The sequence below is a fragment of the Ursus maritimus genome, unplaced genomic scaffold, assembly GCF_017311325.1.
Source record: "Ursus maritimus isolate PB19 unplaced genomic scaffold, ASM1731132v1 scaffold_7, whole genome shotgun sequence".
In the NCBI taxonomy this organism is placed as follows: Eukaryota; Metazoa; Chordata; class Mammalia; order Carnivora; family Ursidae; genus Ursus; species Ursus maritimus.
Genome location: NW_024426885.1, coordinates 16,529,426 through 16,673,604, shown reverse-complemented (window position 1 = coordinate 16,673,604; position 144,179 = coordinate 16,529,426). Strand labels below are relative to the sequence as shown.

General features: G+C 40.1%; 2 protein-coding genes and 1 long non-coding RNA gene across 3 annotated transcripts; 1 reads left to right on the top strand and 2 right to left on the bottom strand.

Moving 5' to 3' along the window:
* Positions 1 to 23,438: 23,438 nt before the first annotated feature.
* DCLRE1A (DNA cross-link repair 1A) lies at positions 23,439 to 44,181 on the bottom strand. Its single transcript, XM_008684793.2, is given in 11 exon segments — positions 23,439 to 24,029; positions 25,032 to 25,173; positions 29,837 to 29,991; positions 30,784 to 30,929; positions 32,461 to 32,601; positions 35,636 to 35,754; positions 36,858 to 36,991; positions 38,631 to 38,755; positions 38,757 to 40,305; positions 42,504 to 43,636; positions 43,990 to 44,181. Coding segments are annotated over 10 exon segments (3,138 nt in total). The 5' UTR covers positions 42,970 to 43,636; positions 43,990 to 44,181; the 3' UTR covers positions 23,439 to 23,868.
* A 100-nt stretch (positions 44,182 to 44,281) lies between these two features.
* Positions 44,282 to 98,549, top strand: NHLRC2 (NHL repeat containing 2). The gene is made up of 11 exons (XM_008684814.2): positions 44,282 to 44,912; positions 47,763 to 47,915; positions 66,034 to 66,489; positions 68,433 to 68,554; positions 76,247 to 76,376; positions 88,146 to 88,245; positions 90,783 to 91,014; positions 91,567 to 91,689; positions 92,828 to 93,037; positions 93,993 to 94,212; positions 97,442 to 98,549. The coding sequence occupies exons 1-11, from the start codon at positions 44,735 to 44,737 to the stop codon at positions 97,696 to 97,698; spliced, it is 2,181 nt and encodes a 726-aa protein (XP_008683036.1). The 5' UTR covers positions 44,282 to 44,734; the 3' UTR covers positions 97,699 to 98,549.
* LOC121101200 lies at positions 96,146 to 97,509 on the bottom strand. Its single transcript, XR_005833128.1, has 2 exons — positions 97,427 to 97,509; positions 96,146 to 96,748 (listed from the first exon to the last, which is right to left on the bottom strand). It is a non-coding gene; the product is annotated as an uncharacterized LOC121101200 (long non-coding RNA).
* Positions 98,550 to 144,179: the final 45,630 nt, after the last annotated feature.

The window sequence follows — 144,179 nt, the reverse complement described above, 5'->3', positions numbered from 1 at the left end:
TTTTAAGCAAAGAAGCGGCCTAGAGGCTGAAAGATACTGGGTGGGATTTTTGGTTTTTGGTTCAATTTTAGGTTTTGCTTTTTTTTTTTTTTTTTTCTAGAAAGTTCTCATGGTGAAGGAGAAAACGCCCCAGCTGCAGTTTCCCGGATACATGGGAGTCCGGCAAGTCAAAGGGTCAAGGCCTTGCAGGTACAGGTGCCGATTAAAGATTCTGACATTCATAGAATAAGTACGCCATGTTTTCCTTTGGGTTTGGGCTTCGGGTTGGCAATGGTGTGGAGACACTTGGTAACCTGCAGACCTACGGAACATCTCCTGGGAACACAGAGGAAATATTTACTTATTCTAACATATGTTCTGTGAATCATTTGTTAAATTCACTTCCAAGAAGATCAAACCCTTATTCCCACTCATTTGCAATTTGTGAAAATACGTAAGATCTATACACGATGTGTGTATGGTGTGTGTGTGTTTAAATCATATATTATTTTCTCCTTCTACAGATCTCGGTTTTCTTCATGACTGAAGAGAAATTCAATCTCAGATAAACTGCCTTTTTAATCTGCCTGCATAAAATAGAAGAAAGCCTCTTATTTCTTAGTCTAACATGGACTCACGTGGTAAAGGAATGCTAACTTTACAGGAACGTGAATTTGAAATGCAAGCCTACCTCTCTGAATCATACGTTTTTCATAATTCATTTTATTTTTAGCATTTGTTTATATCATAGGTTATAAATATGAAATGTGAGAAATAATAACGCTGACTCATTTTAGGCTGGACTCCTGTTTAGTCGTGAGCAAAGTCTTAAAAGTTAGCAGAGAAAATAATTGATTTCAATCTTTCTTAATTCATTAAAGTCACATAGAGTTGAAACGAACTGTATTAAGGGTACGAAATAAATCAGAAAACTGGTCTAGATATGACAAAATCAAATGCATATTTTTATGGTTACATTAACCTTCCTAATTATCTCTGTACTAGTGACATTTGATAGATATGGTCTGTGGTTCTCAATCCTGGCAACATATTAGAATTCTCTGGTGAGCTTTTCAAAAAATACCAATGCATGAGCCCCCTCCCAGACCAAATTGAATCAGAATCCCTGGGCGGGGGGTGGGGGGTGGGTGGAGGCTTGGGCATCAGCATTTTTGGAAACATTGCATATGATTCTAATATGCAACCAGAGTTGAGAAGCACTGATTTAGGTCTTAACGGAGACTCTGACCCTAGAACCATGAATGATCACGTGGTTTGTGTTCTGGACGATGCCATTGCAGACCTATCACCAGCAGGTAGCAGTAGAGGGAAATAAAAAAAACCAGGCCAGATGCCAGCCCTGGTTAAGAAGCTTGACCGATGCACATTGGGCACCAAAAGGAAATTTTAAAGACTGAAGGACTTCTTAAAAATTATTCTCTCCTGGGTGGCTCCCCAGGCTGGTTAAGTGTTGGACTCTTGATTTCGGCTCAGGCGGTGATCTCAGGGTCCTGGTGGAGCTCCAGGTCCAACTCCCCGCTCAGTGGGGAGTCTGTTTGAGGATTCATTCCCTCTCCCTCTGCCCTCCCCCCTCCCCACTCATTCTCTCTCTCTCTCTCTCTCAAATAAATAAATACATCTTTAAAAAAATTATTCTCAAGGTTGTGTTTTTTGGCTTTTTCTGAAACTTATACCTGGGTACGATATTTCAAAAATTCAACATATGCAACCAAGGCAAGTTGTATGTAAAAGCCTGAAAGATGGGGGAGGGCATGCGAAGGGGAAAAAAAATCACAGAACGAAAACTGTTCTTTCTCAAGGACTTCCTTTCCTCCAACACATGCAAAGTTATTGGGAGAAATATCTCCATCCATATTTATGTCTGTACTTATGTATGGTTTAAACCATCAGGACTTTGGAAAGAACGATGGAATTTAAAATTAAAGATGGAGGAATCTTGGTGCCCTGACGATGTGATCTTGGGCAAGTTAATCTCCGCGAGCCTGTTTCTTTATTTGTAAAATGAGGTTTAGGTAGAAAAATAAGGGAAATCCAAACCATTTATACAATTTTCAAGTGTACAAGTGTTAATTATTTTCTTTAATCAAAATTGGCTTTCGGGTATATTGGAATTTCAGGGTCATTCGGTCAGTAATCATTTTTCGAGAGCCTCCCATGTGTACAACTTCATCCTTAAGGGCTGTGGTCCAATGAAGACCCTGACTCATTGTCAAGTATGACTGAGAATACACACCCCAAAATGTAGCCATTTTTCTAAATACCTGTACATGCCTTGACTTTTTCTCGGCATCTCAAGAACTAGCTAATAAGGAGTTAATGTTCAATTAAAGTTACTTAAATGTGACTAAAATAGGACATTCTCTTCTCAGCAACTGGAAAGAACATTGCTGCATTTGAGACTGCAGGCTTCTGGAGAGCAGCCGAGTTTTAAAATGTTTATATCCCCATGTCCTCCTGCCCCAAAAGGCTTAATAAAGATTCTGGTTGGAATTAAATTTATAATATGGTGACTGGACATTTCATTTTTACTGAAATGTAGTCTAATCCCCTTAGAGTATTGTATTTCATCTATGTAAATATCTACAATTTGCAGATGTCTATCCCTATGCCAACAAATTGCAAAAGACTGTTGATGATATTTGGCCTCCCCAGAGCTCACAGATTTGTTTACAAACTATAATCAGTATTATTTTCAAGCTTTGCAATCAAAATCGTGAGCCTCAGAAGTCAGCTGCTCGGGCATTTCATAACACATCGCCCGAGACTGATAAAGTGGACTCCTGTTTGTACGCCTGTGCGCCCCAACCGCACCATAGCTACTGACCGGCAGGCTCCAGGACTTCCGTTACATGTCTCATTCAGAGCAGACACTCAACAATTCTTCCTCTATGGAGTCCCAGAGCTAAAGGGAGTGTGGGATGCCATCAAATCTAACATTCTCATCTCCAGACTGAGGCTGAAAGATGGGGGAGGGGAAAGTCAAATGACTTGCCCAAGGTAACTCGGTAGCAAAATGAGAACTTGAAGCTAGGACTCCTAACTCCCAGATTCGTTGGATGAATTAACAAGAAGCACTGAAAAGCTCATAGAAGACTCAATGGTTTGAAAGGCTGACAATGAGAAGGAGTGAGAGGTGTGGAGTCCCTCTATTCCCCCAGCACCCTGCTGGTTCCCTATGATGGAAGGACAGACACTAGGTTACAAGTCTGAGTAGGACACACGAAGGCAGAATTGGTGGCATTCAGGGGGATATAAAGATACAGAAATAAAGTAGGTGGGTTCTTTGACCCCAGCCTGCCTCCAGGAACTTTCCCAGCTGGTCCGGACCTGGTTCTTAAAAGAGAACAAACTGATTTACCAAAGCTCTGAGTCAAGGCTCTCAGGATATCTGCTCGTATTGGTCTGGATTTGGGAAGCAGAGGGAGTGGGACAGGGATTTGTAAATAACAGCGCGCCAGACAAGCAAGAGGGAGATTGCTGTCCATCCATGCATTTTAATGCAGAAGAGGCTTGGTTTTTATGTATATTGTTGGAATTTGGAGTCAGAACAAAAAAGTATCAAGGATGCAGGATTCACTCTTGGCTTTTAAAATGAAGAGTGGCAGGGTGCCTGGGTGGCTTAGTGGGTTAAGCGTCTGACTCTTAATTTCAGCTGAGGTCATGATCTCATGATCTCAGGGTAGTGAGATTGAGCCCCATGTCGAGTTTCTCTCCTTCACCTTCTGCCACCCCCCCTTATGCTCTCGCTCTCTCTCTCTCAAATAAATAAGTAAATAAAATCTTTAAAATGCAGAGTGGCCACATTTGTTCCCATCATCAGGGGAAAGGCCCAAATGCTAGCAGGGAGGGTCCCTCACCATTTCCTCACTCTAATGTATGTAGGAAGCACATACCCACACACCGCGGATTGAAATCCACACCTGGATAATATGTCAAGCCTGACAGAAGGAAGGCCGACAAGAACAGAAGGATAGCTTTGCGAATGATTCCAGTGTAATTTGGTGATTTCAGGCGTTCCAGCACTTGAAGTTTATGAAGTTAAATATCAATTTCAGCTATGTTACTTAATTCATGACAAGAAATCTCTGGGGTATAAAGACATTAAGACAATTAGAATTGCAATTTGTGTCCCCTAGTGAAGACCGAGCACGCACGTTGGCACAATGCCCACCAGAGGAGAGTTACCAGAATAGTTAATATGGCTGTGTACTTGGGGGGCAGAGAAAACTTGGTGTCTCCAATCTGAGGTCTGCACTTTTTCTCAAGAATCATTCTTAGGAGCTAAAAGCTAATTGTGCAAAAAGTCAAATCTCAGATACAGACGGAATAGCCATCTAAAGCTAACATGCAAATTCGCTTGGGCCCATGGCTTTAGTTCTAAAATAAAATAAATCCAGACCAGAAGAACTGGGAACTCAATCAAAGATTAGGGATAGATGGATGATTCTTCTCTAAATAGAACTGCCAATATTAGTGACTTCTTAGGAATGTGTGCTAGAACTAGCCCTAAATTTTTACAAATGACCCAGAATTGGAATCTCGGAGTTCGTACATCATGCTAAGTTTTTCCAGAAGCTGAATGCCAAGCTAATAAGGATAAATGGTAGCAGGGCTTGCTGAGTTCTGAGAGTGGCCAGAATGGAAATAGAAAGTTTCAGTGTAAGCAACTGTGCTTCGATGATCATGGGATCCAGCTATCCCTTTGATTCCTGCAGAGCCGTAATGGAGTTTTCTAAAAGCGTGGGCTCAAAGTACTGCAGCTGAAATCAAATGCCAACAAAACATCATGTCCTCGGGAAGGGGTGTGCCAACGAAACTGTACAAACCGTAGCGTACTCAGACACCGTCAGGCGATTTCAATGCCACGTTCCAAGCCACGCTGGACAGGGAGGGGTCAGAGCTGCATGGGAAGGGCCTGGGGGGCTGCCGTGTCTGGAGTCCTGGAGATGAAACTTGCTGTGATGATGACCCTCTGTAAAGTCAGAACCAGCCGGAGCCGATCAGGACGAACGTTCTAGACCATTGATGTGCCAGCTCTGCTGAGCGCCTAGCACGCACTATCTTCTCATTTGTTATACACAGGCACCCATGAAGCGAGGACTAATTGTTAGCCTACTTTGCAAAAGAAGGGATGAGGCTTAGAGACATTAAACAACATGCTGGTAAGCGGCAAGTGTTGCACCCCACGCTGCCTGACTCCCCAGCCTGATGACCATGGGAACCTCTGGTCCTTAGGCTTTCCGTGAAGTTTTAATTTCCTTTCTCCTAAGGAAGCCTCTTCTGGGAGCACAGAGGAGTGTTGTTGTCCCTCTCCTTGCAGTGTCACCCCAGAAGGAGGGGGACACCAAGCTCGGGTAGAGGCTGAGCATAGAGCCCTAGGGACATTTTCAAAGTCTACTTTAAGGAAGTGAATGTAAGATAAAGACATTACCAAACACCTATAAAATCAAGGAATTCCTCACCCCATTAAGAGGTACAGGTTGAAAGCATAGATGAGCTTAACAAAGGTTTAAGTAAGTTCCTGAATGATATACCCAATGGATTATTAAAGGACACTGGGAATGTCTGAGTGACATATCTATTCCTTTGGAAATGGTACAGCATTGAAATCACATCCCCTCTCAAAGGTGATTTTTCCTCTCATTTTTACTCTCAAAGGTCATTTTTTACACTGGATGCATTAGGGTCACATCCACCTGGAAAATTTTTACCTAAGCTCTTTAAGTTTCTAAGTGTCAACAATTTTATTTGGGAGAGCATGGGGGGGGGGGATTTTGAAGCTGGGCTTCTGAAAAATTGATGAATGGACTGATTACCAAAGCAACGACAAATACAGAAATGGCAAGAAGTGGTGGGGGGGGGCGTGATGATATTTGGAAATACAATGGATTTTTCTTTCAAAATACATAAGTGATGAATGATCGGTACTCTTTTTAATTTTTTTTAAAGATTTTATTTATTTGAGATAGATCGAGAGAGAAAACACAAGCTGGGGGTGGCAGTGGTGGAGGGAAAGGGAGAAGCAGGCTCTCCACTGAGCAGGAAGCCTGATGTGGGGCTCGAGATCATGACCTGAGCTGAAGGCAGACGCTTAAATGACTGAGCCACCAGGCGCCCCTATCAGTAATCTTAAGAGAGCCTCATAACATAGGAAAACTTAAAAAGTAAATGGATGAAAAGCTTATGTAGTGAGAAATATTACAAATCATAAGCAGTGACTTCATGTATGTAGTTAGTGACGTGAAGTTCAACACCTATTTCGTGACAAAGTTTTCTGTTGTTTCTATTCATTGCGTTCATAGCCTCCTTTTGTATCCCTTTTGATAACGTTTTACAGACATCATTGATTTATATCCCTTATCTGTGTCCTTCCCAGACAGAAGTAGAGAGAGCAGCATTAGCAAGAAGAAGTCATCGAGAATCTATCATGACTTGGGGTCCTGTGCTGGTTGCTGGCTATGGATGTTAATTATCCCCAAAGCGCGGTCATTGTTTTAAGTACAGGTGGCCCCCACTATCCAAAAATAGAATGCTCCTATGAAACCCTTCATAAACCAATGTTGTAAAGTGAGGCGCTAATTACCATTCATTTACATGGAAAATTTTTGAGCGTTTCCAGACTCAAAAGATAACCTCTTTTAGGCTTTTCTTTTTCTTTTTCATTTTTTTTTTTTTAAGAGAGGGAGCATGGAGGAGGGGCTGAGGGGGAGGGAGAGAGCGAATCTTAAGCAGCCTCCATACCCAGCGTGGAGCCTGATGCGGGGCTTGATCTCACGACCCTCAGATCATGACCTGAGCCAAAATCAAGAGACGGACGCTTAACTGACTGAGCCACCCAGGTGCCCCTTAGGCTTTTCTGATACCTTAGGACAGACGCATCTTGCTAATGGAGTGCAAAATAAATGGAGATAAAGCACAGGTGCTCACAGACGCAGTTCAGAGCTCTGGAGGTTTCGTGCTGAGATGCTGAGAGCTGTTCCCAGGGAAGGTAGCTGGCCGTGCCATCCTCACTGCTCGGGTGTGCTGCCTCTGTAAGGGCTTGCCACCAAACAAACGCTGACTGCTATTTTCTCTTTTCATCTTTTTTTTCCCCAAAAGGAAAAATCTTCTCTGGATTTCTTATGGTTCGTGAAAGCAGGTATTCATGTAGGTCCTTTGGAAAAGAAAAATGGTGGAATGTGAATTTTTGAAAAGTGGGGGATACCTGTATTTATTGCTTTTAAAATAATACAACGTCTAATCAATTAATTGTCAGTAACACGTAGTTAACCAGCCAAAAAAAAATCAGGATAACAATAAAATATGGACTATCATAGCTCCCTCTTATTCTGCCTTTAGTTATTGCAAATTTTGAGAAACAAATTCACATCTTTGAACATGTGGATCAGGTCACTCCCAGTGCCCTCGCACAGCATTCCATCGCCAACATGGAATCCAGTTTCCTTGTCACCATCACTCAGGCCCAGTGTGATGGCTCTCCCACCATCATGGTCACTTGTCCCTGAGCTTCCCACACTCCAACCACTGGTTTCCATTTAGCACCTGAAGGCTCTAAGTTCTTCCCAGCCGCAAGATGTTTGCACATGCTGTTCCCTCTTCCTAACCAGCTTTTTCTTCCTCTGCCCTTGCTGGCTGCATCTTTCTAGCCACTTATCTCTTTAGAAAAACCAAAAAAAGAAAAAAGGATGTAGGGTCAGTAGGTAGGCACTATTTATCAAAACCTATTAGGATTAAGTAAAACCAGAGAACTAATTTTTCAGCATAAACCTTTATAAATAAAAACCAGAATTGTTTTCATTCTTTTTTTTAAATATTTTATTTTTATGTAATAACCACCCCCAGTGTGGGGCTGGAACTCACAACCCCAAGATCAAGCGTTTCACACTCCACCGACTGAGGCAGCCAGCCGCCCCCAGAATTGTTTTCTATTCAATTCATCACTTCACAGAATGTTCAATTAATCCACTCAAAGTGAATTATTGACTGACAAAAACCTTTAATTCTAGAGACCAAAAGTAAACTACCATTGACTGTTTTCCTCTCAGAATGTTTGATTCTTTAATCTCATTGTTTATTTAATGATCCTATTTTTGATGGATTTACTTTGGTTTAAGTTTACGTGCATACAGGAATTTCTTCATTCAACTCCTACCCATGAAAAATGAAGTTTAGCAGATGGGTCACTATAGGACACAAACTGGAAAACATAGGGGCTTCTATGCTGTTGTTTTGTTTGTTTCCTTGAGTATTCTAAGAACCAGGCTTTCAGATGCACTCGATGTTTTTTATTTCCAGCACGCCATTGGCAATCTGGGCCCCTCTTCAAGATCCTTACTTCCCTCTGCTTTGTGGGTCGTTCACGAGTATCTTCCAGAAGCTCGTACGCATCGAGCCCACCAGAGAAAACATGGCAGCATGGCTTTGTAGGATGGGGGTAAGCCAGCCAACGGGCGAGGCACGAGATCCTGATGTGTTTCTGCCTTAGATTACAGTAGCCGGCCCTACAGCCCACAGACTGTGGGTACTGAGCCTTGTGCCCTCCAAGAGGCGGTGACAAGTGCTTCCGTGTGCTAGAATTCACTGCAGTGCAGCCCGTGAAGGGATCCCTAGCAAAGCCACTTCCTTGTTTTCAGGCGCATCATCTTTCTCCGGATACGGACTTACTTACATGCTTAAGGTATCAGCCCATGTGGTTCCTAGTTCGCACTGTTTTAAGTGACCCATCACGCCAGTATCTCTTACACTCTCTGACTCTGTGTCATAGCGATGCAACCACTGTTTGCCCTTTCAATATTTGTACACACATATTTCTTCAATGCTTCAGGATGCTTGGAGCTAAGCAACACCCACACGTCTTGGCTGATGATTCAAATGCTAAAAAACCGTTAAATGCTATCTTTTACAGAGAGAAAAACAGAGCTCTGAGTCCTATGGATTAAAGCAGTGGTTCACGAATTTTTATCTGCATTAAGAAGCACCTGGGGCCCTTCCTCCTTAAATACAAAAGCAAAAATGCCTGAAGACTGCAAATTCCCAGAATCCACCCCTAAATATATGATTTAGGTCCAAGAATGTGTCTTTTTTTTTTTTTGTAAACTAGAGCCCTAGGTGACTGTGAGAAAGGCCCACAGACCATGCTCTGAGAAAGCCTAGAATGGGGGAGAACTGGTTTAGCTCTTCCCACTCACTTACTAAGCTGCCATCTGGAGTAATTTCTGTCTAAGCTCAGAAAGAAACCCTTGAGGAGTTAAAAAACCCTTTTGTGAGTGAACTAAGCATTACACAGTGGAAAGTTTCTGAAAGCCTTGGGAAGAGATAATGGCAAATGCTTTGTTTCAAAAATTGGCCTCATTTCATCATCTGGTTACTTTCCCCTTCTCCCTCTCCTTCTTCCCCTTCCTGTTCTCCCCACTCCCTTCCCCTCCTCCCTTCTTTTTTTCCTCCTCCTCTTCTTCCTTTTCCTCTTCTCTTCCCCTCCTCCTCTTACTCCTCCTTTTTTGGTTCATTTAGGCACTATATTCTTTTCTCCTTTCACCCAAACTCTTTTCCCAGAAACTGTTGCAATCTCCGTCAGGTGACCATTTTTAGAAGACGTAGTAGGTCAGTATCAACTCCTAGCAGAACTTGGAGGAGAGATTCAGAACTCCCAAAAAGCCAAGAGGCCACCCTCTCCAACAGCTTGGCATTGGCTGGGAATAAATCCCCTTTCTCACGTTTAAGATAGCCGTGATACATGGGATGCGAAGTGGCAGAGGAATTCAGTAGCACACCGTTGCTCAGATCCTAGCGAGGGAATCTCCCCGTCAAGTCCACTCAAATACAACACCCCCCCACCACCCCCCCACCACCATTACCAGGCACACCTGCCACAGTCCACAGTCACCTGTCCCATCGCAGTCAAAGCCATCACACACAGGTGCTAAGACACTGCCTCCATGGAAACCTCCAAGAGCTGATCATCGAGATTAGTCACCAGGGTAACAGAGCCTAGGAATGGAGCAGAGCTTTTGAAGTAGCAGTTGGGGAATGTGAGGGTAGCAAGACGATTTAAGAGGTTGCTAACACAGACAAAGCTATTTACAAGCAAGGGCTTTCATTCTTTTATCGGTGAAGCAAACCAGCTGCCCTTAGTCTTGACACTGTAATCTCACCAGTAAAATGGCAGCCGGTTAACAACATCCTCTCTCACCAAGCCAGGAAATGATGAAAAAAATGTCTCCATGGACCCCTTTAGGGATAAACAGAGGGAAATGCTTATTATCTCTTGAACATTTAGCTGTGTGGTTGGGAAGAAAGGAGTTGCAAGAATCGGCAAACATTAACAGTGGGGTTTGAACCCTGGCAGTGTTTGTAGCCATGCTTTTTGTGGTTAGAACTGTCTCCAGAGAATAACTGGGAGAGGGAAAGGAAAGAGAGAGGGAGACAGAGAGAGAGAAATGGAACTTTTAAAAGCTACTATTTTTTTCAAAAGCAGAATAGCTCTGTCTCCTTGTGACACCACAAGGGGCCATTGCCTGGTCTTGCCTTTCCTGATTGGGAATAGACCCATTTTCCCTCTGGAAACGTGGCTATCTTAAGCCTATAGAGGGAATCCTGGATGCATGGAAGGGAATGGGATGTAAAAGTTCTCTCCTATGAGTAGAAATGAGCAGTTCTTACTCAGGGCCATTCAACTTCTGTATGTTTCAATTTCCAATTCTCCCCATAGACACCTCAAACCTTTAAATACATGCTTTTCTTTGATGCCTCTGGAACCATCACTTTAGTCTATGTAGGGGAGGAGCAGATACTGCAGTGTATTATCCATCCATGGCATCACCAAAGAGGTTCCATAGTTCTGCCAAAGCCTGTTAATGCCATGCATCATGAAGTTGAATCTGGAAATTGCATTTCTGAACCATAAGTCATCACTTGGCGATTGATATAACACCTAAGTCTTACCAATTACCTGTACCAACATCTGGTTTATCAAAATGAATAATCTGCATCTGTGGGATTGTTCCGTTCCTGTGTGTTCACTATACCCTGCAAATACTGAAGAATGAATGTGCTTTGCTCTCTCTTTCCCCCACTTATTGACAGCTGTTCTGTTGCTGTGGGCACCTGGCCCTATTTTAGAGTTAATACAACCATATTACAGTTAATACCATTATAAGGGACTGATTTCCCATTGCTCCACCTCCATGGTCCCATATCTAAGCTGGTGAAGTTCTGCTGTTTATATACAAGAAAGGTGAACATTAAGTGAGAAATACACAAAACATTTTCTCATCTGACAATTTAATATTGTAGAACAGATTCGTTGTAATAATTAGCTTGATAAATACCATTATATCTAAGCCCTGGGAAAGCATGAAGCATTCTGGAAAAAAAAAAAAAGAAACTGAGCTGAAAGACTCACAGAATTGTAGAGGCATGATCTAGAGAGCAATCAGCTCTCTCCACTGTAGTGGAAGAAACTGAGAAATGAGACCAGGTTTCATTAATTCAGAGAAGTGAATTACTTTGCTAAAGGCACAGAATTAGTGGCAGAATCAGGCCTAAATGATAGTCTCTGGACACTAAGCTAAAAGTTTTCGTTACTACATCCGATGCATGAGCAATATTTCTTCTCAAAGAGTCCTCCATTAATTACAGGTTGTATGATGATGATTTTTGCAGAGCTAACCCCTGGCCCCTCAGATCAACAAGAAGTGGTATTAGTCTTCCCAGCTCATCTGGCTAATTTCACCAGGCTTAATTGGAACTGGAAAAATCCCCCTCTTCCTTTGGTTGGTGGCCATTCCAATCGAAAGGTTTTCATCATCAGAGAGCCATGGTGGAGTGTGGGGTGCTTCATCCACTCGTGTTCATCACTAAAAGGTACTCAAGACTTGCCATTTGTCACTTCAGCTGCTCTTGTCTGGGCTGCTGTAACAGAGACCACCACTCCCCCTGTGGAATGCTGCCGTGGCTTTATCTCCTGGATTTTCCAAGTGTGAAGACTAATCTCATATCATCCTGTCCCCCAAACCTCCGGTCAGTGGCTGCTTGAGGTTTCTCATTCATGCACGGATCTGTTGCATAGTTGCTGGGGCTTGTATTTGCTAGTGGTATCTACAGCACATATGTGGTACCCACCACCCAGAAGGTGCTCAGTAAAGTGTTTTCTGAATGAATATTTTGATGATAAAACAAGTAGTATATAATTAGAAGCATTTTGTTTGAACACAGTGCACTCCACCACAAAACCATCACGCCCTTAATATTCCTGTGTAATTTTCCAAATCACTTATTGCTTCCAAGAGTTTTTACAAAGAGAAAATCATGAAAGGCAAGATGGGAAAGATGACAGAGATTTCATGCTGTCCAAGGAGAAGCAAGACACAGGACCGGTGGATTATAAAGGAAAAGTAATAATATTATGGAGCTAAGATACAAGGAGAAATAACGGCTTGAGGGATGATAGAAAAAGGGAAAAAGGCTAGACTCAGAAAATAGCCATGGGCTGAGAATGTCTTTGGCTGAGAAAATTGGGAAAATACACAATGCAAAAGTCCATCAATAACCTAGAATATGGTGGCAGTGTAATTTTTAATGTCGCAAAGTTGATTATCCTTCTCTGGATTTGTGTATGTGTGTGTGTGTCTTTATTCCAGGAGAGATGGGAAGGGCACACAGGACCTATGGTGCAATCATGCAGTGGGGAGAGGTTTTGTGGCAGCCACATTCGGAACCATCACAAGCAAGTCCCTGCCAGCCTCCTGATGGTGCAGATTACCAGTGTGACCAACTGGAAAAACCTCCCTGCTGCCAAACTTGGCATTGGAAGGTTGATAAGATGGTGACAGTGCAGTCAGTGGTGGGTCCAAGTTCAGAGACACATTCAAAATAAAGGGGGAAAAACTAAAAAGGAGGAAAGGTGGTAGGTCATTCTATCAGTCTCCTTAACACAGTAAAACGGTTCCCAATCTTCAATTGCCCTGTGCATCCTAAAACCCCTCCTTGATGTCACCGATGTCACCAACAATGCCTTTGTTCTAAACACAGCAGGTGTTTTTCAAGACCCATCTTGATGCTCTGTTGACAACATTCCTCACTGCTGACTCTCCCTTCTTTTGTGATGCCGGATTTTCTCCCTCTGCCTCTCAGGTCGCTCCTTTTGAGTCTCCTCCTTGGCCAGCTGTCCTATAATTTGGGAGCAGCTCAGAGGGTCTCTTCTATCTTCTCCTCTTACTTGATCTACTCTTCTAATGAATTATTATTCCCTTCTCTGCCTCAAGGTACCATTTTTACGCTGGAGACTCTCAAACCTATCTCGAGCCAAGATCTTACAGCCCTGGAAACGCATCCACTGGCTGCCTTCCTGTGAGAGAGCACCGGGGACGATAGTGCTGCAAGCCCAAGCTCCTCCCTGGTCTCCTTCTACCCACACTGGCCTTCGTGCTACTGCTCAGCGAACACCCCTTCCCTCAGCCCAGGTCACCTCGTCAGGCTTCTGAGCCTCATCTTTGATTCTTTCCTCTTCCTTGGATCACAAATATTTACTGATGTCAGTATGTACGAGAGACTGTGCTAGGCGGCCGGGGATGGAGCCGTATATGAGTCAGAATGGTCCTTGCTCTCGGGGAGATTACAGCCTCGGGCACTTCTCACTCTCACCACCCACCCTGCGAACACCGTGCTATTGTTCTTGAGACAGCCCCCTTCTCTCTACCAGACGGCTACTCTCCTCTGAAAGGGTTGCATATCCCTCATTTCTTGCCTTGATTGCCTCAACTGTTTCTTAACTCATTTCTGTGAGTCAAGGCTTGCCTTTCCAAATCATTTCCACAATACAGGGGAGAGAAATCTGCCTAAAACCAATTTTTTCACACTATCTCTGCTTAGCATACTTCAGTGGCTCCTCCCCGCTCTTAGAATAAAGGTTAAACTCGTTAGATGGCTAAACGCAAGGGCTTGGCCAAGGTCTGTGGAAACACAATATCCCCTGAAGTCTTTAAATATTCATTCAACATTGTTAATCAGAAAAAAAATGATTCTATTAATAAAAAATTGAATATCCACTTCCATCTGAAGTTAGGAATTTGCCATATGCATTGACTATGACATGGTATTTTTTATGCATACGTGTTTTTCATACGTATAGAAAACTGGATCGTGCACTATATACTGATAGGTTATGTAACCCAGTCTTCTTATTTTCATGTCGTGGATGTCTTTCCGTGTCATTAAACATTCTTCTGCCACATCAGTTGATGACTCCACAGTGTTTTATTGGTCTATCTATTTTTAAATTTGATCTTTTCCAAACTGATATATGCACAGTTTAAAAAATTCAAATAGTATTAAAGCGTTTATAATAAAAAACAACAGCACCCTATGCCACCTGTCCCCATTTCAGCCCCCATTTCTAGAAGCAGCCATTGAAGAATATTTTAGCTGCTGCTTTTCTAAATTTACCTCTATATTTCCAAATAATATGGGCATGACACTTTAAAAAAAAAGATTTATTTATTTATTTTAGAGACAGAGAGAGCACGAGTAGGGGACAGGCAGAGGGCGAGGGAGACAGAAAATCTGGAGCAGATTCTGTGCTGAGCCTGGAACCCGACGCAGGGCTCAATCTCATGACCTCAAGATCACAACCTGAGCCAAAACCAAGAGTCAGAACCTTAACCGGCTCTGCCACCCCAGGTGCCCTGACGCTTTTTTTTTTTTAATTGATCCATCTATTTCACCTATCAACTTACAGGGTGATGTAGTCAATCATTCAACAAATATATATTATTCACAGTGCCGGGCACTGTTCCAGGCAATGAGCAAAAGTGACAAGATCATTGCATTCATGAAACTTATGTTCTAGAAGAAAAGCAATTATAAAGCAAATAACTAAATAAAACAATTTAATAAACTGTTATGTATTACAAAAAAATAAAACATGGTAGTAGAGATTAAAAAGACTGACTTCAGGTAGGGTCAGGAAACATTCTGAGATGGCATCTGAGTTGAGTTGTATGGTGACGATCTATGGCAAGAGCTGTATTCATTAGGATATGGGTTGGGTGCATGTGACAGACCCTGCGATGGCTTAAGGACGTGGAGTCTATTTTTTGCCTTATATAAGAGCCCGAGGGTAGGCCTTCAAGGAGCCCAGCCTCCTTCTAGTTTCTTGCTCCCCATCTCTATGGTCCGAGATCGCTGCACCACAGGTATGTTTCAAACAGCAAGATGGGGGGAGGAGAAGGGCGCATCCCCTTTCTATAAGAGCACAATTCAGAAACTTCCCATCTCTTCTGCCTACATACTTTTGGCAAGAATGTAGTCACAAGGACATACCTAGCTCCAAGAGAAACTTGAAATGTGGTTTCTCTTCTGGGCAGTCGTGAGCTGAGCTTAAGTTCTATTCCTGTGGAAGAAGAGGAGAACGGGCGTCGGGGACTGACTTATTCTCTGCCAAAAGAACACGTCACACAGAGAAAAGATCAGAGGCAAAGGCCTTGAGGAGAGAAAGGCCGTGACTTGTTTAAAGAGGAGAAAGCAGCCAGTGCCAAGCCACGGTGGCTGCAAGTGGGAGAGCTGGAGGATATGAGATCAGGGAGGCAGACAGGGACCGGGTGACGCGGGGATTGCAAAACCACAGCAAGGAATTTTGCTTTTATTCTATTGGAAGCGATGGGAGAGCTTTCAGCGGGGAACTGACGTAGCCATTCTCTCGCGCACTGTCCCCTTCCCCTGTTCCTTCCTGGCACCCTGTCATTGATTTCGATGGAATCATTCATCACTATACACGTTACCACGAATATGCAAATGTCGTTCGTGGCAGAACCACACAGTCTACTAAGGGCCCATTTCCTTTCTTGGACAGCTTTCAGTTTGCCTCAAGTGAACGATACCACTAGTGTTTTGCTCACGTCATTATACACACACCATGCACACAGATCCGTGGCTTCAATTCCCTCAGATCCTCTCAGACGATCCATCGTCTGTTCTGCCCAGTGTACTTTTCTCTGTCTTCCAGACATTTCTTGCCGCAATCTCTCATCCACCCAGGAGATTATCCTTGTGAGTTGGTTCCTTTTTAATATCTTTACTATCCTGTGAAGGAAGCTTGGGATAGAGAGAAGAAAAAAGTAAGCATGCTCCGGCCACCAATTCAATCGAAATTTCATTAACGTTTTAGCTTAAGAACTCTCTCCTTCGCGATAGCTTTTAACTTGGTAAAATACATTGAAAATGAGACTCCCCTTCAGACGTTTTTGTGAGACCGCAGAAAAGATTCAAAGCTTTGTCAGGTTGTTCCTTTGAATGGGACTGAGTGCCAGGAGGGGACGATGAGCTGCCTGGGCTTTCATCCGGCTCCGCTCCTCTGTCCTTGGGCCCCCAGCCTGGACACCGTCCCTGCCCACGCCGTCCCATTCCCACTATAATGTATTATCATGTCTCGTTTGCCCCGTGTATTCCTCTCACCCTGGAAAGGCAGGCGTCTCTGTCCTGTTGGTGTTTTTGAACCACTCGGCTTATGGCCTCAACGACTTTGGTGGACACTTACCTACTTCTTGGATGTCTGGATGCGATATACCCACCTCTTCCTCGAGAGGAAGCTTTTACTCATAACTACGTGTGATTTTTTTTTTTTTTGAGATGTCAATGCCGCTCTTAGCTTTATCTTCCCTCTGAGAATCCCAATTTTCCTCATGTGTAAAAGCCCACCTCGAATGCTACCTGGCCCCTGAGGACTTCCCTAAGGAATCCAACCCCCTTCCTCTACTCAGCGTGGTCAGCGTCTCACCCTTAATTAGCACCCAGTAAGTGTTTCCTGAATAAATAAATAAAGTCATCCAATGAGGATTCAAATACATTTTTGAATATTGTGTATTTTTAAAATTTCCAGCTTCTATCGTTTCATGTTTAGCAGCTGACGAGCTAGCATGGGTAACATCAAGCTCCATTCCCAGCCTAGATGCAGACACGCAGCAAGAGGATAGTTAACGTTTTCTTCGACTGTTTATTTGGCACAGCAAGGATAGTGTAACCAAACCCATCTGTTCCCTCTTGCCCGGGGATTTCGAATGGTGACACAAAGAACTTTATGCTGAACTTCTAATGACTCCCAACTTATGTCACCTGTTCTTTGTCAGAAACTTGTTAAAATTTTTAACACAGATAAATAAATTACGAGAGCACAACCTGGAAGAAGTATAGAGTTCTTACATAAAAGTCAACAGCTCTGAAACAAGAAGATAAGTTTCTTGGCTGATTATTCTCATGACATATGAATAGCTGAGTTGTTTAAAACAGTATGCTTTTATTATGGACTTAAAGGAAAACTTGATGTTAGCCAGGAATTATATAATTATAGGATTCAGGGCTAAACGGGACCCAGATAAGTTATTTATTTCGTTATCTAGCTTTCAGAGAAGATCTTAAATAGCATGCTGCAATTTTAAAATATAAAATCTGGGTAAAGGTTTACGGTTATATATCACGTCAACATTGTGGGCCATTTTTATAAACGGCTGTGCTTATTCAAGGTCAGCTGGTGCTATCCACCCTGATACTTAAAACCCTCCTATCTTAAATCCTCCTTTCTAACTTATAATTAGGATCATTTTGCTTCCTTTCCATAAGCTAAGGCAGTAAGTCTGTCTTACCCGCACTGCATATAACCACTCCACGATACCTGAAATGCTGCTACGCCTTTTAAATTTGCCCTGTCACTAATTCAAAAAATTCTTATTGGACCAAAATTATAGGCATATAATCATTAAACACCATCATTTTCTAGCAAATCAAAGTCAAAGTCTATAAAACTGGCTATTTTGCTTAGGCTTAATAACACATTTAGAACTTCCATGGCACTGAGCTTTCTGGGCGGTATCTTCTTTCAAATTAGCGAAAAGATGCTCAATATAAGTCGTCATTAGGGAAATGCAAATAAAAACCACAATGAGATACCACATCGCACTCACCAAAATGGCTATAATCAAAAAGACAGACAATACCAAGTGTCGGAGAGGATGTGGAGAGGCTGAAGCCCTCCTGCGTTGCTGATGGGAATGTAAAGTGATGCGGTACTCTGGAAAACAATTTGGCAGTTCCTCAAGAAGTTGAAACACAGGGACCGTGCGACCCAGCGATTCCACCTCTAGGTAAATGCCCAAGAGAAATGGACACAAACCTGTACAACATGTTAAGAGCAGCATTATTCATAATAGCCGAAAAGTGGGAACAACTCACACGTCCAACAGATGAATGGATGACCAAAATGTGGTCTTTTCTAACAGTGGACTATTTTTAGCCACAAAAAGGAATAAAGTATTGATACATGCTACAACGTGGATGAAACTTGAAAACATTATGTTAAGTCAAAAAACCCAATCACAAAAGAACACACACCCCATTCCTTTTATATGAAATGCCCAGAAGAGGTAAACCTATTATAGAGCCAAAAATATTAGTTGCTGCCTAGGATGGGAGTGGGGGGTGGGGTTATGGGGGAGAGGGAGGGGAGGACTGGGGAGTGACCGCTCACGGATATGGGATTTCTTTTTTGGGTGATAAAAATAATCTAAAATTGGTTGTGATGATGGCTGCACAACTCTGTAAATATACTAAAAACCATTGAATTGCACACTTTAAATGAGTGGATTATTTGGTATGTGACTATATCTCAATAAACCTATTTTAAAAAACCCAAAACATACCAGAGTTGAGCACTCTTTCCATGCATAAAAGACACTCATAAAAAGAAATTGGCTGATGTAGCAAAACCGGGGTATTTGGCTTTTATTCCCCTTCCAGACAAGGTTGCTGTTAGTTCATTTACAATTTTATCTACTTATCCTGTGCGATATGTAATCAGAGCTCGGAGCCTCCACAGGAAGTCTGTAACTGTTCTTTCAAGCAAACTTAAAAAAACAGTGTAATCACATTATCTAATCCTGCACTAAAGCACTGCTTTGATGCCATTTTACCATCTTAAGCTCTGGCTTTCCATTTTGAAATACCAGAGGGGCTTATACAGCTCATGTAATTCGACTTCACGAAACTTTTTCTCATTGAAGAAAACGTCTATCATATTTAGGATGAACCGGGGTTCTTAGGTGTTTTTAAGTCTGTAGGCTATCTACAACACTCTATGGGGAGCTACGCCATAGAATGCAGTCCCAAACGGACAGCAGCTCTTCTATAACCAGGTTTCATTTAAATTAAATGAGCTTCTTAAAGAGAAGTTCAACTGATCACTCATGAATTATTTACATGCTGTTTCGTGTTGCTAAATTAGTTTCTCGTGTATCCTTTCACCAAGTAGCTCATACATCTCCAACCTACCCCAACCTCTCCTTTCTTAAGATACAAAACCGCACAAATCTGACCTCTGAAGTATTTTACATATATGAGCTTTTACTCTGCCCCCTAAGGAAATTCTAAGCTTCTCCAAGGCCAGGACCTTGTTTTAAACATCAACACCTTACAGAGACCCCATAATTACAATGTGTTTGTCAAGGTTCAAGGCTTGGCCTCCTTCTCCTGTTACGCTCTAATTCATAGGCTGACATACTATTCAATGCATGGTGTGTGTATGGATATCTAACTCACTTTTTCTTCATTTCCAACACATAAATTTGTGTCGACTGCCCCGAAATCTTCAAAAACTCTTGATTTTCTTCAGGATAGCCTCCAAACAACATAGTATGGCTCTCAAAGGTCTTTGCCATCTTCCCCCACCTACACTTCCTAGACTGAGCTTCACACACCACCACCACCACAGCAGTGCTCAACCCAGGACTGTGACCTGAGCCGAAGGCAGACGCTTAACTGACTGAGCCACCTGGGTGCCCCTAGATTGAATAGCTCTTATCTTAATTTCCATATAACACCAAGAATAGTGTGGAGCATATAGCAGTTAATCAACAAATTATATTGATTGATAAAAGTTCTTGGAGGATTTAAATGCTCAATGACTGATTTTAGTGACAAACTAAAGTGATACATCTTGACAAAGAAAAGCTGCTTCTCTGAATTGTTCCCGCGCCGAATCAGACCTAAGTAACAGATAAGTTTTAATGTACCGAAAACAGTCAACTGAGTAGTTTCAGTATTTTTTTTTATCTTCAGTGGTTCTTCTGGAGTGAAACTATTTTCACCTGAGGAAAGCACGTGTAAGAATTTTGGACGTCAAATTCTTGGAATGTGGATGGATTTTTCACTGTCTATTCAAGATTCATCCAAGCACTTACATTTATTAGAAATGTCTCTGGACCCGACACTGAAAAAGGTAGATCATAAAATGAATATGAAAAGCCCTGCCCTGAAGGTGTTTACATATCCTGGGGGACAAGTCTCACAGGAATCTGGGTTTTGGTGCCTTAGTAAAACAGGGACTAATTAGCTCTATGCTGACGAATCTGCAAGTTCTTTAACATGTACACTCTTCAATTCAGATTATAATACTTAGGTTTCAATGTATATTAAAAACAAAGCTATAACAGTATTTTATTTAGAAAACCACTTTGGATTCACCAGAACAGCAAAACACATAATTAGATGCTGTGAAGCAGGGCCCGGGAATAGGGTAAGGCAAGAGAGTTTCCTAGTGTAAAATGTAGGGAGGCTTGGGGCGCCTGGGTGGCACAGCGGTTGAGTCTGCCTTCGGCTCAGGGCATGATCCCGGCGTTATGGGATCGAGCCCCACATCAGGCTCCTCTGCTAGGAACCTGCTTCTTCCTCTCCCACTCCCGCTGCTTGTGTTCCCTCTCTCGCTGGCTGTCTCTCTCTCTGTCAAATAAATAAATAAAATCTTAAAAAAAAAAATTAAAAAAAAAAAAAAAAGTAGGGAGGCTCTCCCTCCCCAGGCCACGCAAATGCAGGGTCAGCCTTGAGAACCAGTGCCCTTGTTTAAAGCACGCACCCTAACCTCTCCTGCTTCATCCTAGTTCTGGACCAGCTATGAATATTTAAGAAAATAATCATTTTGTGTTATACTCAGTTTTGTAGACTTGGTACACTCTATAACAAAAGTTTTACAAATTATTTCTGGCTCACCAAAAATGGAACTGTGAAATCATGGGAATGAGACCTATGAAAAGAGCAGGTCTACTTTTTGGAGGAAGGGGTAGATATTAAGGGAAAGAGGCAACATATTTAGCATATTAAAATGACTGCCAAGTTAAAAGCTTCCAACTATTCGGATTAGAACTAATTCTTATACCTAAACTGTTCTACTATTATCTATAACCAGTAACTTACAGTTTTGCTGGCTTCAAACAACTTTTTTTTTTTTTTTAAGATTTACCCATTTATTTGAGAGAACGAAAGCGTGGGGGGAGGGGGGTGGGGACAGAGGGAGAGGGAGAGAACATCTCAAGCAGACTCTCCACCCAGTCTGCAGCCTGACATCGGGCTGCATCTCAGGACCCTGAGATCACGACCTGAGTGGAAACCATGAGCCAGAGGCTCGACCAACTGCACCACCGAGGTGCCCCTCAAATAACTTTTTTATTGGAATTTTTCTAAGATCAATATCAAATGAACTGAATGAACAGTAATAAAACCACCAGGAAGGTTACAAGCCAACAGTAATATTCCTTCAAGACCGATTATTTCGAGGATTAGTACTCGAAGATGATTCCCTTCTTAGTTCCTTAGTCTATTTATTGATGGTTATTTAGGACCACATAAGGAAATTCTGGATGCATTTGGTTTGTAGGACTATAACTCAGTAACTGAACACACCGTGAACTTAAATTTGTTGTTCTAAAAACCCGCTTCGTATTTAGGTACATTAATAAACACAGAATCAGGGATAAGTGATTTAGGTTTCAAAGGGCATTGACATCAAGTAGAAAAGATTTTTCTGTGACACTGAAGTCATGACAACCTGGAATCAGTCTGTCCAGTGTCACTGCCTCTGGGAATTCAATGCTCAGTGTCAGGTAAGGTGCTGAAGCAGAAGGTTCTGAAAAGTTCCAAGTACAGATATAGTCAAACGTTTTCCTCTGGGCTGGCTTAATTCTATTTCTTCCCTACACGNGTTTAGGATGTTCAAGAGCTGTCATCCATTTATTTTGGGTTGGTGGTAGGTTTCTTCTTCTCTCGTTTCACTTTAAAATTGAAATTTTTTATCTACCAAAGTGTGAGGTGTTGGAACGAAGAATTTCAGATATAGCTCTCGACGGAGCCTCGGGAGGTTTGGCTGTGATTGTGACTTATATTTAAAACTCTCTGGGGTGGTCCCTAAATGAGGTTCTGCGTGTTCTGCGGCAATGGCAGCAAACGCAATCACTCCGAGCTGCTGTAAATAGTGCTGTTTGTGTAGAAAGAGGTTTTTTGCATTGGATGAGAAAAAGGCTGAGGCTGCCCTTAAGTAACACACTTGGATTTCAATGTCAAATCTCCAAAATCATGAAAAATCTTTTTATCGATGAAAAAGGACAATTCCAAGAAAAAACTATTACTCAAATAATAAACTAAAATGAACATAAATGACTTGACCATCTCCCCAAAATGCCTGTTTTTGTGGACTGCACAGTGTTCTAACTGTAACTTGTAACAACTTACGAAAAGTTTAAAACATCGAAAGCCTGAACAAGTTAAAATATTCTAAATGTGTAACTGAAGTCAACTGAGAGCACAGTTAAACTGGATTTATTACCGCTGTGCCCCTCAAAGCTGTTCCTCCCTTAAATGTGATCCCGATAGCCTTTACCTCCACAGCAAAGTAAAATCCAAGCTTGTGAAAATAAAGTTCATGGAGATTACTATCCTTACTGAAATCATTACTGGAAATAATTTTCCATGAAAACATTAATTAAGAAATTCCCCAAATAATTTCATTGCTAGAGGTAATGCAAGGACATGCATATACACACATGCATACGTGCATTATACTTGTTTTCTTATCTAAATCCCATAAAAACATTTTTTTTAAAGATTTTATTTATTTATTTGACAGAGACAGAGACAGCCAGCGAGAGAGGGAACACAGGCAGGGGGAGTGGGAGAGGAAGAAGCAGGCTCCCAGCGGAGGAGCCTGATGTGGGGCTCGATCCCAGAACGCCAGGATCATGCCCTGAGCCGAAGGCAGACGCTTAACCGCTGTGCCACCCAGGCGCCCCCCATAAAAACATTTTTAATATGCATTGGCCTGTCCCAAATTTTCATTTTGGATCAGCTACTCTGTCTGTGTTGGAGACATCAAGATTCATAAATAAATTATATAAGCTCACTTAAAAAAACAAAATGTGGCAATCTGAATTTCTAGTTATCTGATGTCTTGAGTAAACAGTTCAGATAAACATCTTTTCATGCAAACTTTTTGCCGTCCTTTAATGGGGGACTACCTAGGCTCTTTGAATCCTCTTCCTTAGCATCAAATGTTGAATTATTTTCATTGAAATTTTTTAAAATTGCATGAACACCACAGTTATAAATCCTAAAAAACAAAAGACACTATGGCAAATTAAAGGTCTTTTATTTAAGTATCATATAAAAGTTATTTCATAAAAATATGCTCCATATTAAATAATTTTAAAGATACATAATTACTAATATATAATGCTTTCAATGTCATTTATCTATTATCATGACTCCTTTGGTCCCTAAGGCTGCCTTGGCTGCCCCTCCTGAGGCTAGATGCAGAGAATAACTGCTCCCGAGGGAGGAGCAAGAATCAGGGGTCCTGGGGAGCCAGTCTGCATCATTACTGATGATGCTGAGAGATACCTGGCACCATGAACATGGATTCAAACATAAATAAGAAAACAAGCTATCTGAGCAGCCTTCACAAGGTTTTCCACATACAGCATACTTCATATCACTAAAGATTTAACTAGTAACGAGCTATACCTAAGTTACTTAACTAGTTCTGAGTCCTTTCGGATAACATCAATATCCAGCTTCCAATTTCCACTCTTTAAAATATTTCTCCATTGTCCTCCTAGATTTCAAGGTGCCAACATTCACAGTAGGTATGATTTTCTGGGGCTTCAGCCACTGAACAAAACGTTTCATTTCTAGGTAGCTGCTGTGTTCACTATAAGGGATTCCTGCAACACAAAAGAGAAGGTACTGCAGACGAAAAATCAAATTATTTAAAAAATATATATACAAGCCCAAAATAAAATAAAAAAGGAAAGCAATCCAGAGTATTGCTGTCAAAAACTCCTCAGTACTTTATTTCTGATAAAAAGATTTGTTAATAACTTTTATGGAGAATAAGGATTAAAACATTAAAATGATACAGAAACCTTGGACATTAAATAATTCTACTGTTTTTCTATGTAGACATTTCATATGTATTTCTATAGATTCTTATTTTTAATTAGGCTTTCTTTTTAAATTAGGCTTCTCTCTTTAAGTGCTTCACTCAGGAAAATCCTGGAAAAAATGAGTAAAATGTGAAGAGTGACTAGCAAGAGACTCTTGGTTTCCAGCGCAAAGAAGCAGAGTCTAGCCCCTGAGCTTTGCACACATAAGAAATAAGCAAAATAATTAATAATAATAATAATAATATCTTAAAAGTCCCTTTATCTTTCCTGAAGATCACGTGCCACAGAGAAAGGGAGAAGGGGTCCTGTTTTAAATGGGATCTCCAGGGGCTGAAATTAAGTCACTAGTCTAGGGACATTATCAAAAACGTTTCCATCAGCCACGATTACAATAAGCAATTTCTGAGGACAAAGGTAAACCTCCTGGGTCCCTCCTGTCGTCATGGCATCTAATCCAGTCTTCCTGCTGACCGTCTGACAGCGGCACCTGAGCTCCCAGACCCAACAGCACTGCCCGCCCCTCCTCTACAGTTCCTCCGCAAAGCACCAAGCACGCAAACGAAACCGTCTGTATTAGCCAATGTCTTCTTCCTCCTGCCATGTTCCTTTCCATCAGTTTCTGAGGCACTGAAGACACAGCTTTACAGTACGGAGAGCCATTAGACACTCGATTTTTAAAGATTCTTTGGTGTCTGTTTTTCTTGGATCTTATTTTTACAGCTCTTTTTAAAAAACGTCGTAACAAACATTAAAAATGAAAAAAAAAATTCATAATTATACCATATATTGAAATGTTTCCTTTGGTCTGGGGAATAATGTCTGCGATACTCGTTAACTTGTTAGAATGCGTCCATCCCGTAGGTCGAAAAGCCAAAATCTGATCATATTTTCCACCACACTTCTTCAAATGACTCTGTAAAGCCTGTTAAATAAAAATAGGATATTTATGTAACCGTCAGTGAAGGTGGGTTATGTGGAATAAAAGAGAGTGATCACGTTGGTATAGTCTCAGGGAATATGCACTTGGCAAATATTAATTTGCAATAACCTGGAGCCATACTTCCAGAAAGAATACAATCACTGACAAAAAATTTTTCCCCTTATCTTAAACAAGCTAAAGCGCAGTCTGAAAAAAAGTAAGGGTAGAGGCAACTTTAAACACAAGAATTATGAATTGAAAGATTACAATTTAGATAGCTATCAAAAAAGGAAATGGAGAAAGAGAGAGAGAGAGAGAGAGAGAGAGAGAGAAAGAGAAAGAAAGAAAGAAAGAAAGAAAGAAAGAAACTCTCCAAATCCTACTATTAGGATATTGAATATATTGTTAGGAGTTAGATACCAATATTAACACTGGTAAACAGCAGCCCAAACATGCCCACATGCATGTGTACAACGGAGGACTGACAGGTGGATAGAAAGATGGGCCTAAGTCTATGAACGGCACTATACTCAACATGCACGTGTATTTCAAAGATGCACACTAGCACTGTTCTCAGGCTCTTACTCCTTTTCACTCTTTAATCATGAACTAGAATACTTGCAAAACTTTTCATGCTGCTACAATTGGGAGTACTATGTTCCCTAATAAATCTTGAGTAGAACTTTCCAAACTAAAGTCATCAAAAGTGATGACATTTGATGAAATCTGAAAATCAACAACCAAAGTTCAATCTTGGGAAGATAAAAATCCAAATAAAGACAGTAATGGTGCAAGAGATACTGAAAGTCTAATACTTTTGGACTTCAGGCAAAACCCACAGTGTCAAGGGCTCAGTGTAAATTTATAATAAAATTCTAGTTTTATTTAAAATAATAAAAAAATCTAAACTGTACATGATATCATCTTGGATTTCCAAAGGTCTCCTTTTTCTTCCTTCATCATCCATACTCCGAACTATTAAAGTGCTGTCGAAGATGCTGGTAGAAAGTTCTGAAGTAAGCAAAGACAAATCCATGCATCCGTCTACTTGGTCCTCATCTAATACATGACGGTTCCAGGATTAGGCCATGTTGTGCTGTCAGAGTGGTGGATACGAGACACAGCCTTTCAACCTTCTGGAAGCTTAGAGCCTAGCAGGGAGATGGTCAATAAAACCCACTTTCTGGGTCTTTTTTTTTTTTTTTTTTATGAAATGATATGCCCTTTCTTAACTTCTTCTAATTCTCATCTTCTATTATACCATCAGCAACTAGAAGCCTTGCAGATTGACCTTTCCACAAAGGACTCATTCTCAGTAGAAATTCCTAGAAATGGGGTTGTTGCGTTAAAGGATTTACCCTTAATTTCTACTTCTATCCAAGTGGGTGAGAGTGCTAATTTCTCTAATCACAGCATAGGAATACTACCTTTTAAAAAAGTATGCTAATTTAGTAGGAGACAAACACATTCTTGTTTTATTTTTATGTTTGATTACTAGTTAGAGGCTAAACATGTGATTGTGTTTATCAGATATTTATATTCCACTGGTGAATTAATAACAATCTTCTGATCTCTCCTTTGTATCAAACAATGATCTCTTATTAACTTAAATGCTTACCATTTATTTATTTCTAAGGATTTTATTTATTTATTTGAGGGAGAGAGAGAGCGACAGAGAGAGGGAGCACAAGCAGGGGGAGCAGCAGGCAGAGGGAGAAGGAGAAGCAGGCTCCCCACTGAGCAGGGATCCAGTGTGGGGCGTGATCCCAGGACCCTGAGATCATGAACTGAGCCAAAGGCAGACACTTAACTGACTGAGCCACCCAAGAGCCCCAATACCTACCATTTAAAAAGTAGTATTTCTTACTAACTACTGCCTCCCCACAAAAAAGTTTAAGTTATGGATAGATAGCTAAGTTTTCATTATAATCCCCAGCTCTGCAAATTTTCAGGTTTTGGCTTGTTTAGTCTAGGATCTAGGTCATGTGATACTATGTGCTTAACTACTAGCCCTCTTCCCCTTGTCTTCACAAAGGAAAGGAAATAATATAAAACTGAGGTTTAAAGCAATTACACGTTTAATATCATAAAGTGAGAATCCAATTTTCAATACAGGTCATGAAACACATCCATTCCCATTTGCTCCACAAAATCCACAAGTAGAATTAGTGAGAATTTATGCTTTTCATAAAACAAATTAGAGTTACCACAAAAACATCATTAACCTATGCCATAAACAAAAATAGATATTATCATCCAAGCCAAACATACAGAAAACATTGCCAGCAGCCACTAGTCGTTCATAAACCACAATCTGGGAACTACTGCCATTTTATTAATTTTACTAAGAATGATCTAGCCAAGGGGCGCCTGGGTGGCTCAGGCAGTTGAGTGTCTGCCTTTGGCTCGGGTCATGATCCCAGGGTCCTGGGATCGAACCCCTAAGCATCAGGCACCCCGCTCAGCAAGGGAGTCTTCTTCTCCCTCTCCCTCTGCCCCCCACCTCCGCCATGCTCTCTCTCAAATAAATAAAATCTTAAAAAAAAACAACAAAGAAAGAATGATTTAGTCAACATAAAGTCTCTGATCCATGACTTGTCTGTTTATTGGTAACCTGTTTGTGATAAAACTGATCATGCCACGAGAACTGTTTTTCAGCAGGCAAATAATCATCTATCACGTTACTGTTTATTACTGTAATGTTGTACCACCTTCAGTCCACTGGGTTTAAATCAGAGGCGGCAGTCAATCCATATCACATAAATGAACTCGGGATGTCGAACTAGATAGCATGAACGGATTTACAGGGCTTCTAGGGCTTTCAAGCCTGCCTTACAAACCGTGAAAATCGCACTCGTTAACATTTTCACAAAATGTCATTAGGTCTCATGCAACAAAACTATTTTTGGTGGCAAAATATTGGCTTTAAGTACTAACTAAAATATAGCTTCTTGGTGACCATCAGCTTGCTTGCTTTCTTGCTTGCTTTTTTTTTTTTTTTTTTTTTTTTTAAGATTTTATGTATTTATTTGAGAGAGAGCACAAGTGGAGAGGAAGAGCAGAGGGGGAAGGTGAGTCCCCGCCGAGGAGGGAGCCAGATGCGGACTCTATCCCAGGACCCTGGGATCATGACCTGAGCCCAAGGCAGATGCTTAACCGACTGAGCTAGCCAGGTGCCCCAACAGTGTTGATTCTCTTTTTTCATGTTTTTAGGACATTTATACTTTCTCATTCACTCCTTAGGCTTCTGCCATTTGGCTCCTTTCAATATCACTTCCCTGAAACATTTCTTGTGCGGGTCCCTGAAGATGTTCTAATTGCCAAATTGCCATTCTTTCCTTCTATGGCCTCCCTGCAGCATTGGGCACCTTTAAAAACTCTCATGAAAAGTTCTTGTCCCTTCATTGCCAAAAAACTCTCACTCTGCCATCCCTATTATCCTCCTAAATGGATCATTTGTTCAAATGGGACAAACTAAGTTAGTAGGAAATAAAAGTGTAAGATAAAAATCATAAAAAAATACGCTATACCCTGAAGATACCAATGTTCATTTTATGATTAACATCTGATTAACTTCCACACAAATTAGATGCCTCCCAAATTTAAAATACGTTTCCAAAGATGGCTTTAAAGGGACAAAATTCTGCCTTGATTATCCCTGAAATTTTTATGAAGTGTATACTCAGGAAACTAGGCCATAAAAATTTCACCTTAATCTTATGAAGAAAGGAGTTCTCCCAGTTAACGATTCCCTTGTAAGTCCAGGGATAAAATACTCATTTTATTAATACAGTTTAAGTGTTCTTATTTATAAGACAGATATAATAATCGACATCCTAAGCTATTTCAAAAAGTTCCATAAAAGTTAGTTCATGAAATTATAGCAGAAGTGAAAGTACATTCTTTGGTGTACCTTATGTTCTGATCTGTTTTTAATAAGCAGGTCTGATGTAGTCCATTGCTAGGCATCAAAATGTTAGTAAATGGAATGAATCTTAGTAGATGAATAAATCTGAGAAGTCTCCCAAATCACAGTGAGATCCTAACATCTATCTTTTTCTTGTTTATTTGTTTTTAAGTAAGCTCGGTGCCCACTGTGGGGCTTGAACTCATGACCCCGAGATCAAGAGTTGCATGCTCTACTGACTGAGCCAGGAAGGTACATATCTCTGTATCTTAATCTATACCTCGGAAGTGATACTACAACTTGCTCTTAGGATACACTTCCACTATTTCACTTAATCCTCACAAGTAAGCTTCCAACATATATCAATGTTATTAGGGATTAATATTAATACAGAAAAGACCGAAGAAAAGTAGGAATTCCTTAGAGTTCTCTGCTCATTTCCCCACTCAGTGGAAAGAAATGGAAGACAATCTTAGACACAGAAGATCTGAATGACCAGATAGCTGCACACTTTTCTATTTTTGTTTCTTTTATGACAATTCTCCTCCGGGCCTATGAATTAGTTTACACAGGCGCACACACACAACAAATAAAAACATTTTAAATTCCACTTAAAAGATCTTCTAGGGCAAGGTTTACTATGACTCCACTGTCACTGAATTCCTCTGTGTTAAATGCAGGTAAAAGCGGATTCCAGTTTATAATCGCTGTATTACCTTTTCTAGTCCACCCTAGAAATACATCTCTCTGAAGGCTTACCTTAAAGTTAATTTGCATCATTGGGAGAAGGTGAACCAGTGAACTGCACATGTCTGTAGTGATGAAGGAATTAAGTTCTGGTATGTTGAGGCACTGTAAGGTTTTATATTTTTCTTGGGACATGCCCACTTTTGAACCTAAAACATCAGCAATGGCTACAGGCAAAGGAAAAGGTTAAAAATAGTAAAACTGCAGCTTATGAAAAAAATAAAGTTACAACTTCATCAAAATTTAAAATAAGAATTTACCAACAACAACAAAAGGAATTCCAAACATTCACACTGTCGCTATACTTCAAAAAGGCTGAACACTTTTGTTGGTTAACTGTATGAAATAAATTATGAGAAATTCAAAGAATTTCTTTTTAAAGACCTTTGTATTTAAAAACTGCAAAAGATATATAGAAAGGGGTAGAGGAGAAGAAGGAACCAAATCTGGAGGACCGAAAACCTTGGCGTTATCACTTCATAGCTTAATGTTGGACATGATGTGACCATAATTAGGAAGAAATGGAACAGTATTTTGTGAAACAGAATAACGCCATCTAGACAAACTACAATTACATATCCCAAATCGTTTAGGTACAAGAATCAAAACTGTTCTCTAAAATAATTACTTGATGGTCACCCTCAAAGATGGCGGCAGTCCAACGATGCATTAGTCATTTTTCCAAGTTCACCGAAATACTAGTGTAGCACGGACGTTTGCCCTGGAAACGTTCTGCAGGTGTAAAGTCTACCATAAACACCCTTCTCCAGTGTTTCCACTAAGTTAAGCCTTTCCAAGTTTAAATGAATCCAGCTCTATCAAATTTTTCTTTGAAGGTAATATTGCACCATTGCAGGAAATAAGTATCAAGTGCAGCATCCAGACGGAAAAGGCTTTATGCAAAAGAGAATCTGATCTTTATAATATATTAATGTAAATTAGATACAGCTACCACCCACCTAGGAAGACTTTCTCTTTTCCAATAGAATAAGTGCCACAGACAACGAGAACACGTGGGTTTAGAGTTACTGCCTCAAAGGCAGTGTTGATGGCAAACTGGATAACCTCTTGCTGAGACGGAAAGGAGTATTCTGGGCTGCAATATCTGTAATAGGGAAGTATGGTGCTTATTAAATGAGCAATAAGAAAGCCACAGCATTAAGGGAGGTGCCGTTTTAGAAACCAAGCTTCAGCAAACTTACAGACAGAGGTAGTGTAATAGATTAACCCCACTGCGGTTATCCCACTGCCTCTGGTTAAAATGTTTGTTACAAGCTATGGATAATTTATGACGGAATTCTACAATTCCAGTATGTCTTTTACAGTGTATTTCCTTTATTGCCCTCACATAAAGAAATTGGCTCTTTTTCTTCCAGAACAGTTCTAGTTGGCTATTTTAGCTGTGAATTGTATACCGTGGCATCTTTCTGTTTTAACTCCAATCACTATCAAAGAAAATACTGGTGGTAGGGATTATCTCTGAACTAAAGAATTCTGATTCGGTTTAAAAAATTCTTAAAATAATGAAACCAAACACGAATTTAATGAAGCAGTTTTAAATCAGTTAGTATTCACATGGTTATCTGCTCTTCTGAAGTGATACAGAAATATATATAGTATTACAACAATACAACAGATCCAGTTGGGTCTACCTCAATACAATTACACCCAATGAAAAAGCAACCCTAAGACTACTAGCTAGCTAGCTCTATTCGGGATGAAAATAAAGCATTTTTTTTCCCACTAAAAAGAAAGTCATAAAGTACAAACATCAAAGAAACATATTTTCCCCCATTTTCAAAATTGTTTTTGCTGGTCAGGCATAAGAATAGAGAAAACACTTGTCTTTTTTCTGATGAAAAACCCACAAAGAAATTCAGAATTCTATGCAGAGAAAAACTAAGGAAAAAAAGGGGAGGGAGGGTTTACTTATTATTTTCCGAACTTATTTAGTGTTTAAAGTACATATAAAAGAATGGAAAAATTAGCTATAGCGTTAGAAAACTGGAAGTGGAAAGACCACCTTTTACTAAAATATGACATCTAAACTCCTTAAAACAGGTTGAAATAGTTGACATAATTCATTTCTAACAAATTGATGAGGTATTTTAATATATAATAAAAAATGGTTGGTACCATGATGTTTATAACATTTAGGGATTCAAAGTTGTCACTTACAAATTACCTTTTGGAGAAAGGAACAAAGTCATTTTGAATATTCAGAAACAATCACATTTTGGCCTCTGTTTCTTCTTCACAATTATACTTAAGAGTTACACAGGTACTTTGCAAAGATAAAAGGGTGTTCTAAAGTTTGCCCCCCAATTTTTCTTCCTTGTTTCAGTAACAGGATTCTCACATAAACCAAAGGAAATCACAAAAAAGCACAAACTGAGTTGTAGTTAGTTAAGACACAGCATCCCAAATTTGTTCTTAAGCAAGTGTGTATGTTTTCAAATAGCAGTTCACTGATAAATGATCTTAAAATGGAAATTGACAATAAGCTATCTTTTTTTTTTTTTTTTTTACAATAAGCCATCGTTTTGATTACCTAAGCAACTGGCCAAATTGTTCATAGTAAGCAGGACAAATACTGTCAGTGGGAAAAGGAAGCATACAAACAAAGCCTCTCTTACGTTGTATCTAAATAAAGCGTGTGGACTCTCTGTCCTGCAAGACGAGAACGTTCCATGGTGGGATCTGCTCGGAAGTCACCCGTGTGTAATAGGACGTTACCGTTAGGAAGATAAAACAGGATCATGACAGCACCTGGACAACTGAACACAAACATTTCAGAGGAATAGTCTCAACACGCTCGCGGCAGCCGAAGGAAGAGGACTTCTTCACTATCGGCAAGGTAATACACTCAGGAGTGACCGCCTGATACAGCATTGTACTACAAAGGAAATGCAGCATTTTAGGAAGTTTACATCGTAATTAAAAAAAAAAAAAAGTGGTGTGCAGGAAAGGATTAATTCAGCAGGCCGGGTTTGTTGGAACTCCACACTTCCCACCTAAGACATGTCTTCAGGAATAGTCCTTGGCTGGCCCTGGAGAGAGGAGTTGAACTCCTGGAATGCTCTGCTCAGTGAGAGTGCTTGTAGGCCTGACGCATGGGCCGTGTGAGACCAGACAGTTAACGCTAAGGATGTTATCTACGGTGACTATCTGTTTTGCCGAGTCTGAGGAGCTGAGGCAAGTCATGTGGCTGTTGCATTGCGTGCAGGACTGACCCTCAGTAAAAGCTCCGGCTGAACTCCAGGCTCAGATGAGCTTCCCTGCTTGGCCACGCGTGGCATGTGCGGTGAACACCGCTGCTGGGAGAACCAGTGCGTCTGTGCTACTCAGTAGAACAGGATCCCTGGAAACTTGGGCCTGCTTTCTCCTGCACTTTGCCCCCATTTGCCTTTTCCCTTTCCTGACTTTATCTGTATCCTGTCACTGTAACCATGAGTACAACAGCCCTTCTGAGTCCCGTGGGTCCTTCTAGTAAACCACTGAGCCTCAAAGTGGTCTTGGGGACCCCTGACATACTGGGGCTTGGAAATTACTGCCAAAACACACGGAACTTTCGTTTTGAATTCTGGGAAAGCACAGGAAATAATTACTTTTGTAATTAAAAACTTCCCTTTACCTCCCCACCCCAAAACTTCAGACCGTAATGACTTCACTGGGCAATTCTATGAAACACCTAGGGAAGAAACAGTCCCAATACTATACATCTTTCAGAACAGAGTAGGAGGGAATAGTTTGTGAGGCCAGTATTACCCTAATATCAAAACCAGACGAAAGCATTATAAAAAAAACTACAGACCAATATCCATTACGAAAACAGACAAAGAAGTCCTTAACAAAGTATTTAGCATATCACATCCAGCAATATATATATATATATATATATATATATTTAAAGGATAATCCGTGAAGGCTAAGTGGAGTTTATCCCAGCAATGCAAGGCTGGTTTAACATTCAAAAAGTCCATCATCATTCACCCTGCTAACATTATAGAGGAGAAAAATTGTTCGATCACCTCAGAAGATGCTGAGGAAGCATTTCACAAAAGTCAACACCCATTCGTGATCACACACTCTCAGCAGACTAGGAATGGCGGGGATTTTCCTCAACCCGATGGAAGGCAGCTATGAAAAACCTATTGCTAACATCAAGCTAAATGGAGAAACACTGAACGCTTTCCTCTTAAGGTCAGGAACAAGGCAGTATCGGCTCTCACTATTCCCATTCGACACTGTTCTGGAGGTCTGACCCAGGACCATAAACAAGAGGGGGAAAAAAGCACTCCGAATGGAAAGTACAAAGTAAAAGAACACTGTCTGTATGTGCAGATGACAGGACAGTACATGCAGAACATTTTCAGGAATCTGTAAAAAACCGACTACAACTAATGTTCAAGTTCAGCGAGGTCTCGGGATACAAGGTCAATAAACGAAAATCAGCTGTCCATCGAGAGGTGAAGGGATAGACTTTGTAGTGTGCCCATACAACAGATACCACTCAGCAATAAAAAGAAACAAACCATTGATACACACATCTGCAGGGATGAATCTCAAAAACAAGAGGAGGGACAGAAGCCGGCCGCAAAAGAGTAGATACCATGGGATTTCATTTCACTGAACCCCTAGGAAAGACAAATCGAATCCATGGTGATAAGATACAGATCAATGGTCCCCTGGGCTAGAGTTGGGCTTGGGAATTGACTGGGAATGGAGCGCAAGGAAACCTTTTGGGGTGGGGAAAATTTCCTCTATTTTTCTGTAGTGGATATTACATGGGTGTGTATTTTTGTCAAAATTCAGCAAACACTTAAAATAGGTCTATTTTATTTATGTAAATTGCACCTAAGAAAGTTGACTAAAAAAATCAGAACTTGAGCTGTTATAATCATTGATTTAAAAAAGCAGCAGCAGCAGGGCACCTGGGTGGCCCAGTTGGTTGAGCATGACTCTTGGTTTAGGCTCAGGTCATGATCTCCAGGTGGTGAGATCGAGGCCTGGCAAGCCCTGCATCAGGCTCTGCACTCAGTGGGGAGTCTGCTTGGGATTCTCTCTCCCTCTCCCTCTGCCCCCGACCCCTCTCTAAAACAAAAGGAAAAAAGAAAAAAAAGAAACAGCAACAAAGTTAGCATACAAAACGTTAAAAGCAACCTGAACACAGAGCATGGGTATGGATTTTGGGAGACCTTGTCTTAATTTTAATTCTCTAAGCGTCTGTGATGGCTAAAATCCTATGAAAAGTAAAAAGCACAGTTGACAGTTGCATTTTGGTAACAGGATACTGACAGTGCTTTACATTAAAAGAAAAAATGAAGGAAAAAGGGAAACCACTTCCAAGAAAAAAATCTTCCAAGTGTTTAGTATCAAATGCCTGAAGGATTTCTTAAAAGGGGGGAAAAATCCTCTGGTATCTGAATGGAGTGTAAGCTATTAACCTATATAAGTGATATTAAAGAAAATGGCAAAAAAAAAAAAAAAAGGCAAAAGTTAGCTCTTCAAAACAGCAGCAACAGGTTCAAATATTTTTTTAAAAAATAAGATGGAGTCTCATGTCAAGCATAGTAATTTAAACTGCATTAAAAATGAATTAGATAACATTCAAAGGCTCTCTCAGTACATTTAATCTCTGATTCTGTAATTGGGTATATTATTTTTTTTCAAAAGGAGAAACACGTTTTACTCAAAGTTTTAAAAATATCAACCATATTAGTTCCAACACAAGAAGTTCTTAAATAGCCACACTAATATGGTTTTATTTTAAATCAATGAGGCTAGTCTGAAGGTAACTTTAATACTTACTGATTGGCATCAAGCAAAACAACTTTTACACCATTTACTATACATTCCGTGTCCATCGGCAATGGATGGACATATTGTTTTTGCACGTGCAGTTTGCTCCTCAACAAATTGCCAGTTATCTGCAAAACAGAATGTGCTTATTGCTGATACAGTAAAACACTACATAAGTCTCTTATTCCAGATCTACTTTAGAACTGAGTATCTTAGTCTCTGTTCTCCCACTTACTTATATCCATGGAAACCCTCCAGAATGCCCGCAAGAACTTCCTACCATGAGTATGTCCCAGCTCTGCTTAAACATGGTTCACTGGCTCTCCCTCACCTGTGAAAAGTCCCTCGTCCCCAGATGACATACAAAACCCTTCGTGATCCGGCCGCTGCTCATTTCTGCGGGTTTATCTTTTGTTATTCCCTAACTCACGGTTAGCCTTTAGGAATTATCTGAAGTGCCTGCAATGGGGAGATTTCTCAGGTGTCTATGCCTGAATGCAAACTCTGCTCTCTACCTGGGATGTTCTCTCCTCCTTCCGCCACCTGGTTCTGGAATCGGGCATAACTGCGTTTGAATTCTGACTCTGCCATTACTGGCTCTGTGACTTAGGGCACATCAATTAATCTCTCCCAGCCTTGGCTGCTTCATTAATAAAAAGAGATTCATTTTACTTCAATAAAAATAATTCAAGAATGCTTAATGATTAAATTGAATTCTAGCCAAAGCCCTTAGTAGTAGCCATTAGAAGAGTCACCATTTAATAATTAATTCAAGGTATCTCTTCCACCATGAAACTTTTTCTAACCTTGGCCTGGGCCAGAATAAAGCACTTTTTTCTCCTATTTGCTGGTGGTCTGTTTAGTTTTTGGTCACAATTTCAATTCCTTCGCACTGTTATTTGTGAATGTGTCCCCTGAAGGCTGTGAGCTCCTTGAAGTTAGGTATTTCGCCTTGAATGTCCTTTGGGGCATCAATAAATGTTTACTGAATGGAACGTAGGTGTTTTAGTTACACCGTGAGGTAGTTTACTGTTTCCATATACTAAAGCATTAAAAAAAAACGATTGTGACTACTGACAGTAGCTCATTTTAGACTCTTCAAGTGGAATTTGTTTTCGCTCACATCTTTTCTAGTAGAGTGATAGACCTTACAATGTTATTCTTTTTTAACCAAATTGCTTAGAAATTCACTGCATTCTATAAATTAAGAATTTAGAAAGCTAAAACTTACCTCACTACAATAAATTGGAAATGTGAAGTTTTTAGACAATCCAGCATAATGATCAGAATGAAAATGTGTGAGAAAATAGGCTGTGCACCCTTCAACCAATCCGTACTGGAAGGCATCAACTGTAAAGCCAGTCCCTGCAATGAGAAGAGCACAGGGCTGCTTGAGCAAGAGAAACAGAGCGAAAGAGTGAAAGATGTCCAATTCGAATGTAAATAGTGAACCCCCTAATGTCTTTACATCTCAAATCCAACTAAGCTCCATAATTTAAAAATTTATGCCACATAAATTCAGCAAAAGGGGATACTAGAGATGAAAATGAGTCTTGTAAGTTTCTATTAAACATTCCAGTATTGGCTTTTAAATATATTTTTTTAAATTTCTTTTTTTTTTTTTTTTAAGTAGGCTCCATGCCCAGTGTGTAGCCCAGTGCAGGGCTTGAACTCATGATCCTGAGATTAAGACCTGAGCTGAGACCAAGAGTCTGATGTTTAACCAACAGAGAGACACAGGTACCCACTGGCTTTTTTAAAAAAATGAATAACTGTACCCAAAAAATTAAAATACTAAGCTACAAACCATTTTTGCTTGTTTTACTGACTTAAAATTCTTTACTTCTGTGAAACAGCAGAAGGAAAATGTTCACTTTCTTCTTATTTTACTCTACTTTGGCAATTGCTACTGGGGGCACAAATGGTCCAAGGCCCAACGGATCATACGTATTACAGTGGCTGTGGCCCTCCACCGGGTCACAGCGCAGTAACAGAGGGACAGCGTCTCTGTAGCATTTGAATTTCATCGTGGGGGATGGGAGGTGGGGGGGGGGAAGAAGGGAAACAAGAACATAAGTGCCAAAAAAAGGCTATCTAGAGGAGCAGTAAAGAGAAAAAATGGCTGAGCTGTTCGGAAAACTGTTCCTGAAGGAAATAACCAAGTGCGTGAACTGTGATTTGCAAGTCAACAGGCACGCCTTCACAGTCTCACTGAGGCTTATCCCCACACACGGCACACTAGTCTCGGGCTCATTTAAAAGATAGGACATACATCACCATAAGTATTAAAGACAAAACTGGCGTTATGATGTACATAAATGATATTTCCTACATAAACGTTTTGAGCAAATTACAGACTGCGACTACCAAAGCATTTTAAACAATCTTTCTGGAACCAGGTATATTTTGGCAGATTTTATATCCTTTTCAGAAGAAGAATTATTGGTTTCTTCAATAATAAAATTCATTTTACAACACATTTTTCTAACTCATTTATGAAGGCGTGAGAAATTACAAAATGTAAAAAAGGACAAGAAACTAAGTTATGATAGGGGTTAAAAATGTTTGGCATTTATTAGGACCTATACGATCTGTTACTTTTCCTTCTTTGAAGCTATTTAGCACTTTGTCTTTCTCCTAAGGGCTTAGAGACTATTATTTTAATTAAATTTTATAATTTATATGTTTTTATTATAATTACTTACAGAGAGCTTCTCCTCCTTCCGTATTAAGCTGACCTTTACTCATCTGTGTCAAGTCTGTAAAATCTTACTAATATAGTATCTTGTACACAAAATTTACTTAATAAAAGTCTGCTGAATTGAATGGGGCAAAAACATTTAAATAGGCAAAAAAAATCTATGTTACATGCCAACAAAGTATAAAAAACAAAGGAAATACATACAAACAAATTGTTCTATACAAACACACACAACATGGGCAATAAACATGAAATTTTTAAAAGTCAATTCTTTGTAGATTAAGCGTTGGTATTTCAACTTACCAGGTATTTTCTTATAGAATGGACATGTCCTTGTTCTTAATTGTCCTGCACTAGGTGACTCTGGGATTTTCGTGTTCCCTCTCTGCAGCCTCCCACAAGGTGATTTCATGAAGACTTTGTCTTCCAGATTCTGTCCTCTTAAGGTGATGTGACCTCTTCTGATGTGCTCCTTCCTGTAGTGAATCTGACTTTCTAAGTCTCCTTCTCTGATGCTGTGACCTCTTACTAGAAAGTTCCACAGGGGGCTGACTCTCCCTTAAATTCTTTTCATCAAGTTCTAAATCACTTAAAGATTTTTCGGCTTTCCTCTTGCGCTGCCGGGACCTCTTTTCATTAGGACTCACAGCTGGATTTAAATTCATCCCTTCTGCACTTCCCTCGAGCAATTTCTCTTCTTTTCTTTTGGGTGGTAGTCCAAAATAAACACCTATATCCATTTGTTTCATTACTTTGGAAGAAGGCTGTGTTGCAGGACACTTGGGACCAGAAGGCGACATTTTCAGAGACTCGGCAGCATTAAGCGCACCGGAAGAATTCTGCGTATTGGGAACTGTAACTTTACTGCCTAGTCGACCACCTAATGCCTTTCTGCAGACACATGCTGAATTAGCATTGCTCTTTGCATTGAAGTTCTTACTTGATTTTCTAGTTTTACTTTGGGTTGGACGAAAAGAAAGATCCCCTTCTCCCTGCCTTTCGAAAGCTTCTGGCATCTCACTATGAAGTGACGGCAGAGAAATCTGATTGCGAACAGCTGATTCTTGAACTACCTGCTTCTGTTGATTTGATTGAGATGGGTCACATTCTGGCTTACTAGGTTTTGCTCTCGTGGCCTGATAACTAGAAGCAAGCCCTCGTGTTAACGCAGACGGAAACAGTGCAAAATCATTACCGGTACGTGCTGGATCATCACAAGGAATAACACCCTTATTTTGGAAAAAAAGTGGAGATGAACCAGTTAGAGTGTTGTATTTATACAGTACTTCATGGCATTTATCCTGAGTTAAGCCGTCCACGTGGGGGCCGCTCTCCTGTTGCTCCTTCAGGAAGGAACCATGGAGTTTTTGAAACCCAGTGGAGTTGCTGTCATCTTCTCCCAGGCTGCCATCTTTACAGCTCTCTGTAAAGAATAGCTCCTGCTGCAAGTCACCCAGCTTGTCTTCCAGACTGTAAGTTTCCTCATCACTTTGAAGTGGAGAATAAGAGATTTCACAGCTACTAAAGTCGTTTTCTGGCAATGGGATGTGTTCTGAGTTGCACTGGCTGTCTAATTCTTCAGCAAGAGGCAAACCAACTCCTACCAGTTTGTCATTATTAACACATTCTGGAAATTGTGGGGTTTGTTGGGACGTTTGGATATTTGTCGAAGAAGAAGAAGAAGAAGAAATCTTTTTATTGGCTTCAGTTGGAGACTGAGATTTCCTTAGACACGGTGCCACTAACGAGGGGTGAGTTGAAACACTTCTTAAGTTTTCCATTGGCTTCTGATGCAGAGACCATCTTTCCTCAAGGCCCCAGAGAACGCCTGAATTAGTCTCACTGAAGCCATCCCCTGACCCATGCAGTGGGCTGCTGAAAGGACTGTGGCTCGCCCTGCTCCGAGCCAGCAGGAGGTGAGTGTATCTCTTGAAATGAGAAGGAATCGTTGAGGTGCACAGAAGACCATCAGGACACTCTGAAAATTTTTAAAAAGTAATGCAGGATCACTGGGTGTTATACGGAACTAACGAATCATCGAACTTTACATCGGAAACCGGGGATGTACTGTATGGTGACTAACATAATATAACAAAAAAAATCATTAAAAAAAAAAAAGTAATGCAGGATCAAAGCAGAGACAGCTTTAAAACCTAAGTGGAAAGTCATCAGTCCTACCTTGAGTCCTTATGACCATGGCTATCTTTATACAGTCAAAAGATCCAGCATAAAATAATAAGTACCCAGTATGGTTTTGCTACATGCTAGTTATTATTTTTAAATCATACATGGATTTGAAATATATGGCTAAATTATTTTTAAATACTTGTAAAATTATTTTTAAATTATATTTAAATCAAATACTTCTTCAAATTTCTTTTCAGATCTTTTTTTTCAAAAAAATTTTGTAAGACTAACACCTTTCCCCCCTAAGTAACTCTCACAAATAGGAGCCCCTTCAAACTACAGTCCATGTCTACACAAGGTATTTACAGGTGCTCCCTAGTTCGCTACTGTTTTGGCAATAGTGAAAAAGACTAGTGTGCCTCTGAGGGAACTAAAGTTCAACCCCAATTTTTATCTGATCAAGTAATACGGATTTGTGACAATTAAAGTACCCAATGAGGGTCCGTTATTTAATATTTACACTGCATACAATAAGAGTAATAACAATCTTAATTAGCTATAGCTGTTCATACACTGAATAGTTTGGATTCTAAGATTTGAAATTCAATTTGATGAACTGGTTAATAATGCTTTAATAATAATCTGGAAACTAATCCCCGTCATACCATTATAATAGAGAAACAGTCCGTGAACCATCTTGGCATATCCCCCTGTGTGTTAATTTCCAGCTTTTTTTTTTTTTCTTAAAGTTTTATTTATTTAAGCAATCTCTACACCCAGTGTGGGGCTTGAACTCATGACCTCTAGATCAAGAGTCACATGCTCTTCGGACTGAGCCAGCTAGGTGTCCCAATTTCCAGGTTTATCAAAAAATGACCCACTCTCCCTCCTAAAAAAGACGTTACATTAAATTAGAAGACCTCGTTGCTTAACTTAAAACCACCTCATACAAATATCTGTTGTGGCACAGAACTCAATTCAAGAAGAGTCCATCTGAGATTCTATTCAAAGGGGTTTAGTCAGTGAAAAACCAAAAGAAAAATCTCTGAGGTGCCTTCATCATAGACATTTCACCCTGAGCTGCTCACCACGAGACTCCAACTTCCATTTCTGATTTTCAAGCCACTTAAAAGCAAATTAGTAGCATTTGATGAGACTTTCACTTTATAAAAAAAAGCTGATGCCAAAATGTTTTTAAAGTTCTTTTGCGTCTTTATGCAGTACTTTAAAATAACAGAGGTTAATAATAAAATGTCTTCTGAATCATACATAACATGAAAGCCATACTGAGTAGTATTTTTATTTTGATGAATTTTCATTCTTTGAGATTTAAAAATCCATATATGGTATATATAACTTTGATATATACAAATCATCATAACAACCCATTCTTCACATACGCCAAGTAGGACTACCTACATGTTAAATATGACATTATATATTTTAAAATATAATAAAAGCATAACATTACTTCCGTTATCATTTGGCACATTTTTAATTCGAATCTTAAAAATCTAAGACTCCTTCCCAGATCTTCTTCCTGTATCATCGCATGATAAATTCAACATTTAGAAGACTCCACTATATGCATAATCCTCTACATTTCTGTTTCACAAAAGATAACAAATGGGCAGTTTAACTTTTAAAAATGCTCATCTGTAAAACGTCAATACCACTTACCTTTTGCAGTCATGGTGAGAGTCAAGTTAACAGAATGAAAGTATCTAGCATAGTATGTGCTCAATTAACATTTATGAAAAACCACTGAGATATTTAGGAACTTCGATGAAGTAATAAAATGCATTTCAACTGTTTTCAAGTTTGCAACATTCTTTACAATTACACCATTCACTATGATCTCTTTACCCTTCTCAAGAAGGGTTTCCTTGTTTCCTTCTACGGTAAATCATTTATACTTTAGTATAAAGTATATAAAGTATCTCCCTTTCACTTTACTGCTTGCCTTGCTTGTTCCATCTGGCTAATTCATCTGGCCTAATGCAGGTTTTTTACACTATTTAAAGACTACTCCCTTTTTTGCCGTCTTACCTGTTTCAGAGACTGGCGGAGAATCCAAACACTCAAAAACATGCCATCGAGGTGTTTGACCTAGCAATGAGGAAAAAGGCATCTGGCAGTTTGGGCAGTATCCATCATAAACTGGACGTATCTTTGGAGATACTTGTTTGTTTTTGCGAGTCCGACAATGCTTTCCTGGAGTTGTCTCCTTGTCTTGGGACTGGTGAATACCATCTCCACAACTAGAATTCTGACTAGAAGCTATGGAAGTCTGATTATCTGTTTCTTCAAAGCACATTTCAGGGTCCTTTGTCTTCTCTTTAGCTTCTGCAGTTCTTTTTTTATTTCTGTTTCGTTTTGACTGGTATTTTCCATCTGTTGCTTTTTCAACAGATTTTGGAATATTCTCAGAGCAATTATTTGTATGTACTGGTTTTGGTTTTCTTTTAGATTTGTATTCCCAGATGTCTTCTTCCAAAAAAGCATCTTCTAACATGGCAAAATGATGTTTAAGTAAATGGAGAATCTATTTCTTGTTACAAAAATTTTAAATGGAATTATTTTGCTGAGAAAGAAAAAAAAGTAACAAGACCCCCACTAACTTGATGGGGGGAATCTAAAGCTTTGGTAATGAATATATTAGCAAACTACAAACCTTGTACCTGAGAACACCTGCTATTCCATTTATACCACAATAAAATTAAGAGAACCTACCACAGGGGTAGCATCTGAGAATTTTCGCATTTTGACCACTATTTCATTCAAGTGTGTCAGCCTTTCCAAGGACTTGATTCATAGAACTAAGAATCAGTAATGCTTTGAAAATTAAGCACTAATAGGAAGTATAGGTTCAACAGCTTAATCTTAGAATGAGCTTTGTAAAATTGTTATAAAGCTCCCATCAGTTCCCTTTCAACTGGACAATTGTCCAAATACTTCACAAATAAAACCACAGTCCCTGGCCAATTGGCTTAGCAGGGTTTCCAAACATTAAATGGCTCTCTCAGCTTGCTAGTATCACCATAACCACACCATAATCAAAGAGGTGTGTGATTCGGGGTAGGGGGGAGTAGTAATTGCCCTTATCCTTGACTCTTGGATAGTCAACCACTTCAGTTTCCTGGGTCAGTCCAGTATCTTCTTCCAGCAGCAACGAACAAACACTGCACAATGAACAAACAAAATCCAAATATGTGAAGTTGTGACTGCACAGAGGCCACCCACAGTCCTAACTCCAGACTGCAGAAGTGGTCTGCCCTAGAGCTGGCCAGCCCCCTCTCCACCAGCCTCAAAACCAAGGTTCACCTGCCTTATGCCTTCCCACCTGCTCTGCCTTCTCTTTGAACTCAGGAGGCTGCAAGGCCAGTGAGGAGGGCCTTACCCTTTCCAGGGCAGGGAGAGAGTGAGTTGTTAGCACAGGCGGTTCCATAAAAGCTATCAGAGCCCTCTGCTTCTGAAGTCGGAGGCCCAGCCCACCCGGATCCTCGCCGCAGCCCACCTGCCACCCGCAGCCCACCTGCCACCCGCACACCCTCGGGAGTAGCTCCAGCTGCGTCCGCTCCCCTCGGCGCCCCCCCTCCCCCTGCTCCGGTGACAATCTGTCCGCGCTCGCACTTTCAGCACTGCGGGGAGACAAAATGCTGTATTTGTGTATAAGCCAAAGTCATTGCCAGTTACTCCCAACTTAAAAAAAAAAAAAAAAAAAAAAAAAAAAAACCCTATCCCATGAGGCTATCTCTACCCGCTTTACCTCCGGTGTCTTGGCGGGAACAGCTTCCCCTCGCCCGTGCTGTGTCGAATCGGCTGATCCTGGTCTAAGGGCGGGACTTTGAAAAAGTTTGTGTCCTTTGACGTTCTACTGATTTATTTTATCTTATTTTTGTTCTAAAACCCGCTAATTTCCAAAGTGAAGTGGAGGGGGAACGGTGCTCAGAGCTTCCGGAACGCGGACCCAGAGGCTTTCTCCATGCAGAATCTGGCGCTCTGAATGTCCAGGCTCAGTTTTGCCGGGACGCTCTGGAAGGGGCGGGGTGGTTTGGGCCCGTAGCTAAATTACGGGCCCGGGAATTCCAGCAGTTTTGCACCTTAGCATTGGAATGCATGATTACAAAAGGGAAAGGTGTCGTTTATGTGGAGTTGGGCTAGTGGAGAGTGAGGTGAATGTGCCGTTTTGAAACCAAAGGACAGTAAGCGCTTCCTCTCTCCCCACTCGAGACCCTCCCGCGGGCCCGGCGGCCGCCTCTGGACTGTCCGGAGAGAACATGGCGGTCCCCGGAGCCCGGGGCTGTAGCCTCGCGGGCCTGCTCCCGGCGCAGACTTCGCTGGAGTACGCCCTGCTCGACGCCGTCACCCAGGAGGAGAAGGACAGCCTGGTCTACCAGTATCTGCAGAAGGTGGACGGCTGGGAGCAGGACTTGTCAGTGCCCGAGTTTCCGGAAGGTGAGGGGCAGGCTTCGGGGTGGGGACCCCTCCCGGAACCTCCCCTTCCTCGGGGACGGCGCCCTCCCCTGAAGCGGGGGGCGAGGCGGGGTTGCGCGACCGCTCCCGGGCGGTTCGCCAGCTCTGCGGCTTCCCCGGGTCCCCAAGCGGCGGAAAAAGGTGGTTTTCTGGAGAGCGCGGGGACGTGCACTTCCGCCTCTGTATCCCGAGTCCCTGCCGGGGTCTTGTGTAAAACTAAGTAGACATTCCATGAATGTTTAGTGGCCCCGGTTGGCAAGGATTGAAATGTCCATGCCACCCTGGCCTTTCAGTCTGGTTGCCCAGCATCGTCATTGTCATCCCCTGCACATCAAGCTAACATTTATTGCTCACTTACGTGCCACACACAACTGTAAACACGTCAGGGGACTATTTTATTTAATCCTCTCTACAACTCGTTGAGGCCTCTTAAAGAGCTATTTAAAGTTGAGGAAACTGAGGCACAAGAAGGCTAAGTAATTTCCTCAAGGCTTCACAACTAATAACTGCCACAGCCGGATTATGCAGACCCCGGACTGGCAAGTATCTTAGCTGTGCGACACTTCTTTGTTAAAAGTCTTGAAATTTGTAGTTTTTAAAATCTGAATCAATTACGGTCTGTTTCTAGGGTTTGAATCCCAGCTCTGAGTGTTTGGAGCACCAGGGAACGGATATTCCCAGTAGTGCTATTTGGGAAGCACCTCTTGCTATGATAAATGAAACCATACTTTCCCTTCTTTGGTTGGGACTGGCATTGTTTTGTTGGTGTTGGCATGTCTCCTGGTGTGACACTGAAACCACATGTATAGTTAATTGTTTGGATATGGCAAAGTTCAGTGTCTCATGGGAGATACAGCAGAACCTTGCCTTTGACAAGAGTCTATGTCTTTCCAAGCCTTTTGCGCCCACCTTCAAAAATGCTTATTTTTTCCGTTACTAATCCTATAATGAATTTGAAATATTGTGGAGTTATTAGGAAAGAATTGGGTGCATGACTGCTTCTCCCATCAAAAGAACTTTGAGAGATTATATACGTATGTGCATATTTTTTTAAAAGTTTGCTAAGAAGTTAGTTACATGGTATAGTGTTATAAGCAAGCAGGCCACCAGCTAGGTTTTGGGCCAGTGTTTTTATTTTCTGGTCGTGTTTATATTTATAGTGGGTGTATTTTATTACCATGAGATTTGACCTTAGTGACTCATAAATAATATAACAAAATATTCAAGCTTCGTATTTGAGATAGTGAAATTTTCTGCTGGATCTGATTATTGAGTTCAGAATACTAGATAACAGTTTTTCTTGGTTTCTTTATCAGTAAGCTATAATCAAGAAGTCATAAACATAACTATCTCAGAAACAATATGCTTTGTTCATTTCTTCAAAGAGATGTGTTTATGGGAAACTGTGGTGTAACAGATGGATTCAGACAGATTTGGGATTAAATCCTAGTTATTTCATTTGTTAGTTGCATGATTTTGAGCAAGTTACTTGATTTCTCCAAGCCTTACTTTACTCCCTCATAAAGTAGAACCAGTATTTAGCATTCAGGTTAATTATGTGGATTAGAGGTGATACATCTGAAGTTCTAAGTTTGTAGGATAGCTCAATAAATGTTGACAGTTTTTTAAAATTATATTCATTGTAATTATTGTTATTGTAAAATTTATTATTAAGCCTGGTAAGCGCAATAACTGACATGTAATAATAATACTTTATTTACCCTCTAATCTAAGTCACTCTTGACTATTTACAAAAAATAAATTTAAAAGACCGATTCATAAATATTTTGCAATTAAGATGTGAAACATACATAAGTTAGAAATTTTATATGATTACTTGACCTGGTGTACCATTAACGCTTTATTAAAATGCATAATTAAGAGCTTACTCTACCCTAAAACCTCACTAGGTTGGACTACTTAAGGCGGAAAGTCTAGTTTGATTGGCAGATTATTCATTTATTTACTTATTTATTTATTAGAATTTTGTTTTAATTGAGTAACTCCAGTTACTATGACTAGTCATTAGTTGTTATTATTCACTTCCACCCAACTTTGACTTTCAGTTTCTATAAAATATTTCTGAATATCTGCTTCGAGATGTAATTAATAATGTTAGTGGCTGCATTTACTTATAAACAATAAGCTCATTTTCTTTGTTTTTCTAAGTTGGTTAAGTAGAGATGCTGTACTTTTAATATTTAATAAAATCTTCTTTATAGTGCATAGTTAAAAGTATAAGTCATGCTCAAGTGATTATAAATTCTGATTTATAAAAGTACAGATTAATGAGATTCCATTTTTCTTTGGAGGGAAGGGAACACATTCTTCATCAATATTAATGTTGCTTCCATGAAATCTATAATAGTATATTTTGCTTAACTTTGCATTTAAAATATTTTGTATTTAAGGTCTCATTCAAATCCAGAGCACTTTAGTTCTTATGAAATTGGCTTAGGCATTTTGTATGTTTATATTTTAACACTTTGCTCCTTTTAGAATTTAGTCCTGTCTCGCTATTCTTAAGATTACTTCATTCTCAAAAGTTCATTTGAACCTGATTGTGTACTTAAGTCCTCTTAATATTTGATATTTACTCTCATTCTTGCCTAAATGTGTGGATCTTGCTTTCTTTCACACACAGACTATTCTATTTCTGAAAGAATTTAGTAGCTCTTTCTTACTATCTTTGCATACTGCCCCATAATAGCATCTTTCCCATCTCACCCCACCCCGCATCCCTTCCTTAGAAATAATAATGGTTTACGTTTTAATGGGAAGTTTTAGATAACCCTTTTCCTTTAATCATAATCTATTTTGTGTAAATTTCAGGATTAGAATGGCTGAACACAGAAGAGCCTATTTCTCTCTACAAGGATCTGTGTGGAAAAGTAGTCATCCTCGATTTCTTCACCTACTGCTGCATAAACTGTATTCACCTATTGCCTGATCTTCATGCGTTAGAACACACATACTCTGCTAAAGGTATCTGCCCTTTAACTGGTTTCTAACAGACTGTCCTGGCATAGGCACTGGAGGAGTAGCTGACTCATTTGCTCATAGGAAAATGAACATTTGGCAAGACTTCAGTGATTCTAAAAGTAATTTCTAATCTATGATTTAAGGACTCTCTGTACCCTCTCATGAAGAGTTAAGCTTAGTGATAATGGTTTGCCTTCCTAAAGAACCAGCATTTAGTATATTTTTTTCCTCTGAGGCTGAGGACATGATTTACTTTTTTATGATCAAGTATTTTTAAAAGTTCATTTTGTATATTTAGACTTACCTAAATTTGTCCTATGAGAAAATGAAACTTGTGACTCAAATCTTACACTCTTCTCACTAAGATATAAAGGTTTAAAGTTCTTATTAGGAAATGTGATTGGACTTCCTTTAATTTCAGATGACATGAACTACAGTGGAATGCCAGGTATTATAGCAGATACTTTTTCTTTGACCCTGCTTTATTAAAAAATGATTTATAAAGGTTAATGTTTTCCAAAGCACACTAGGAAATCCTCTTTTATGGTATTACAAATTCTGAAGATGTAAGAGATTATACTTAGTATTTGTTTTAGAACTTTGAAATTTTTTTTCAGATTTTTCTCGCTTCTTTCTAAAAAAAAAGAGAGCATATGGGGTGAATGCAACTAATTAAAGGTTCCATTTAATTAGGTTTAAATTACAGTTGGAGTGATAAAAAGGAGAGAGGGTCACTGATCTTCGAGTAAAAATGAAAACAGAGTATACTACAGATTGAAAGATAACATAGTTTTTAAAAAGGAGTAATTTTAAAAAAGGAGTGATTAGATTAAAATCTTCAGTGCAGGTGAAACCTCGGATGCTTATAAATTGTAATACATTGTGTCTTGAAATTGCCAGTCCTTGAGATTTATGAAGAACTCTAGTATTCCTGGTAGCTAAATCATGTTTTCAAAACTTTATCTCTATTGATTTAAGAAATAAGAGTATCTCATTATCTGCTAGTTTTGGATGCCTGTGTGTCTTGGTCAAGCGCATGTGTAAGTGTATTTATTGAACATGTAGTATATGCAGGGTACTCTGCTAGCTGCTGAGGAAATAATGTAACAGTTTCAACAGAACAAAAAGCATCATGGTACCTGAGGAAAGGAGTAATTCACTTTGTCTAGAAGCATTGGAAAAGATTTCTCAGAGGGGGAGGCAGTTAAGCTGGAACTTGACAAATAAGCAGGAGTACAGCTGAAAATGAAAAGGGAGCAGGAGAAAGCTGGCTGAGGAAGTGACGGGTAAATAAGCAAGGAAGAGTAGACTTCTTGGGGAGAGGTCAGTAGTTCAATGTGGCAGGATTGTAGGGACTTCTAGGAAAGATGAAAGGAGAGGAAGGTGGGTTAGGTTCAGATCAGTTGTGAAAAGTTTTGTTATTAAGAATTAACATTCATAATAGCTTAGCCTTTGTCTTCCACTGAAGATACAGAGATGTTTGAGGTTGTTTTGATTTGCTTATTTTTCAAAAGATTTTATTTATTTATTTGCCAGAGAGAGAGAGCACAAGTAGGGGGAGCAGCAGGCTCCCCGCTGAGCAAGGAGCCTGATGCAGGACTCAATCCCAGGACCCTGGGATCATGACCTGAGCCCAAGGCAGACATAACCAACTGAGCCGCAGGTGTCCCTGTTTGTTTGTTTAAGAGGAGGATGAAAGACTGGGTTAAGAATTCCAGACTTAACTGTTTCCATACTTAAGATGATCCCTAAAAGACTGTATTTGGTTAACTTAATTGGTTACCCCACACCTGAAGCAAATTCAAGAACTTCTTGGAATGGGTCCTTGTAACCTCTTTATTGGTTTACTGGAAGCATCAATTTTGTAGCACATTGTGACACAAAATAAAAACTATTTTTATATACAATACACTTCTGAGAAGTCAGATACTTGAAGTGATCCCAACACTGTAATTTCAAAGAAACATTACTTCAATAATATGCTACTTTATGAAAATGCTGGTAACTTCAAAATATTTTTATATTGCTCAAAATAATACATTTAATTCATAGTCACAAAAGCAGATGTACCCAGAGATTATCACATGAAAGCTCAGTAAGCTGTCACTAAATTAATTTGCTTTCTTACAGCGATGTGTCTTGTCTCATTACTATCTGTTTCTGAACATATTTGCAGCAATGATAATAGTTCTTGAAGTGACATTCAGCAGCCTATTTTAAATTCCATGGAATATTCAGTTCATTTCATCAGTAAGCCAAAAATGCTCAGCTAAGTGAGGAAGTGCTTATTAATTCAAAAACAGCCTGGAAAGGGTCCAAATTAATACCCAGTCTCCTTCCTCTGTAAAACAGCTTTTAAAATCAAGTTTGTAACAGTGACCAGTATTTTTATAATAGCATGAGATATTATAAATGCCAGAGTCTAAAGTAAAAAGATATTTAATAGTAATGAATGGTTCTGATCTTCAGACATTTAAGAATGTAGCTGTGCCCTAAGCTTATTATTAATTCATAATGATTTAGCACATGTTTACATTAAACTGATCGGTATCTCACATTTTGGGTTGTTTTTTTTTTCTGTTTCTACTTGAGAGTTTATAAATTGTTTTGCCTTTTTATGCTGGATACATTAATGGTATGTTATTATATAATACCCAAATTTAGCACAATGGCTATTAAGGAAAAGTACTCTTGTTTTATTTAAAAAACATGTATTAGGAACACTTGACATTTTAAAATGTGACTGCTAGGTATGTGTTAATGCATAATTAAGTCAGACTTAACAACCTAAATGCCAGGGTACTATTGGGTAAATGCTGGTATTCTCACTGTGTAGTAGACGCTATTTTTCTGTTTTATAGTTTATTAAAAATTAGAAGAATGGAGTTCTAATTTTATAATGAAATTAAACCTTTCATATATAATTTGATGGTGTGTCAGGATTCCCCATACCATCCCCAGGTTCCATAATTCTTTTGGAGGACTCACAGCTGTAATTTGTTTCAGCTAAAGGATCCAAAGTGAAAGCAGCAAAGGGAAAAGGTGCTCAGGTGAGGCTAAGTCCAGAGGAGACAAAACACAGGCTTCTTCCTCTCTTACTGGAATCATACAAGACAACTTAATTCCCCAGCAAGGAGTTGTTACAGCACATTTGAGATGTTACCCGGGACTCTCATTAGAGACTCAGCAACCAAGGTTTTTACTGGGGGCTGTCCAAATAGGCAGCTTCTGCCTGGCAGCAAGTAGGAAAATTCTAAAGCCCCAGAAAGAAGGCAAGTGTTCAGCATAAACCATATTATTTGTACGACCAGTTTAGGCATGGCGAGCCACTCTTACCCGTTCTGGGAATGGCGGGAACCCTCCTGAAATCCAGGCAAGGGCCTTATAAGCAGGTCTTCAAAAGAATACCAGTCCGGCATGCTATGTTAACTTTTCTTTTTTTTTTAGTGTTCCATGATTCGTTGTTTGCATATAACACCCAGTGCTCCATGTAATTCATGCCCTCCTTAATACCCTTCACTGGGCTAGCCCATCCCTTCACCCCCACCCCCTCTAAAACCCTCAGTTTGTTTCCCGGAGTCCATAGTCTCTCATGGTTTGTCTTCCCCACTGTTATCCGCACCCCCTTCATTTTTACCTTCCTTCTCCTAATGACCTCCCTGCTATTCCTTATGTTCCGCAAATAACTGAAACCATGTAATTGTCTTTCTCTGCTTGACTTACTTCACTTAGCATAGTCTCCTCCAGTTCCATCCATGTTGATGCAAATGTTGTGTAATCATCCTTTCTGATGGCTGAGTAATATTCCATTGTATATATGAATCACATCTTCTTTATCCATTCATCTGTTGAAGGGCATCTGGCTCCTTCCACAGTTTGGCTATTGTGGACATCGCTGCTATGAACATTGGGGTGCATGTGGCCCTTTTTTTCACTACCTCTGTGTTTTGGGGGTAAATACCCAGTAGTGCAATTGCTGGGTCTTAGAGTAGCTCTATTTTTAACTTTTTGAGGAACCTCCACACTGTTTTCCAAAGTGGCTGTACCAACTTGCATTCCTGCAAATAGTATAAAAGGATTCCCCTTTCTCCACATCCTGGCCAACATCTGTTGTTACTTGCCTTGTCAATTTTTGCCATTCTAACTGGTGTAAGGTGGTATCTCAGTGTGGTTTTGATTTGAATTTCCCTGATGGCTAATGATGTTGAACATTTTTTCATGTGTCTGTTAGCCATTCTTTTTGTAGCGGTCCATATATTATTCTGTTTTTAAATAGATAAAGTATGATGGAAATATTGGTCAGTTTATGGCAAACTTCTGGGATATTTCAGGAGAGACCTAGGGCAATGTCAGTTTTTGAAATTCTAAAAAAAAATTTTCAAATTTGTTTCGGCTCTGTGTTTTAGTGTTCAGTGATTTTTGATCATTTCATGTTTCCATTGCTTTTAGTATGAAACCTAAAATCCTACCTGTCCATGCCCTACTCCTCTTCCCTCAGGGTGTTCTAGCCTCCCTGGCCTTCCTTTAGTTCCCCAGTGTCATGGTTCTTCTAGCTTTAAGTCCCTGACATAGTGTGCACTCTGCTTGGAATACCCTTACCCTTTCTGGCCTCGTAAAGTATCAGCCTTGTCGTTTAGATCTCAGAATGTGTCGGTTTACGATTTTGTAACATGTAAAACTCGTCAACTGTTTTCAGTCCTTGCATTTAACTAGGTTATTACAGTGTCTGTGATTAAACTGTGCTTTCTACTGTATATTATATAAATATAAAGTTATATATATTGCTATATATAATTATAATCTAGTACAATTCTATATATCTATCTCTCTGAAAACTAAGATCTTTGAAGCTTTTAAAATGATTTTTGAAGTTATTATTTTATTACTAATATTTTTAGAAGCAGTTATTCTTTTATGGCTTCTCCTTCCCACTCATCCCTCTCCCGCCTTCATCTCCCTCTCCCTTCCTTTCCTTCCATATTTTATTTTTTTTCCCATATTTTATTTTAATGGAGTAGTTTTGATCCCTGTGCTGGCAAAAGATTCAAAAAGTGAGAATCTTTTACATTCTATTTTTTATTGTGTATGATTGACAGAAAAAGCAAAATAATTTTTAAAAAATCTCTATACTTTAAGATTATTGACACTGAGGGGCGCCTGGGTGGCTCAGTCGTTAAGCGTCTGCCTTCGACTCAGGGTGTGATCCCTGCGTGCTGGGATCGAGCCCCACATCAGGCTCCTCCACTAGGAGCCTGCTTCTTCCTCTCCCACTTCCCCTGCTTGTGTTCCCTCCCTCACAGGCTGTCTCTCTCTCCGTCAAATAAGTAAGTAAAATCTTAAAAAAAAAAAAAAAAAAGATTATTGACACTGAAAAAATGTGAGTCATCACTACTTAGCAGTTGTCTTTGTAGATTAATATAGATATTCTATTTAGACAATATGATATGGTTTATATATTGTATAAACATATAAATTTCTTCAGTGTTCATGTCCCATCTATTCATTTTATTTCCTACTAAACACTGTGCTAGTGAATAATAAAACATGCATGATCCCTAAATAATTAATAGGAATTATAGTCTTGTTAACAGGGGCAAGACTTATAATCAAATACTCACAAATAGTTTTATAATTTCTGATTAGTGCTAAGAAGGAAAGTTATAGGGTGCTATGAAAACAAATAATGGAGTTTAATCTGGAGGAATTTAAGGCTTTCTTAAGAGCAAAAATTAAGCTTGAGATCTAGAAGAAAAGTGTGGCTTTCCTAGGTGAGAAAGGGTGAAGAACATTCCAGGCCGAAGGAGCATTGTGTGTTAAGGGATCAAAGCAAGGGGAATAATGATATTCCGGAGGAACTGAAGGAAGGCCAGGTTGCTATCACACCCTGAGGGGAGGAGAAGAAGGAGTGGAAAACATGCTGGGGAGATGAGATTTGGGTTTTATACAAAGGACAATGAAAGATTTTCTGGAAGAGGGTGACATGATGAGATTTGTGTTTGTTTAAAGATTAGTCCCACTCCTGGGTGGGTAACTAATTAGTGTTCAAGAAGGGATGTGAGAGACCTGTGAGAAGGCTATTATGCTCCCTATGGGACATGGTAATAGCTTGAAACTAGTTATAGAGGGATAACATTAATAGGATTTGGTCACGAATTAAATATGGATGATGAGAGAGAGCCCTTTGGTTATTACAGAGATATCCTAGGTAGGTTTTTGGCTTATATAATTGGACAGATGCTGGTACCATTCAGTGAAAGGACACACTGTAGAAAGAAGAGCTTTGGAGCGGAAGGTCATGAGTTTAGTTTAAATTATCTTTGAGACTTGCACTTCATTCTCCATGTGACTTCCATTGCTCCTAAGAATAACAATCTAAAACATCCTTAAAATGACTTACAAGGTCAATCCTATCTATAGGTTTATTTTCATTTTGTCCCACGCTCTCCTTCGTTCTCTGTGCTTCGTCACTTACCTTCTTCAGTCTCTTCTATCTTTCATGTACTCTCTTGTAGTGTGTTGTTTTCTCTCCATGAATCTCCTTCCTTATGCTCTTCACCTAGTTAACACCTTCTCAGGGTTCCCATCTCCCCCTAATTTTCACTTCTTCGAAGAAGTGCTGGATATATTTATCAGAAGGAATATATGTATGTATATTTTGACGTAATGTATGTTATGCTCTCTCTATATATATTGTGTGTATGTATATTACACGTGAAATATATAAAGATTTGACTCATGGAATCTTATTTAATTCGTTTGGTTATAATCATCACCACCATTATTTAGATATTCATATTGACCCTCTTTGACAAATGGAATCCTCTTCAGGCTATCACCTGTGTCCTTTTGATATGTCCTTATCATTCTTTGAGCACTTTCTTACTTGTCACAACAAAATATTTAAAGGTTCCTCTTGTACTTTCCCAGCCCCTTCCCTGAATCAACCATTTCTCTAGGGAGCTCTGATACCTTTTAGTATTGAATATTGGGAATGGTTTTGAGAAGCCAAGATGTGGGCACTACCCGTGTTCATTGCTACTGGGTTGTCTTTGCTTCTAGTCCCTCTCAACTAATTCAAAATTTACTTAGAATGGTCCTCCCCACTCCCCATGAGGTTATGTTATTCATTTTAAGTACAGTTAGATTCATCTGTTTGTTTGTATTTTTAGTTGATTTTATTTGTTTTTGAGGATGTAAAATTTAAACATGGCCCTGAAAGTCAGAACTATACAGAAAGTATAGTTCCATTTAGCCATCTCTTCTAGCTGTTTCTGTCTTCCCATTCTTTCCACCCCATTCTTCCATTCTTTCTATTTTCTCTTTTAAAAAAAAAAATACTAACAGTGACCTACTCTAGATGTTTTTGTGCATTTTGTGTTTTTAATGTGGCAGTGTATTCTGGTAGCCACTCTATATAGAGAACTTCCTGATTATTTTTAATAGTACGTAGCACCCCATTGTGTGTAAGTGTGTGTGTTGTAATTTATAATAATAAATAGTTCAGTTACTGTCCTATCCCATGCATCAGCCTTTAGGTTGTTTTCAGTATTTAGCAGTTACGAACAGTGAATAACTTTACGAATATGTTTTTATATTGCTGGTGGCATATCTTAAGGGTGAGTTCCTAGAAGGGGGATTGCTGGGTCAAAGCTAAATACATATAGTATAGTTTCGTTGGGTATTGCCATATTCTGCTCCAGGAGGGTTGTACTAGTTGCGTTTCTGCTGAGAGAGTGTGAAGGTGCTTCTTACCCCGCTGCTGCTCCAGTAAAATGTGTTGACATGCTTTTTAATTTGTTCTGATTTAATATGTGAGAAATGGTATCTTGATGTAGTTTTATTTATTTTTTAAGTAAGTGCTACACCCGAACTCAAACTTATGGTCCTGAGATCAAGAGTTGCATGCTCTTCTGACTGAGCCAGCCAGGTGCCCCTTGATGTAGTTTTAAATTGCATTTTAGAATGTGGTCGAAAATCTTTTCATTTATTTGTGGGTATTTATTGTAAGTGGGGTTTTGTCTACCATTATATACTCTAACTGGTTATTGTATAGGTATATAAAAGCTATTGATTTTTATCTGTTAATTTTATATTCTGCTTCCTGAATTTTTTACTTGGTTTGCTTTTATAATTGTTTCTCTGTGGTTTCCTAACATGCCGTATTATCTGCAAAGAAATTTTTCAAATCTTTTTTCTATAATTGATTTCTCTTGTCTAATTTTGTTGGTTAAAAACCCCCTCCCAATTCATTATTCGGTAGTAGTAGAGACAGTGGGCACCTTTCCCTTGTTTTTATCTTATTGGAAATACTTCTCATTTTTCTCTGTTAAGTAAGAGGCTGGCTTTAGGATTTAGCTATATTTATTTAATCAGTTAACAAAGTATCGAGGGACAAAATTAAGTAAATTATATCTCAATATAACTGATGTTAAAAACAGGAATCTCTTTCTCCTGTCTCTGGTTTTGGAGGAGAATGAGGGCCACCTGATTTTGAGTCTCCTCATTTATCTTTTCCTCTTCCTCAAACATAAAAACAAAAAGGAGAGTAACTAAAACCACACTTGATCATTCATTCAGCAATATTAGGAGACAGAGAATATCATGGCCTTCAAATTACCTGTAAGTTGAGAAATAAACTGAATTCCATTAAAGGTCCTTCTCCTGCAAGCCTGCAGGTGCTGGAACAGGAATGGGAGAGGCTTAAAAGTCTCCATGAAAAAAAGGAGAGTGGTTCACAGATCTTGGGAGAGGCACAGAGTGACTCCCTTAGCAGCAGAAAGAGAAACTCCAGCACTAAGTGCAAAATACTGAACACCAGTTTGGATCATAGCACCAGCTCTTGGAAGAGTGTGGGACTAAGAACAGAAGCCTGAGAGAAACATTGCTTCTTGGAGGGAATTAGATACAGAGTTCTAGTTTCCTTGAAGATAGTCTACTTAAAAAAAATAAGAGGGAAAAATTAAGGATCTTGTAGGAAAAAAAAAAAAAAGACAAAATACACATCAATCCCTCCTTCCAAAAATAGCTATCCAAAAATGAAACTGCACAGAAAAAGGGAACTATTGGAAAAGCACACTCTTAACCTAGGAACCCTGTCCACAAAATGGATGGGACTATTAAAAAGCAGATCACATCCATATAAAACTGTAAAAAGCTGAAAATGTGATTCAGAGTTGAAATGCTGATGAACATCCTTTCTTAAAAATGATCACAAAATTGACAAAAACTGTAACACAATCCATATTGAATTAGAGATAGATCCTCAAACAGCATTTAGGAATAATGAAAAAGGATCTTGAATCAGAAATTCAAAAACTAAGAATGGAAATGCCCCCTCCCCCGCCCAAAGTTGTAAGAAATGAGTGGTGATTGAACTCAGAAAAGGAATAAGAAAAAGATCAGAATTATGTTAGAAGTAAAGACTAAATTATAAGGTGCCTAAGGGGCAATAAAGTCATATAAAAATGTAATAAGGGGCATTAAAGTAAAGCGGGGGGTAGACAAACTTAGAGAATGAAAATAAGCTAAAAAGAAATAAAAACAGAGGAAAGGATTGAATAGAAAGACAGGCAGAAGAGGTCTGCTTGGAGACCGAAGACAAAACAAAACTGACAAAAACCAATATGTAAAATTAGAATCCAAAAAATGCTCTGAAAATAGAAGAAACCTTGAATCTACATGTTGAAGGGTACTACCAGATACCAGGGAAAATTAACATAGAACAACAGCCCAAGAAGTATCCTATTTTAAACTATTACACGTTAAAGATGTTTAAAAAAATATCTTTAGGACCTCCAGGAAAAATGACTTTCAGAAGCATGTAGGTTAGACAGGACAGACTACACAAATAACATACAAAGCAAAGCAACAGCACATTTTTAAGAAGCTTTACAGAGAAACTACAAACCAAGGATATTATAGCTAACCAGCTATCTTTCAGGAGTCAATCAGGGTTATAGAACACTAGTTTTGAATGTCCAAGAACTCAGAATCACCTGTGAATAGATGTACCTCTCAATCTACTTGCTGGTGAATCTATTTGAGGGATAGATGGCTTCTTCTAACCAGGGTGACTAATGAAACTGCCAGATGGATGGGTGGCTGAAGATTTCATATGTGTATTCATGATGAGAAATAATAAAGGATTTCTTACAGGCGCTTGACCTTATATAGTTGCGGGAGCTGCTCATCTAGTCTGCATATGACTGTTACTTGTGTGTCTGGTGCCTCCACTTGACGTCAGCAGGTGAGGCAGTTGAAAAGGAAAGATGGAAATGAAATAAGGGAGAGCAAAAGCAAGCTGCCGCCTGCAAGCATGAACTGGAACGCATGCAGGCTTCCAACCTAAATAGTGAGGGGACCAACAGGGTAAGGTGGTGTCCTTTGTTGTGGAGCTATGCACTCATCTGACCCAGGAGTTGGAGAAGCTGAGGGAGGAGATTCGGCAAGAGCTCTGGTACAGCTATGGGGCTTAGCTGCTGTCCCCCAGCCAGCCAGCCACCAAGGTGAGACAGCAGATAAGCTACAGAGTGTGTGCAATGCAGTAGCACGTGGTGCCTGCACAGTGTTCCAAGCAGAAGAGAATATGGCTGCTGCTGCCTTTGCACCTTCCAGTCCATGCACAAGATATCTTTTACGGTAGAGGATAAGAACTAGGCAGGGAGTAGAATACTGGAAAACAGTTCCACTTTAGCTAAATTGATAAAATATAACTGTCACCTATGGGTAGAAGAATAACGTAAAATCATATAGAGGTAGAAAGAATACAACCAAAGAAAGGGAAAAAAGAGGGAGCGAATGAAAACTATTGATTATTGTATAGGTAATAGGTGGGAATTAAAGGATGCCATTTAAAAATGATTGATCAGGGGCTCTTGGACGTTTCAGTCGGTTGAGTGTCTGACTCTTGGTTTCTGCTCAGGTCAGGATCTCAGGGTCGTGGGATCAAGCCTGGCGTCAGGCCCCACAGTCAACACAGAGTCAGCTTGAGATTCTCTCTTTCTCTCTCTCTCTCTCCTGTTCCTTCTCCTGCATGCCCGCTTCCTCTTTTTCAAATCAATCAATGTAAAAAAAATGATTGACCAGATAGTAAAAGATTATGAAAAATGGGGATTAATATTTTTGTAAAATGATAAAAAATATTATTACAAAGGTAACCACTGGAAGAAAAATACAAACTCTCCTAAAATGCAAAGAAAATTTTTTATTTTTTTATTTTAATTACAGTATAGTTAAGATACAGTGTTACGTTTTAGTTGCACTTATACAATATAGTGTTTCAACAATTCTATACATAGTGCTTATCATGACAAGTGTACTCTTAATCCCCTTCACCTATTTTCATCCATCCCCCCACTCTCCTTCCCTCTGGTAACCTCAGTTCTCTATAGTTAAGAGTCTGTTTCTTGGTTTGTTTGTTTCTTGATTTGTCTCTTTCTCTTTTCCTTTGCTCATTTGTTTCTTAAATTCCACATATGAATGAGATCATATGGTATTTGTCTTTAACTTATTTCACTTAGCATTATACTCTCTAGCTCCATCCATGTTGTTGCAAATGGCAAGATTTCATTCATTTTTATGAGTGGATAATATTATATGTACTATTATATATACTATTATATACATATACACACATATATGTATACATATACATACGCATCTTCTTTATACCCAATTTTTTTTTTTACAAGAAAGGACACAGCATATAGAGAAACACAAATATAATATATACAGAAATTACAGTAGAGGAAAATATGAAAGAATTTAGATCAGACATACCAGTTGTAATAATAAATGTGAATAAGTGTACCCTCTCCTCTGGAAAGAAAATATCCATCAATTTCTATTTATTTTCTATTTCTCTTTATTTCTTTATTATTCTTAATCAGGAATAGATGTTGGATTTTGTTTTGCACCTCATTAATTCCTGGTTTTATTTTCATTTCTTTCCCTGTGCTTGCTTTTGATTTATTTTGTTGTTGTTTTCCTAGATTTTTTTTTTTCATTTTCATCATAAGTGTACTCTTTAATCCCCGTCACCTATTTCACACATCTTCCAACCCACCTCCCCTCTGATAACCATCTGTTCTCTATGGTTTAGAATGTGTTTCTTGGTTTGTTTCTCTCTCTTTTTTTCCCCCTTTGCTCATTTGTCTCTTAAATTCCAATGTGAGTGAGATTATATGGTATTTGTCTTTCTCTGACTTACTTTGCTTAGCATTATAGTCTAACTATACATGTTGTTGCAAATGTTAAGACTTTATTCTTTTTTATGGCTGAATAATATTCCATCATATATATATACACACACCCCACATGTTTATCTGTTCATTTATGGATGGACACTTGGGCTGCTTCCATAGTTTCGCGATTGTAAATAATGCTGCAATAAATAAAGGAGTGCATGTATCCCTTTGAGTTAGTGTTTTTGTATTTTTGGGGTAAATACCCGGTAGTGTGATTACTGGATTGTAGGGTAGTTCTATTTTTAATTTTTTGAGGAATGTCCATACTGTTTTCCACAGTGGCTGCACTAGTTTGCGTTCCTACCAACAGTGCAAGAGAGTTCCTTTTTCTCCACATCCTCACCAACATTTGTTGTTTCTTGTGTTTTCAATTTTGGTTATTCTGGCAGGTGTGAGGTGATGCCTCATTGTGGTTTTGATTTGCATTTCACTGATGATGAGTGGTGTTGAACATCTTTTCATGTGTCTATTAGCCAACTGGATGTCTTCTTTGAAAAAATTTCAGTTCGTGTCTTCCACCCATTTTTAAATTGGGTTATTTGTTTTTTGGGTGTTGAGTTATATCTGTTCTTTATATATTTTGGATACTAACCCTTCATTGGATGTGTCATTTGCAAATACCCTCTCCCATTCAGTAGGTTGCCTCTTAGTTTTGTTGATTGTTTCCTTTGCTGTGCAGAAGCTTTTTATTTTGATGTCGACCCAATAGTTTATCTTTGCATTTATTTCTCTCATCTCAAGAAACATATCTAGAAAAACAGTGCTATGGCTGATGTTAGAGAAATTACTGCCTATGTTCTCATCAAGGATTTTTATGGTTTCAGGTCTCACATTTAGGTCTTTAATCCATTTTGAGTTAATTTTTGTGTATGGTGAAAGAAATTGATCCTCTTCCTTTTGCATAGCTATCCAGTTTTCCCAACACCATTTGTTGAAGACACTGTCTTATTTTCATTGTGTATTCATTCCTCCTTTGTCGAAGATTAATTGACCATATAATTATGGTTTTATTTCTGGCTTTTCTATTCCACTGATCTTTGTGTCTATTTTTATGGCAGTACCATACTGTTTTAATTGCTGCCACTTTGTACTATAACTTGAAGTCTGGAACTGTGATACTTCCAGTTTTGGTTTTGATTTTTTTTTTTAAGATTTTATTTATTTATTTGACAGAGAGAGAGAGTGCACAAGTAGTAGGCAGAGCAGCTGGCGGAGGGAGATGGAGAAGCAGGCTTCCCGCTGAGCAGAGAGCCCGATGTGGGACTCGATCCCAGGACTCCGGGATCATAACCTGAGCTGAAGGCAGGTGCTTAACTGACTGAGCCACCCAGGCACCCCTGTTTTTCTTTTTCAAGATTGCTATGGCTATTCGAGGTCTTTTGTGTATTTTCCTAGGTTTTTATAACAGGGTAATTAATTATCTATTTTAGTTTTTGATATAAATGTTTAAGGCTCTGAATTGATGACTATGAATTTTCTTCTGTCAGTACATTAAGTATATCCCCATAAATTATAGATAGTATTTTCATTATTTTTTTAGAAATTCCGTAATTTTGACTTCTGTTTCACCTTTCTGTCAAGTTGATAGTTTTTAAATTTCTAAGTGGAAAAGTGTGAGATAATTGAAGATATATATATTGGTCTCTGCCCTGGGTTCCTGGCACAGAGGTCCTGAAACTCTTGTGACTTCCTAAGTGATAAGAGCACTAGGGCATCTTTTGTTTTAATATTTGGTTTTTGACCCCAATTCTTAACAGAGTTCCTGAATCCCTTGGAGTTTCTTGGGAGATTAACAGTGTGTTTTATTCTGAGGTGACCTTTGGTGGGCTTCTAGGTGGGAGCTGGTCACCAGAAGGAAAGAATAAGCCATGATTAGAAGCGTGCGATTTTCAGCCCCACACCCCATTTTCCAGAGAGGGGGAAGAGGCTGGAAACGGAGTTAATGATCTGTAATGCTTATGTGATGAAGCCTCCATAAAAATTCCAAAGGTACAGAGTTCAGAGCGTCCAAGTTGGTAAACACGTGAAGGCGCTGGGGGAGTGGAGGCCTTGGTGAGAGCGTGGAAGCCCCGCCCCCTCTCCCAGAGCTTGTCCTGTGTATCTGTCATTTGGATGTTCATCTGTATCCTGTGTCATATCTTTTTTTTTTTTTAAGATTTTATTTATTTATTTATTCAACAGAGAGAGAGAGACAGCCAGCGAGAGAGGGAACACAAGCAGGGGGAGTGGGAGAGGAAGAAGCAGGCTCCCAGCAAGGAGCCTGATGCTGGGCTCGATCCCAGAATGCTAGGATCACGCCCCGAGCCGAAGGCAGACGCTTAACGACTGAGCCACCCAGGCGCCCCTGTCATATCTTTTTATAATAAACTGATAAACATAACTGTTGCCTTGAGTTTTGTGGCTGTTCTAGCAAATAACTGAATCCAAGGGAAGAGTCAAAGGAATCTCATTTGTAGACCGCTCCAACGGAAGTTGAGAATAACCTGGGGACCTGTTACTTGTGATTGGCATCTAAACTGGCAGGGCCCCATCTTGTGGGATTGAGCCCTCAACCTATGTCATCTACGCTAATTCTGGTTCGTAGGACGCCCACTCACTCAGTGTCACAGACAATTGCCTAATGTGGGGGGAAAAAACCCCACATTTCTGGTGTCAAGAGTGTTTTGAGTGTGGTCATATTGTGAGAGGAAAGGAGAAACACAGAAATAGTGTGTTTTTCCTGAACAAAAGGCCTTTTGGGGTACCTGTGTGACTCAGATGAGTATCTGACTCTTGATTTCAGCTCCGGTCTTGATCTCAAGGGTTGGTCATTAGTTCAAGCCCCTCGTTGGGCTCTACATTGGGCATGGAGGCTACTTTAAAAAAAGGGCCTTTGTTTCATTATTAATATCCAGTTTTATTGTATTGTGGTTAGAGTGTATTCTTTAGAATGCTTTCTTGGTGTGATCAGTATTTATAAATACTCTGTATACTTCAGAGGAAAGTGTATTATCACAGTACAGTTTGATATGTATCAGTAAGATCTACCTCACTGATTATGTGAATTAGGCTTTCTGTATCTTGTGTCTGCTTGATCTGGTTCACACTGAAAGTGGTGTGCTTCTGCTTTATTAAGTTGCTTCTTTTATTACTTGGTACATGGATATTCATTACTATTTTATCCTATTATTATTTTATCCTTATCATGAATACTTTTTGCATTAAAATGTTTGTCATGTTTAATGCTTTGGGGCGTGAAATCTACCTTGTCTAATATTAGGATCATGACCTTGTATTGCTTTCGTTTGCCTGGTGCACATTTGCCTACCCCTTTATTTTTAGCTTTTCTGGTTAACTTGTTTTAGTTGTATTTCTCATACACAGAATGTATCCAAATTTTTTTCTTTCAATAGATGAGTTAAGCCCATTCATATTTACTTATGATTATTATGCATAATCATTATATGTATTAGCTTTTGTTCATTGTGTTTCTTCATGTGATGTATTTTCTTTGCTATTTTATTTTACTAATTGCTTTAGTTAGAAAAGTTGTATTTTTCTTTTATTGGTTATCTTTGTACTTACAACTTTAAAAAATGATAGTAAATATTCATTGAGCTTTTACAGTATAGTAGGTACTATGCTAAATGCCTTATACAGATCATCTCTTTTAATCCTCAAAACTGACCTTTGAGGCAGTTACTGGTATTTTCCCAGTTTTACAAATAAGAAAACTGATGCCCAGAGAGGTTAAGTAACATGCCCAAAGTAACTCAGCAAGTGGTAAAGCCAGAATTTGATTACAGGTTGTATGACTCCAGAGCTAATGATTTTTTTTTTTTTGGAAAAATTTTATTGTTGCATAACTGACATCCAGTAAACTGCACATATTTTAAGCGTATAATCCTTCCCACTCCTCCCCACCACCCTTCTTCCCAGTGCCTAAGCAACCACTGATCACTGTGTCATTTTTCTGTGTGTCTTCTTTCAAAATGCTTATGGGGTTTGGTTTTTAATCTTTGGTTTTCAGTTTATAATAAGTCTTAACATGATTTTCTTTTAATTTATCCTATTTGGAATGAATTTCTTGAATTCTGGAATTTCTTGAATTCTGTAAATTTCTATCTTTAGTCGAATTTTGGATGTTTTTGTATTCAGATACTTTTTCTGCCCAATCTTTTCGTCCTCTTCTTCTGTGATTCCAAATCTATATGCGAATATTAGATCATTTAAACTGTTCCACAGGTCCCTGAGGTTCTGTTCATTTTTTTTTCCAGCCTTCTTTCTTTGTGTTTCTTATATTGGATAATTTCAGTTGAGCTATTTTTAGGTTATTGACTCTTTTTTCTGTCATCTCTTTTTTACCATTGAGCTCATCCAGTGAATTTATTTTAAATATAGTATTTTTGAGTTCTAAAATTTTCATTTAGTTCTTTTTTATAGTTTCTATTGCTGTTTGTATTTCCTGTCTTTTCATTCATTTCAAGCATGTTTTTCTTTACCTCATGGAGCATAGATATAGTTCCTTTGAAGTCTTTGTCTAATTCATACTGTTGCTTTATTTTGGTACTGATATCTGTCATTTGTTTTCATAGGCATTCAGCTTTGTTGGTTTGGAGTCTAAGTTCTGGCTCATCTTCTCTCAGCTCTGCTCTCCTTTCATCAGCTCAGCAATTCAGTTCTCGGTTCTTTAAGCCTTGGCTGTACTTTTGTAGGCCTGCCTCACACATGTATAGTTTAGGAGTTAAGCCAAGACTTGCGAGTGTTCATACTCAGAAATGGGGAGTCTCCTTCTCCAGCTCTCTTCCCCTTGGGGTTTCCCCCACACCCTCCAGTCTCCCTGGCTCCTTGGGTCAGGAAGGGGTTTCCATTGTTTTCACCACCTGCATTGCTTCCAGACTGGTGCCCACCCTCAGTGCAAAGCCATGAAGAAGAAAAGAACTGAAAACTCCCCTTCAGGGTTGGCTTCTCCAAGTTTTGACCCCTTCTAACTATGTACCTGCTTTTGTATACTTTTCTGGGTCCTTAGGCAGGGGGGCTGTATGTGTATGTGTGTGATGTATGTGTTTTGTTGGGAGTTAATAGTTGCAAATGGAAGGATGGGCTATGAGGAAATTATACCCCCTAATTTGTGTGGGTTTTTTATTTCTTCATGCTGATGTGCATAGTTTTTGATGAGTGTGTTGGGAAATTGTAATTTACATAGCCCTTATTACCTCTCTTACCTTGGTAGTCATTATTGAGTTCTTTCTCTGAATCTAGCCAAACACTTTTTACTTTTTTTTCCTATATCACTTTTAGACATACTATGTTGATTAGGTAAAAGAAATATGTTGTTCTTAGTTTTTAGCAGTTCTGCTATCTACAATTAAGGCTTGTTTTAAGAACCATATAATACAAATTTTAAATAAATCAAAAACCTTATATTACAGAAACATCTTGCTTATATTTGTTCTGTTAATCTATAATGTAGGTAGGCCAGAAAAATTCTAAGAGGATAATATGACAATATTAGCAAAAAGCAGTCATAATCACTATGAATTTCAAAGGGGCTTATAATTGGTGGGGGGAAAACAGTATTTCAATATCTTTGTAAGAAATTAATGTGTTTTTTAAAAATTTGTCTAGATAAAGGACACAAAGAGGTTCAGTCCTGAAATAGCCACATGATTTTGATCATATGTATTTTTATGTGGTTATCAAGATTGTCATTAGATTTAAATGTTCATTTTTTATACATGTGTTTAAATGTGGTTGAAAACACTATTTTAGTTCTGTCTTTAAAAAAAACCCCAAAAACTTGAACTGTTTATTAATGACCCATAACCTAATGTGTGGATGGTGACATTCAAACTTTAATACTTCCTAATGTTTAACTTATAATTTTTCCCATTTAGATGGTCTTCTGATTGTTGGTGTTCACTCGGCTAAGTTTCCAAATGAAAAAGTCCTGGATAACATTAAGAGCGCTGTTCTTCGATACAACATCACCCACCCTGTTGTTAATGATGCAGATGCCAGTCTTTGGCAAGAACTAGAAGTTTCCTGCTGGCCAACTCTGGTCATACTTGGACCCCGTGGAAATATGTTATTTTCTTTGATTGGAGAGGGACACAAAGATAAATTATTTTTATATACTTCCATAGCTTTAAAGTATTATAAAGACAGGGGACAGATCCGAGATAATAAAATTGAAGTAAAACTCTATAAAGATTCTTTGCCACTTTCACCATTGCTGTTTCCTGGCAAAGTAACAGTAGACCATGTTTCTAATAGATTGGTAATAGCAGACACTGGACATCATAGAATTTTGGTCATCTGGAAGAATGGACAACTTCAGTACAGCATTGGAGGTAAAGTTTGCTTCTAATTATGATACGTAATATAGTTTACAGTAAAAATTGAAATTTATCACCTTGGTTTTAGATCTTAAAACAGGCTCTTATTGACATCTACATAGTTAATAAAATCTGTTAAGTACATTCGTATTAATCCTGCTTACTCAGGCTGAATTGACATCTAGTAACGTAATAGTCAAAGTCACATCTCTTCTCAATCCTGCTTTAGTAACATACGCAGCATTAGTACATAAGTAGGGGCAGCTGCATTCCTAATGCAAATAAACGAGTCTTATTCTTAAGTCCTGGTGCTATTCTTAGGATGCCTAGATATTGTTCCCCTAGCCCTTGAATTTTTCACATTTCTTCTTTTTTGTTTTTGTTAGAGTATGTTTTATGTTTCTTTTGTTTCAGCAGCTTGATGTTTGGGTTGATGACAGGCAGTTATGAGAATTGTTGCTTAAAAATTATCTGTTGTAGTAGGTTGATTTAAATGGTAAGAGGTTTTTAATTGTATAATTTTCAAAATAGTGTAAATGCATATTTTCCTTTGTTAAACAGAAAAACCAGCAGCAAGCTACCTTCCCCTAACGTGTTTTTAGGAATAATGTTATCTCGTGATAAATTAAAAGTTAATCTACAATAATTTTTAAAAAGAATTCTATGATGAGATACAATTAGGAAATACTGGTTAGATGTATTAAAGAGACATTTGTTGGTAGTGGTGTCACTGTACTCCTCCTATTTTACTCTGTTTATGTACCTCATGAATATTCAAGAGAGGTTGTACTATACAATGTTTTCCAGTCAAAAGGGACCATGTTACTCTCCCTTTTTTCCCACAGGGAATGCCCATTAACAACAATAATAGTATTATTAATAATAGTAATAATAGCAAACATATATATGCCTGGCATTATTCTAAGCACTTTACTTGTATTAATTTAGTCCTCACAGTGCTGTGAGTTAGGTATATTACTAGTTCCATTTTACAGAAGAGAAACTGAGCTATAAAGAACTTGTTTAGATCATCAGCTAGGAAGAGGTAGAGCTTAAACTAAGTCACTTGGATTCTTGAGTTCATGTTCCTAGCACCATGTTATACTACTTCTCTTACTAACATCTAAGACAGCAGAGTTCTGCAAAGCATAGTTTGGGGTGCTTAGAGGCTTTGAATGATTTGTTGTCTGGTCACAGAAATAACAGTTACGTGTTTTTATGTTGTGTACTCTCCACCCTTGAAACTCTTCATGTATTAGAGAAGCTGAGAAGTAGACCATCAGACCAGAATCACTCTTTGTCTCTCCAAGTGTTTATAGGATATTATAGAACTTTGTGGCAAAGTGAAATAGTAAATATGAAGGTTTCTTAACCTGGGGTACGTAGACTATTAAGACATGCTTGAATGGTCCTCAGGATCTAGGAACCCCTTGAAATTGTTTGTGACATCTTAGGGGCATATATATTTTTCTAAGGAAAGAGTTCATAATTTTCAATGTATTATCAAAGGAGTATATCTTCCAAAATTTTTAAAAATCATTCATCTAGATGTGAAAAGATTAAAATTATTTTTAATTCTTTCTAGTCTAAGTAATAGATAATTAAAATAATTCTTAAAATATATTCTCTTCTGATACATGCTACTAAAGTAACCATTATCCAGTAAGCTTTGTCATTAGTAAAACTTACTCTTGAGAAAAACGTATCTTGGGAAATAGTTTTTAGGTGAAAGTATCATGCTATTTATATTAAAATCCCAGCTTTAAATACAAATTTTATTTATTTATTTTGGTTTGATTTACATGTTGTAAAATGATTACCACAGCAAGTTCAGCTAATATCCATTTTCCCTATAGTTACAATAAAAGAAAATAAAGGAAAAATATTTTGGGGGGGTTTTACTTTGAGATAACTTTTTAAGTGGAAAAAAATTGTTTTGTGGTGCTCTTGTCTTTTAGGACCCAACCCTGGAAGAAAAGATGGAATATTTTCAGAGTCAACTTTCAATTCACCACAGGGTGTAGCCATGAGGAATAATATCATATACGTGGCAGATACTGAAAACCACCTTGTGAGAAAGGTAATTTTCAATTTTAAGTAAAGTTTTAATACTTTTAATCAGAAAAAAATGGTATTTACTTGCTACATTAAATTTTGGAATGAGAGGGTGATACTTGAAACACTTCAAATCCTCCTTATTCAGCTTTTTTCAGAGGTAACTGCTTTAGTTTTATTCTTAGGTATCTTGTTTTTCTGTGTGTCAGCCTGTAGTTGTTCCAGAAGACAAACCTATCAATCTTTTTTTTACCCTTTGTTTCAAAGTGCCTAATCACCCCTAAAGCTCCTCATTTTGTGGTATTTTCCTAACCACTGTTTACAGAGTGATGCTTTGTTCTTTTCTCAGTTAAATTTTCTCAAACCTAGGGGAAAAAAAAAAAAAATCATACCACTCCCACCTCCCTTCAGCTCAAATGCTTTGCCTGGAAATACTTACCAGTCAATCTTAAAATTTGTTTTACCTCATTTTTTAAAACTATTTTTTAAAGATTTTATTTATTTGAGAGAGAGAGACACAGAGCATGAGCAGGGAGGAGGAAGCAGAGGGAAAGGGACAAGCAGACTCCCCGCTGAGCAGGGAGCCCATGTAGGACTCCATCCCTGACCCTGAGATCAGGACCTGAGCCAAAGGCAGACACTTAACCAACTGAGCCACCCAGACGCCCCTTGTTTTACCTCATTATAAAAGTTATATATGATCTTATTTATTAAACATGAGTTAATACATCAAGGTAAAAAAGGCTCGTACCATCTATTCTAGCTCCCCAGAGGTAACCAACCATTGTTAAAATTTTTGTCTTTTCAGTAATTTTCTACTCCTATACAAATAAGTTTATATTTAAAAGACTGTCTCTGGAGAATCCTTTTTTAAACAAATGAAATCATATTGTACATACATAATCTTCTGCAGTTCTTTTAAATTTGTTTTCCATATTAGTCACATGAATGATATGACTGCATAGTATCCCATTGTAGGAGTACTTAGTTATTTTAAACATTTCATATTAATGAATATTTTGGCTATAGTCCGTTGGCCTTTAAGTTGCTGTCTATTTAGAAAATAATTAAGTTCATCTAACCCATCCTCCCAAAACACATTGTTTCAGATACTTCCTTGTTTTTCTCACTTTTTCTCTGTATTGATATTTGTGCCCATTTGGCAATATTATCATGTAATATAATAGAAAAAAAAAAACGTGTATAGAACTTGTAATACCACTGTAAAGTAAATTTCCATGAGGTCACGAAATTTGTTTTTACTGCTGAAATCTTAAGCACCTAGAACAGGGGCTGGCCCATAATAGGTGTTCAGTAGATACTTGTTGAATGAGTTTTTGAACAAATAACCTATGTAGTGAAATATTTTCTAAAGTGTGTATTCCTCTTACTATGAAAACGTGTTATATGAGGCAAGGATTTTGTGGATTTATTAATTAAAGCAGATTTATTCTTTAAAAGTCTTGGAGACTGTGTTTTTAGATACTTTAATATGTTAATATGTTGTGAATACATTAGTGGGGGGATATGTGTGCAGTATTTCTAAATTTATTTGATGAAAAAGCTTTTTTTAGGGAGAACTTTTTGTAGGACTAATGATTTTATGGTATGTCATGATTTCCCACTTTGGGAAAAAAATGCCTTTCTGTTGTTACCAAGTCCTTAAAGGTCAGTGTTTCTTTATCACTGTCTTTTCAGGGTTGTGTGCTTCTATAATTCATCATAGTGTCATGGATATTTAACAAGGTCTTGAAGTAGTAAGATATTTAGCCCACAACATTCAGGGGTATATTTGTCTTTATTTTTATGTTTTTCTCTTGCTTTAGAACTTAATGGGTTTTAGAGTATTCACTGCATTTCAAATACTTTTTAAGTAGCATAATCATAAAAATTTAGGTTACATGAACTTATTTTTAAATTATATGACTTAGTTTAGTGTCTACAAAAAAAAGAAGTAAGATGGAATTATTATTTCTTCTTCTCTTTAAATATATAAAAATATTTATTGTAGTTTACTTTTAAGACCTCATTTGCAGAGGATTGATCATATGTTCATATTTCACAAATATCATTGTTTCGTGCAGACCTGCCTGTTGTTTAGAATAATTTCTTTAGTAATTTATAAATTCCTTTTAGCCCTACTTTCATTCCCTCTGCTGTTCTCCTATGTAAACACTACTGGAGGCAGCCATTCTGGCACGTTTAATGCCAATCTTTCTATTTGTATGTGACCTTGTAAAATGTAATGTTTGTGTTTGTTTTTCTAACAACTTTACTGTAATATATTTTACATAGCACTCATTTCAAGTATATAATTCAAGAATTTTTACGAAATTTAACAAGTTGTACAACCATAACCATAAATTGTTTATGGGACATTTTTAGTCCCCTGTAAGAACCCTCATGCCCAATTATAATTAATCCCTATTTTCAGGCCCTAGTCAACTTTTTGTCTATAAATTTGCCTTTTTTGAACATTTCATAGAAATAGAATCATACAATATATGGCCATTTGTGTCTTTTATTCTGAGCAATGTTTTTGAAGTTTGTCTATGATGTGGCATATCAGTAGTTTATTCTTTTGTATTGCTGAATAGCATTCCATTGTATAGATATACCACATTTTTTCTACCAATTGATAGACATTTAGTATGTTTCCAATTTTTGGTTGTTACGAATGCATGTAAAAATTTTGTGTAAACATATGTTTTCACTTCTCTTGGGTAGATACCTAAGTTATATGTTTTATATTTTATGTTTAACTTCTTAAGAAACTGCTAAACTTTTTCACCGTGGTGGTACCATTTTACATTTCACCTGCAATATTTGTGGGTTCCATTTTCTCCATATCTTTACCATTATTTGTTATTTTCCATTTTTCAAGTTCTAGCCCTCCTACTAGGTGTGACTTGGCCTCTCACTGTGGTTTTGATAATAATTTCCCTAATGAGTAAAGATGTCAAGCATCTGTTCCCATCCTTATGGACCGCTTGTATATCTTCCTTTGAGAAGTGTCTGTTCAGATTCCTTTGAGAAGTGTCTGCAACTTGGTTGCATTTCTTATTATTGAGTTATAAGATTTCTTTATATATTCTAGATAAAAATCCCTTATTTGTATATGTCATTTTTCAAATACTTTCTCACATTCTGTGGGTTGTCTTTTTCACTTTCTTAATCCTATCTTTTGATGTACAGAGTTTTAAATTTTGATGATTTCCAATTTTTTTTTCATTGCTTATGCTTTTCGTGTCATATGTAAGATTACATTGCCAAATGAAAGATCATGAAGATTTACTCCTGTGTTTTCTTCTGAGAGTTTGATAGTTATGGCTCTTACAGTTCAGTCTTTGCTCCATTTTGAATTTATTTTTTTATATGATGTGAAGTAAGGATCCAACTTCATTCCTTTGAATGTGGTTATCCGGTTATCCCAGAATTGTGTATTGAAGAGACTGTTTTTTCTCCGTTGAGTAGTCTTGGCAACCTTGTAGAAAATAGTTATTCATACATGCATGGGTTTATTTCTGAGCTTTCAGGTCTATTCCATTGACTTTCAAGTCTTTCATCCAGTTCTTATGCCTATACCACACTGTTTTGATAGCTGTAACTTTTAATAAATTTTGAAATCAGGAAATAGGAGTTCTCTCACTTTCTTCTTTATCAACATTGTTGTGACTGTTCTTAGTCCCTTGCAATTCCATATGAATTTTAGGATTAGCCCATCCATTCCTGTAAAATCCTGTTTGTTTCTCATATAAATAATTTTATTGTCTGCAAAAACAAATGGGAGTTTTATCTTTTCCCTTCTTATTTTTACACATCTTGTTTTCTTTTATTACATTGTTGGCAAGAACTTCAAATGCCTTTAAACATTAGCAATAATAGTGGATATCTTGTCATGCTTATAATCTTAAAGGGAGTAAATTTTCTCCAGAAGTTTAATATTTTTCATAACTTTGGGAAATAAAATTATTCATGAGGTTAAACTTTCTATTCCTGGTTACTAAGAATTATTTCATTATATAATTTTATTAAATGCATTTTCTACATTTATTGAAATAATTATATAGTTTTTTGCCCTTCGTGCCTTGATGTAATGAATTAATAGATTTTTGATGTTCAGTCATTTTTTATTCCTGGGATAAATCTTACCTAATCATGAATTTTTTTTTAAAAGTCAAGTTGGATTTGATTATCCCAAATTAAATATTTTAAAATTCATGTTCATAAATTAAATGGCTCTTTGTTTTCTTATACTGTTCTCACCTGATTTTGGAATCAAGGTCACACCAACTTCATCAAATGAGCTAATTAGTTTTTCACTCTTTTTCCATTTTTTGGAATAATTTGTCTAACATAGGAATTAATGATTTTTGAATATTATTTAAAACTCCCCTGTAACATCACCTGGACCTGTGGCTTTTTGCAAGAGGAATTATCATAACAAGTCTTTGATACATTTCTTAAATCAAGATGTATTTCAAGGGCCCATCCCAACTGCCTATTGCATTTTTGCAGATTGGGTTCAGGAAAAATACAAATAAGGTTACATTGATAAATATTCTTTACAATTTCAGGATATTATAGAACAGCCACTAAAAATAATGCAAGAGGATATTGCTGAATTAAATCAATGTAATTCACCATAGTAACAATAAAAGATAATAACCATATGATTGCTTTGCTAGATTAGGTATTAAATGTTTTTAAATGTTTTCCTAGTTATGATAAAATTAGTAAACTTGAAATGGAAATGAACATCCTCAATATAAAGGGCATCTACAAGAAGCTTATAGCTATGCTTAATGCAAAATATTGAATACTTTTCCTCCAAGATTGGGAACAAGGCAAGGATCCCCACTTTCACCACACCTGTTAAAGATTATACTGGAAGTACTAGCCATTGTAATAAGGTAAGAAAGAGAAAAGGCATACAGGCTGAAAAAGAAGAACTATCTTTTTTTGCCAATTGCATGTCATGAACATAGAAAATTCTAAGAAATCTTTGAGAAAAACTACTTGAAAAAGTGAATTTAGGAAGGTTGCAGAATACAGTGTCAGTATAAAAAGAGCAGCAGCATTTTTATATACTAGTAATAGTCAAGTAGGTTAGAATTTTTTAAAATTTTATTTGCAGTAATAAAAAATACAGAGAATAAATATAACATTGTTGAGAACAATTAATCCAGTAATTGAATTGGAAGGCTCAATATTAAGATATCCAGTCTCTCCAAATTGATCTGTCTATTCAGTGCAATCTCAATCAAAATTCTATCTGGCTTTTTTGTTTTGTTTTGTTTTAAAGATATTGACAAGCAGATTCCAATATTTTTACATGGCGGTTGCAAAACAAAGGATTTATTATATCTAAAACAGTCTTGAAAAAACAACATTAAAAGACACACTGTGTGATTTAAAGCCTTAACTATAATGCTACACTAGTCAAAACAGTGTGATACTTTTATAAGGATAGATGTGTACTTCAATAAAAAAGAATGGAATGTCTAGGAATGACCTCATATCTACACATTTATTTGATTTTTCAGAAAGCATCAAAGTAATCAAGGGAGAAAGGAAAGTCATTTCTGCATATCATGCTTGAACAACTAGATACTCATATGGGGAAAAAAAAAGAAACGTGACCCCTACCTCACACATCATATTAAAAACATCAATTCAATATGCATCACAGACCTAAATGTAGTGTTAAAACCATAAAGTTTTTAGAAGAAAACATGAGAATCTTTGTGACTTGCAGGTAGGCAAAGGTTTCTCAAAGACAGGACACAGAAACAATCATAAAAGAAAAAAATGATAAATTTGAATTTATCATAATTTAAAACTTATTAAATTTACTGTTAAGAAAATGAAGACAAGCTACAGCCTGTCAGAAATTAGTCACAAAAATTTACAAAACATATCTGAAGGGACTAAGATCCATGAAATATTAAGTCTCCTACAAATAAAAAATGGGCAAAGATTGGAACAGACCTTTTTCAAAAGATGTAAGAATGACCACAAACCCATAAGGTAATCAACATCACAGGTCAAAAAGGAAATGCAAAGTGAAACCATAATGAAATACATCCACTATAATGGTTAAAATTAAAAAGACTGACAAAAAAAAATGAAGGAATAAATGAATGACAACACCATAGGTTGGCAAGGCAAGGACGTGGAGCAATTGGAACTTGCATACATTATTGGAGGGTGTACAGAACTGATAGACCACTGGGGGAAAAAACTGGCAGTTTTTTTTTTTTAATCAAACTAATCCAACAGCTGCCCTTTAACAGGGCAGTTGTATCCCGGGTGTGTACACAGAGAAGTAAAAGGTACCTTCACCAAAAGACTTATACAAGAATATTGAGAGCAACTCTATATGAAGGCCCCAAACTGGAAGTAGTCCGGGTATCCATCTGTAGGAAAATAAGTAAATAAACCGTGGTATATTCCTATCATGGAATACTGCTCAGCAGTAAAAGGAACAAACTTAACTTATATATGAATCAATCTCAGAAACCTGTTAAGTGAAAGAAGCCTCACACACACAAGTCCATACTGTTTGATTCAGTTCATCTGAAATCCTGGAAGAGATATACAATTGATCTATAATGGAAAAACAATACTGTTTGCCTCTGGGGGTAGGAGTGATTGGAAGGAGGCTTACAGGGACTTACTTAGAGTGAAGATAACATTGATATCTTTATGTAAGTTGAGGCTACACAGATTAATGCATTTATGGGAATTCATTGAATGGTACACTTAAGGTATGTGCATTTCATTGTAAGTTTTGGCTCCAAAAAAGAAAAGGGAACTGAAATAATATGGAACTCTTGTTAATTATAAACATGCTGAGGTATTTAGGGTCAGTGTACTGATGTTTACAGTTTATTTTGAAATGCATCCAAAAGTGCAAATGGATTGAGGGGTTGATAGCTCAGTAAGATATGTGATAAAGCAAGTTAAGTGAAAGGTTGATACGAGGTAATAGGTGTATGGATGTTTGCTGCAAAATTCTTTCGACTTTTATGTTTGTTTGATAATTTTCATGCTAAAATATTGGGGGAAGGATCTCAGGAGATGAAACCAAAGCATCTTTTTTCAGTAGACTTCATTAGTTCAGTTTATAAGGTGGAGGCAGTATAATGTAGTAGAGCTACAACTGCTTGGGTTTAAATCCCAGATCTTTTGACTTACTAGCTGTGGGATCTTGGGAAAGCTGCTTTATGATCTGTGCCTCAGTTTCCTCAGTATAAATCAGAATCACAATCCTAGGTGATTACAAGGATGGATGGATGGATGGATGGATGATTCTTGGATCAGTGCCTAGCACATATTAAGCTCTATATTTGTCAATTACTAGTCAAGCATAATTGAAATACATACATTTAATTGTAAGAAACATGCATCTTTCTAGATTTTGCTTTGAAATTTCAAATTTCACTTTCTTTTAACATATTTTATAGTTAAGATGACATTAACACCAATCCTGGTAGAGGCCAGTGATAAAGGGGGGAATGGATGGGTGGGGAAATGAAAAGGAGTGAGTTTTGTGCATTTGAATAACAAGCTCACCCTATACTTGATTAGCCTTTTTTTTAAGAGTATTTGTTTTGCAAAAATTTTCTATATGTTCTGTTGGAAATCTTCACATGCCAAAAGGAAAAAAAAACAAAAGTAACATGCATTGCATAAAACGTGTTAATTTCTGTAGATTGATCTAGAAGCTGAGATGGTGAGCACTGTAGCTGGCATTGGAATTCAAGGTACAGATAAAGAAGGTGGAGCTCAAGGAGAAGAACAACCCATTAGTTCCCCTTGGGATGTAGCTTTTGGAACGTCAGGTATGTAAACTTTTAATACTAAATATAAGTAAACTTTGCTTAACAAATGTAAGATTTTTAAAATATTCTGGGGACATTCACTTGGATTAATTCTAACTGCTAGTTATTTTATACTTTTATTACCTATGGTGGGATTTATTGTGTAAAAATAAAGCCAACAGTAATATATATAACTTACAGTATGTATTGTTATATATAACATTATATATTATATTTTATATACAAGATAGACTATATATTACTCTAATGTTAAAGAATTTTGTCTTAGCTGCAGTTTCCAATTAATATAGTTCTGAATATTCTTAAATTGGAAAGATTGTAGTTTCAGAACTTCAAATGATTATTCATGAACTATGCTGTTTAACAGTGTCCTTTTTATTTATTCTAATTTGAAAAGAAATCAAGAAATGATAGCTGCTTTTTTTTAGATCATTAAAATTTGTATTGAAATATGATAGCTCCATTTGGGTAATTAAAAAAAACTTTACTGAATTATGTAGGTATTGATAATGAGATTTATATTATCTTTATAATCTTTATTGCCTGTATTAATTGACTAAAAATAATCTTGGAGCATTAGTACTCTTATTTTTCATTGGCCCTCAGTGATTCTGAGATAGTTATCTACACGTCTAAAACCAGAGTAATGAATAAAGAAAGTTAGTAGAGTACATTGAAAATGGAATTTGGGACTAAATGGTTTGTATGAGCTGAATTATATTTATAGAGTGAATAAGCACCAGCTTAGTTTAATGGCTTTACATTTGAGATAATATCCTATTGTGATGTTAATCTGGTTATAATTCAAAGGCCTTAATTTTTTCCATTGTGATTAACTTTGTAAAGCTTTTAATAGTCATAAAATAATTGAATGAACTTCTGGTATTACTACACTTAATAATAACTTAGGTATTTTGCAAAAGTTACTTTTGAGACTTTTATTTTTGGAATTCTGTGTCCTAATAATCATGAGTTGTTTTAGTGGCTCACAGGGAGAAGGGGTTGGGAAGGGAGGAGAGCAGTGTATCCCAGGCACAATCAGTAAAGGGATATATGCAGAGAATTTTAAAACAGTAATAAAACCAGCTACAGTTCAATCTTCTTTTTGTCACCATGCACCCCCAATTCTACATAATTTCAGGGTTAAAAATACTCATCCCCACCAGGACTTACCTATCAGCCCTGCCTCCTTGCCTTTGATATACTGAGCTATTTGAACATAAACCTTACAGACAGAAAAATAGTCTGAAACATCTCTCTCAGTAAAATAGTCAAAGTGGATGAGAATTGTTACTTTGGTGTGCTGTCACCCTTCCTCATGGGGGAAAAAAATTTTTTCTCCCCTTAGCATGTAAGCCCTCAGGGATTTAAAGCTAATAGTGCATATAGCAATTCAGTTATAGATATTTACATTTTGCAACTTACAACTTGTATTTACTGTATTTGTTAGTAATTGCCATAATAATACTTCATAAGAAAGCATCCCAAAACTCATACAAACCTAAACTTTTATTTCTCACTCCTATATAGGATTGGGGTTCAGCTGATCAAGGCTAAGCCTGGGCTTAGTTTCTTGGGTCTAGATCTACCCCATTTGTTTCTCAACCTCCTTGAACCAGTAGCAGTCTGAAGCATATTCTTTAGTCAAAAGGCAGGAGCACAAGAGAGTAAGCCCAGTTAAACACATTTTAAGCCTCTGCTCATGTCGTATCTGCTTACCTACCGTTATTAAGCATGCCACATGACTAAGGTCAAAGTCATGGAGCAGGGATATGCACTTTGCCTACAGTGAGGACCTGGTAGGGTAGGGATGTATAATATTACAACAGAGGAGTGAAGAATTAAGACTAGTAGTTCAGTCTATCACATTAATCAGAATTTACATTGGTTAAAAACAGGATGTACTTTACTGGATACTTTATGTAGTTGGATTTATTTAAATATTTTTTTCTAGGCTGAAAGTTTCTCATACTTTATAGCATGGAATCTCTGGTTGTTTATTTCCTATTGAGAATGCACCCAAATTGCTTTCTAAGGAAAATCTTGGCTCTATAGACAAGTACCCCTCAGCTTCCAACTGGAGTAATGTGCTGAGACTTACGTCTTTATTAAGCTCAGTTCTCAGTAAAGGAGGTGAGTCCTGCCTTAGCTCGGCAGATCATTAATAGCATATGGCTCTACATTTCACTTACAGCTTAGAATAGCTTCACTCTAGGTACTTGGCAAAAGGAGTAATCTTGAATGCACTTAGCTTAACACCTTTCAAAATGCTAAGAGAAAATGGTTTTCAAGCCCTGTATGAAGGACCTGTAATCACAATGACTACTGTAGTCCAAGAATTTTTAACCTTGAGTCGTATACCCCAGGCATTCCTGGTTAGGCTTTTTGAGGTACTTAAACTGCTCAGAAATTCTGTATAAGATTTGGGGGAATCGATCAGATTTTCATTAGATTTTCAAAGTTGTACATTACCCAAAAGCATTTTTACGAGCCACTGCTTTCAGTTATTCTAAAATCTAATCCTGGGTTAATGTATATCATCAGAGTATGGGGAAATTGGATCATAGAATATTTGTTCTTACGGTTGTTTTTACTAAATAGAGTTTTGGCATCATGTCATTGATTTAAAAATGTATCAACACGTTGTTTATATCTCTATGTGTGCATATATGTTTGATATTATGTATTTCATCAAAACACAGCCCTGTGGGACTTGTTACAATTTTTACTATAGGGATCTGTTGGTGGTTCAATCATTACCTTATAAATAAATTTCTCTACTAGAGAAATTTTTTTCTCTTCTCTATATTATAAATAATCCTTTTTTCCTAAGTATCAAGTATGATTTAAGCTCTTTGATAATTTGAATATCATAACTGATTGTATTTCCTTTGTTGTACTGAGTTCCAGAAAACTTAGAGACAAATTATCTTTAGCAAAATATAATGGAAACATAGCATTTATTTTTTTAATGTGAGTACAGCTGCATCTCTTTCTTTTCTACCCTATTTACTTACTGCTTCACTTTTTTATTTTAAATTTATTTAGTAGTATTTATTTCTTTGGAAGCTACCTGAATCCTTTGTGGAAATAAAAGTAGAAGTAAATGGAATAAGAATCCATCACTGATGTGATTGACTATGATAATTGGAAAACTATGATATAGGAAAAAAATCTTTTAAATCTGAGAATCATAAAAGTAAAAATACTTTCTTCTAAGAACTATAAATGTACATTTTTAAGCCCATATTTTGATGTAGGACCAAAGCCTTTTCTTCATGTAGCCCCTGACGGTTTTGTACCACTCCAAATAAGCTGTTTCGATTTCCTTAAAAGTGTGATGAGAATTTTGAAACACTTGCAAGGAAGTCTGAGGGCTGCAATGTTTTTTTTGTTTTTTTGTTTTGTTTTGTTTTAAGATTTTATTTATTTATGTGACAGAGAGACAGCCAGCGAGAGAGAGGGAACACAGCAGGGGGAGTGGGAGAGGAAGAAGCAGGCTCCCAGCGGAGGAGCCCGATGTGGGACTCGATCCCGGAACCGAACGGTGGGATAACGCCCTGAGCCGAAGGCAAATGCTTAAGGACTGCACTACCCAGGCACCCCAGGGCTGCAATGTTTTTAACTTACTCTTTCAATTGTCTTTCCACACTTAGTTCAACAGTTTGACTTAGCTACTTGCTTTTATTAAGTCTTTCCGAAGTATTCAACTTTGTTTTCATAAAAACAACTTTCCATTTGCATTCATATTGGATTGGTTACTATATTTATAAGTTATGTAATTGTACGACTGGTTTAAACAGATGTAGAATTAAACCCAACTTGAAGGGGACTGGCTGAGAAACACTGTTCTTGTAAACAGTTAAGTTTTTTTAACACTTTAAGAGAGTATTTCTGAAATTCTACTGTAGTTGTGAATTTGAGAGCGTTCGGAATTATCAGGAGGAAAAACATGGAAACTAGATTCGGGGTTGTGGTGTCTTCATACATGAGGCTGTCTTGCAGTGCAAATAACAGAACACAGCCACAGCTAGCATTTGTGGACAAGTCTCAGGCATCTAAGTAAGAAATCAAGTTACAGAAGAGACCTACAATATGATTTCTTTTACAGAAAGTTGAATAGGAAGCAAGACTATACAGTTGACCTTTGAACAACACAGGGGTTAGGGGCCCTGACCTCCCTGCAGGAAAAAATCTGCATGTAACTTTGACTCCCCCAAAACTTAACTACAATAGTCTGCTGTTGCCTGGAAGCCTTACCGACAACATAAACAGTCGGTTGACACATATTTTGTATATTACATGTATTATATACTGTATTCTTTTTTTCTTAAGATTTTATTTATTTGTCAGAGAGCAAGAGCACAGGGGCGCCTGGGTGGCACAGCGGTTGGGTGTCTGCCTTCGGCTCAGGGCGTGATCCTGGCGTTGTGGGATCGAGCCCCACATCAGGCTCCTCTGCTATGAGCCTGCTTCTTCCTCTCCCACTCCCCCTGCTTGTGTTCCCTCTCTCGCTGGCTGTCTCTCTGTCAAATAAATAAATAAAAATCTTTAAAAAAAAAAAAAGAGAGCAAGAGCACAAGTACGGAGGGGAGTGGCAGAGGGAGAACGATAAGCAGGCTCTCTGCTGAGCAAGGAGTCCAATGTAGGACTCGATCCCAGGATGCTGGGATCATGACCTGAGACGAAGGCAGATGCTTAACTGCCTGAGCCACCCAGGCACCCCTATATACTGTATTCTTACAAAAAAGTAAGCTAGAGAAAAGAAAATGTTAAGAAAATCATAAGAGAAAATACAATTGAAGTACTATATTGATTGAAAAAAATCTGTTCATAAGTGGACTGATGTAGTTCAAACATGTCTTCAGGGGTCAGCTGTACATTGAGAGCTCCAACCAGACATGGTAAAATTTAAGAAGATTAGAAAAAAATGAAAAACACAAATTTTTAGACCAGTGGTTCCTTGTGGGAAAAGGAGGGGATATGATCATGGAGAGATGTCTGAGGTTTTCAAATATTCTTCTTCAACTTGGTGGTGTGCACATAGATTTTTAGTTATTAAACTTTGTATAGAACATATATCCATTTCTATGTTTAATTAAAAATTGAATAAAAATTACAGATGACGTAAAGAGAACGAAAAATAATGGGGGCAAATACACAGCTGAATGTGTATCTTATCAAGAGACCCATTTAATAAACAACATACTTCAAGAAATTAGGGAAAGGTATTTTAATACCTCTGATTGTTTTAAGTATACATGTAATGTGAAGATGTATGTATGTATTTTAAATGGCGACTGAATATTTAGCCGAATTATGCTATCATAAAAATAATTAACATAAAATGGTTTTTACAAAAGAGATCATTTTATCTTTGTTCATTTTTTATTATCACTGTGAATATGGTCAGAGCTTCATAATGCACTAAAAATAATTACTAACTACAATAAATTTATAGTTTTTCAGGATCTTTGCCATGTTTCTAAGAGCTTTTTTATCATAAAGGTCAAAACCCCTGCTAATCTCTAAGTACTTTAGACATTACCTGATTTAGAATAATTTATGGAAAGGACAGTGTGCCCGAATCCCATTAACCTTCCTTGGCCCTTTAATCAGCATTTTATAATTTAGCTGTGCTTATACAACCTTAAATGATTGAAATCCAACTGTTTAGTATGCTAGTCTAAAAATCTAGTATTGGTACTTATGTGCTTAGATAATATGCTTCTTTGACTTCCATTTATATGCTATAAAATACCATAAAAAACATCCTCTAAGATAATCAGATGATAGATTTTTTTTGAGGAATAAATTTTATATGATGTGACTAATGTGTTTTTATTTTGTTAAAATAGTTTTATATTTAAAATTTGAGTGAAGATTCTTTTATTATCACATTGACTTTGTATATATAAGATTTTTTAATAAATTTTTTTTGGTTAGTGAGGTATAATTTATAGAAAGTGACATTCACTCTTATTAGGTATAAGTTCTGTGTATATTGACAAACATATACAGTCTTATCACCATTACTACAATTAAGAATATAGAATATTTCCATCACCCCAGAAAGTTCTCGTAACCCTTTGTTCAGTGTCCCTCCCACCACCTCTACTACCCACTCCAGCTACTGGCAACAATCATCTATTTCCTCTTGCTCTTTATAGTCTTTATGTCTGGCTTCTTCCATTTAGCATAGTGCTTTTGACATTAATCCCTGTTGTTGCTTGTATCAGCAGTTCTTTTTTTTTGAGTAGTATTCCATTGTATGGCTGTAACACAATTTGTTTATTAATTCACTAGTTGATAGACATTTTGGATATCTCTAGTTTATGGCAATTATGACTAAAACCTCTGTAAACATTTGTGTACAGGTTTTTATGTAGCCGTGTGTATTTATTTTCTTGGGTAGATGCTTAGGAATTGAGATTGCTGGGTCATAGGTAAGTGTATGTGTAGTTTTGTAAGAAACTGCCAAACTATTTTCAAACTGTTTTCTTAGAGTCCCAAGTGTCCTTCTGGAATAATATTGCTTTAGCCTGGAGAACTTCTGTAACATTTCTTGAGGCACATGTCTGCTGACATTAATTTCTCTTGGCCTTTCTTTTTTAAGTGGGGGTTGGAGATGGAATGTCTGAAAATGTATTTACCTTCATTTTTGAAAGATATTTTTTATTCCATATGCAAGTCTGGATTGACTTTTAAAAATATATATATTTGAAGATGTCATTCCACTGCCTTATAACTTACATAGTTTTAAACAAGAGGTTTAATTATTTTCCTAGTTCCTTCATGGCTGCCATCAAGATTTTCTCTTTGGTTTTCAATAGTTTGACTGATAATGTCTAGGAGTTATCCTGCTTAGAATTCTTGAGTCTGTAGTTTTGTGTCCTTCATTATGTGTGGAAAAATTCTCACCTATCATCTTCTTCAGATATGTTTTCTGCTCCTTTCTTTCTCTTCTGAGATTTCAGTTACTTATATGTTAGACTCGGATACGTTCTATCCAGCAACTCTTACATGTTGTTTTTTTTTTATTTCCCCTTTTTTCTCTCTTCTTTGTGTTTCAGTTCAAATAATTTATATTGATTTATCTTTAGGGTCATTGTTTCCTCAGCTGTGTTTAATCAACTGGTTGTGAGTCTATTGAAGGAATTTTTATCACAGTTTCTGTCAGTATAGCATTTCCATTTTACTATGTCTTATAGATTCCATCTATCTGCTTAAATTCTTCATCTATTTAGGTATGTTGGCCACTTTTTTTCTAGATTCTTTAACATAAAAAGTATAGTTCTTTCAAAGCCCATGTCATACAGGTCTAAATTTCAGGTCATCTCTGAGTCTGTTTCTTTTGATTGCTTTGTTCCTTGAAAATGGAGTTTTGGTTTTGGGGTTGTTTTGTTTTGTTCCGCTTTGCTTTTGTGTGTGTCTTCTCATTTTTTATTATATTCCAGTAATTTTGAATAGAACTATGGAGGCTGATGAGATCAGTATATTTATGCCATTATAAGGGAGGTTGAGTCAATTAAATCAGAACCTGGGCTGGGGCTGGGTTTTATTATTGCTGTGGTGACTGTCAGTTTATCATAGTTTTCAAGTTCCTCTGGCAGTGGGCTGCTGTTGCCTTAGCATGGGGGCCTACATGCTGGAGGGGTTTTCTCCATGTTAGGACCCCGTCAGCTTGCAGTCATCCTGCACAGCTGAGCCACAGAGTGCTTGTCTCCCTGCACTCTTGCAGCTCCCCAAGAAATAGATGGCTGCTGTTTGTTGTTCTGTACTAGGCTGCACTGGGGCTAAGGAGGTGTTCTGTTGTTCTGGTCAGCCTCAGTCTTGGGGAGACCCTGTGTGCCTGGGCCTCGAGGAAAGGAGGTAGGGAGCTTTTTCATTGTTCCTGTTCCTTCTCTCTCTGGCAGCTAAACTCTGAGTGGTTTTGAGGAATTTGCTGCTGCTCCCCTAGCAGTGGGTATTGGTGTCAGGATGGAGTCTTTGGCCAAAGATAGTTCTCTGCCCCTCCGCCTGAGGTAGAAAGCGTTTTTTTCCTACCCTTCTCCAGCTGTGATTGGTGTTTTCCTGTGCCATGGGGGTGCTAGGCTTTACTTCTTCTAATAGCGCAAGGTTTTACTTCCTAGGAGGTTTAGAGACTGTGTAGAAAAAATTATTTATACAAATGGACAATTTCACAGTTGCTATTTAGAGGGTTCTAATGATTGGGATCTATTTTTGATCATAGCTGCTTAAAATAACACTGAATTTTTAAAAGCTTATTGGCAGGTAATTTTATTTTCATATTTCATTTGCTGGTTTTATTCCTGTCTTCTGAAATTATTTCACTAATCCTTACAATCATGAAAGATTTTGCTTTTTAAAATACTTGCAAAACCTTTTTCAGCTTTTGGCATTGTCTATATTTTTTTTTAAGTGACTGTTGAAAATCAGTAATACTAAGTGCACTCTTAATTTAAAATTGAAATGTTCATGATTGTCACATTCTTGTTAGAAGGAACAAAACTAATACCCATACTTGGTGACACCACTGTGTGCTTTAGATTTCAAAATCCAAGGTGAACGGTATAAATTATTAATATGATTCTTGTTGGTTTGATAAGCTTTATAAATGCCAGACTATCTTTTTCTTTCTTTTCTTTTTTTTTTTTTTTTAACTCTCATTTTATCTGCAAGAACAAACTCTTCAGCCCTCAGGGAAATGGTCAGGCTGGGTAAAAACTTTCTGAGAGGCAGTGTTGCATGGACTGGAGCCAGACCGCTTGGGTTCTAATTAGTTTTACGTCTTAGTAGTTATGTGACTTTGGACGAGCTACCTAGTCGTCTCTTTATTCCTCAATTTCCTCATCTGAATTAAAGATATTAATAGTATCTAGCTCAAAACTTTATTGCAAGAATTATGAGGGTTAATATACATGAAGCATTTAAACAGCGCCTGGCCCCATAGAAAGTACTGCAGAAGTATTTGCTATAACATAGAGTTTCATCCCATGAGTCACAAAGAGCTGCTGATAAGCTGAAACAACCCAAAAATGGAAAGGCAAGGGATTGGAAAAAAAAAACTGGTAAGAGATTATTCAGCCATAGGCTATTCCACAGGCTACAGGGAGGGAAGGACAGGAGTGAACCTGGGCAAAACATTCTGGAATAGACAGCCATGATTACATTTGACCAGATCTCTGCTTCTGATCACACAGAAGATGCTCTTGTATACTTCAAGCCGGAGCTAAGTCCGTGGGGCAGAGGCAGGAGGGAGGGAAAAGTCAGTGGGCCAAGCAGGGACTTGGCCAGAAGAGCCCAGGCTTACTTCTGTATTTCCTTCCTTCTAATAAGAACACTAATAATCTGGAGTCAAACTCACTAATAGATTATTATTCCAGGTTTAGCTGTGTGAATTTCAACAATTTAACCCTTTTCAATTTCAGCTTCTTTGTAAAATGGAGATAAGAATAAGACTTACTAAAGTTGTTAAAGGAGATTATCCATGTAAGGTGCTTATTCATTAGTTCAGTGCCTTAAACATAGGAAATGTTCTGGATGGTCACCATCCTCACCCCCTCCCCACTGTCAGCAGCAGCAGCACCATCAGTTGTCACGGGAAATCCCGAGACACCGAAGTCCTGATCTGACGCAGCCTTTGCTTCTGTACTTTTTCTCATTCCTTAGGCTTCTAAAGGAAATAAGTACACAGAGAGCAAAACCAAACTGTCCGCACTTTACTAGGAAGTTTGGCCTTCATGTAGTAGGCCCTGGTTGAACTAGGCTGGTCTGTTTGGAGAACTGATTCAGTCTTTGACTCAGCTATGTACCAATTTAGCTCTCCTATGGCAAGGTAGAGGCTTTAAAAGCATCTCATCTTCTAATAAGTACAGTTTTATTTCTGATCTTTATGCTTTTTCTTCTTGCACAAATTAGGGCGTTCATATGACGCTAAATAATAGTGTTGATTAGCAGATATCTTTGTCTCGTTTCTATTCTCAGGGGGAATGTCTTAGTCACCTCGGGCTTCCATAACAAAATACCACAGATGGGGTGGCTTAGACAACAGAAATTTATTTTCTCACAGTTCTGAAGGCTAGAAGTCCAAGGTCAAGATGCCAGCATGATTGGTTTCTGGTGAGAGCTCTCTTCTGGCTTATGGATGGTCACCTTTGTACTTTGTCCTCACATGGCAGGAGCAAAATAAAATAATTATGAAAAGCTTTTGATCTACTCTGAAGGTGATTAAGCAGAGACTGAGTCCCCAGAACAAATGGATGCCCTTGTCACTTTTAATATAATTTTTGTTCATAAAAATATTTGACTATGAAAAATTAAATTGAAATACTTTTAGATTTCATAGGCTAGCAATTAAGAACACAGAAAAAAAAAAGGCAACATGTGATATAGATTTTTCTGTCAGACTGCCTGGTGTCAGATTCCAGTTCATTTATTAGTGCTGGGATCCTAGCAAGTTACCTCACCTCTCTAACGCCTCAGTTCCTTCATCTGTAAAAAGGGCCTGATAACATTACCTGTCCCTTGGTACATTTGAGAAAATGTAAGTGATAATCTCTGTAAAGTGCTTGGCACATAGCCACCACAATTTATTAAGAACCATCAATATTATTTATGTTGTCATTAAATTGAAAGACACTTGAAGGTAATATAAGTGAAGGAAAACGGGTTCCTTCTGGACACACACTACTTAAAGCTAAAGAAAATATAAATAAAATGGCCTTACCAAGATATTTCTTTTAGCTTATGCTAAATTTAGATATTTTAGATATTATGGAATATCTGACCAAATGATTTTAGTTAAAATTCTCAACTGTATGTAAGTCACCTCAGGATACAGTTTAAGATAGATGTGTTTTTTAAAGTAGGCTCCACACCCAGTGTGGGGCTCGAACCCATGACTGAGATCAAGAGTCACATGCTCCACTGACTGAGCCAGCCAGGTGCCCCTAAATTAAATATTTTAACAATAGAATTAATTTGAGAAATAGAGCCTTGTCATATTGTAGTAAGTTGTAACATCAAAGTAGAAAATTCTGAGTTTTAGTAAACAGTTGTAAATATTGTAATATATTGTAGTCTTAGCTTTTTTGCATGTCAATTATATTTTTTGGAAAAAGCCTCATAGACAATTAAACAATGGATTTTTAAATAGCAACTGTGATGTGTATCTAAGTCTAGCTAATCCTGTGGTGGAAATACATTTTTTTTAATATTTTATTTTATTTTACTTTTAAGTAGGCTCCATGCCCAGTGTGGGGCTCAAACTCACAACCCCGGGACCAAGAGTCACATGCTGTACCGACTGAGCCAGCTAGGTGCCCCAATGGAAAGACATATTTCTTACACCATTAAAAGATAGGGTTTTTTCATGAGAAATTGTTCAGAGAACCTGTTATCAAAGCATATGACTTCAGTGGTTATTGCTAGGTATTTGGCAGAGTTTCTTTGGAGAGTCCGTGTCAACTTATTTTATCAAATAAGAAATCAAATATTTAAAAACATGGTGCCCAGAGATGCAGAGGGGCATCCTGCTATTAAGAATACTTTGGATTTCTGTGAATTTACAGGTAAGTTTATAAATCTAAAGAAACAAGCCTTTCACAAGGAAAATGGAAAAATCTCTAAAGCTTAAAACTGTAAATACTTTTTTCTTCTTTAGATGATTTATAAACATACTGTCATCTTTTAATTTAAATTTCTGAAATGCGAAGTGTTTGTATTAACGAGATACATATATATTAATTACTGTTTGTTTTTATAAAGGTTCAGATATCCAAAGAGAGGACATTCTGTGGATAGCCATGGCGGGGACTCATCAGATATGGGCACTGCTACTGGACAGTGGCAGACTACCAAAGAAAAAGTAAGTGACAGTATGTCTCTTTGGTAAACTACAAGAGTTCACAGAATTCCCTCTCCTCGAGTCCCTATGATTGCAACGCCTCTGTGCTAGTTGGGATGTGCTGGGCCACGGCACCGTAACAGCCCGGATTCTCAGGAGCGTAAGACAAGGTTCCTGTCCTTCTTTCCCACTCGCACAGGTTCACTGGGGAGTGCTGCTCTGCCAGGCTGTTGACCAGGCTGGTGAAGCAGCCACCATCTGGAGCTTTGCCAGTCATTCTGGCAGAGAGAGAGGTGTGAGTCGCTCAGTGGCTTTTAAAGCTTCTACTCAGAAGTGACACATATCACTTTTACTTAAATTTCATCAGCCCAAGTAAGTCTTTTGACCACCTTTGCTAACTTCTGGGAATGTGGGAAGATCAGTCCTGTGGAGCCTCCAGAGAGAGAACTGGGAATGTTTGGTGGCCATGCCTCTCTTAACATGCAGTTCACACATCCCTGCTCAGGAATGCGCACGTTTGAGTACTGCGTGGCAGAGTGCTCAATGGCTCAGGTTTTGTAGTCCTGAGATCGAATTCTGCCTCTGCCACTTACTATCTCTGGGAGCTTAGGAGAGCCAATTTAACTTTCTGTGCTTCGGTCTCTTTATTTATATCTACTGCATAGGCTCGTTTTGAAAATTGATAATATGCATAAAGAGCTCAGCCTAGCACCTGGTTTATGCAGTAAATGTAGGAGTTATGCTGCCACTGTTGGGGATATAAAGATGAAAAAGTAGTATGTCTGCACAGTTTCTTATATCCTTTCTGTAGAGCCTTGTATCTTCTCCCTCACACTCCAGGTAGAACTGACCATACTCTTTCTTCTCTTTGACCTCACTACACTCCCTCTGTAGCTACATTAGTGCACTGATAAGTTCCTTCTCTCTCCCCCTCTCCCTCCCTCCCTCCCTCCCTCCCTCTTTTTTCTTCTCTCCCCCGCCCTGTTTCTGGTTGCATTTACTGGTTTCCATAACTATTTCCTCCTACTATACTGTCCCTTATAGTAAAATTGTCCCTTACATAAATAAGAGGCACATCGTATATCAATAAAATATGAGGTATCAAGGAAGGCTTCCTGGAAGTAGCTGCTAAATTAAAACTGGATAGAGGAGTAGGAGTTAGGGAGAAGGAGGTTTTCCAGGCAAGATACAACACCAGTGATGTGATGAGTAACAGGCAGATCGTGAAGCGCCTTATGTGTCCTTTGAAGAAATGTGAACATTATTCTGCATGCCTTTATGGAAAGTTTTGAGCTGGCTAGTGACATGATTCAGTCTGTGTTTTTGAAAGAATACTGGCAGCATTTGGACTAGGACAAAACTAGAAACAGAGATAGCAGAGAGGGAGCTATGGTTATCTCCAGGCAAGAGATGATAGTAGCCTGAACAATGTGGTGACCAGAAACATTAACATGAGGCATAATTATAAACAGCAGAAAGAACTAACAGAGATGGCCAGAATGTGCTGTTCTAATTGATGGCTATTTTCAACCCATATGGTCAAGAGTGGGCGAAATTTCCAAATAAGTAGAGTTGTCACTCTCGTTCATAATAGGAAAATGTCCAGTTGGATCACATGGACCTGTATCATGGTTTTAAGGATGCTTGATCTTTATTACTGATCTTCCAGCGGTAAAGATGGCTAACATTTTAGAAGTTACTTTTTCTGCCCACTCCTTCTTATATTTAATCAAAGAAACTCCTATTTGAAATTAAGATTCATATTAATTACCTTTTAATTTGTTTGGCATATTAGTTATTACATTTATTTCTCTACGTGTTTTTTTTTTCTATACGTTTCTTGAATAAATGGCTGTATTTCATACATTCTGTACCCCTTCGCCTCTATCCCTGTTCTCTACCTAACTTAGCATTGGGAGCATATCAATGGGTAAGCGATTGGTGGTCGTCTTAGACTTCTGCCTGCTGGGCCGTACCTAGAGATGATGTACACGTCATCTCATTATTTTGCGTCTTGAATCAGCTTCTTCCCCTCCTCAACATAGCGCACCTCCGTGACTTCCTTCCAGGTCCTCCAGCATAAGCCTAGAAGCCAAAGTGTAAAACTTGCTATGACAAAAAGAATCACTGCAAAGTCCTTTAAATAGAAATTTCCCTAAGAAACTGATTTTACAGCTGATTAAAGCAGCATAATTGTCCTGTAAGAAGTTAAGGTGGGATCCAGATGTACCTATCTCTGGCCATTTGTAGGAGAAAAAAAATAAACACACAACTATCCAGTCAACGATACGATCATTTTTCTTGTCAGGGATTGCTTCTCCCGCCGTTGAGAACATAGTTTCAATTTTGTGTAGGTCCCGGCACAGTGAATAAGTAAATGAATGATCTAGAAAAACTACAGGGAATGTAGAACTGACTGCACACTTGAGGCCAAGATCACGAGTCTGCTTTTTAACAATGCTTATCACCACCGATTTCATCGCTTGGATTCATTTGATAACTCAGTTGGACAGAACATAACGATGTCGATTCCACCTGTGAACTTGGCTTTTTTTTAGTGAGCTGAAAAAAGGAACCTGCCTTCGGTTTGCTGGAAGCGGAAATGAAGAGAACCGAAATAACGCGTATCCTCACAAGGCGGGCTTTGCCCAGCCTTCAGGTCTTTCTCTGGCCCCCGACGAGCCCTGGAGCTGCCTGTTTGTGGCAGACAGTGAGAGCAGCACCGTGAGAACTGTCTCGCTGAAAGACGGAGCAGTGAAGCACCTCGTGGGAGGAGAAAGAGATCCCATGGTAATGCGTGAAGACCGCTTTCGCATGCTCTGTGCCCAGACCCTGACCACGCTTGTGTGTTTCAAATTGTGAAGAGTTAATCCATTTCAGGAGAGCACGTTCTTGGCCTATCCATAAATTGGAAGTCAGGCCAAAGGAAATGTGAATATAATGAAACAAGTAGCAAAACCATCTAAGAAAAGTCAGTTGACTCTACTTGGTAACACAAATGTCAAGGCTTCAGGAAGAATGGGGGATAAAATATTGATTACTGAGGGAAGAAGAAAATGTAAATTAGATACTTGGCAGGAGTATGGAAAGAGATTAGTAGACTTGACCTGTTCCTAACCAGATGTGTGATTACTGTGACTAAAACTACCAAGTGCCACAAATTAATATAGGTTCAAAATTTTGTCATTTTTTTCTTGTCTGAATCGAATACCCAGGCCTATTTATATGAAATCAGGCCCATTTCCCCTTTAACTTAAGTAGCATATATAGTCTTTTTACTTTACACCCTACGCTGTAGCACTGTAAAAATTTTAATACGTGCTGTTTCTTTCTTTAAAAAAGAATTTATTTGCTTTTGGTGATGTTGATGGAGTAGGAATCAATGCCAAGCTTCAGCACCCACTTGGAGTAACTTGGGACAAAAAAAGGAACTTACTTTACGTGGCAGACTCTTATAATCACAAGGTGAGTCTTAACAGAATTCTAGAATATCCTGCTTTTCATCTATGGCATTTAAAAAGCTGAAAGCTGTGAGCCTCCTCCAACTGCCACTTTAAAATAGAGAGGAGTAACAGTCTTTGACAACTATGTACAAGCCTTTGCTGTTCTTTTCTTAGTCCTTTCTTTGCAAAGAGGATATGATGGCACTCAGAGCTGGGGAAGGGACTAAATAAATTCCCCATGACTACAGCAAAAAATTGTGAATTGCAGTCCATCAAAGCTGCTTAGTAACAGGGTAAATGAGAAGGCGGCAGGTGGCAGGGAAATTAATATGTCAACTAACAAAGGAACGTTTTGAGCTGTTGCATAGTTGCAGTGGCTGCTAGCAAATAATTCCATCTTCAGCAGCATTTCCATTTTTGTCTCTATTGCACGGATTATTCAACTGTTGCCATTTTTATTGCATTTTTCTTTTCTATAAAAACTAGTGGAAAATGTTAATACCTTGTGATGACACCATAAATTAACATAATTGAGGCACAATTGGAAATCGTTAGGTTTAACATAAGTGGCCAATTCTCAGCCCGTGTTAGATGCTCGTGAGAAAGAAGAAATTCAGTTCAATTGGGTCTCATTGTGAGGGAAAAGAATAACATTTAAAATTTTTCGATTCCAGAAATAATTTCATTAAAGATTGCTGCTGGGAGATAAGATGTAACTGGGTGTTTTACGTAGTTTTTCATTCTCAGAATGGAGTGTCTCCCCTGAGACTATAATTTGAGTATTTGGCTTTTCAAGAAAGTATGGAAATGCCTTTTTTTTTTTAAGATGTATTTATTTATTTGAGAGAGAGCACCCGCATGAGTGGGGGGAGGAACAAAGGAAGAGGGAGAGGCAGAAAATCTCAAGCAGACTCCCTGCTGGGCATGGAGCCTGATGCAGGGCTCGATCTCACAACTTGAACACTTCCTGAGCTGAAATCAAGAGTCAGACACTTAACTGACTGAGCCACTCAGGTGCACTGGAAATGCCTATTTTTCTGAGATTTAGTAAGAATGCTAATGGCAGTCAAATTCTCTGGTTTGCTTTTCACTACACTTTTTTATACTATGAACCTGAGATTGACCTTCAGATATATACTTGCTTTGTTCTTTCTTTTTAGATTAAAGTTGTGGATCCAAAAACAAAAAACTGCTCAACATTAGCAGGAACTGGAGACGCAAGTAATGCTATCACTTCCAGCTTTACCGAGTCAACTTTTAATGAACCGGGAGGCTTGTGTATTGGAGAGGATGGCCAGTTATTATACGTTGCAGACACCAATAATCATCAAATTAAAGTGATGGATTTAGAAACAAAAACGATTTCTGTGGTAAGCAATCTGAAAGTATAAGAGTATCATTTTAAGAAGGATATTAAAGTCCTCACGGCATAGAAGGAGGCGTCTTCGGTTAAACCATCTCCAGGGTTGAACGTGAAGTATGTAGGTAGAGTAGCGAGCGAATGCCTCCTTCCAGGATGCCCTGTTCTTGTTAAAATAAAAATTCTGTTTGTGATGAGAGTGTTTAAGATACTGAAAGTTGGAGAGAATTTGAACTTTCATCTGTTTAAATATCTAAAAAAAAAAAAAAGTATAGACATAGACACACTGCACATACGTACTACATGGGTTGTGTTGTCCAGGTGTTTTGGGGTTTTTTTCTTTAAGGATTCTTGGATTCACCATAGGAAACAAAGATCACACAATCTCTTACCAGATAACCTCCCAAAGAAAACTCTAGGAGTCACATTTCTGAACACATTGAAAATAAATGAGTTCTAATCAATTTTTAAAGATAAGGATATAATCTCCAAAAATTTTCAAGCTACCTCTTGATATATCACATTTGGCTGAGGGGAAAAAAAAAAAAAGCAAGAGTTTTTTTTCCTAAAATTCTAGGAATTCCCAAGATATGTTTTAAAATAAAAATACAGACTGCCATATAAGCAAGTGTCATTTCTCCTGACATTGATCATCTTACAGTTGGCAGTGAAAATTGTTTAAATTGATAAAGTTTTACTTTAATTTCCTACCATCTATAAACATACTGGACAATGAACTTAGTTCTGTTTCATTAGTATTGGCAATCTTTTTGCCAGGATGAAGTATGTTTTTGAACCTATAAAATAATCATGAGGATGTCTAAGCACACTTCTAATTCAGACTAGATTGGCAATTAAGTTTCATTGACATAGAACCTCATTTTTTGACTAAGGTTCAAAAATAAGTTCTTTACAATTACTATAAAGTACTTGTGCTTTAATTAACAGATTTTCTTATTTCCTAGCTCTCAGTCTTCAGACCTGACAGCGCTGTGGTAGACGGCCCATTCCCAGTGGAGAAACCGAAGACATTACCCAAACTACCTAAATCTGCTCCAAACATTAGACTTTCTCCAGTGGCTGCATCTCCAGGCCAGACTCTCCAGTTCAAGCTAAGATTAGACCTCCCATCAGGAACCAAGCTGACTGAAGGAGTATCCAGTTGTTGGTTTCTAACAGCTGAAGGTATGAGAATAATCTTGCCAACATTCCAGTATGAAATTGTATTTACCAGTCTACCTTCCAGTAATACAGTGATCTAAGTCTCAGAGTCCGTTCTAAAGGAGGAAATGGACTTTCCCCTTGAGTTGGCTATTTTTAAATACATACTCTTTTAACTGAAGTAACTTGATTTAGGCTTTTTCCAATTCAGTGTTTTGGTGGTTTTACTATTATCTTTTACTTTTCCAGATCGGCATCTGTCAAATGCTTTAGAGCTTTCAGTTGTTCATTTTATTTCAAAAGGACTTGATTTACCAGTTATTAAGCCTGAAGCTACATTTTCTTCTGTAGAGATGCCAGAGGTAGAACTCGAGCCCCATTACTTGTTTGCTATAAGAAAATGGATGCCAGGGGCGCCTGGGTGGCTCAGTCGGTAAACGCCTGCCTTTGGCTCAGGGCGTGATCCCGGCGTTCTGGGATCGAGCCCCACATCAGGCTCCTACGCTGGGAGCCTGCTTCTTCCTCTCCCATTCCCCCTGCTTGTGTTCCCTCTCTCGCTGGCTGTCTCTGTCAAATAAATAAATAAAAATCTTAAAAATAAATTAAAAAAAATGGATGCCAGAACCGTATCTTAAAAGTATGCCATCCAAGTAGAAGAATAAAACCTTGTTGGAGGATATGTAATTGAACACAAATGAATCCCTGTGATCAGAATGCAGGCAGAGCCTTTGGCCTTACTCACTAATAATTTGAAGCCAAGAGCACTTCCTGTTCGAGTCTATTCTCAAAGTATTCAGTGACTATAAACTGTAAAGATGTGAATGTGTATTTGAAGCGCCGTGTGCTCTTGATTAATGTAGAAGAAGGAATCAGCCTGCCGCTTGCCTGATAGCAGTGCTTTCCAGCCCCTCTAATAGCGTGGACAGCAACTGTAAAGTAAAATATTAGCGGTCCAGAACTAAGTGCTGACTTCTTGTCTCTAATGACCTTCCTCTGTCCTGGTCTCCCACGCTCTTTCACATGTTCTCAGTCTTCCACTTCCTCCCGCCTCCCCCCTCCTACCCTCTGACACACTTCTTTTGTGCCTTCCCCAGTCCCAGGCTCCATGCCTTCCTACCTTGCTACTTCTCAGGGCGGCAGCTGCTGTCCTGCAGCTACCCACTGGGCATGCACACCAAGGGAACAGAGATCTTGGTGGTGTAGCCAGGAGGAACTGCTGGGTCAGAGTTGGGGAGGCTGGCCCTGGGGTGACTGAACTGTGGGAACCCACCCCCGCCCACCACAAGGGAGAGGGCTGAGCTCTGCAGGTGTGGAGGAGGAAGACATTCAGAGCCAGTCCTGTGGACAGGAGAGTACTCAAACCCTGGCCAGTCCTCAGTCCTCAGTAGATCAGAGAGCAAGTCCTTGACAGTCGGCTTAGCTGCTGTGCCGTGTCTGTCAGTCTGCAAGCACTGCGTCAATTGGAGATCACTGTTAATTTCATCTCTCTGTGTGTAACTAAAGAGCAGTGGATTGATTTTTAAAATACGATATTGACAAATTAACGTGTTCAAGTCTATTTGGTCCAACACACAGATTAATAATGAGCCACTGGAGTACAAAATACAGGTAGTATTAAGGTGAAGTCTGTAGAGAAAATTCTTATCACTTGTCCAAAGTAGTGGTTCCGTTTTTATTGTACATGGCCAAATAAGCTTTCAGACAAGAGTCCTAATAATTTAAGGTTTTTCAAAATTGTTTTATAGGGTACATTTGTACATCTATGATTAAAGGAAAGTTTTTCTTCTTGGCCAGTTATTTAGAGAACTTAAAACATCTGTTTTTAACTAAATTTTGATCTATATAATCTTAAAGTTGTTAGCACATGTGAAGATTTTAAGCCCCCCCGAAAGGTGGTTATACAAGCACCACTGGCATATTATAACTCCACAAATCCCACTGTGATGTATCTGAAAAATATCTAAAAAGACTGTGTTTATTAAAATAGCACAATTGTGTTCCTGTTTTGATTTAAAATATAAGCAGTTCCCCACAAGCCAAACATGAAATAAAACATTTTCCCCAATACAAAAGTAAGCAAAGAAGGCCAAAGAATTTTAAAGAGAATTTGTAAATAATGGTTTAAAATCTCTTAACTCTTTAGATTTTTACCTTTCACTTTTTCCTTACTCTGACTTGACAGATTTTTCTCAAATTTGATTTTTCAATCAACAGAGAACTAGAAGCAGTACACTGGAAAGGAGATGGAGAGGCCTGATAGAAGCAGGTGCTCCGAGTCTGTTGACTCATCCTGAGGTGAAAAGAAAAAAAAAAAAAAAAGCTAAAAAGTAGACATAGAATTTCATTACCACTCAGTAGGTGGTCCAGTTTTTGTACAGATGACCAAAGTCATTGAGAAGTCATGAGACTGTGCTCCGCGTCTTCTCTTTAAGGTGGCAGGAAAGCGTGTCCTGTGTTTTCCAGATGCTGGCTCTTGATTTCTAACCCCTCTTTAAGCTGGATGTCCATGTAAACATGTCCTTCTTCAGTATGACACAGATGTCCTTTTTGAGAGGAGGCACTGCATGAATAAAGACATTTTTAAAATTCTGATACTAGAAGCTTAAAGATTTTTAGTGGTTTACTAGACTTGTGTTATAATCTACGTAAATTTAAGATGAGTTATGTATTAAAATGAGGTAGACAAAATCTTAGTATTTACATTGTTGAGCCCATCTGAATAATATATGCAGTGTTGTTTCTAAAAATGTACTTTTTGTTTTTACCTTTGGATAGTTAATAATTCATCATTATCTTGACGTTGACTTTCAAAGACTTGAAAGTCACAGCAGAGTTGTACAAAATTCGTATACCCTGGGTTATTTTGTAACTGTCATATGCTATTCCTAAACACTTTATCTGATAAAAATGACCTATTTATGTTTATTTCTAGAACTTGTTTTCATTTTTAATTTCAAGCATTAAGGATCCATAGCCATATTTGCATTATTCAGTTCAGTTTCAGTAGAAATTTGCAATTTACAGTGTTCAAAGGGAAAATTTTAACAACGTGATCTCAAGATGATTAGCCTGGGAACTCCTCATGGGCGGTCATTATATCCCATCTATGTCCTTCACACAGAGCATAATGCCTGGCACTTAGAGGCTTTCAGTAAATATCTGTTGATTGAATGAATTTAGTCTTCATAAGGTTTGTCTAATTACCTACTTGTCTTCTTGTACAGTCTTAGTAATTTACCTTTTTATTTTCTAGGCAATGAATGGCTTCTTCAAGGACAGATACCCTCTGGAGAAATAGAGAGCATTTCCAGTCAACCAGTGATCTCACTGCAGATTCCTGGAGACTGCTTATCCCTTGAAGCCGTGATCTCTGTCAGCGTGTTCCTTTATTACTGTAGCGCAGACAGCAATGCCTGCATGATGAAGGGAATTGTGTTCAGTCAGCCCTTACAAATAAGCAGTGCACACCAAGCCTGCATCGCTCCGGTAGAGCTCAAATACGGATTTTAACAAGCCAGTTAGCTACCCGGTCTCCACGGCCACCGTCCTCTGTCTTCATCGTCACTGTAACTTAGGAAAAGCTGCTTTATTTTTGCCTCTGGATACCAAGAAACCCACTGCTCAGTTCTAGCAGCTGATATTAAAATAAAGCTATGCTCCATATTTACTTATCCACTATAAACAAATTCCTTCGTTCGGGCTGTGTGCCAGCTAAATCACTGACCATCATTTGAACCATGATTTTGTAATCTCTGCTGCTACTTGGCATAAAACCTAAGTCCACACTGTAGTCTAGAATATTATCATGAAGATAATTTGCAGTGAATACTGATAATAATGATGAAACCAAATATTTTAACTTTTTCTACCTTTATTAGTAGCAAGGAGCACATCTGAATATATAAATTTCACAATAACTTTTAAACAGAACCTCAGATCCAGTCCACATGTTGGTATCAGGACACCTGCCATTCAAAGCCTAAGGTCTGTTTTAAGCCAAAAAAAAAAAAAAAAAGTCTTCACATCACAGTAGAAACTTAAAGAGATCTGGGTGGTAAATATGTTTTTTGATCCCTTCTGTGATTCTCTCGGTTGAGAGTGATTTAAAAGAGAATTTCTATTTTTATTATAAATTATTTGCTATTTTAACAGACCATTATTAATGCCTTATAACTCTATTCAGAAAAAGTTTGTCAAAGGATGTACAGACTTACTCCCTTAACTTTTTCTGAATGAATACAGTCTTACCAGATAATGAATGAGTCCCCAGAGAGACTACAACTTTCACGGAGAAAGGGACTTTGGGACATATTAACCGTCTGTGATACTATTTACGATAAAGAATAAATTGTGACAGCTGAATCTGAGTAAATGGGTATATATGTTGTCTTAGAGGTTTAAATTTCACTTGTACACATTAAAATATGCAGATTTGTTGGGGTTTGGGTTTTTTGGTTCCCATATCCAGAACTTAAATTATGATCATTTATTGTAATGTTTTTAAAAATCACTTTTTTTTTTTTTTTTTTTTTTTTTTTTTTTAAAGATTTTATTTATTTATTCGACAGAGATAGAGACAGCCAGCGAGAGAGGGAACACAAGCACGGGGAGTGGGAGAGAAAGAAGCAGGCTCATAGCGGAAGAGCCTGATGTGGGGCTCGATCCCGTAACGCCGGGATCACGCCCCGAGCCGAAGGCAGACGCTTAACCGCTGTGCCACCCAGGTGCCCCTAAAAATCACTTTTAAGCCTTCAAAGAAAATTTTAGTGTGAGGCACTTTCATGCTATTAATTTGTATATATATTTATTACTCTAAAATATTAGGGCTGAAACATAGAGGGATTTAATGACACTGGGGTTATTTTTAACACCAAAAAGAAATTGTCACTAGAAGATACTGAAGAGTTTTTTTAATATCATCATTTCCCTTTATAACTATTTAAAAGCCTATTCTTGGTTTTACTATAATTGATTCAACATGTTTGTGATTTAATCAGCTTACAGGATTTTGAAAATGTTAGGTAAATTATATTTATTTTCCAATAAATATTTATAGACAAGATGGCATAATATGCCTTTCCCCCTTCAAAAGCAAATTAGAAATGTGATCTGTGGAGCACCGTCATCTGCCTGTTTTTGTTTTTGAAACACAGTGTGGAACATGTTAGCTTTACTTACTCAGGTCCTAAACCTCTGAAGTAGGGAAGTATGTAGTCCTGACTTGGATTCGGTTTGTAACCTGCTAAAGCTATTTCTAAAGAGATGTGTAAATTGTAAAGTTTAAAATTATACATAATTACCTCATAAACCTTTTCTTTCCACAAAAAAACATTCTGTAATAAAGGGATGTATAACATTAATACTCTCTTTTACAGAGAATAGGCTGAAGTCATGTTTTAATCTCATTTGAAATACTATACTTCTCATTTCCAGTTGGACATGATGAGACTATTTTCACTCCCTGGGATAGAAGTATATGCAGTTTTAACCTAATTCAGAAATACCTGACAATTAATGTTTCAATATAATACAGAAGCACACATATAGTTATATATTATATGTTTCTCCGAATCTATTAATATTCCTTTTGTCTAGACAGTTTCGGTTAGTATTAAGCTTATACTTTTCTTTCAAAGTATAGTTTTATTGAACATTCTTACTCTTACCCAGTCACCAGTCTGTACCATTACTTACATTAAAAATATTATTTATATGGATTTAGTATGATTTTTTGTAAATCCTACTAGAGCAGTATAAATAGGTTCCTAGAACTTATGACTAACATAAACCTCTTACATAAGAGGAAGCACTAGAAAGTTTATTTTTAAAAACTTGATCCTTGTCTGCCTTCTGTTTTCTATAAGGACTTCCATATTTTTTTTAACTTTTGCTTCCCTTCCTGTATAAATTATGTCCAGTGATAGTTTAGAAAGAGTAAGGTTTTCGTTAAGTCACCTTAATCAAAGTGCCAGTAATGCGGCCTCACACACACTTTGACATCACACCTAGAATCTTTGCCCTAAATTATTGTGCTTTGTCACTATTTTTTCCACATCTTTGTGATGTCATTTCACACATGGTAGAACTTTTTTTCCCTGAATTTATACTCAGGATTAGTATGATCGTGCAACGAATTTTGCTTATCTTAATATGCTGCCTCAAGCAAATATTTAACCCATTCACAAGGAAAAACTTAACAGTCTAATCACCCATAAGTGTAACTTTGATAAAGTTCAATGATGACAAAACAATTTTCTCCTTAACTGTTCTAATACTCTCGTTCTAGTATTATCGGGCCCGCAGAAAGCCTTAATCTTAACACCACCAAAAAAATTTCGTATATGTGGATGAGATAATAAAGATCAAGTCCAGAATTTCCGTCTAAGATCCTCCCATGGGCAGTACAGGTTTGAGTTAATGTCACCGAAATAACTTACTCTCAGCTTGTTTGTCCATGGTTGGAAAACTTAGGAAACTGTTGAAAATATGTATCAGTAATAATTTTCTGCCTGCACAAAATTTACTATTAGTTTATTATCTCTGCCGTTTAAGAAGACTTCAGTCTGACCATTGTATTTGGCATCATGTTTAAGGACAATTATCCAAAAATAAATCCCATAGTTCACAATTGCATAAAAATACCATGGAGAGGAACTATGGCAACGGTGTTTCTCCTGAATGAAATTATGAATATTTGAATTCTACTTGTGTTTTTTTTCAGTGAACAATGTGGTATTTTCAGAAAGAAAAAAAACTGGAAGCATTTTTTAAAGATTTAAAGTGAACTGAATTGTAAGCACTGATGTAACTTTTCTAAAGTCATCTTTATTACCAAGTATCAGAACATCGTTTGGAGCCTGTGTTCGATGGGTTCTCTTAATTGTGTGATTTGGTGAAGACAGAAATGATCATGACTTTTGTTTCTGGTGTTTCGTAGTGTAGCGTAGTGTAGTGGTTGAGAGCATGTGCTTTGCAGGCTCTAGGGTTCTAACCCTATACGATGGGGCTATTTCTATCTGTTTTATGGGGTGACTGTAAGGATCCAATGAAATAGTGTTTGTAAAGCATTCAGTAATTAATGAAACTGCTAGTTATTAGCTTAATGATAATAATTTATGACCATAAACACATAGCTTGACATTTTCTTTGCAGCTGCAATTCCTAAAGGAAAATATTTCTCAACCAGCTATCTGATATGTTAATAATCTCTATAGAGCTGGGATATAGGAACAGAAACAGTTTTATAATACAGTATATTACTATTTTATAAATATTGTAGTTAGAAACAAACCTACAGTTTTATGAAAATTTTCTTAAACAGACCCAGAACCATGAGTCATAAACTTCGAGAGGGTCCAGACGTACTCACCCTACACCCCGTTCCTGTGACACACTCTGACGGTGCTTACAAAATCTTCAAAGTGCCTTCGTGCATTTTGCCTCATTTGAGCTTCAAAGTAACCTATGAATCAGACAAGTAGACGTTACGCCCATTTTACAGATGTGAAAATGTGGGTGACATAACTCAAGTTCTCAGAGGAATGCCTGATGCTGGAATGGGGCCTGGCCTGGGCCGTTGCTCGGCCAATTGCGTGGAGTGACTAAAAGGTGAAGAGTGAGTGATGTATCTTGTCTGAATATAGGACTCCTAATTCCTACCTCTATTCCTAGTAGGGAGTGAAAACAAACTGCAGAATTAAGAGTACTTACTTCTGTGAATGCTTTCTTCAGCCTCTGTAGTATTTAAATAAAGTAATACGAATAGCTGAATTTATTGAGTGCTTACTATGTGCCTTGCACTTTTCTAAGTGCTTTTTATGCATTAACTCACTTAATCCTTACAACAGCCTTCTGAGAGGCTGTTTTTCCTTATCTCCCCATGACAAAACTGAAGCTAGACTAAGAAGTTCCAAGCAGTTACGCCAGTAGATTCAGGACCATCCATTTAGACGAGTCTGCTCAACTACCGTGCCGCGTTGCCTCTCAAAAGCAGGGCTTTTTTAGACCTAAATCTTCAAAGCTATATATGGTAAATAGTAATCAACCCAAAGAATCCAAAAAGTCCTAGTGATGATTGTTTTTGAAATTTAAGTTAAATCCATTTAACTCTAATAGCTCTTTGGACTTTTCACTCTATACTCTTATCCTTCCTGGCTTGGAACAGCCTGTCTACTTTTGTTTCCCAAAAGATTGTATGTACCATTCTTTCTTAAATTCGGTTATTATCCAGAATTTTTCTTGGCAGACGGATGTATTAAGGAATTAAGTAGATTTTCAGTGTGCGTTCCAACAATGCTATCTTAATTGGTCTTCAAAAGGTAATTATAAGGCCTTGTCATAAAGGATAACTGAATTCTTAGCACAGGGCTGTCTCAGACCCTACACATCTTCATATTTAAGAGCATTCTGTTTTAATAACCAAAATGAGTTCTAGAAGCGTAATATTTGGCCAGCCTGTTAACACACAAAGTTCTCTGCTTACTTGCTTTGTAAATGACACTGGATGAGACCCGCCACCCCCCCACCCTCCACCCCAGTGACTCAAATATATGTGATTCTATTACAGTAAAGTTGTCACCAGGTCAGCCTGTTCTAGTGTTAAGTACTGGAAGGAACGAAGGAAAATTCCACCGGTGATTCGTGATCTAGGAACAAGATTATAAACATCTTTTCATTAGATAGTCTGCTAATTTAAACTATTAGAATTTGTTAATTGTTATAAAATCCCATTCCTGAAACCCATAAGGAAATGTACAACTTAAAAAGTAATTACCGTGTCATACTTTAGAGATAGAATTTACTTTTTAGTCACCAAGATTTCCTCCTCTTTCTCCTGGGGCACATACGTAGTTTATTTAAATGAATTCACACTCACCAAAAGTCACTATTTTGTCCTGCATAATTAGAAGTTTGTTTTCCCCATTTCCTTGCAATAGGATAACCTAAAGAACAGTATGACACAGTAGGGACTTACTGATCTGCCTGTATGTGTTCCGTGACCAGCAAGCCTTGGCCCTTCTCCATCAGACCTGCAGGTTCCTCTGGCTGCTTCTGGCCTCCCAGCTGCCAGTCCGACCACAGAGGGCCTGGGTACAGTGGACCAGGAGGCAGCCCTAGGCAGCTTCTCTGATTGCAACCCTTCCATTTTTTTTGCTGATTTGGTTTAATAATTTTCAAAGGTTAGAACTGAAAAGTGAGAACTCTAGATCCCCGCTGCGGAATGTTTGCCTAGAGTTCTCCACTGTCCAGCGTGTCCCTCTTTGAGGCACGTCGCTCTCAAGTACACCGAAGGGTGTTCAGTTGTGTTGGGAGCCCCCAACCAAAAGGAAAGAATCACAGGTATTTCCAAATAGGCCTCCCTGCCTGTACCAGCAACCGTATCCTAAAAGACACTAAAAAGCGGATACTCAGGCCCTTCTGTGACTGTCAGTGCAGGCTATGAATTCCTTCCTCTCTCAGTAGCAACTGACAGCTGGTGTCGCTCAGCAGCAGAAGCAAAAGCTGTCAATGTTGGAAACTTGAGACTGAATGACATGGACAACTCACTGCCTTTGGTTTTAATAGACTTGGTTACATCCTTAGATTTCAAATCCAGTGAAATGAGACCTCAATGCTGAGAAGTAGAAAAAAAACATCGGCCTTCAGATTTAAATATGCCCGGTTTAAACAGCCAATTTGTATGATTCTTTACTGTGCTATGCTCATGAGAAATATATACTAAGATATACAGGGCAAAATATTAGTTGATAAATTATGGTAATGAAGGGTAAAAATAGACATGTTCCTTTCTGAAAACCTAGACGGACTCTGCCATGTGACAATCTTCTCTTGTAAGCATTGGTGGTCCTCAGTCTCCATCCCACCAGCATTACAATCCTGCGTGAGCGTGTCCTGTTCATTGCACTGCTCAAAACGAACACGTGTTTGCCTGTATAGAGTTGAAATGCGTTATGCGCACCTGTGACATTCATCATCCAAATTTACCTGTAAAACGTACACTACCGCTTTCTCTCCACACCTCAGTCTTCCCTTTCTTTAAAAACAATAGTAGTTCCTGTAGAAGTTTCAGCGAGGAGCTATGGTTTCACAAGTAACAGAGCAGAATGGTTTTGTTGCAGGAATTTTTTTTCCCTAGAATTCCTAATGCTATCTCAGTTTCCAGAGAAGCACAGGACCCTATGTGATTTAAAGATTAATTGCTCTCTAATTTGCAATACCCCTTCCTAATGCTTTAGGAATATTTAGGTTACTATTTTTTAAAGGTTTGAAATTCTCACCGTTAGGGTGCATTGAGAACCAGCTTAGAAACGTTTTTGTTGCTGTCACTACTTTACTTGTGATTTATGGACAAATCAAAGTTTGCTGTGTGCTTGAGATCTGTATGTATAATACACTCCCAAATTGTAACATTTCATAAATTTGTCAAATTTCAGAGACTCAGACGCTCCCATCTTTTGTGTGGATAGTTGTGGTTTTATTTTTGAGAGTAGAGTTGGTCTGCTGTGCTGACTTCACATCTGTCATTCCAAAGGTTTGATTACATTTTTTTCCTCCAAAGATAAAAAATGCAAGGACATCCAACTTACAATTTCATATTTCCATTCATGCTCTCATTCTAAAAATTAATGTGGTATTTTTAAGTGTTTAATGTAGACAGATTAATATATTTTTTTACAACACTGTATTTCTACATGTATTTCAAGACTATTTTCAGTGACCTTTTCAAGTGCATGTGTTAACAAGATCATTTAGAATGAATGTGTGCACCAGCCTTCATTACCAACTCAGAAGTGTAATACATGTGATTGTAAAACCAAGAATGTATTTATACTGTACACTAATGCCTAATGCCTCTTTTCTAAAACTTTGCATTTTTTTCATGAAATAGATTAAATATTTTCTCTCTAAAGTCATGTTTCTGTTTTTAATATGCTTTCTGTTTTAAATATACCAGGAGATAATTTTACTGCTTACAAATCTGTAAGTCACGATTTAGTATTTGAACTTTTGGGGAAATGAGCATAGTACTTAATTTAAAAAAACATCTGCAAGCAAATAAAATAAAATCATGCAATCATAATTACAGTAATTAAAATCATAAGTCTAAAAACTGCATTTAGGAAAGGTCATTTATTCAGTAAATGGTATTAGGAACATTTGAAAAGAAAAACCATCTCTAAGGGTGCCTGAGTGGTTCAGTTGGTTAAGCATCCAACCCCTGATTTCAGCTCAGGTCACGATCTCAGCTTCATGCGATTGAGCCTTGCATCGTGCTCCGCACTCAGTGGAGAGTCTCCTTGGGATTCTCTCCTTGTCCCTCTACCCGTCCCCCAGCTCACACACTGTCTCTCTCAAATAAATAAATCTTTACAAAAGAAAAAAAAACAAGAAAAAAGATCTCCACTTAACACTATATACAGAATTCGAAAGGAATTAATGACACATAAATAGAATACAAAATGCCAGAGGAAATGAAAGAGAATATAGTGTCAGGGGTGGGGAGGGCATTTCTAAGTATGACCTAAAACCCAAAAGTAATAATGGGAAAGGTGGATATGTATGACTACATAAAAGTTTTAAGCATCTGTATAAAAAATGAGAACAAATGAAAAGTTAAGATGAAAAAGTATCGCAAAAACAATATTGGACATAATCATATATGAGGAGCGCCTATGAACTATAATATACATATGAAATATATATATATATTTCAAGTGTCTGTATTAACAGAAGATCATATATCCTATGAAACATACCCGTTAGAAAGTGGGCAGAGAATGTGAGCATACAGCTCAGAAAGCAATGAGAAGATGCTCACTCCACTAAATCAAATGCAAATCCATCCACTCAGCTTTTACTGAGCATCTGTCCCGTCTCCAGGTCCAGTGACCAACACATCAGACAAGGTCCTTGCTCTGGAGCTTGCACTGTACACGAAAGGAGAGATAAGAATGAACAAATAAACTGAAGGGGTAATTGCTGAAACAAGGTAAATAAGAGGGTAAAGGCCTCCCACTGAATCATGAAAGTATGGGAAAATGAAAAAATAAAGCTAATATTATCGCACTGTAGTTTAAAACATTACAAATGTTGAGAATTAAACTTTCATTTCTTTGTAAGAAAACGTATCAAAAGTATTGGAACCGTGCCTGCTTCCTTCTCATCATAACATTTATGATAGCAAGTGTTTTTCTCAAAGGCAAATTGTCTTTTGCCTTTCTAAGTTTGGATCAGCTTCCAACATTTTCATCCGTGTTTTCAATGCTGTGCTCTATCTCCCACGGTTTCCTTAATGTGAGGCTTTTTTCCATCATCACTTCCTCTGGGACATCATCATCCTTCTCATCACAGCCACTTTCCTCATGGATGTCAAGGTCACCCTCCGTCAACGTCCCCGGGTGCACATCGAGTCTATCGAACAGCTACAGCGTTCCCAAGGCTAGCTCTCACTCCACCTACGTTCAACTCAAATGTCACTTCCGGGGTGTGTTTCGTTTCTTTGCTGGACTTCCTGTCTTTCTGGCCAAATCCCTCTTTTGGTTATCCAACAAGAAGTCACCACAACTACACACTTTGCTGTCTGTGCACAAACTATCACACACAGCGACCAGTCACCAACAGACTTTGGAATAAGTGACATTATTGGTCCCTGATCATGGGACACGTCTGATATTGCACAGGGATTTGTGGACTGAAGGGCTAACAGTGAAGTTTGTACTTAGGTGATTACAGCCAATAATCCATGCAGCTGAAATTAGAACTGGGTTCTTGAGGGAGTGGTGTTATTTAAACTGTGGTAACTGAAACTGGGCCCATCAGAATTGTTCAGAGTAAGAACTGTCTGCATGTGGAGAGGGGGGTTAAAAAAAGGGGGGAGAATAGATAAATGGAAGAATACGACAAACCCTAATAACTACATAGAGTTGAATATAGGGGATAGGGAGGGACTGGTAATTATTTACCCTATATATTTTTGTATTGTTTAGAATTTTACAAATTAATATTATAAGTTTTTAGAGAAAACTAAAGTGGGAAAAGGATTACTTCTGTTTCCCACAATCACATTGCTTGCTCTGTGCGCACCCTGAAAAAGGTAACCAGAAGGGTCATGAAGACTATAAGAAACAGGATTGAATATATAAATATTGGGGGGGGGGAGCCTATAGTGGTTATTTTAGAATATGTGAAGAGAAATCACATAAACAAGAGTCTGTCACGAGGTATATTCTCATGTCTAAAGCACACCGACTTTGTGCCAGCTGACCTGATACTATCACTCAATCCCACAATGATCACGGGCAAGTTACTTCCTCTCCACTGACATTCGGTTTCCTCATCTGTTAACCTAGATATTATTACCTCACGGAATCATTTTATAACATTAGAAAAGCACTTAGCCCAGTGACTAACAACTAGTGAAGACTCCAAACATTGAGTCATTCATGCCACGGAGAACACCGACTTCTCTGCCCGCGAACGCCTTCAAATAGAGACTCAAAGACGGTTGACGTGTTTATCCCAAGAGGGGAATGTAACCAAGAGACCTCAGTTTCTGGGCCATGCTAAGATTCAGCAGTTGGGAATAGACAGGGAAAAATCTGCTCGTTTAGTTTCACTTTAAAATAACAATGATTTGTTATTTACACCCTGGGACTTTATTTTTTTTAGGATGAGACACACACCTATAAACCAACTCAAGTTTTAGTACATTTAAAGATACGCAGATTTCAAATAGGAGTGCGAAAATTATTTAAAACATTTTACCTCACCAAAGGCAGCCTGTCAGTGTAAAAAATGCCGTGCAACTCCGTTCTCTAGCTAGTTCGATTGCTTTTTTGAACTCCTAACTGGGTAAGAAACTTCAGACTTAAACGAATCTTGAGGGGGAATAAATTGGATATTCATCCCTCTCCTTTTTTTAATGAATATGCCACAAAAATATTTGAAATATCCTTTATGTATATAAAATCTTATTTAGGATATTTTTAAACTTCATTTAAATGAAGGTTTATTTTTAAAAAATCACGGGTTATCCAACATACAGTCATCGTTCTATTTTACGGATTCATGACCTTGAACTTAACAGCTTTCCAAACAATAAATTGCTCTTTATTATGTGATTTTTTTCATGATACAGGGAATACATCTCGACATTGAGGATATTTTGTGCTCAATGCTTATCTCACCAGCTGTTAAGGAATCGAGGAATTTGGATAGTGATAGGCCAATGTATTTCTAAACTCCCACAGTCTGAAATTGCCTGTCCTGTCCAAGACGGCAGGGAACCCCTCAAAGTAAATCAATAGATTGCTTCAAATCAGTTTTGAATCATCAGGTTAAAAACTACGACGAGACCAGTTTTTCACAGGAACTCACGCTGTACTGCGTTTTGCTCTTCGCCAAAGCACTTTAAGTGACCTCCTTTATGCTCAGTAGGGTTTCACTTTCTAGCTTAAAGACCTCTCCATGACCTCCAAACCATGCTTATGCCTTAGGACTTTATAATATTCATTATGTGGGAAAAAATTCTCATCCTAGTTTCACTAACACAAAACTGATGTGAAACAATCCTGTTTCTTTATCTTGAGGGGCTTCTCCCCTTCTTGAAAAACAATCAGCAGCACGGACGCACCACTGGATGCTGACGGGGGCTTAGTCCCCACATCAAAAGGCAAAGTTCAGCTTGCGAAAGTTGGGATACCTGCTTATCCTTTCAGTTATTCGAGCTCCTTGATACAGATCTATCTAGATCTAGATATAGTTTAGTTATAACCACTATGGATATATCACTATCTAGAGATCGAGATCTGTATCTGTATCTATATTCTATCTCTCTCTCTATCTATATCTATATCTATATATATACACACATATATATAAATAAAATCATGGCCTACATATATAATTTAGTGCGTATCATTCCTGGGTGTGTATATTTGGCCAGTTGTAGTGTCCCCTTTTTGACCCAAAACTCAAGTTCCAGTCAAGCTTAGAGCACAACTTTAATAAGTAGTTAAGTTTAATTAAACTTTATAAATTACAATTTGAATCTATGCCCCACATATTTTCATTTCGTTGCTAAGAGAAACTGCTAGACATTATCACTGTGTCTGTTGTTTCTTCTTCCTCTTATTGTAGAAAACACTGACTTGCGCTTAGCAGAGTGGAAAGGTCAAGTTCTGCAATCCCGCCAACACAAGAGAGCATTCACGGACCCTAACATCTCTAAGGTTTTAATTTGAAAAGCATCATCTCGTTAAATAACAGCTACCTCTTTAAATTGAACTAGTTCTATATTCGGCATTTTGTTGGAAATGGCACCACAACCGAGTCCCTTATTAGAACAAGAAAGATAAGGAGGATAAATATTTGAAGTGTCGTTTATCTCCCCATTCCTGGAGAGGGAAAAAACAATAGCTTACCCATGTTCAGGAAGCTGACATGCCCTAAGAATCCAAGCATCGCAAGGGATCTAATGAGGCTGTTTACCCCACGCCCCGGTCTTCGGGCAGCAACACGCCTAAGTCAGCCTTGCAGAAAAGCAAGTAGAAAAGACAGCTGCTTTTATTTGCTTAACTTTCTGGAGGAAGAACGAAATAATCATCCGCGTGGCCCAGAACTTTATTTGGCTTACTTGCACCTTGCTATTACAAACTGTAAGATATTCTTGGGTGTTTTGCTGTGGTTCAGATTGGTAGGTGAAAGGTACAACACCAAAGTTATTTTGATAATTTGTGTTAATAAAGTGTCTCTGCCAGATTTTATCGTAATGAATGAGGTGATAGATAAGTTGCATTTTAGTCACTCACGATACCTAAAAATAAGGGTCTAGCCTGTTTTAAAATGCAATTCTGCAACCTTTATGGGTAGTACATTCTATTAGTTAACAACCTTGCAAAGAGATGATGCCTTGTGCCTAAGTACTTCGCTCTGCATTACAAAGCATTCCACTCATTTGTTACTCAGTGAGCATGTGTCCTAGCTCTTCATACCCTTAACCTTCTCTTTTCAAAGTTAGTCATTTCATATTTTAGCATCGTCGTCAAATCAATACTCATTCCCCACATATATGCCTTCTAGGTTCTCTTCCTCAGGCTTTTGCTTTCTCTCAGCCCTCCCTGAGCTGTTCACGGCCACCTGAAGCCATAAGCCAAGAATTAAGCAGTGCATTCTGTGAAAAGAACAGCTAATAGTGGAGATTAGGCATACTTCCCATGAGTTCTGAGGACCCTCTCTCCATTGAACGACCATAACTGGTGAAAATTGTTTCTAAATAACCATCTAAAATCCCTGTTAATTGTTCCAAGAGCATACAGCAAATGAAGAAACATCTATTCAAAAAAATCTACTAAACCTAGGTAAAAAGCTTGAGAATCTGTGGCCTTAGAGCCATGACCCACTCCCACGTCCTCCACCCCAGATCAGTATGACAGAAGCTCCACTCCAGTGGATGTGGCCAAGAAGCTCAGACTGCTGCTTCCCCCCTGGTTCCCAGGAGAGGGCTGCAGTGGATCCCCAGGAAGGCAGGCTGCCAACATTCTCATCTCCCCAACCTGGGTGCTGAGAAAGCTAAATTCCAGGCGCATACAGCCAAGAGATCAGGGTCTGCCTTCCTTCATCCATAGCCACTCATACAGTGGAGGCTCCACCCTAGGCATGGCAAGCCAAGACTACTGGGACCCTGGGCACTCAGCCCACCTCACTCGGGGCAGAGGTTCCAACCAGATGCAAATTAGAAAGACCAGAGGCTACCACCCCACCTGGTGCCCTCCTCACAAAGCGTGTCACTCCCCAAAAGTAGGCTACTATCCTCACTTCCATGTCCAGAACTGTGATACAGAGAAGCAGAAATTAAAGGGGGGACATTACTACCAACCCTACAGAAGTAAAAAGGATTATGAATGAAAAATATTAATAACGTTAATAAAATGGACAAATTCCTATAGAGACAAAATGACTGAAACTGACTCAAGAAGAAATAGAAAATATTCAAAGATCTATACAAGTTAATAGATTGAATTAGTAATTTAAAAACTTCCCACAAAAAATATTCCCAAGAACAGATGGCTTCACTGGTAAATTCTGCCAAGTGTTTCAAGAGGAATTAATACTAATTCTTCATAAAACTCTTTCAAAAAATAGCAAAACACTCCCCGACTTGTTCTGTGAGGCTGGTACCAAACCAAGATAAGCATGTCACAAGAAAACTACAAACCAATATCTCTTATGAATATAGATGTACAAATCTTTAAAAAAATCTAACAAACTGGAAAAAAATCTAACACACTGAATCTAGCAACATATAAAAAGAATGGCATGCCATGACTGTTGTATAATAAAGAATTTATCTGGTCTTTGCCTAAGGCTCCTAGCATGGAGCTTCTAAAACCCTTGGAATCTTCTGAGTGATGAAGTGTCTCTGTTGTTTATGAGCCTCTTGGACCGCATCTAAGTTTATGCTAATGAGGTGACTCCTGGCGAGCCCCTGGGTAGCTTCAGGATGGGGGGCTGATCACGGTTGGAAGGACTAACCATGTGATTAGAGGGTTGAAGCTTTGAGCGACATGGTATCAGCCTGAATTCCTGACCTCCAAGGAAGAGAAGGCAGGGCTGGAGTTAGAGATCAAGCATATGGTCAATGTTCAATAAATCATGCTTATGTCATGTAATCCTAATAAAAACTCTGGACACAACTGGTGGAGCCTCCCAGTTGGGGAACACATCCATGTGCCCGGAGGGTGACAGATGCTGATTTCATGGGGACAAGGCACAGAGCCCTATGTTTGGGATCCTTCCAGACCTCACCCTACATGTCTCTTCATTTAGGTATTTTCCTGAGATCTGTGAATTGTTCTGGTGAATTACTGAACCCGTAGAGGTCACGGGAACCTCCCAGGCTTATAGCAAGTTGATCTGACATGAGATCAGTCTTGCTGTGGACCTTTACTAACCCTTTAACTCATGGGGTCTATACTAAGTCTGTCTGGTTGACAGTTTTTGTCTTTGAGCACTTTGAATATGTTATTCTACCTGCCTCTGGCCTCCACTACTTTCTGCTAATCTTATTGGGATTCTCTTGCATGTAACACATCATTTTTCTCTTACTGCTTTCAAGATTTTTCTGTCATCTTTGACTTTCATAATTTTTACCATAATGTATCTATTCATAAATCTGTTTTTATCCTATTTTGAGCTTAATTTCTTGGATGTGCAGGATATTATTTTTCAACAAATTTGGGACGTTTTTTATTTCTTTGATAATTTTTCTGTTCCTTTCTCTCTCTTCTCTTTCCAGTTATCCTGTTGATGTGTTGACGGTGTCCCCATTTCCCTGAGCTACTGTTCATTTTTTTTTTTTTAAAGAAAACCTTTTTTTTTTTTTAAAGATTTATTTATTTGACACAGAGAGACAGCCAGCAAGAGAGGGAACACAAGCAGGGGGAGTGGGAGAGGAAGAAGCAGGCTCCCAGCGGAGGAGCCTGATGTGGGGCTCGATCCCAGAACGCCGGGATCACGCCCTGAGCCGAAGGCAGATGCTTAACGACTGCGCCACCCAGGCGCCCCGCTACTGTTCATTTTTATTCATTCCTTTTGCTCTGTTCTTCAGCTGTCATATTTTCTACTGATTTATCTTCAAGTTCACTAACTTCTTTCTTCTGCTAGTTCAAATATGCTGTCAAGCCTCTAGTTTTAGGTCCACAGCAAAACTGAGCAGAAAGTACAGAGATTTCCCATATATCTGCTACCCTCCCCCCACATGCACAGCCTCCTGCACTAACAGCAACCTACACTAGAGTGGTCCATGTGTTATAATTGATGAACCTGCATTGACACATCATTATTAACCAAAGTCCATAGCTCATACTAGGGTTCACTCTTGCAGTTATACATTCTATAGTTTGACAAATGTATAATGATATGCATCCACCATTATAGTATCATACAGAATAGTTTCACTGCCCTAAAAATCCTCTGCCTTTTCATCCTTTCACCCTACATAACCCTTGACAACTACGGATCTTTTCACCATCTCCATGGTTTTCTATTTTCCAGAATGTCATATGGTTGAGATCATAATATGTAGCCTTTTCAGATAGGTTTCTCTCAAATAGGTAGTACGCATTTCAGATTCCTCTGTATCTTTTCATGGCTTGACACCTCATTTCTTTTAGGGCCAAATAACAATCCATTGTCTGGATGTATCATAGCTTATTTATCCATTCATCTACTGAGGTCGTCCCAGTTGCTTCCAAGTTCTGGCAACTATAAATAAAGTTACTATACACATCTGTGTGCAGATTTTTGTGTGGACATAAGGTTTCAGCTCATTTGGGTAAATACCAAGGAGTACAATTGCTGGATGTGGTTAATAAAAAAAATACACACACACACACACAGTTTTCTAAGAAATTGCCGAACTGTCTTCCAAGATGGCTGTACCACTCTGCGTTCCCACCAGCTCTGAATGAGAGTTCCCATGGCTCCATATCTTCATCAGCATTTGATGGTGTTGGCATGCTAGATTTTGGCCATTCTAAGAGGTGTGCAGTGGTATCTCATCGTTTCTTTAACTCGCCTTTCCCCGATGACATGTGACGATGAGCATCTTTTCATATGGTTATTTGCCACCGGTATATATCTTCTTTGGTGAGGTGTCTGTTCACATCTTTGGCCCTTTTAAAAACCGGGTTGCTCATTTTCTTACTGTTGACTTCTTAGATAATACTCCTTTATCAGAATGTCAGACTGTGACTCGTCTTCTCATTCTCCTGATTTAGTGAATTTTTAATCTCAGTTATTATATTTTTAAACTCAAAGACTTCCATTTGCTTCTTTTTTTTACAATTTTTATCTCTTCACTGATGCTCTCTGTGTAACGCAACACTGTCGTCATACCTTCCTTTCCTTCGGTAATCACGCTTTCCTTTAGTTCTGTGGACGTATTTATAGTGGCTATTTTGAAGTCTTTTTCTGTTAAATCCAACATCTTGTCTCTCACAGGCAGCTTCTGTTGCCTGCTTTTTTTCTGGTGTGTGGGTCATACTTTCCTGTTTCATTGCACGCCTCGTAATTTTTTTGTTGGAAACGGAACACTTTAGATAACGAACTGCAGCCACTCTGGATACGGGCCCCCCAATTGTTATGGTTACTTGCCTGTTTAGTTCTAGTGACTGGCTGGAGTACAGTCACTTTGGGGTGACTGTGGTGTTCGCAGGGATCCCTTCCTCTCTTTCACTGACCACACCCCACTGTTAAACTCTACTAATTTCCAGCTGACTGCTCTATTGTTTTCAGCAGTGCACTCGGGCATAAATTGCTCCACAAGTGAACTCAGTCAAATTGTGGCTCCTTTGAAGGAATAGTTTCTGAGGTCAGTGTTTGGTATTTGTTCTGACCTCAGGAGGGCTCCTCCCCAGCTCTTATTCCTCTGTTCTGTCCCGCAAAGTAGTTAGCCTATAGTCTAGGCTGTTCATGGAATTGATGAATCACCTGTCAGTTGCCTTTAACCACGACCTCCCCTGCCCTTGAAAGTGCCTTTATATTTGAACTTTTTCACTCTCTGTTGTAAAATGAAATCAGTTTCTCAGGGAAGAGATGAGCTGTTTTTATAATTGCTGCTCCCTTCTCTCCCCGGGGCAAAATCTCAGAGCCAGGGCCCTGGGATTGGGACTGCCACAAAGGCAAGCTGCTCTCTGAGTGACATTTTTGCTCTAGGAGCTGAGCACTCCCTGCAAGGCTGGAGGGGGGGGTGTAGCAGCAGCCTGAGGTTCTCCTGGCCTTCCTCTCCCAGCCTGGGACCACGGCCTCAAGAGCAGGGGCAAGGACAATCGGGTTCCAATGTTCTCATCACACCTTTCCCAAGGTCAAGTCTATTCCACGAACAGGGGCTGAGCAAAACAAGGAAGCCCCCACATTTTGACCATACTTGCCAAGACTAAGCCTCAGCGACAGGTAGCTGGGGGATTGGAAACACTGAGTTCTGCTCCTCCCAGGAAGACAGTCCTCCACCCAGGAGCTGGGGGCCAGGCAGCCCATGTTGGTGGCCACAGCTGTCCGGAGTGGGGTCTTAACTTTGCTGAGCCAGCAGGATGAGGGAGAGGGCAGTCTTGTTTCACATACCCCAGACCGCCAACTTTTTACCAAGTTTGCACAGATTTTCTCAAACAAATGTTTCTTCATTTACTGTTTGACCTTAGGACCATTTCCAGAGGCTTTAAATGTTTTTTGTGTGTGTTTGTTTCTTTTTAAAAATCATTTTCACCAGTTTCACTGGGGAGCAGATCAGCAGAGTTCCACACACTGTCACTCTGAAAATCAGTCCCCTCTCCCATACCCTCCTGTGCTGTCCTCTGGGCAAGAACCATCATTCCCTGCCTTGTGTTCATGAGACGTTTCCTTCCTTTATGATTGTCAACGTTAGCCATCTCCAAAGCCATCGGGCATCTTCTAACGTCGTTAAAGCCTAAGGCTTTCATCCAAAACACTAATGAAAATGTTAAGCTGCACTACTAGAAATTCCAAAACATCCCTCCTGAAGCCAAAATCTCACCTGGCATTCAAGGGCTCGAAGTAGGTCTGTGTGTGAGGGACTAGGACTTGAGGGCAAGAGTTTCACTGACGGTCTTAGTCCTTTCCAGCTGCTATTATAAAAATACCACAGGCTGCGTGGTTTATAAACAACACAAATTTAGTTCTCCCAGTTCTGGAGGCTGAAAGTCCAAGATCAAGGTGCCAGCGGGCTTAGGTCCCAGTGAGAGCCCTCTTCTGGACGGCCGGCTCCCAGTTTCTCACTGTGTCCCCGTGTGGTGGAAGAGGGGGTCTAACTCTGTGGGGTTTTGGGTTTGTTTTTTACAGGAGCACTAATCCCATCCATAACAGTGCTGCCGCCCTCATGACCTAAGCCCCTTCCAAAGCCCCCCCCACCCCGCCCGCCACCTCCTAATACCATCCCCTTGGGGATTAGGATTTCAATATATGAATTTAAGGGGGTAGAAAGGACACAAACATTCAGATCACACTACTTACATCTCTAGTTTTATTATTTCTACTTGACACATAGGCCACATTATGAAATTGATGTTTCCCAAGGTATGTTCTGAGAAACGCTAGATGAAATGAAAAAAAAAAAATTCCTTGCTTAGTAATTTTTAGGTTACATAAAAATAATTCCAGAGGAAGTTTCACTTCTGCTCTCACTAGATCTCAGGAGTAAGAGTCAAAGAATGAGTCTTATATTCATTATGCTAAAACCAAATATAAACAAGCAATAGTATCCCCATTTTATGGACAGAAAAGCTGATCCAGGGAGATAGGAACTATACGGGGTTGAATAGAGTGGACCTCCCAAATTCACGTCCACCTGGAACCTCAGAATATAACCTAATTTGGAAATAGTGTCTTTGCAATGTGGTTAGTTAAGATGAGGTCATAATATGTTAAGGTGGTCTTACTCCAAAGACCGGTATTCTTATTAAAAAGAAGGAAATTTGGACACAGACACGGGAGAGAGGGAAGTCCATGGGAAGACAGAGACCCTGAGATGCACAAGGAGGTTATGTAATGACAGAGTCGGGGATGCAGGCATGCATCTGCAAGCTAGGGAATAGCAAGGATTTCCAGAAGTTTAGGGAGACAGGAATGGAACAGCTCCTTCTCTGGACCCTCAGAGGGAGCTTGGACTTACAGCCTCCGGAACTGGGAGAGAAAATATTTCTGTTATTTCAAGCCACCAGGTCTGTGGTACATTGCTACAGCAGCCTTAGGAAACATACAGTAATTATCTAAATAAACTCTGCAAATATTGACTATTGTTTAAAAAAAGATAACAGCAAAGCTATATTGAATCCTAACTTAGTATGCACTTACTGCTTTAACTTTTGCCTAAAAAAATACAGTGGATTTAGAGGTGTCCACATCACAGGCACTGACTTCATTATTACCAGTGGATCCTTCAGTATGATCTCAGAAAGAATTGTGAGTATTCATTTCTTGTGAGTTAATAACACTCATGAATTTGGAGTAAAATCTATATTCTCTTCCTACTCCAGATTAATTTTTTAAATTTTTATCAAAAGCCTATTAAGCATTTTTTTGAGATGTCTGCAGTTGACAAATTTAATCTTTTTTTCTTATTTTCTGGCATATTGCTAGTTCAACTTGTTCTGAAAATAAGGTCTTTTAATTATCTAATCCTTCAGAAACAACATATGGCAACCAGATTAAAGTCGAAAACACGGTCGGAGCCTTGGTCTTTGTGGAAGGGCTATTAGCTTGCCCCTTCCTATCCTCGCACTATCACAAATGAATCTTGTGACTCACAGCAGGGGACTGACCCACAAGCAAGCTTCCTGAGCATTTAGTGAGCCTACCTCCTTTAAAAATACATATATTCCTTTGGAGATGGTGATTCTGTTGGGGGAAAGAGAATGGCAAGGCAAGGAATCTTTTAAAGACAATATTAGGCCCCCAAAGGAAAAGATTTTCTTTAAAACTGTAGCTTGTCTCAAAGTCAGAAGCCCATCTCTGTTGCTCTCATTTTTGGTACAGGGGTGACTGTTTTTTGGAGGGAAACTCAGCCATGGTCTCTGCTTAAGGAAGCATTCTGATTTTATTTGCTTTAGGGTACGGCATAGGTACAGACAGTGATGAATGTGGGCCGGGCCAGAGTTAATGTAGTCGTTTGGTGAAAACTCCCTTTACTCACTTTGAAAGCACTCTGGGATTTTTCCTATCTTCTACCACAGACACCATCCCCCTCCCTAAACTCTTCCCTAAAAGATTCAGAATCTTGCCTACCTCTGAAGAGCTACATTCAACAACAACAAAAATCCTCTTTTCCATTTGTCTCCCGGTGCCTGAAGACTTGTAAAATATAATAGATAATCTCTTCTGTACCTATTTCCACAGGTCTCTGTGTATAACTAAGTCGAGTGAAGGTTTTGATGAAATGCACAGTGAGCTCTGCGGTTTTGGAAGAAAGAACGCTGAATGACAAACTCAAGTCCGTCCCGGAGGCCCTGGACCCGGCTTACTCGGAAAGCTAATCAAGTCTGACGCGAGCGTCCCCTGTCGTGAGCAGTCACCGTGCCCCCCTCCGCCCCCGCTCTCGCGCTCCACGAGTCCGCCCGTGCGGTGGGCAGACGGATGGCCCAAAGATACCCACATCCCGGTCCCCGGAAGCTGCGACTTGGTCACCAAGGGAGACAGGGGGTCTCCAGAAGCAGGGAAAGGCAAGGAAACCACCTTTCCTCGAGCCTCCGGAAGGAAAGCAGGCATGTTTTTGGTCGCTGAGAGTCTGGATCTCTGACCTCCAGAACTGTTAGACGTAAACGTGTGCTGCTTTAAGCCACTAGGTTTGTGCCGTTTGTCACCACATCGCATTGAAAACTCATACAGGTGGGAAGTTGTGATTTCAGAAAAGAAAAGAGGAAGAATGGAAGAAGGGGAAAAAAAAAAGAGAGAAGAGAAAAGCAGGCCCCGGAGCCTCTCCTGTGTCAGCCCCGCGAAGGCTTTGGTGGCTTAAGTCAACCTACTTTATAAAATGGCTGTCATTGGAAAGGCTGGGAAGGGGATGCGAAGGCCCGGCCGTGTGCTCCACACACGAGAACCAGGCCTGGCCGAAGCCACTCACTCACTGAGGGATGTTTGTCACTGTTTCCCAGGCTCACTGGTTTCTTTTCTTTCTTTTTTTTTTTTTTTAAAGATTTTATTTATTTATTTGACAGAGAGAGAGACAGCCAGCAAGAGAGGGAACACAAGCAGGGGGAGTGGGAGAGGAAGAAGCAGGCTCCCAGCGGAGGAGCCTGATGTGGGGCTCGATCCCACAACGCTGGGATCACGCCCTGAGCCGAAGGCAGATGCTTAACCGCTGTGCCACCCAGGCGCCCCCCAGGCTCACTGGTTTCTTTCCCACCACCCTAGATTCATGCTCTCCAGGGTCTGAGTGTGCCACTCAGAGCCACACCTCTGTCTCAAGACCAGCCTTTGCTTTAGAAAAAATAAAAAAATGGGTTACATAAGGCCTTCTTCCTATAAGCCCAAGTCTTATATAGAGAGCAAAAATAAGAACAATAAGAGAAAAGCAAGAGTGTCACTAATTTTGTGGAAAGCAAGCCCACCAGGGCCACAAATCCTGGGACATCGGGGCGCCCTGACGACAGATGTCACGGCGGCCGGCGAGCTGAGGAAAGGGAACTGGCTTACTCGGGGAGCACCTCATGAGCACATACAGCATTCTTCTCGTTCATTCTCACGGTGTGCTACCAAGCTTTCAGTCTGCCCCTGCCGCACTTTGAAAGCATATCCGTACTTGGACCCATACAAGACACAGAGCTGAACCGGTGGCCCATTTTCCAGCAAGACACGGCTTCGTCCTCGGAGAGCACCAGAGACCCGCGTCTGGTTTCTAAGCGCTTCTGGCTGGAGCGAGTGGACTCTGCTTTCAAACGGAGGCAGCACGACGGTGTCAAGCAAGCCCACGTCAGGAAGAAACAGCAGCACGCACTCCCACTGAGAGACAGCTGGCCTGCCGACAAAACGCAGGCAGGGACGTGCAGTCTGGAACTAAATAGGGAAGGTTCTAAAACTCCCCGTAGAGACCTTCCGTGCCCGGGATGGAGCAGTGGGTACGTGTTCTTGGCCATCTGGGTAATCGCCGCAGCCCCAGCTACGCGTGGTCCTTCTCCAGAGAAGGCCCCGTGGAAGCCCAGGGCCCATCCGCCTGACGGTGGGTGTTGGCCCCAAAAAGAACATCCCTGCAGGGATCCCCATGCTGGGGGCTGGCTGGCCTGCCTGGAGTCGCCCCAGAGACGGCTGGGGACATGGATATCTGGCAGGAAAAACACCTCCTGCCCGGGGCCTTGGTGGAAGGCAGGTATTCTTAGACCTTAGAGGGGATTTTATCCCTGCTGTGAACAAACACCCCTGCAGAGCTGGTAGGACGCCTCAGGAGGTCACAAAATCTAAGGCGACAAACGAGTGGAGCCATCGTAGCCTCAGGGGGAGTCAGGCCCACGGCACCTGTGACTGGGGCACAGCGTAGAACTGGCTTTAGAACCCAGGCGTCCAGAGACGCCCGGGCGGGGCTCTTACTTAGCACTTAACACCCATCGGGGTTTTATTTGTGAGAGGACAGGTGCCCCTGAGGCCGCCTAGCCACTCACACTGCTGTTTTCTCGCCCAACACGTCAGAAACACTGGAAAGATGACGTTCTTTCATCTACTGTTTACTTTGTCTGAAGACTGATAAAATGTTTCCGTACCCATAACAAAATGCACTTGCTTCCCCTGAGATTAGATCTGTTATTTGCTTAGGGCTCAAGCCTGGGCATAGCAGGCGCTGTCCGGCTTCCTCCTGGGAAGGGCGGTGGGGAGCAGAGACCTTTGCAGACGCAGCCTTTGCCCCACGAATCGGAAATCCCCAATGCCGTGCTCAGAAATCCCCAGTTATCAGCAAGTGTTCTTCACATTCTGTGCCCAGCCCTGCTGTGAGCCGCGGTGCCCACTGATGGGGTCATCTCATCTCCACAATGCCATCAGAAAGTGGGGACTGTCACCGCCCCCTGAAGTTAATGACGTGCCCGAGGCACCCAGACAGTGCTGCCCACCCAGCATTCAAATCCCGGTCCCTGCTGACTCTAGAACCACCAACGCCACTTCCTTTCTATTAAAATGGTGTCAGTTTGGAATCTGACACATTTCAGAGATAAAATATAAAAAGATCTTAGGAGATAGTGTTAAAATTGCATACAAAAATAATTTGAAACGCGTCAAAGTCCATAAAAAAAGACAAGTGACATTAATTAAAAATATTTGTTATTTTTTCCATGTGAGCAAATCTCCCAAAGACCTCTCTCTCCCATGCAATGTTCTGTCTCTCCAGGTTGAAAGAAAGCAAGCTGCATTCCCTTCACCATGGCCTAAATCTGACTTTGCCCGCGTTCAGGTCGACATCGACTTCTTACCTAAAAGATTACTCTTCTTTATTAAAAGACAAGGAAAAGTTTTAAAGAGTAACAAGTAAGTCAATGACACATCCTTTCTGCCTGGAAATTAGGGAGGCTTCAGAAACGAACTCACAGTCAAGTTTGAGGACAGAACAAAGCCACACCCAGCTCTCGTTAAAGTCACTAATTGTCCTTGCCTGAGAAACAAACACCAGGCTCCAGAAAAGCCAGATGTCTTCAATGTCTGTGCCTGGCATTTCTTTTGTTGGCCGTCTGCACGGAGCCCTCCTTTGATGTCTCTGCCTTTTGCGTGCACAGGTGCGTGGTAACTTAATTTCGGGCATCATCAACGTGGTTTTCAAAACCAACTCCAGGACGACCAAAAGAGCCTACAATTAGGGTTAGGCACTTGAAAGGGTTCTTACATTTCATTCGAAAACTGATCTCTGTAGTGTTTGTTTATAATCCTCATCACAACTACTGGGACTTTAGAAGGTGGGGACAGCTTTCTCACGTGGAGGAAAGGCTAAGCTGACGTTCACAATGCGGTACTTCCGGGCAGGGCAACGTAGGGGTGTCTGGACGTAATGCTCTTGTCCAGCCCGGTGTGTGAAGGAGGAGGGCCGAGGAGATGCTCACAGGAGAAAGGGAAGACAGAAATATGCCACTGGGCAGCTGAAGGGCCTGTGAATCTTTCTGCTGATGTACTTCTAATTCAGGGCAAGGCCGGGGGAGGGGAGTGGGCTGGTGAGAAAATGGAAAGCTCATTTTAAGCCAGGGAGAGCTCTGAAATCTTATTATGCTGAGTAATTGCCGAAGGCTCAGAAATCCCTGCACTGGTTGGGAGATTTGGCATCAGACGAGGACAGAGTGATGTGATCATGGCTGGAGAGTCCCAGAGGAGCCAGGGCACCAGATCTCTGTATTGTTTGTCCTTGTAATTACTCCTCTAATGTCATGCAATGTGGGGACACGTCTATGCTGGCCCTTGAAGCAACCAGATGCTTAGGCCAGTGAAGAATTCATTTGGGAACCTGACGCACAGGCAGATGTCCGCCAGACCTCGAAGAGGCCGCCCCAAGAAGCAGAGAAAACCAGAACTACCTTACGGATCCCCATCTGTAGAACCCAGAAGGATCTGAGTTGAGCTATAAAGCCAAATGGCTTTAAAAAGAAATTTTTTAAAAATGGCAAATGCTTCAGAGTCCCTAAACCCTCCAGAGTCATGGTGTGGACGCAACTTAATAACGGGAATCACTAAGCAAGACGTTGCTTAAAGGAAACGGAGCGTTCATGGCGCCTTTTGGTCTACTCCCCATCAGAACTGGAGGTGGGAACCGTAATGACTGGAAAGGAAGACTTCACTGCTCTTACCTCACCTGCTTTCTCACTAAGAGAAAAACTCATAGAATAGAAATGTCAAGACCAACTACATGCTCAGAATTACAGTTATAGCTCAGAACCTCCTCTTTCCCTCCTCGGAACCGGCTGCATTATCATTAATCAAGGCAAAGTTTGTGACATTATAGCTACGTAAAACCTTCACAAAATCATTTGGTCCTTGTTCTTTTCCTACTTTGTTCCTTTTCAGTTAACGTAAAAGAATTTTTTTCCCCTAAACATCTCCCACTCCAGAAAAGACTTTTTGACAAGCCCTCATAAGCCTGCTGATTTTGTGACAGATCTATGATTATATTTAAGGAGGCCTGTCAGGGGAAGCACACTCAAGTTTTTTGGTTGTTGTCCTGATTTTAAAGAGTGCGGTAAACTCACTGATGCTCTAACGAGCGCCTTCTGCATCTCAGAAAAGGGGGAGATGGGTGGGACTTACAGAAGGCGGTGGTTCCCATTAATAAATAAAAGCAAAATAAACATTCTGAACTAAGCCATGCTAAAGAGAGGCCGTCTGAACCAGGGAAACTGAGGCAGGGTGAGCTAAAAGGGTCCAGCTGGGTAAAGGGATCCACGGTGGGGACAACAGTCCTAGGACAGAGGCTGTAGGTTGTGGGTGATCGCTCTGCAAGGTAGCTGTTCGTAGACAGGGCAGGAAACCAGATTCCCTCTGATTACAGAGAAGAGCTTGACAACAATGAGACATGACTGTAAGTGGAATGGACAGACAGATCATGCACTCCCCATTTCCAGAAGTGCTCTAGCAGAGGCTGGGTGATCAACTGGCAAAGAGTGTCTGGAAAGTATTGCTCCTTTGGGTTGGAGGTGAAACTAGATAACAAAAGGCCCAAGGTGCCTTCCAGCTCGAGGAGTCTGTGATTCCGTGGCTGTGGACAACCAGTAACTTACTCCGGCTCTCACTTTCCTTATCCAAAAGATGAGGGCCCTGACCCAAGCTAGACATCGAAGATCGTTCTCAGCCCCAGGTGGTGTAAGCCCATCCCGTGGGAAACTGGTGTTAAGTTGGGAGCAGTGTTCAGGCATCCTAACTCACTGCCCAACCTGGAAGAGGTCCCTGAACCTCTCTGGGCCTTGCTCTGAGGTCTTTCCTGTAATCCAGAGACAAGATCAAGGACTGGGACAACAGAAGCCCGCCAAGTGCTTGAGGCAGCACTGCAAAAAGCAATAGATCGAAATGACTGAAGTCAAAACATTTGTGAAACAGAGGTTTTCTGAAGTGGATTTCAGATGAAATCGATCAAGAAGAGTGTTGGGACAATGCCTTCAAGTGCCCGGCCATGGATGTAAGGGAGCTCGCCGTAAGGCTCATGACCATGACCTGACTTGGAGAGCAGGTTTGGGGTCTAAAGAGGAAACTCCCCAGCAGGGAGGAGGCACTGCTCCTGCTTCCTTCCCAGAAGACTTTACACCTTGCCGTACCCCAGGGACTCTTCCCTCTTCAGCCCCATTCGTGTTTGGTATACAGTTGGTGCTTAAAATATATTTACTAAATAAATACATTTAAAATATATTTATTCAGTAAATAAAATATATTTACTGAAGGAAAATAGAGCAAATCTATTCTAAACTTACATATCTATTTCAAATATGCATATTATATAACATACTCTTCAATTACCCTGATAATTGTTGTTCAAACACCAGGAAGAGAAAGACACGGAGGGAATAAGGACATCTGTGACAGCACAGGGTCATGTGTCAGGGCTACCAGGGTGGATGAACCCTGGATGCCTTGAGACCACTCCCTAACATGCTCCCTAATTTCTGGTTAATTCGTCCATGACTGAATGAAGATCTGCCTCACAGGGGAACCATTTGTTCTTATACAGAGAGAAAAGGCGTCCACACTAATCCAGAAAACAGCGTTGACTTATTTTCTCTCTAAGCCATTGGGAAAAGAAAGAGCAGGGCTTCTTTACCTATAAAACTGAAATGCAAAGACTTTAAAGGCTCTTCCTGCTTGCTATGGTTTCCATCTCCAGGTCTCCAGCCGGTGAGCTCCCGTCTAACAGGACCAGCCCTGGGTAGAGTGGTTAAATGGCTGGAAGAATCGGATTCTCTCCCGCTGCCCAGGACCTTCTCTCATTTTCTACCTGCTTATCCTGAATACTTTACCCCAAGGCCCATTGACAATATCCCCTAAGCATTCTGTCAATGTCTATGTCGTGATGTTCATAAGATTCCATCTCCCGTTCAGCCCAACAGCCCAGTGCTCCCGGACACACTTAAGCACCCCCGGATCACCGGAGCAGTGCCCCGTCCGAAGTGGGGCTTCCAGTGCTTGCTGAAAAGCTAGCTGGTCTGTGGCTTAGGGTGTTACTCCTCCAAGGAGAGATGCGTTGCAAGATTGCGGTCCAAAGAATGAATGTGTCAGACGCAAAGTAGGAAGGAGGTAGAGAAGTTGGACTGGGTAGAGAAAACCCTGCCTGTGTGACATCCGGCTCTTCTTGACCAACAGTTAGGACACATGAACTGAAAAGAGAATTATTTTACATCGGAGCTATTTTGAAAAATTCAGGATGTAGGATTGCCAAATATACATTCCACTAACTTTTCAAATTGTATAGGCCAATGGACGGTACCTCCTTGTGAGACTATGGCCACTTAGTGACAATTATTTCCTAATTCTTCAAATGGTTTGCTGGATGGGAACTAGTCTATACTCCCTTGAAGGAGGCTAATTTGAGGTCTAGTTCCTTGCATGCAAGTGTTTGCTCTCTGATCAGGCGGTAAGCTCACGGACAGCAAGGATCTTGCTAATCTCCATATCCACAGTACCTAGTGGTGGCCCCACAGCAATTCCCTCAATAAATATGGGACGGGTACATGGATGGAGGGATGAGGGCTACACCGCGCTGGAGCCCACCATGTAAACTACAGATGCTGTAGGGACAGAGGAGATGTGGGGCAGAGGAGATCATACAGGCAGATGTGGAGGTCAGAAGAAGATACCAGAACGCAAGTAGGGAGACAAATGGGGGGCAGAGCCCTTGGTCCAGCTGGGTTCTCTGGGGGACAGGGAAGCTTCTGGGTGGACTGGAAAGGATTTCTGTGCCTTTGCTGCTCTTTCTGCCAAAGGAGTATGTTTAGACCATCTCTACGGTCCTTTCCAGGCTGCGATGCTTTTGGACCACAAACTGTGAATCACCAGTCACTGGGCCCTGCAGAATACAAGTGGGACAGTCGCTTTTACCAGAAGGTCAGCCGGAAGGTGGCAGGCCTTTTTTTTTTTTTTTTTTAGCGCTATTTTAAGGCTAATCCTTAAACCTTAATCACAATTCACATGAGGAGCTATTTTTCCTCGTACAAGAGGAAATTCTTGCATTTCCAAAGCTGCAAACACGACCAGGAGCCCCTTGCCGTAGCCCTGAGTCCGAAGAACATCCTTTGAGCCTTCCTCTCCTTTGATCCAATGCTGCTGATTCCTCTGTGTGAGCCTACGAACGTGGACACACAGAAGGCCGCGTCCCACAGTCATCCTACCCCACCCACCCCTTTTCCAGCTGAACCCTGACCTCCGCTTCTTATGCTAAGCCAGCCCATACAAGGCAAGAGACTACCGACAACTCCACACGCACACACAGAGCTATTGTGAGCCAGTTGCTCCAAGTTGCCTTCAAGTTCAAGGGGTTGAGGGGGAGAAGGGCAGAGGGATTCTAATCTTTGGCCTGTCACCTGGAAGAAGAAAGCAAATCCGCATACCCACGCTTCTGTCCCGTAACGTTCATCATCTTAGATCACAGGCAGTGAATCTACACTCGATCTACTCACTTTTCTTCCCCCAGTCCTGGGTTATGGCTGCTGACTCAGAAGACGGGATATGCCGGCCAGAGGGCAACTGGGAGACCGATTTCTGGATGGAGGCTAAGCCAGAGTAGTTGTGTTTTGCGAACTATCAACAAACCCTTTCAGCACACTGTAGACCTCGGGAAGTTTGCGGCTGGAATCTTTTTCTAGGGAGACGATCCGTGTATTGGGCTCCTGGGGCTGCCGTAACAAAGGACTACCAACTGCGTGCTTCAAACACCACACGTCTATTCTCCCCCAGTTGTCGTGGTTAGAAATCGGAAATCGAGGTGTTGGTGGGCTGACAGCGCCTCTGTAGGCTCGAAGAAAGAATCCTTCCTTGCCTCTTCCCAGCTTCTGATGGTTCCTGGAAATCCTTGCCCTTCCTTGGCCCGACGCTGTAGCACTCCCGTCTCTGCCTCCACTGCTATACAGCACCCTTCCCTCCCTGCCCCCCGGGCCTCTGGGTCTTCACACGGCCTTCTTATAAAGACACCGTCATTAGACTTAGCGTCCATCCTGATTCAGTATGACCTCATCTTAATTAAATACATCTGCAAAGAGCCTCGTTCCAGATAAGGTCTCATTCTCAGGTTCTGAGTAGACATGAATTTGGTGGGGGTGGGGGTGGGAGATGGGGAAGGGGACACCATTCACCCTAGTACCATATAGCAAAGGGTAAAGGCCACAGCCTAGAACTCAGGAGACCCGGGTTCAAGGTCTGGCTCTTTTACTTACTCATGTGGACACAGATGAGTCATTAAACTCTCAATGCCTTTGCCATAAAATCGGACCACCACCACTGACATCTCGAGGTTGCTGTGAGACAGGGGCGAGAACCTCTGGTGGACTGCAGTATGGAATTATTTTGATGCGACACCAGCCCCCAAGTCCAACCCTGGGCTGGCTAAGCTGGAAGTCACAGAACTTTATGTGACAGGCAGCTTCTGAGATGGCCCCCAAGGATCCCTGTCTCCTGAGAGCCACATCCTTGTGTAATCCTTTCCCCTTGAGTATCAACTGGACACCTAGTGACTTACAGTCTAATGAACCTGGCAAAAGTGATGGGCTCTCTCTCCTGAGACCCCAACTTCTGTCTTACTCACCATCCCTTGCTTTCTCACCCCCTTTCTGTGATGGACAGCACCTGCCATGCTGTAAGTGCCCTGTAGCGAGGCCCACGCGGCAGGGGACTGGCGGAGGCCTCTGACGGAGGGGAGGATCCTGCCAATACCACTGAATCAGCTTGAAAGCAGTTGAAAGCAGCTTGAAAGCCCCCAGTTGACCTCGAGAAGGCTGCAGCCCAGCCTACGCCCGAATGATAGCCAGCAAGAGACCCTGACCAGAGGACCCATCCCGATTCCTGACCCACAGAATTTTGGAGAATAAATGTTTGTTATGCTAAGCCACTAGTTGTGGGATAATTTTTTACACAGCCGTAGAGAACTAACTGCTAAAGACTGAATGTTGTCATACTCCACCCCCCCCCGCCCCACCCCAGTGCTTACGTTGAAACCTAATCCTCAGTATGACGATATCAGGAGGTGGGACCTTGGGGAGGTGATTAGGTCATAAGAGTGGAGCCCTCATGAATGAGATTAGTGCCCTTAGAGAAGAGACTTTAGAGCGTCCTCTCCCTTCTACCATGGGGGGGGGGGTACAGCGAGAGGACAGCCTACAAACCAGGATGGGGCCGGACAACAAATTTGGCCGCTCCTGATCTTGGACTTCCCAGCCCTTCAGAACTGGGAGAAATACATTTCTGTTGTTTATAACCTAGTCTGTGGTATTCTGCAATAGTAGCCCTCACCAAGACATTAATATAGCTTATTAAATCAATTTAAAAATTGAGAAACAAGGGGAAAGAGATGGGTTAGGGCAGAAGTGAAGGACCATACTACCCGAGCCTTGGGTTATGCAGTATGTGGGTCTCTGGTCTCTCTTGGCCAGGTTAACCCTCCCCACTGACGGTTTCACTAAGAAGATCGAGCTGAGGTCCCACAGGCAGAAGGTACCTGGGCCAATAACACACATTTGCTCCGTGGGGGGAAGGCAGAGGCAAGTGCTCACGGCCACAGCTGTGGCTCGTCAATCAGCCTGTTGAGCGGCTATGAATTTCATCTGGCAGGGAACATAGGCGACCAGAATGGGTAACACCAATATGCGGCCATTTTAAGACCTTATAAATATTCAGTACCGGGTCTGACTATATATAGGATACCATGAATATTTGGTGCTCTATATACTTTACGTGTATTATGAACATTCACTGCCTCCTGGGTCTTTCCATCGTTTTCGATTTGTTAAAAAAGTAATTTCTTAACCTTGAAACATTACAGAACCAAGAGAAGCCCTACTATTGTCACTCATGCCACCTGCTTTACTGGCCACACTTTTACCACATCTTTTGCCTTGCTTAGAATGTCTTCTGCCAGGCCTATCAAATTCCTATTCACCCTCCAAAGCCCAGCTTAAGGCCCACGTTCTCCAGAAAGCCTGTCCTGAGCCAGCAGCGTCCCAGAGCTGGCTCATATGAGCTCACGAGAGTTGGTTAACTGGTAATTTTTCAGGAATTTTGCAAGCCAATTATTGAACATGGACATTTAAAATTGTATCATGTAAACTAACAATGAAAGAAATTAAAGACAAAGGTAGTAAATGCCCAGAACTCATCACTTCTGAATTACTGTCCTACATCTGATAATAATCTATGCCTGAGTGTCTTTGCACCCACTGCACCTTCATGGCGGAACTACTCTATGAGGGCTGCTCCTGTGTGTCTCCTGTGTGTGTCTTCCCAGCTCCACATTTCGTGAAGTCAGCCTGGTGACTTGAAATTAACCAGGGTGGCATTATGGTATTTATACCATGGAAAGTGGCAAATGCTACAAAGTAAAGCTTTTATTTTCTTCCCTGGGAGCTGGTTGTTAAACATTTACCAGCACCACCACTGATGCCAGCCAAAGTAATCCCTCTGAATTCGAAACTCTCCAAGTGCTTCCTATCTTTTCTCCTCAATGAATGGGCATTTAGCATTTGCTGACTTAGTTACCAGGTACATTTCCTGGAGGTGTGTGTGCGCGCATGTGCGTGCACGCACACCGTCTCCCCCTAACTGCGTTGTTGTCAGCTTTAGGGGCAGGAACAGTGTCCCCTTTATCCTTTCTGAGCTGCCGTACCCTTAAATAACATCCTCCTCCCCAGTGTGAAACCCAGCACCGTTTCTAGATTTCCCAGCACTCCAGGGGCTCACATTCCCACCATCTCTCCTACTTCCATTCTAGCTCCTGGCCTCCCTGAGCTGCTGTTCTTCTGTTTCTGCCCCACACCAGCCCCCATCACTCCTCCTTCTCCACTCGCCCCCCCACCCCAGCCCAGCACCATGGAAACAGCAATATATTTTTATCAAGGGTTTGGATCTAATGGAACTGGAGAACAGCACAGGGATCGGTAATAATTCAACATCAGGCATCACTTCCCTGATATAGACATTCCCATCACTGGGGATCTCTCCTCGCCCTTTTTTCCTCAGTGGTCCCCTCTCCACCAGGACCCCTATATCCATGTTTGAGGGTCCCCAAACTCCTGTTTCCTTGCCCACCAAAGGGAAACCACAATTTGTATAACTATGATGCCAAGGGATTTGCTGTGAATCCCTCCCCAACCTAGGACCCACTTTGCACATTAAAAAATTATGATAAAAACTCTCAACAAAGTAGGTATAGAAGGAATATACCTCAACATAATAAAGGCCATATATGACAAGCCCACACCTAACATCGTACTCCATGATCAAAAACTAGAAGCTTTTCCTCAAAGATCAGGAACAAGACAAATATGCCTACTTTCATGACTTTTATTTAACATAGTACCGGAAACACGAGCCAGAGCTATTAGGCAAGGAAAAAAAAGGGAGGGGGGCAGCCAAATCAGAAAGGAAGAAGTAAAACAGTCTCTAATTGCAGATAACATGATACCATATATAGAAAACCCTCAAGACTCCACCAAAACTGTTAAAACTAATCAACAAATTCAGTAAAGTTTCAGGATACAAAATCAATATACAGAAATTAGTTGTGTTTCTATACTCTGATAATGAACTATCAAAAAGACAAAATTAGAAAATAATTTCATTTATAATTGTAACAAAAAATATCTAGAAATAGATTTAACCAAGGAGGTGAAAGACCTGTACACTGAAAACTGTAAGACACTGATGAAAGACATTGAAGACAAATAAGTGGAAAGATACGCTGTGCTCATGGATTGGAAGAATATTGTTAAAATGTCCACACTCCCTGTAGCAATCTACATAGTCAATGCAATCCCTATCAAAATTCCAGTGGCCCTTTTCACCGAGAGCAAATGACCCTAAAATTTGTATGAAACCACAAAAGACCCCAAATACCCAAAGCAATCTTGGGAAAGAACAATAACACTGGAGGCATCATGCATCCTGATTTCAAACTATAATGCAAAGCTCTGGTGATCAAAACAGTATGGTATTGGCATAACAGACACATAGATCAAGGGAACAGAATAGAGAGCCCAGAAATAAACCCACAATTATATGCTCAATTAATTTACAACAAAGGAGTCAAGGAAATGGGGAAAGAACAGTCTCTTCAATAAATGGTGTTGGGAAAACCAGACACCCACATGTAAAAGAAGGATATTGGACCACTGCCTTACATCATACACAAAAAATAACTCAAAATAGGTTTAAAAAAAAAAAAACAAAAAAACCTTGACTATAGACCTGAAACCATAAAATTCCTAGAAGAAAACATAGGCAATAAGCTCGACATCAGTCTTGTGATGATTTTTTGGATTTGACACCAAAAGCAAAGCAACAAAACTAAAAATAAACAAGTGGGACCACATCAAACTAAAAAGTTTCTATGCAGCAAAGGAAACCATCAACAAGGTGAAAAGACAATGTACTTAATGGGAGAAAATATTTGCAAGTCATATATGCAATAAGGGGTTAATATCTAAAACACAAAGAACTCCTGTAATTCAATAGTTACACACACACACAGAGAGAGAGAGAGAAACTGAATAGACATTTTCCAAAGAGGACATGCAAATGGCCAACAGGTACGTGAAAAGGTGGTCAACATCATTAATCAGGGAAATGCAAATCAAAACCATAATGAGCTATAACTTCACACCTATTAGAATGCTATTATCAAAAAGAAATAGTAAGAGTTGGCAAGGATGTGGAAAGGGAGCCCTTGTGCGCTGTTGGTGGGAATGGAAGTTGGTGCAGCCACTATGGAAGACAGTATGGAAGTTCCTTAAAAAATTAAAACTAAAACTATGATATGATCCAGCAATCCCACTTCTGGGTATTTATCCAAAAGAATTTAAGACAGGATCCGGAAGAGAAACTTGCACACCCATGTTTACTGCAGCATAATTCACAATAACCAGGAGGTGGAAGAAACTAAATGTCCATAAACAGATAAACAAAACGTGGCCTATACATACAATGGAATACTATTCAGCCTTAAAAAAGAAGGAAATCCTGCTACAGTAAGGATGGACCTAAAGGATATTTTGCTAAGTGAAATAAGCCAGTCACAAAAAGACAAACACGGCATGTTTCCCTTTATACAAGGTATTAAAGTAATCAAACTCATAGAAACAGAAAGAATCGTGGTTGCCAGCCGCTAGGGAGAGAGGAAAAAGCAGTTGTTCAATTATAGAGTTTCAGTTTGCAAGATGAGAAAGTTCTAGAGATCTGTTATACAACAATTTGCAGAGAGTTAACAATATTGTAACATATGCTTAAAAATTGTTAAGAGGGTAAATTTATGTTTTACAATTTTTTTTTTAAAAGGACACAGACCAATCTCATTCTAAAAATATGGGATTCTATAACGGAACTCTAGAAACAATACCAGACAATCATGTGTGTGCCTGCTATAAATTATTTTTGGACTCCCTGTCATTTGGGACTATCTAGGCTGCTCTTACCGTCATTGTGGATAAGGAAGGGGTATGTTTAATGAGGTGTCCGAGTGTCTCACTGAGTCCACTTTTAGTCCAGGGACATGCCGTACACTGTATATTCTTTTTACGACTGGAAAAAAGTCTTCTCCCGTGTTATAAATGCAAGTGCACACGGTAAGCATAGCAAAGGGACGGCCCCACACAGGGAGTATGGGAGAGAGCTGTCACCTGTCATCACCACCCAGCATCTGCCTCTGCCGAATCTCTCCCTGGGGACCCAGAACCCAGCATCTGCTCCTGACAGCACCCTGGCAGATGGTCTTCCTTTCTCCCCGAGAACAGCCTGCTGGAGACACCACCCTGCTTAAGCGAACTTACGGAGCTGAAAAAAATCCCCTTGATCCTTCATTCTTTATTTTGTGAACTAACGTTTTTGTGAAGAGCGTTTTCTTGAAGCAGAGTTCCCTCCACCATCATACTGGGTGGTTTTTCTAACGCTCACTCATGCAAAAGGCTGGCCCCCCATCGTCAGAGCAGCTTTGATACTCCCCTCAAAGAAAAAAAATGTTTTCACTTTACCCTTTTGCTGTTGTTGTTCTTTTTTAAGGAGAGCAGCAGATGTTCGAGATAGGGGTCATGCTGCTAGCGACCAGCTTAAACGCAAGACCGTTTCCACATGGGAGCTGTCTTGCTTCTCCCTGGTGACTCGAAGCAGGGTCTTCAGAGTCTGTCCCGACAGCCTGTATCAACGCGGCTCAAGGTCTAGTGTGTCCCTTGGAAGAATTTTAATGTTTTTGACAGACTATCTATTAAAATGCTTGTGGAGTTTCCAGTCTGTGTTTGCACTGAGCTCCATCCAGGTAAAAAGCAAAAGAAAATACTCCGTGTGGTCTTTACTGCAGGGTTCAGCCAGATAGGGACCGACTTTTATTGTCAGTGGCACCAAAGTCTGCACCATCTGCCCAGGCTGGAGGCTCCAAATGGCTCCCCAAGGCCACAAGCCTCCTGTAGACATGGGGTTTGGAAAAGGCCCATTTGGATCTTGCAAGTGTACCACAGGCCACCTCCCAGGCCTGAAAACATTTATCAAAAGGATGTGAAGTCCAGATTAACAGACAATTTTAGCCACCGTGCCCCCATGTATGTCATAAAATCATGCATTTTCAGAGCTAGAAAGGATCTGAGAGGTCTTCTAGGTCAACGCCCTCATGCTACAAAGAAGGAAAGTGGGTGGGCAGTGAGTCAAAGAAGGTCATCGCAGGACACCTGCTGGTTGGTAACAGAGCCTGGGCCCGAAGCCAGCCAGGCCTCCTGACTCCCCACAATTGGATCTTCCCACTACAGCCTGGCAGAGTTTCCAGATAACCAAAACATTGACAAGACCCTGCCAGCGGCCCACCAACTTCAGTCAATATTTGCTACGATGGAATTCCAGCAGAACCTAGAGATTTGGAAATTTGTGTTCACGGGGTTTGATGTGTTCTCTTGGAAAAAGAGGATTTTTGACTTTTCTAGAAGTGATCCGTTTACTTAGTTCACTCATGTCAAGTGTTTTGTACCAGACTCATGCTCAGTAAATTCATGTTCCACAAACATCCAGCCCATTTCCCCTGTATCTGCACCCCTGGAAAGGACCTACATGACAAATGCCTTCTGGGCCCTTGAAGCAGACTGAGAGGGGTAGCAGGTAGATCTAGCATTTGGGGGTATTTGGTCCTGGGCACTTCGCCTAATGGAGCCATTGAATCACAAGCCAGAGGGTTTGAGTTAGGGTCTGGTCAGTCCCTGTCTGGCTCCCTCAGGAAGGTTCAGTCCTGGCCTGGCCCACAGGACGGATTTAAGGAGCTCTGGCCCTCAGCTCTCTGCTTCAACTCGGGCCAGCTGCCGATTTCCTAAGTTGGTGCCCGTGCTCTGTCCTTCTGTGCCTAAGGGTTAGCTTCTCCTGGCATCACCTGCCAGGTTCCATGATTTGTTCTCAGCACGGGCCCTAATTCTCCCGCACACCCCATGACAGATGTCCCTAGTGCTGGGTTCTGGATTCCCTGTCCCTGGGTCCTGCCTTCCTTTTGGAACACAGGACAATCTTCACTAGACCTCTCCGGATCTCACCTAGCTAGGCTTGAGGGAAGCGGCTGGTGGTTCTGACCCCACACGTCTGTACCTTCCGATGATGCCCCACCAGGATGGGGGGGCCTGTAGGCTAAACAGCTCTCTGGCTTCCCACCTGGTTTCTGCCTCATCCCCACCCCACCCCTCCTTCAGCCCTTGGCTGGGTCTTGCTCCACCCAGATCAAGTCTATGTTTTCTGATGAAAGTCAAGCGGGCCAGGCCAGATACACCTGGTTTAAAGCAGCCCTGTGCACATAGAAATAGGTAAGCACGCGTATTCTCTCTCTGGTTGTTGGCACGAAGGCACATAGGACAGGATGCCAAGAATTCGGCCATTAGAAAATAAGGCTGTTGGGTCTCATAAGGTAAGTTTGATTATTTATGGTCTTTAAAGTGATCTGGTTTTGAAAGGGAGCTGAAATGTTCTCATTAAATGAACACTTTGAGGATCTGAACATGGCGACGCGTCCATCCTTGTCCCCAGGTTCCCAAGGATATCCCTGATATGTGGAAACTCATCAACCATAAAAGAGAGATCAAAACAAGACTTTGAATCTTAAGGATCTATTTTGAAAGCATGTGTGTATGCGTTCCTTGTTAAAAGTAACTAAATTGGGGGATATAATGAATAGTCTCTGTTTCTATTTAAGTTTTGTTGATCAAAAAATCTGAGTTCAAAAAAAAAAAATCTGAGTTCATGATTTGCCCCCTTGACAATTTCCAAAAGCATGCACCTTGTTTATACGGTTCTCAAAAATGAATCCAGCCCGGGCCCTTGTCCTACGCTCAAGACTTGGCTTTTTCCTGGAGCCCTGAGAAAGGTCATGCAGGGAGTGTAGTGGGAATAAGCTGACGACCCCTGGGTGGAAAACAGCACAGCCTCAGCTGACAGAGCAGCAGAGGCCCCCAGAGGCCCAAGAAGATGAAGGCTCCCAGTTGATCTGGTGATGGGGCGGTGAGCCCAAAGTCGGGGGTCGGGTAGTCATGGAGGCGGACGGAGAGTGCTCAGTAAATTATGGAACTAGCGTCAGGTCCCCTTTGACCTCTCATTCTGTCCTGACCCCAATAATTCAGAGATGTAAGATTTGTACAGTCAGTTCTGAAGTTATTTCAAATGGTAATGCCTTACAAGTATGTGTTTCACTTGCAAATTTTCAAAAATACTTTTGTAAACTGTCTTCAGTTGGCTTCACCAGAAGTAGGCTCAGGAGAAGATTCGTGTGGGAGTGATTTACAACGGAGGTGCTCCCAGGAGAAACCAGCAAGGGGGGGGGGGAGCAGCAGCTACTGCAGCCCAACAGCCATCCACCGAGGGAGGTCTCAGGTTGGAGCCTTTGGAAGCAAAGCGCTCAGAAACCGGGGGATGGACGCACAGAACCCCCGAGCCGGCTCCACGGCGGGTCTGGGTGCAGCACTGATAGCAGACGCTATCTGCTAGCTCCCTTGGTCCCTAAACAACTCGGGGAGGCAGGAGGGATTGTACCCTCCATTCACAGAATGGGGAAGCTGAGATAAAGAGAAACTGCCGACGAGGTCACACACCCTCAGTGTAAGTAACAAGATGTACAGAACTCACCCGGCTGTGTTCAGTCCTCCGGGCTCTTCTTCCTCTCTACCAGAAAGGGATTCTTCCTGCTGTCGGTCCGTGACGGCTTCCCACCTGGCCATGGCAATGGGCGCCAAGGGCAAGCAATATAATGGGAAGGTCAAAGCAGCTGCGTTCCCAAACCAGCTGGAAATTACTTCGGGATTTGCTGACGTTGTCAATTACCCAGCTTCTTAGCCCCCTAAATCAGAACAGATAGTCAGGATTCAGGAATGGTTTTGTGCTTATTAATCTTAACATCTCTAGGAAACAGGCTTCAGAATAAGGTTGTTTTTGATAAACTATCCTCCTAATGTGCCTTTGCATTGTCCCAGCCTGAACTTGTGCCGCTCCTGCCTGGGCGAGCTGCCCCCCCCCCCATTCACTTCTTACCCACATCCTCCTGGCAGTCAAGACCCGCTTTGAGCACATCTTGCCAGAGGCCCCCCACTGGCCCCAAGGGCACTGACCACCCTGGATGTGGGTCCTGCAGCCTTTGGGTGATACCTCGTCCTGCCTACCCTTCTAACGGGCTTGCTTCTTTCTGCCCAGAGGGAGGATCTGTTTCTTAGGACCGTCTCCCCAGCCTGTGCCACACCTGAGTATCGTCTGCAAAGTCCAGCACGATGCTTCGAAAATGGTAGATGTTGAAACAACGGTTAGTTACTCGGTTTTGGAGACAGAAAAATGGAAGCACCGGGAGGAACCCGCCCAGATAAAGCACGAGCCACGGCGCACGGGCAAGGCTTAGCTTGCGATCACTTCCTGCTGATTTTGCTTGTTGAAACCGGGCCGGACCCTGAGATCTCTGTTCGAGACCACCCCTTTTAGGGCTGGCAAAGAAAGGGGCAGGCTCTGGAGTCAAACCTGCCTGCCTGAGTCATTAACTGTGGGAGCTCAGGCAAACTTACTTCACTTTTCTCTGCCTCTTGTTTCCACTCTGTAAAATGAGGTAAATAACAGCACCTGTCTCATAGGCTTACAGGGATTCGATGAGTCTCCCGTGCATAAGGAGCTCGGAAGGGTGCAGACAAGCATGCTACATAGATCTATTCTTACCACGACTATTGTTTGGAGTCCAGAAGGATAAAGGATTTGCCTAACATCCCATTTCTGGGAAGACTGTGCTCCCGTACCACGTTCTCTGTGAAGCCTTCCCCCGACCACCCTATTTAAATGGCAGCCCTCCCTCTCCCTTCTGTTTGCCTTAACCCCCTTCCCTGCATGTCACCTTCTAACCTACTATGTCATTGGCTTATTTTGTTCCCTTCACCCCGGGAAGGCAGGGACAGGAGTTTCTGCCTATTTTGTTCCCTGCTGGACCCCCAGGGTCTGGAAGCGTGCCTGAGGCGACACACAGTAGCCACGCGATCATTATCTGAATGATGAAGCGGCAAGCCGGGTCGCCGTGTTGTATAGGTGGCCCCAAGCCCGGCCACAGACGGCCCGGGTGATGACGTGTGGTATGGCTCCCAGACTCCCTCTGCAACCCCCACCCCAGCACCCACAAACACACAGTGACATTTCAGCAGCAAACCAGGGAGAAGGCTCTACGTCCTCGCGCAGACGCTGCAGGAATGAGAGGCAGAGAGGCGGGGCCGCCAGCCAGACACGTTCGGCTCCCAGAGTGGCTGCTCTCTAGCTGTGTGACTTGGACAAGGCCCTCTGCCTCTTTGGACCCCCCTCTCGGGCACGTGGTCTCCAGGCCTCCCCCAGATTCCTGGGTGGCGGCTTCAAGGCTTCCTCACTCGCAGATGCCGAGAGGCCAGGGTCTGCCCGGCCTGCCTGGTCTCCCCTGATGCCAATCAGCAAGGCGGCTCTGGGCGCCGGTGCTGCCAGGGCCTGGCCCGGGAGAGAGGCAGGGGATGGGCCCGGCCGGCTCTCCGCAGACCCGCCCTCCCGCGATCCTGAGCAGCGGGACCCGGACGCCTGCTGAATCCCTTGCAGCTGGGAGGTGCTCGGGTGGGCCCTGTGTCTGCACCGGGCGGGTTTTTTTCTTATTGCCAAGAATTTCCGCTTCCAAGGGCATTCATCTTTCCCAGGAACACCCCTCAGCTAAAAGAGAAAAGAAAAAGCAAACAAAAGAAACCCTCCCTGAAGAAGGAGACTTTCTCTGACTGCGTGTCCCTGATAAGAGAAACCCTCTGCAATTGTGACATCCTGTTCGAGACCTGCCCTGTGGCTCCTCTCCCTGGCCAGGCCCTCGGGGCTCCTCTGCGTGTGAGGAACGGAGCTGGGGGGCTGGGGGCCTACACAGTCAGCAGATGATCTTTTGAGACTTGGGGACGTGAATTCAAGCAGTCGGCCAAGTGTGCAAAATTCCCCAGCTGAGGCTGATTAACTTCTCTCTCCCATACACACTTTTTTTATTTTTACTTCTTACTAATTTATTTACTTATTTATTTTTACATAAACTCTGTGGCCAACCTGTGGCTTGAACTCATGACCTTGAGATCAAGAGTCCAGTACTCCACCAACTGAGCCAGCCAGGCACCCCATCTCCCACACACACTTAACAACTTAGACACATTGCCTGCTAGACATTTAAAGACAGAAATGACTGTATCATCTTTTCTAGCCTAAGATCCCTCTTCCATTTTGCTAACGAGCCCCACAGGCACGGGCCCACCGGAGACTGGACTCTGTTGTACACGGCTCTGCGGTCCAGTACAGAAACCACTTGCCACGTGTGGCTACTGAGCCCTGGAAGTGGGGCAAGTCTGAACTGAGAGAGGCCGTAAGTGTAAACGTGCACCAGGTTTCAAGGATTTAATATGACCAAAAAAATGTAAAATAGCTCAATAATAATTTTTCTACTGATTTCATGTTAAAATGATAACATCTGGGATATATTGGGTCAAATAAATACATTAATAACATTAATTTTTTACCTTTCCAATGTGCCTACCAGAAAATGTAAAATGACGTATATGGTTCATATCATGTTCTGTTGGACTGTGCGGATCTAGAATTTAGTTTTCTTTGAATTCTAAGTTTCTAAGTTCAAAGAAGGGGGGTGCCTGGGTAGCACAGTCGTTAAGCATCTGCCTTCGGCTCAGGGCGTGATCCTGGAATTCCAGGATCGAGCCCCACGTCAGGCTCCTCTCCTGGGAGCCTGCTTCTTCCTCTCCCACTCCCCCTGCTTGTGTTCCCTCTCTCGCTGGCTGTCTCTGTCAAATAAATAAATAAAATCTTTAAAAAAAAAAAAAAGGAAAACAACATTTTGCCTTGCCCACTGTCCTTGGATATTCGATCCATTTTTTCCCAGGTTACAAAATAAGCTAGAATAACGCTTTCTGTCTCACTATTCATTCCAAAAGCCCTGAGAAAGGAGGTGAGCACAGGGCTGTCATCAGTCAGTCAAAAGCTCCAAAAGGCATTAAGGTCTCATTTTTCTCTGCATACAAGGCCTGGTGGTTTCTACAGTGGGCAATCTTCATTTCCCACTGTACCTCTTACTTAGAAATATCATTATTTCAGAGTCCTCTTTGTAAAACCACTGTTCTCCTAATTGACCAATCAAGGGAAGGTGTTTGAAAAGCCATTTATTAGCAATGGAGTTAGGGATATCTTGTCAGGAAATGTTTAAGTTACGGCTTTCTTGCTACCTGCTGCCCTGACTTGAATCTTGTTAAGAGAAGGTTCTATGACTAGTACCCAGGAGACAGGAATGCTGATACCACCCTGTGACTAGTGGTTACATGACCTTAAGGAATCCACTTCCCTGGGCTGAAGTTTTGCCATCTATAAAGCTGGCAGGTGGCTTCTAAAATTCCTTCTACTCTTTGTACTAGATTTTAAATCCTAGACTTAAAAGAAACCCAAAACTCAGATTTTCAGTCTTCCATCTTAATTGTGACAAGCTTAATGATTGGTATCATAATCAAGGTGCAATGACAAAAACCACTGTTTTGTAGTCAACGTTTCAATATTATGCAGGAGTTTTCTAGCTTATAAAGATTTTCCTTCTAAGTTTGGGATTATCAAATCTAAGCAAGAGAAGGACCCGTAGCATGTCTCTGATTATTTTATAGTAAAAACCATGTCCAGGTGTGCAATCACCCCAGGCTAGCAGTTTGGGCATGTCTACCAAGACCTGCAAAGTTCATGTCCCATGATCCTGCAGTTCCCTTCTTGGGATCTATCACAAGGAAGCTAGTGGAAATTTGAATAGATTTATCTGGAGAGTTAATGAGCCAGGCTACTTAACATAGCATCATCACCATCATCATCATCATGATAGGAAAAAGTCAGATGTCAGGTAAATGGTAAAATAAGTAGATTAAGTAAGTCTGTACAATAGAATATTATTACAGCGTTAAAATGGTTTTAAAGAGCTATTTCAGAACCTAGGAAAGTATTCCTAACACATAGTGTCAAAGTCAGGTTATAGAGAAAATTCTTCAAAATCTTAAGACCGATTCTCCCCATCCAATGGCATTTTGTGAGTGATTTTATTTTCACAGTCATGCTTTTCTCTTTATTTTCCAAATTCTTTAACAATTCCAATTACTTTAACAATCAGAACAATGGTGACTTTTACAGAGAAATTCATCACACTTTTCTCAGCCCTACAGTGCTCCAGGCTTTATTTGATTCTGTGTCAGACTCGAAGCTGAACTGGAAAATCTGGGGCTCTCACTGCTTTCGAAGAGTGCGTAGGACGGCTCAGTAAAGATCTGCTTAACGACTGAGGAACTGGAGGGGAAAAAATACATCATGAAGAGCCAAATAAAACAATTTTTAAACTTCAAGTTTAATTTTCAAATGAATGGTACAGAAAATAATTATGGGTGGAGAGGAAGAATGATTGCAATGAACTTGAGCTCAAAGGAAAGTTTTTATGGAGGGCGCCTGTATCAGTGTGCGCGGGCCGCCATCACAAAGCCCAGACTGGAGGGGATTCCACAACAGAAAGAGATCTCTCATAGTTCCAGAGGTTGGAAATCCAAGTTCAAGGTGCCTACAGCCCTCTCTCCTTGGCTCACACACGGCTGCAATCTCGCCGTGTCCTCATATGGCCTTTCCTCTGTGTGTTCCCATCGCTGGTGTCTCTTTATTTGTTTAAATTTCCTCCTCTTATAAGATCACCAGTCAGACTGGTTTGGGGCCCACCTCAACAGCCTCATTTTAATTAAACTCACCTCTTTAAAGGCCTATCTCCAAATATAGTCACACGCAGAGGTCCTGGGGATCAGGAATTAAAATTCAACATGTGAAAATGAGGGGCACGCAATTCAGCCCAGAACAACATCCATCCCAAGTGATTCCATCGACCTTAAATCTTCCAAGTAATCCCAATTGATTCCTGGGCTCTCAGAGGCGGACAGGCTGGGTCCTTATTATCAGTGGCCATAAACTATTGGTCGCAGGCTGTTAGTGAAGAAGCTGGAGGAGGAGAGGCTAAGTGCCCGCGCTTGGATCTGAGACACCGAAGATTTTTATATGGAGCTGAGGATCCCTTTAGGGAAGTTTCTGGAGGAAAAGTGAGGTACCGGGGCAACTGGGTGGCTCAGTTAGTTAAGCATCTGCCTTCGGCTCAGGTCATGATCCCAGGGTCCTGGGATCAAGTCCCGCATGGGGCTCCCTGTTCAGCGGGGAGTCTGCCTCTCCCTCTGCCTCTCTCTCTCTCAAGTAAATAAATAAAATCTTAAAAAAAAAAAAAAAGCGAGGTATCAAGTTAGAAGAGTCAATGTAGCAAAGCCTTTCATCCTTGGCTAAGAAATTGGACTGGATCCTGTAGATAATGGGGAATCATTAGACAGTATTAATATAATACTTGTGTGACTTCCCTGTTTCTTATTTGTTTTGTTTTTTAATACCGGCAGCTGAAAATATCTCCTCTACCTGAGCCTACGGAGGTGTTGCTTATTAACACAGAGCATTTGAATAAGGATAATCTTGGCAAACAAGCCTTGGGTTTCAAAGAAAAGATGGCCTTTGTTCCATCAAATAAAAATATCACAGAATTGAATAAGCCCTACTCTGCTTCCCTGTGCCTACACAGCCAAAGGAAAAAGTTAAGTCAATTATCTGGATAATCCTGTTTTACTTATGGAGATTTTAGCTCTAGTGGAGGATGCCTACCTAGTCTTACTCCCTTTTAGAAAATCATTAAGTCCAGAGCCATCTAAATGCTAGAGGTAAAATGGATATTCCTTCCAGAATTTTCTTTTTTGGAGTTCCTGCATTGTACAGGCTGATTCTTTCTTAACCTCTGACTTCCTCTGCTACCCTCATGAGTTGCCAAGTTCCCCACCAAAAGATCCCCAGAGGAAGGCGGCCACAAGAAAACTCACTGGCCCTGACTGGAGCCTGCTTTTCTTATTGAAATGGAGATTTAAGGTCAGTGAACCAAACAAAAACCAAAACACAGCAAACTCATCAAAATGCAGGCCCCTAAACGGAGACTAACACTGCTTCCCTCTTAATTTAAAAGAGAGATGGAACAGAACGCCACTGGCTTCCCAGAAAACATGGCACTTTTCCCTAGTTAAGCAAAATAGATTTAATTTGCGTTCTATTTTAAGGCTTGGCCCTCAATTTTGTCTCTATCCTTGTCCTTTTACGTCATCTCTCCTACCGCCTTCCAGTGCCTTTTATCTTTGCAAACACCTTAAATCTTTTTTGGAACAAGACACCCATACAGACACACTCATCCCAACAAACAACACTTGAAGGTCCTCATTGGGCACGCCGCTGCTCAGGCTCTTCTCTTCCTCCACTTTGGCTCCTGAAAGCCTGGAGTGTGCGAAAGGAACCAGCCACGTCTGCCATCTACATTCTCAGCTGGGTGGTGGCCAAGGTGAAGTAGAGAGAACATCCGACAGAGGGTCTATTATCTGTGTCCCAGGGTGGTTACCATGTGTTATGGACTGCATGTTTGTGCCCCCCCCCATTCCTATGTTGACGCTCTAACCCCACTGTGATGGTATTCGGAGGTGGGGCTCTCGAAGGAGATTAATGTGTGGATGAGGTTGTGAGGGTAGAGTCCCCGTGATGGACCAGTGTCCTTATAAGAAGAAGACTAGACTCCAGAGCTTCCTTCCTCTGCCATGTGAGGACACAGCGCGAAGGTGGCCATCTGCAAGCTGGGAAGGAGGCCCACGCCAAGAATCCAATCTGCTGGCACTTTGATCTTGCACTTCCCAGCCTCCAGAACTGAGAGAAAGACATGTGTGTTGCTTAAGCCACGCAGTCTGTGGTATTTTGTTCCAGCAGCCCCGGCTGATGAAGACACCGTAATTGCACCGGCCAACGCTTGAAGGTAAAGCAGCAAACCTCCCGGTGGGTTTGGCCTCCAAGCCTCCTGGCCGGTAACGTGCACACCCCACAGACGGCTCGGACGGGTTTCCAGGAGCTCCTTGCCAAGTGCCTGGTGGTGCGCTCTTCATCCCCGAGGGTCCCAGAGCCTTCACGATGTCATTGCTTTCTCCCTTAGGAAAATCAGAAGCACCAGTCCTTCCACACCAGCTTTTGCTGTACTCCAAGGATCTGGTGGCATTTCGCAGGAAGTGCAATCTTCCTCTTGTGTGTTCTTGGGAGCTGGCCTTTTCTCTGCTAATGTTGCAGTTTCCATAAAGTTTTACCATGTGCCATCTCTCTAAATTTATGGCTAATTTACTTTTTTTTCTATCCCATTCAATGAAAACCAATCACAATAAATTACACATTGCGATTTTCAGCCCCGGCAGACATTCCAGTTGACAACAATATGTTAATTACAGAAGCTTGCACTGTTCATCTAAATGAAGACTGGTGAGGCCTAATTGTCTGGAGCGGGGAGGCGCCATTCTAAAACCTGTGCCTTTGCCAAGGGCTTTGCTGCCCGCTAAGCAAGCTGACCGCATTCCCTTGCAGCGGCTTATGCAGAGAACAGGGGAGCGCAGTTAGGATGATTATTCTGAAATTAATCTATATGAAAGCTACATAAACTCGCCTGACATTTGGATCGTGATCAAACACAACTTTGACTCTTGCCCTCTCATGTCTTTTAAATTTCATCCTCACCTGCAGCCAGGTGGAAACTCCAGCAGCTGCTCAGGGCTTTCCACTCCCACAGTCCCTTGAAGGGCCAAAAGGACTCAATTTGTAAACAGAATGTCCTTCCTCCTTCCCCAGCATAGCATTATTTTGGGTGGGAAACCTGATGGGGAGGGGACACAGCTCTTCTTCTCCTTTTCCTTCCCCTCTTC

Coding starts and splice junctions, on each gene's coding strand:
- NHLRC2 (XM_008684814.2), top strand. CDS start 44,735: ATGGCGGTCCCCGGAGCCCGGGGCTGTAGCCTCGCGGGCCTGCTCCCG. Junction 44,913..47,762: donor AGTGCCCGAGTTTCCGGAAG/GTGAGGGGCAGG, acceptor TGTAAATTTCAG/GATTAGAATGGCTGAACACA. Junction 47,916..66,033: donor ACACACATACTCTGCTAAAG/GTATCTGCCCTT, acceptor TTTCCCATTTAG/ATGGTCTTCTGATTGTTGGT.